Source organism: Pseudonaja textilis, chromosome 4 (assembly GCF_049901715.1).
Source record: "Pseudonaja textilis isolate UNSWEBS1 chromosome 4, rPseTex1.2, whole genome shotgun sequence".
Classification (NCBI taxonomy): domain Eukaryota; kingdom Metazoa; phylum Chordata; class Lepidosauria; order Squamata; family Elapidae; genus Pseudonaja; species Pseudonaja textilis.
The window spans coordinates 85255956-85400134 of record NC_141993.1 but is presented as its reverse complement, the minus strand read 5'-3'; the positions used below and the strand labels follow the sequence as shown (position 1 = coordinate 85400134).

At 43.2% G+C, this 144179-nt stretch overlaps 2 long non-coding RNA genes across 3 annotated transcripts; one reads left to right on the top strand and one right to left on the bottom strand.

Moving 5' to 3' along the window:
* Positions 1-47866: 47866 nt before the first annotated feature.
* Positions 47867-101229, bottom strand: LOC148125914 (uncharacterized). The gene is made up of 3 exons (XR_015743383.1): positions 101158-101229; positions 59418-59576; positions 47867-47932 (listed from the first exon to the last, which is right to left on the bottom strand). It is a non-coding gene; the product is annotated as an uncharacterized LOC148125914 (long non-coding RNA).
* LOC148125913 (uncharacterized) lies at positions 76749-123255 on the top strand. Of its 2 annotated transcripts, XR_015743381.1 has the most exons (5): positions 76749-76915; positions 108746-108905; positions 120803-120835; positions 121380-121481; positions 123029-123255. It is a non-coding gene; the product is annotated as an uncharacterized LOC148125913 (long non-coding RNA). The 2 variants fall into 2 exon arrangements; XR_015743382.1 differs by lacking the exon at positions 121380-121481.
* The last annotated feature ends 20924 nt before the right edge of the window (positions 123256-144179 follow it).

Here is a 144179-nt window from a genome sequence, read left to right as displayed (position 1 = left end):
ACTATGGAAAGAATGCAAAGAAGAGTAACAAAGATGATTAGGAGGCTGGAGGCTAAAACCAGGAGTGGGAGTCTACCGGTTCAGCCCGGTTTGGGCAAACTGGTTTGGGTCTGAGGAACAGCTGTTAGCGAACTGATGATCATCAGTTGGGCCCACCTACCTGCCCCAGATTTAGTCTGTGCTTTATATCCTGGTTTTCAACCTCAGCCGATTTATGCAGCACAACAGATTGCTGTGCATCAGCTGTTTCACACACAGAGATTGCTGGAGAAGGTCAGTAGCAAACCCTCTGTGTGCACGCTCACCAAACCAGTTGTTACACTGGTTGAATCGCACCCCTGGCTAAAACATACAAAGAACGGTTGTAGGAATTGGGTGCGTCTAGTCCCATGAAAAGAAGGACTGGCAGGGGGCAGGACATGATAGCAGTCTTCCAATATTTGACGGTCTGCCACAAAGATGAGAGGGCCAAACATTTTTCCAAAACACCCAAAGACAAGACAAGAAATGGATGGAAATTAACCCAGGAGAGTAGCATCCTAGAACTAAGGAGAAATATTCTGTTAGAGAATAGACTAGAATTCTTTACTGGCCAAGTGTGATTGGACCCACAAGGAATTTGTCTCCAGTGCATAAGCATCAAGTTGTCCCATCCCGACTTGACAAATCTTGTGAATCTTCCATCATAAACAGTTGCTTTAAAGAAGTAGCAAACCAGGCTTGCTTTGCGATGCTGCCCCTACAATGTAGGCCTTGCTCTTCCGATATCTGCCGCAGACCTCTGCTGACATCACCAGGCCTCCAAGAAAAACAACGCCACTGCACCAAAGAGGAAAGCCTTACAAGAGAAGGTGAAGCAAACCCCAGACAGGCATGGGATGGCCAGCTGGCTTCTTTGTTCCCTTGTCCATCCCCGGTGCAGCAAGTGGCGTGCCGGATCTGGATTAACTCTGGCAGCTGGTCTAGAAGTAGAGAAAAGAGAAGCTGAGCACGAGGCCTTGATGGCGATAAATCATTGGCTGTATGTGGGTCCCACAGCTCTGGGCTGGCAGAGAGCGAAGATTAATGGGAAGTTCCTTTAACCCAGCTAGCCCTTAAGTAGCCATGAAGCACAGGCAGTGCCACAGGCAGGAACACACCAAACTGGGTGGGTGGCGCTTGTGAAATTAGCCTGGCTGCTGATCATTCACATTTGTGGATCATGAGAGCCGCCTGCCTGAGGAGCTGATTGTTCCTGAACCAGTAAAAGAGCGGTGAACTAAGCTGCTACTTTTCTTGTGCCAAGGGCATTTGTCATCATGAAAGGCGACGGTGTGTGGTCGTGCTTCACGGTGAATCCCACGCCAGGAGCTTGCTGGGGTGGCACCAGACGGCTGGCTCAGACACATCGTCAGCCTGTTACGGAGACAAATGGAAGCATACAACCATTTGGCAGACAGGTTCCAAGGGATCCTCTGGTGTCCTGGTGTCGATCCTTTTCCCATCCTTTTGCAAAGTGATCAGAGGAACTGGCTCCTCTGGGACACCGTAACCCTCGTCCAAACCCAATCCGGCTCAGGGGGGGCAGGTGTCCCAGGACCTATGCCTAGACCGGTGTTTCTTAGTCATGCCAACTTGACGTTGTATGGACTTCGACTCCCAGGCAGCCTTCCTGCCTCAGGAATTCTGGGAGTTGCAGTTCACATTTTACAACATTTCCTGCCATTGTTGTTAAGTGAATCACTGCAGTTATTAAGTTAGTACCTTTGTTGTTAAGTGAATCTGGCTTCCCCACTGACTTTGCTTTGTCAGAAGGCCTCAAAAGCCCTCGGGACACTGCCATCATCATAAATATGAGCCAATTGCCAAGCATTCAAATTCTGATTTTATGTGAACATGAAGATACTGCAAAGATCGTAAATGTAAAAAACTAACATAAATTGCTTATGGTGATCACATGACCCCAGGATACTGTAACCGTCATAAATATGAGGCAGTTGCCAAGTGTTCAAAATTTTGATCACCTGACTATAGGGATGTTGCAATGATCGTAAGTGTGAGAAATGGTCATAAGTTTTTCAGTGCCATTGTAACTTTGAGCAGTCACTAAATCAATGATTGTAAGTCAACCATTAAAGTATTAAAGGTACCAAGGTTGAGACAAATAAGCCATCCAATAGCCAACTGATAATACCCAGAATATGCCCAACACAAACTACACAATCCCTTTTTTGCTGAGTCAAACACCTAGGGTGAATCTATTTTGAGGCCAGCAACCATACTTGGCACATAGATTTTATTTGTTTCTTTAAAACATTTATATAGCCACCCATTTTATATCAAACTTTATTTTCAAAGGTCCCATCCTGAAAACATAGACACCATCTAAACAAAATCTACTTTTCTTGCAAATAAAAGTAATACAGTAACAGTAACAATAATATTATTTATATATATATATATATAATTTATATATTTATATATATTTATATATATTTATATATATTTATATAAAGTGATATTTCATATATATATATATATATATATATATATATATATATATATGGATATTTGGTTGTTCGGATTTTCTCCCGCGTAAGATTCGATACTAGATACTTGAATCTTACGCGAGAAACCCGAACAACCAAATATCCACATACAAACCACCGAGAACCTCAGAAAACATATATATATATATGTGGATCTTTGGTTGTTCGGGTTTCTCCCGCGTAAGATTCAAGTATCTAGGCAACGTTTGATGAAGTCTCATTCATCATCTTCAGGCTTCTGTCTCCGGCTCTGTGCTTCTCAGAGTAATGTGAGATTGCAGCTGCTTCCTCCTTTTAACTGCCAGTGGGGTGGGACTTGATTGGGTGGGGTTTGGCTGTGTTCTGATTGGTTGGGGGTTAGCCGTGTTCTGATTGGTTGGAGGCGTGTTCTGTTCAGGTGGGGGCTTGGTTGTGCTCAGGTTAGTCTTAGTTGCTGGGGGATTTGAGCTGGTGAGTTGTGATCTTGCTGTTTGGCTTCTAGTTCGTGGTCCTGATGCATCTTCATAGTGGGTGTCAGTTTGCTTCATGTATGGCTCAGAGGGGTTTGAAGTGGGTAGTGATGCAGCTGCAGTGCAGCTTCTGGTCCATGGTCGTGCACTGCAGCTGCATATATATATATATTACAACCAAAGATCCATATATATATATATATATATATATATATATATATATATATATATATATATATATATATATATATATATATATATATATATGAAATATCACTCCACGCATCATCAGGAAATCTCCAGAACTGTAAAGCATACAAACTTGAAATTTGCCACATATGTTTCTCTTGGCTTCCAGGTGCTCACTAAGAAAGGATTTTTCAAAATGACCATTAGCACATTAGTATTTCATTTATTATCATTAACACACTCTGATGCTAATGAGTTCCTACTCCTCCTTTCCCCACCTGAAAAGAAATCTCTTCCAAGTGCAAAACACAAGCAGAGGAGAGGAGTTTCAGTTTCAGTTTCACACATCAAGCAGCTTTAGTACAGAACAGTTGAGCTAAGCCACACCCAGGCTCCTTGCTGTCTCCTTCTTGCTCACACAGCAAATACTGTTTCAGTTTCCAAACAGCCCCCAACTCTCTCACACACTGACAGGACGCTAGCCACATGAATACCAATGGATGCTGGTAGGCAGAGGCAGATTTTTTTTCCCTTATTTTCCTCCCCCAAAAGTTGCCTGATCACTTAGTTTTGTAGTGAAGCAAGAGTGCCCTGCTAGTAACTTAAGTATATTTACTCTTCTTGCTAGGGACCTCTTCATTTTTCATTTTTCTTATTTTTATTTTTCTCTACAATATATATTTATTAAGTGGATTCTTTATCTAAATATCTCGAGGATTCATGGTGTGTTGCAATCATAAAATCTCTTCTTGTATTGCCAGAAGATAATACAAAAATAAGAAGTGTTGAATCTTAGGAAAATACAGCCAAAAATTACCTCATGACATTTGTGTTACACTAACTCAAAGATCCCCAAAATATGTATACTTTCTGGATTTTCCGATCAATTCACCAGATAACACTTTACAAAGAACGTAATCAAAGGCTGCAATTATAGAAAACATGGGAATTTGTCTCAGAGAGAATTTTTTTTCTCTCATTCAAAGACAGAGAGAGAGAGAAATCAATGCTTTGACTGCATCTTTTAATCTCTTCCTTTTCCCCCGTCACTCATATGTGTCTGTGTATTCATTTTTTAAAATGGAGTAATTACATGATGTCATTAACAAATTGTATAATCCTAGGTTGCTTTTCATGCTGCATAAAAACCAGCTCTTTTTGAAAAGAACTGGTACAATTTCCAGAGGAGAAAAAATTGCTTTCAGATCTCTTTTTCTCACTATTTACATCAGAAAGATTTCCGTTCTGTACATGTTGTGACATATTGGAGGATGAATCTGCTGCTACATAACTACTGTAGCCTAATTCTATATTTTCCTCTGGATTTTACCAGCCTAGGACCAGTAAGAGGGTGAAAAACAATTATATTTTTCCTAGAGGTGCTTTTTTCAAAAGGCAACTGGACTTTGTGTGCAAGAAATTACAGAAAACAAGGTCCAGTTGCGTTTTCTAAAAGTACCTCTGGGATAACCATGACTTGGATGACTAGGAATTTCCCTGGATATATATATATATTTCCTAGGAATTTTTTCAATTTAAAATGAAAGGAGAAATTGCTTTAGAAACTGCAGGTAGTTCTCGGCTTAGAACCACAATTGAGCCAAACATTTTTGTGGCCAAGTGAGACAGTTTTTAAGTCAGTTTTGCCCCATTTTATGACCTTTCTTGTCATGGTTGTAAAGAGAATCGCTCAAAGGTGGTATTCAGCAGGTTCTTACCAGTTCTGTAGAACCAATAGCGGAAATTTTGTGTAGTTCGCAGAACCAGCAAATCCCACCTCTGACTGGCCCCGCCAACCCCATCTATTCTCTGCCTCCTGAGTCCCAGCTGATCGGCTGGGTCTTCTTTGGTTGCCCTGCGCAGGAGAACGGAGCTGGAAAGCAGGTTAGTGGGGTGGGGAGGGAATGAGGATTTTGCAGTATCCTTCCCCTGCCACGACCACCAAGCCATGCCCACGGAACCAGTACTTTAAAGAAATTGAATCTCCCCACTGGAATCGCTGCACTTGTTAAATTAGTAACACGATTGTTAAGTGAATCTGGCTTCCCAATTGACTTTGCTTATCAGAAGTTTACAAAAGGTGATCATATGAGGTCGGGACATTGCAACCGTCATAAATATGAGCCACTTGGCAAGCAGCCAAGATACTGATCACATGACCATGGGGATGCTACAGCAATCCTAAGTATGAAAAATGGTTGTAAGTCACTTTTTTTTTTACTGCTATTGTAACTTTGAACAGTCACTAAACAAATAGTGTAAGTGAAGGACTACCTGTACTATTAGGTTTAACTAGACTGTGTTGGAACTAGACTGTGTTGTTTCTCTGTGTCATATAATATATGTGGGTATATGAATAATTTTGTATTTATTTATCTGTTTGTTTGTTTATTTTGTTGTGTTTGTGTAGTGTGTATTGCAGGTGGAGACCCTTTGAGAGCTGTATGCAACAAAATTTCATTTTAATATATGCCAATTAGTGTACATTCACAGTGACAATAAAGTTATTCTAAATCTAAGTTCTCGAAGTCTACTTCAAGGAGAATTTAGCAGATCGTTTTATGGAATGGGATATTCTTGCAGTTACGTATAGTGCTGAGGCAGTGAAGAAATATATGAGAATGCCCTAACTTGTATTGTACCGTCCTTTCTCAAATAATACGCAGTTTTCCTGTTTTTCAATGATTCATCTAATTCCACAAAAAGACCTCAAGTAGCTCGTCCTGTAAGCCTTTCTGAGTAATCCGAAGGAATTTTTCGCCAATATTTCCCTTTCCTTTGGCTAAAGCATCCTGTCACTGGTTTTGCCAGCAATTTTGGTGCACAATGTTCAAAGGCCATCTGTGCAAAACTTTAGAAATTGTCTCACTTGCTAACGGGGCCATTTCGATCCAGGGTGGATTTCAACCAGGGAAATTATGCGGAGAGGAAAAGATAAAACGTCACTTTTTATCTCCACTTGCCATTCTTCCCAGGCTGTCGAATATAGCAATTGAGGGCAGAAGTGGACTGAATCTCATGATGTTGATGAAACAACGAAAGGGTTGTCACAGAAAAGAAGTGATTGTCTTATTTTCCAAAGCACCAGAGGGCAGAACGAGAAGTAATGGATGGATGCTTGTTAAAAAGGGATCCAGTCTAGGAGAATAAATTTTCTGACAGTGAGAATAATTAATTAACCAAAGAGCTTGTCTCCCGAAATTGTGAGTGCTCCATCACTGGAAGATTTCAACAATAGACTGGACAATCATTTGACCTTCATGCTATAAGATCTCTTGCTTTGAGCAGAGGGTTGGACTAGAAGACCTCCAAGGTCCCTTCCAGCCCCATAATTCTATGCTCTATGGAAAGATGTGGATTCAGGTGCTGTTGTTGTTAGTTGTGAAGTTGTGTCCAACCCATCGTGACCCCAAGTCTTCTACCATCCCTCGGAGTCCATTTAAGCTCACGACGACTGCTTCAGTGACTCCATCCAGCCACCTCCTTCTCTGTCGTCCCCTTCTTCTTCTTTTGCCCTCAATCGTTCCCAGCGTTAGGCTCTTCTCCAGGGAGTCCTTCCTTTCTCATTAAGTGGCCAAAGTATTTGAGTTTCATCTTCAGGATCTGGCCTTCTAAAGAGCGGTCAGGGTGCATCTCCTCTAGGGCTGACCGGTTGGATCACCTTGCAGTCCAAGGGACTCCCAGGGAGTCTTCTCCAGCACCAGAGTTCAAAGGCCTCCATTCTTTGGCGCTCAGCCTTCCTTATGGACCAACTTTTGCAGCCATACGTTGCAACTGGGAACTTTCAGATGCTGCATGTGAGGTCAATATAAGACCATAACAAAGAGCTTAGAGAACCCCTTATGATTAGGTCAGATCATGGACCAGCAATGCTGGGTAAAAGGCATGTATTATGTGTTTCTCTACCAGTGAGTGTACTAGCTTACACTGATAATATTGGATCAGCTATGTCAATAAACTGACTCACTGTATAGCAGCTTCCTTAAGACCCAGAAGTCCAAAGACAAGAGTCCCTTTGTTAAAGAGATATCAGGACAAATCCGCAGATACAGGCCACATGGTACTTCCTTCAGATCCTGGCTAATCTTGACAATGCCCAGCTGGATTGTAGGATCCATGAGAAAAAAATTGTCCAGCTGTCTCAAGCACAGTCAGACAGACTCTTCTGGGACACAGAATCAGCTGTTGCAACCATTTTAAAAATCCGTTGACTTGTTTCAGGGAAAAGGCAAAACTCTTAGAGCAGGGAGAAGGGTGGTTTGGGAAATTGAAAATGGTTGCCTCCATTCTTCCTTTGCCACTGACTTGGAGCAGGAATACCCTTATAGGGTGTGGATGGATATTGTCTGGCAGAAACATATCCAAAGTAAACATCTCCTTTATACGGAAGAGGTATTGTGATAAATATTGTCTCAAGCATGGTGGTTGCGTAGTTATTCCAGCCAGTGCTATTAAATGTAAGAAGCTTCTGAAGTAAGCACACACACACACACACACACACACACACACAAGATATAAATATGTATATGTATATGATTAATTAGAAATGTATGAAAATGTATGGATATAGCTAAGATTTTTAGTACTGTCAAAGAAAGATGGAGAATTGTACAAACATATTTTTTAGATTTATTTGTATTTTAATGTGTCAAATTTCAATAAAGGTTTAAATTTAAAAAATAAAATAAAATTTAAGAAGCTTCTGAAGTGAGTGCGCGCACACGCACATGCACAAACACACACACACACACACACACACACACACACACACTGCTGCAGATATGGGCTCCTCTTTATTTTACCCCCAAAAACGTTTTCTTTCTGCTAACATACTTGGTGCTATCAACCTGTGAAAAACTGTACACGATCCTCAAAAGATCCATGGTGATTTCTTTTAAGGTCCTGCAGATGACTTTTTGATGGTCTCTTTTTTAGTCAGTTTGAGTAAGTATATGCTATTGGAGGGAGGGAGGGAAGGGAGGGAGGGACGGAGAGGGAAGGAAGGAGGGAGGGAGGAAAGAAGAAGGGAGGGAGGGTGGGAGGAAGGAAGGAAGGAAAGAAGGAAAGAAGAAGGAAGGGAGGGAGGGAGGAACTACTTTCTTGCCTTGTGAATTGTGTCTCTATTAAGTCAAATTTGGTAGAAGCCTCCATTCTCCTCTTTTTGGGGAAGTTAAATAAATATGTCTGTATTATTGTATAACATGCACAGAAATTCATCAAAAGGTTTCAGAAAGCTAAGTAAGTCAGAATACCAATCAATGAGATGCTTTTAAGATTCTCTAGATGCTAAAGAGTCTTTCAAGAAATACAAATTTGCAAATCACTAAGAATTACCCTTGAACATTTCACTGACTGCCTCTCACACACAGAGATAACTGCATCACCCAGGATTATCACTTGAATCAGAAGGATATGCATGGAAAAAAAAATAGGTGCTTAGTCTTCTAAGATTACTATGTGGAAAAAAGGAGAACAAATATGAATAATTTTTATATTAGGGCTCTGAAGATAACATGCTGTAGATACACATAAGCACACTGGAAGCTTTTTTCCTGTTGTGATTTTTTTAAAAAAAGAATAAAGAGAAATCTTTATTGTTATAGACTGCTGAATATTGTTATTGTTTGAACCTTTGTGGCATGAAAAAAGTCAATTATAGCTGAAATGTAAAAATTCTTGATAAAGTAGAAATGTTAAAAAAAAAAAGAGAGAAACCTTCCGGTACAATGCAAAAAAGAAAGAAAGAAAGAAAGGGGGTTAAAAAAAATCCTTTGATAACAAGAAATAAAATGATAATAATGTTTAAAGAATGAACAGCTGTCTAAAAAATGCTGAAGAAGTTTTCAGTGTTTTTCAGACCTGGAGCTATACGAAGTGTTAAATGGATGTTTAATAAAAACTTCCATCCATTTCTGATTTGCACCAAGTTGTGAACGAAAGGAGGAATTCAGATTTTCTCCTATGGCCTACTTGCTTGTTAAAGGAGACAGCAACAGAGATTATCACTTGCACCCTTTATTTTTCACACTGGAGTATAAATAGCTATGAATTGTGTGTGGCGGGGAGGGGTGTTCATACATAATTGTTCCAACTTTTTGCTTTTTTTTTAATCAAGGAGAAAAACAACCCAGAACTCAGGAGAAATTTCCTGACACAACTATTAATCAGTGGAACAGGTTGCCTCCAGAACTGTGGGTGCTCCAACTCCAGAAATTTTAAAGAAGAGGTTGGATAACCATTTGCCTGAAATGGCATATAGGGTTTCCTGCTTGAGAACAGGGTTGGACTAGAAGACCTCCAAAGGTCCCTTCCAACTCTGTTATTCTGTTTAAAAAGAGCTGCATTTAAGCACTGAATGTAGCCAAATTCATCAGGACAATTTCAGCCCCTTGCTTAACAATATCTATATTTCTGGAGTCCCTAATGTGGCACTGCTGTGTCATAAATTATGTCTCTTGACATCCAGAACACTTTTCTTTTCTTTCTAATTAAGAAAAAAAAGATGATGACTTATTTTTCTTACTTATTTGTAACCCATGACTATTTCTTTTTTTTAAAAGTACAGAGAGGTAGCATAAATTAAAACACGTAGAATCAAAGAAGGATGTTGTTTATTAGTTATGGGCAAATAATAAGATAATGATAAGGAATAAAGGAAGGACATTAGAAAGCTACCATTTTAATCCTCTAAATGTTGTCTTGAGGATCCAGACTGGAGTGAATTTAAAGTTTCAGGTGGCAACTGAATCTACTAGTAGAAATTACAATCTTACAATATCAGACAACACAGTATCAATAATAGAGACCTTCAAATTTCTAGGTTCTATCATATCACAAGACCTAAAATGGACTCCTAACATCAAAAACATCATCAAAAAAGCACTACAAAGAATGTTTTTTTCTGTGCAAACTCAGAAAGCTCAAACTGCCCAAGGAGCTGCTGATCGAGTTCTACAGAGGAATTATTAAGTCTATCATCTGAACCTATACAACTGTCTGGTTTGGTTCTGCAACCCAGCAATACAGACATAGACTCCAGAGAGTAATTAGGACTGCAGAAAAAACAATTACTACCAAACTGCCTTCCATCGAGGACCTGTATGCTGCACGAGTCAAAAAGAGGGCTGTGAAAATATCTACAGACCCCTCACATCCCGGACATAAACTGTTTCAACTCCTACTCTCAAAACGACGCTATAAGGCACTGCACATCAGAACAACACGACACAAGAACACTTTTTTCCCGAAAGCCATCACTCTGCTAAAGAAATAATTCCCTCAACACTGTCCAACTATTTACAAGTCTGCATTACTATTACTATTAATCTTCTCATCACTCCTTATCACCCATCCCCTCCCACTTGTGACTGTATGATGGTAACTTTGTCGCTTACGATTTATATTGACTATTTCCTAGTATGATTTGATTGCTTATTGTACACTGATTAAGTGTTGAACCTTATGATTCTTGACTCTTGATGAATGTGTCTTTTCTTTTACGTACACTGAGTGCATTTGCACCAAGACAAATTCCTTGTGTGTCCAGTCACACTTGGCCAATGAAGAATTCTATTCTAAATGTTTGAGTCCACTTTAAGATGTGTGGACTTCAACTCTCAGAATTTCCCAGCCAGCCTGGGAGTTGAAGTCCACACATCTTAAAGTTGCTGAACTTGAGAAACACTGAGCTAGGAAGAACCGAATAGATTTAGTGGAGCCGTTGAGTATAGTGAGGACTCAGTGCAAAAACGTAAATCACGATCCTCACACAATGGGGACTGATTAATAAAAAGAAAAGAAACCCAAGAGCTGCTACATTGCAAATGAAAGGATGGCCTCCATCCTAGGCAAATAAAAACATTTAGCAACTAAGGCTGAGTGCCTCTGCAACCATTTTTGCCACGTTTATTAAGCCTATCCCAGCAATAGGAGAGTAAATCATACAGTTCTTAAGCCAATCCATCTTTCCCCATTGACTTTGTTTGTTCAAAAACCCACCTGGGAAGGTCGCAAATGGCAATCATGTGACCCTGGGATGTTGCCACTGTCATAAATACTTGCCAGTTGCCAAGTACTCCGATTTTGATGACATGACTGAAAGGACACTGCAACAGTCATAAGGTCTAAGACCAGTTAGTTGTGTGACATTGTTTTCACACTGTCGTAACTTTGAATGGTCCCCAGATGAAATGGTTGTAAATCGAGGAATACCTGTAAGTGGGACAGAAAGAGATGTCTTTATTGTATTGGTTCAAGACGGTTGTAACTCTACCTTGTTATCATCCCTTGGAAATTAATGGAGAATGATATACCTTCAGTTGAGTAGTGAGAGAGTAGACACAACAGTTATCTTTTCTTCTTCTTCTTCTTCTTCTTCTTCTTCTTCTTCTTCTTCTTCTTCTTCTTCTTCTTCTTCTTCTTCTTCTTCCTCCTCCTCCTCCTCCTCCTCCTCCTCCTCCTCCTCCTCCTCCTCCTCCTCCTCCTCCTCCTCCTCCTCCTCCTCCTCTTCTTCTTCTTCTTCTTCTTCTTCTTCTTCTTCTTCTTCTTCTTCTTCTTCTTCTTCTTCTTCTTCTTCTTCTTCTTCTTCTTCTTCTTCTTCTTCTTCTTCTTCTTCTTCCGCTGCTGCTTTGTCTGCTTCTTCTTCTTTTGCTTCTCCTCCTCCTCCTCCTCCACCACCACCACCTCCTCCTCCTCTTCTTTCTTCAGTGTTATTCTTGTGTTATCGCAGGGGCTGCTTGAAAACTCCCTTTTTACAACTCTAATCCCTTAATAGGACACGGTGGCTCAGTGGCTAAGATGCTAAGCTTGTCAACCGAAAGGTTGGCAGTTCAGCGGTTCGACTCCCTAGCGCCGCATATGGAGTGAGCTCCCATTACTTGCCCCAGCTTCTGCCAACCTAGCAGGTCGCAAGTATATATAAAAAGCAAGTAGTTGGTGGGACGGTAGCAGCATTCCGTGAACTTTTGGCAATTTGTCATGCTGGCCACATGACCACGGAGACATCTTCAGGCAGCGCTGACTCTTCGGCTTTGTAACAGAGATGAGCACCACCCCCTAGAGCCGGAAAGGACTAGCACGTATGTGTGAGGGGAACTTTTACCTTTAACTAATCCCTTAATTCGGGATAGAGTCAAAGTGACTGGATGGAGCTGAGTATTTACTGGCTGGCTGCCCTTCCTGATGCCACATGGAGTTCACAGCAAATATTTTTTTTCTTTGCAAGTGTACCCACCCCTCTCCTAGAAAAGCACCCCACCCTCTCCTAGAAAAATGAAATATCCTAGGAAATATTTAAAAGGCAGAATATTCCCCTTACAAAGAGTAGAAACTCAGAAGCAGAAACTCACCTCAGAAGCAGAAACTCAGCCCCACACCTTTGCTAATGGACCATTACTCTGACCTGGGCCAGCCTATTTTACATAACAAAGATCTACTCCATGTAGAGCTAAATAGGAATTGCCCAAAGCCCTTTCATTACATTATCATCCAGCAAGGCTCAACCAAGCCTGGGACTCAGGACAGCCTACAGAGTTGCCCCAGCATGGCCCCATGGGAGCCTGACAACCAATCAGAACACAAGCTCAAAGTCAAATCCCAACAGAGGGTATAAAACCCAGGCACTCTCAGCATCTCAGCCTTTTCTTTTTTGGAGCTCCAAGCCATGGGGTCCTGTCCACCATTAAACCATCCTTCCAAGCAGTCACCATGTTTCCAGTGTCTTTCTTCCCAACTTGGAATTGAACCCCAAAGGTTATTTCTTCCAACACAAGAAATATTCTTTCTTTTCTGGGTGAGAAATATTTGCCATTACCTAGGATTGTATTCTCAACCTTCCAAGCGGGAAGTGAACATCTTCACCACCAGGCCACTAGGCCACTCTTCAAGATGAAGGCGTTACATTATACATATTCCATCTCTCTTTCATCACACACACACCCAGAGACACGCATCCTACAAGACGCGCATTAGACAGGCGTGAACCCTGACATTTAATAAAGTAACCATTGGCGAACGAAAATATTAATGGAGCACAGTAATTGAAAAAAAAAATCATATGATTCCTCAAATTGGCTCTGCTTCTTTAATGTTATTACAGTAATTAGACATGCACATAATACAATCGGTAGTTAACAGGAGTATAAATAGCTTTAAATTAATTGAAGGCTCCCCCTCTTGTGAGTGGCCGCTCTCAAATGCTCAGCGATTACAAGCGTGTCATTTTCTGCCATCAGCTGGCCTTGGAAGGGCACAGATGCTGTCCCCATTGGGAGCACCCTAATATCAGAATGAGTGACAGCAACACCCATAGAAGAGTTTGGAAAGATGAGAATATAGTCACAATTGTGTGCAAAGGTTTATAAACCTGTCTGACACTCTTGTCTGTTCAAAAGGGGTGGGGCTCTGGCTGCACAATCATGAATACCCTCTTTCTTATTTGACACACTCACACACACCCATGGACTCTATGGATCGGCAGGGCCTCCATTTAATTAGATTTGGAGGCATTTTTTAAAAAATTCATGCCTTAAACCAGCATTTGGTTCTTTCTCTTCTCATGACGCTTGGAAATATTAGCCTTTTTTCTAAGCCTGTTAGCATTGTTGGTCTCTTTTTATGATTACTGTTGTGCTATGAACCTGCTGGGATTATTGTATGTAAGATGGGAGACCATATAAGACTTTAAATATATATATATAAACAAACCTGATTTTTGATCCTGTTTGGATGTTTTTAAAGAGAAGCACAGGCTTAAGGTACCCATCTTACATCTAAAAGACCCAGTTTGGTCTAGTGCAAGGGTCTTCAAACTTGACAAATTTAAGACTTGTAGACTTCAACTCCCAGAATTCCTGAGCTAACATGACTGGAAAAGGAATTCTGGGAGTTGAAGTCTATAAGTCTTAAAGCTGTCATGTCTGAAGACCCCTGTCTAGTGGTTAAGGCAGCAGGCTGGAAACCAAGAGACTGTGAATTCTAGTCCCGCCTTAAGCACGAAAGCCAGTTGGATGACTTTGAGCCAATCACCCAGGAGACCATGAGTTCTAGTCCCGCCTTAGGCACGAAAGCCTGCTGGGCAGTGGTGGGATTCAAATAATTTAACAACTGGTTCTCTTTCCTAATGATTTCTTCCAACAACCAGTTCACCAAACTGCTCAGAAAGTTAACAACCGGTTTTCCCAAAGTGGTTGAGAACTGGCTGAATCCCACCACTGCTGCTGGGTGATTTGGGGCCAATCACCAGGAAACCATGTGCTCTAGTCCCGCCTTAGGCATGAAAGCTGACTGGGTGACTTTGGGCCAATCATCAGGACACTGTGAGTTCTAGTCCCGCCTTAGGCATGAAAGCTAGCTGGGTCACTTTGGGCCAACCTACTCATAGGGTTGTTAGAAGGGTGGAAGAAGATTTTGGGTCAGTCTCTCTTTCTCTCTCAACCTAACCCAACTCTCAAAGTTGTTGTTATGAAGGGAAAAGGAGGAAACCCACCCCCCCATCCCTTTTTAAGTGTAACACAAATGTGATGGCTATAATAAAGGATCAGAGCTATGGTTTTGCAATCACAACTTCTAATAATTACTTTTTCAGCCCCTGCCCAGACAAGAATACGCCCAAACATATTTAATGAACGAAAGTTCAACTTGGGTGTTTTTGAACCCAGATAACTCTTCCTAAAACAAAGTGCAAGTGCTGCCAGATTCTGTCAACTCTTTATGTTCAGCAGCTTGCCAGTTTCAGACATTTACCCTGAAAATTCTCTTTCCGTGAAACATGCAGTGTCAGATCTTAGTAATGTTATTAACAACATTGCTTGTAGCTAGGTCAGGGGATTTTTAAATTATTAATTGCATATCGGGCAATCTTCTATTAGAACGGCAGGAAGTGAAGAAGTTCTTTTCTTTTCCAGCCAGAATCTCACTCTTGACTTTTTCTTCTATCATCATTAACAACAACGACAACAAAAACAATGAATCAGTGGAACAGCCACTTGCCAGAAACAGTATAGTGTCTCCTGCTTGAGGAAGGGGTTGGACTAGAAGACCTCCAAGGTCCCTTCTGTTATTTTGTTAATCTGTTGGATTAAATTGTGGTCTCTCTGCCTTTTCAGACTAATGGAAGTCTGACTAATAGCAATCCATCCATCCATCCAGCTATCTGGTTATCCAGCTATCCAACTGTCTGTCTGCCTGCCTGCCTGCTTGTCATCTATCCATCCATCCAGCTACCCAAGTTATCTTATCTCTCAATCTCTCAATCAATTAATCTATCTCTCTATCTTCTATCTATCTATCATCTATCCATCAATCCATCTATCCAAGTTATCAAGCTAACCAGCTATTCATCTATCTATCTATCTATCTATCTATCTATCCATCCATCATCTATCCATCCATTCATCCAGCTATCCAAGTTATCTATCTATCTATCTATCTATCTTCCATCTATCCAACCATCCATCTGATTATCCAGCTATCCAGTTATCCATCCATCCATCCATCCATCCATCCATCCATCCATCCATCCATCCATCCATCCATCTATCCAGCCAGCCAGCCAGCTATCAAAGTTATCGAGCTACCCAGTTATTTATTTATTTTATTTATTTTGATTTGTCAATCGCTTACAAGATAATAGGTATAAGTATATACATAGTTACGAATACATGAAATGGGTACATATAAGAAAAATAAAAGAAACAATAGGACAGGGATGGTAGGCACATTGGTACGCTTATGCACACCCCTACAGACCTCTTAGGAAAGGGTTGAGGTCAACAGTAGACAGTCTAAGGTTAAAAATTTTGGGATTTGGGGAAGAAACCACAGAGTCAGGTAGAATATTCCAGACATTGACCACTCTGTTGCTGAATTCGTATTTCCTGCAGTCAAGTTTGGTGTGGTTAACCTTGAGTTTGTATCTATTGTGTGCTCTTATGTTGTTATGGTTGAAGCTGAAGTATTCATTGACAGGTAAGTCATTGCAATGTATGATTTTATATACCATACTTAGATCAGACTGAAGACAGCATAATTCAAGGTTTTCTAGGTCTAGAATTTCAAGTCTGGTGGCATAAGGTATTCTACAATGAGTAGAGGAGTGGAGCTCTTCTTCTGAAATATTTCTGGACTTTCTCAACTGTGCTAATATCAGATATGTAATGTGGGTTCCAGACTGATGAGCTGTATTCGAGTATTGGTCTAGCAAATGTTTTGTATGCTCTAGTTAGTAGTGTGACATTACCAGAGAAAAAGCTACATAGGATTAAGTTAACAACTCTTAATGCCTTTTTGGCTATGTAGTTACAGTGGGCTCTAGCACTTAGATAATTAGAGATGAATATTCCAAGGTCCTTTACAGAGCTTGGATCATCAACAAGGTCTTGACTATTCAGCTTGTATTTTATTTTCTGATTTTTTTTTTGCTAATATGTAAGACAGAGCATTTATTTGTTGAGATTTGAAGTTACCATTGGTTTGACCATTCTGATACAGTCAAGGTCTTTTTAAAGGGTAGCAGTATTGTCTGTGGTGTTGAATAGCTTTACATCACCAGCGAAGAGAATGCAGTTGCTCTTGATATGATCACAGAGGTCATTTATGTAGAGTATGAAGAGAGTTGGTCCTAGAACGCTACCTTGGGGGACACCACTATTGACAGGTACAGTTACCCAGCTATCTAGCTAATAGCTACCTTTTATGTGTCATCTGTCTATTATTTCCCCTTTCATTCATTTGTCATTCTGGTCTCCAATCCACTAATACAAAATGAAAGGTGACAATGAAAAAAAAAATAGGCAAAGCATGCCAAAACCATGGCTTCTTGAAGTCTTTTAATCAGGAGTGGCTATAGGGAAAAAAAAAATCTATTTTCTTTTGTGTAACAAAGTAACATGGGCCAATGTACACGTGGGAAGGACAGAGTGAGAGATCAACAACATTCTAATGAGCTTTCTATGGGGATGCACTAGAGGAATGTTTTTTCTGGATTTATTTTTTTCTCAACAGCCTCTAGCCTGAAGTGACCCATTTTCGTTCCTGATGTATCTTTTCTCAGCGGAACAGAGCAAAACAGAACAGAATAAGAGAGTGGGAAGAGACCTTGGCAGTCTTCTAGTCCAATCCCTGGCTCAAGCAGGAAACCCTACACCATTTCAGCCAATTCTCTTCTTAAAAACCTCCAGTGATGGAATACTCACACCTTCGGGAGGCAAACCAGTCCATGGATTAATTGTTGAAACCATCAGTAGATTTCTTTATTGGCCAAGTGTGATTGGACACATAAGGAATTTGTCTTGGTGCAAATGCTCTCGGTATACATAAAAGAAAAGATAAATTTGTCAAGAGTCATCAGGTACAACGCTTAATAATAGTCATAGGGTACAATAAGCAATCAAATCATACTAGGAGTCCATATAAATTGTAAGGATATAAGCGACAAAGTTACAGTCAGACAGTCACAAGTGGGAGGGGATGGGTGATAAGGAGTGATGAGAAGGTTAATAGTAATAGTAGTGCAGACTTTGTACAAAGTTGGACAGTGTTGAGGGAATTATTTATTTAGCAGAGTGAAGGCATTTGAGGGGAAAATGTCTTTGTATCTAGTTGTTCTGGTGTGCAGTGCTCTATAGCATCATTTTGAAGGTAAAAGTTGAAACAATTTATTTCCAGAATGTGAGGGGTCTGTACATATTTTCAGAGCCCTCTTTTTGACTTGTGCAGTAAACAAGTCCTCAATGGAAGACAGGTTGATAGTAATCGTTTTTTCTGCAGTCCTAATTACTCTCTGGAGTTTGTTGGTTCTCTCTATTAGTTTCCATTAACTGCTTTTTGTTCTGCCTTCAGGAGCTTTGGAGAATAGCTTGACCTTTTCTTCTTTGTGGAAGCCCCTCAAATATTGGAAGGCTGCTATCATGTCACCCCTAGTCCTTCTTTCCATTAAACTAGACGTATCCAATTCCTGCAAACGTTCTTCATATCTTTTAGTCTCCAGTCACCTAATCATCTTTGAGTCTCAACATTTCTTTTTTTTATATCATGGCAACCAAAACTGGATGCAATATTTCAAGTGTAGTCTTACCAGTGCAGTATCAAGTGGTATTAACACTTCACATGATCTTGATTCTATCCCTCTGTTGAGGCAGCCTAGGATTGCATTGCATTGCTTTTTTTTTTTTTTTTGGCAGTGCATTGCATTGCTGCTTTTTTTTTGGGGGGGGGGGGCAGTAGTAGCTTTTCCCTTCATACTGAATTTGTTTCCATTCCATTCAGTCTTCAGAAAGGTTTTCCAAGAGCCCACTGCCAGCAGTTTGATCCCAATCAGCTCAAGGTTGACTCAGCCTTCCATCCTTCTGAGATTGATAAGATGAGGACCCAGATTGTTGGGGGCAATAGGCTTACTCCGTAAACCACTTAGAGAGGGCTGTAAAGCACTATGAAGCAGTGTATAAGTCTAAGTACTATTGCTTTTCCACTGCTGGAGAGACAGAGGGAGTCTCCATCCTCTTTGAAGACAGTTCTTCACTTGTTCCTGGTTTCCATTAAAAAAAAAGGGATCCAGGGCCTTTCCTCTCTCCTGGTCTCCAGGAACGGCTGGATGGCTAAACGTGCAGCAGACGGTGGATCACCGATTCCATGAGGTCCCTCTTTGAGGGGTCCCTTGAGACAGGGCAGCACACAACGGCACTGGGGGAGGAAATAAACTCCAGAGTGAGATCTGACCATAAAGTTGTCAAGGATCCAAGCATCCGTCGTGATCTGTTCCCACCTCTGCCAGAACATAAGGATCCTATGCTATTTGGATGACATCCTGATAGCATCCTCTTCCGCTCATCACCCTTATGTATTTTCTTTCAAACCTTCTGTTGGGTTGGGGAGAATGAAGAAGGTGGCTGCCATTTTGAACCTTTTAGCCTCTAGTATTAAGTTGGGCCTTTTTTCCCCCTTTGAGTCATGGACTAAGAAAACAACTGAATGAAAAACTGCTCATGACATTCCATCGCTACACCATAGAAAGTATCTTAACTTACTGCACCTCTGTATGGTTTGCCAATTGCACAGTGGCAGATAGGACAGCACTCCAGAGGGTTAACATCATTGCCCAGAAGATCATTGGCTGCCCTCTCCCCTCTTTGGAAGAGCTTTATAGCTCCTGCTATGTTAAGAAAGTTCAAAACATTCTCAAAGATTCCTCTCGTTCTGGGAACCCCTTTTTTGAACTATTACCATCTGGCAGATGGCACAGAATAATAAAAACAAGGACAAATAGGCTGAAAAACAGCTGCTATCCCAGGGCAGTAACTCTATTGAATTCTACTGTATAGTGCAATATTAATGCAATATCAGGGGTTTTCAATTCAATGTATAGAATGTGAAGGATGTGTGTCTGTGCTTATTTTCATAGTCATGATGTGCAGCGAAGATGGTATTTAATTTCATTGTATGAGGTGCAATGACAATAAACTAAACTAAACTAACATTGCGAATTTTGTGTCATTGTTTCAGTGCAAACTTTCCAACGTCAGCAAAAAGAAAGAGAAAGCAGGAAGGGAGAAGTATCTAATTTGAGCTGACTCTATACCAGTTGCAATGCAACCATTTTTTTTTAATGAACTCCCTTCACTAATACTCCGTGTCTGCTGGCAATCCCCTGCCGGCTAAGGCCTTCCCTGAGTCTCTCTTTCCTTTCTTAAGCCCGTAGCTCAACTCTGCTTTCAAATAATAAAAGGTATAATTAAGACAGCAAAACCCTGTTGCTCACCCAGTCACAACATTTCAAACTGTTTTCTGTTTCCCCGGCACTTCCTTTGGAGGTGCCCAAGCCAAAAACTGATTGAGGGAAACATTATGAGATCAAATTCTGCAACCATTATAAAAATGTGCCTCTAGTTGCTTAGATCCACCATCCAAGCCCGCAAACACAAAATAATTTGGAATGTTGCATTCGGAAAGTTGGCATGTTGTTTGGTTTAGGGGGTGGGGGGGAAGGCCACAAATGCATTTTGAATAGACTGTTATATTTAAAACAACACACAAAAATAAAATAATTAGGCCGTTTGCAGCTCTGCCAGCCTGAAGAAATTGATTCCAAAAAAGGAGAGATTGCATTGCACGTCATCTGGCAAAGATTTTGGCGATGGGCGGCTCAGAATGAGTGAGCGTAGGGAATTTAAACCCGGCATTCTTTTCACTTATGCCAACTTGAAATTTGAAGGAAGGTAAGTTATGCACAAAATAATAAACTACCTTTGGGTATATCTTCTTTTGTAAGTCATTTGGGGCAAAGAAGTGATGTCGACTTGGCCACGCCCATCCAGTCACATGACCACCCAGCTATGCCCACCCAGTCACATGACCACCCAGTTACACCCACCATGCCCACGGAACCGGGTTAGTAAAATTTTTTGAATCCCACCACTAAAGATAACGTTTCATTGTTGTGACTTCAACATCCCAATCTCCTTTCATTGACCAGTGGCTGCATCCGGTCCTCCTGCAATCTTGGCTCTAATCAGTACAAATTCAATGGTTGAAAAGGGAATGACAGGCTGTTCTTTGACTTATGCCCACCATCGAGAACAGAATTCCCATTGTGAAACAAGACAGCTGTTAAGGGAGGGGCATGATTTTGCAACCATTTTTGCACGGTTGTTAAACGAATCACTGCAGTTGTTAAGGGAGCCATGTGGTCATTAAGCAAATCTGGATTTCCCCCACTGACTTTGATGCCTTGAGGGTCACAAAGGACAATCACAGGACCCCAGATGCTGCAGCTGTCACAAACATATGAATTTGCCAACTTGCCAAGGCCTTGAATTTTGATCACATGACTGGGAGGATGTTGTGATGGACGTAAGCATATTTATTTGTTTGTTTGTTTGTTTGTTTGTTTAGCCAAGATTTTGCTTTCTGCATGGAGATCACTCATCCTATGAAGCAATTTCATAGGCGCTGCTATCTACAGGGCATAGAGGGCAATGTTTTTGTTAAGTTCGGAGGAATGAGAGACTTAGCCAGGGCATTGCAAGCAACAAATACTTTATTATTAGAAATAAAGGGCTGATTGAGCTCGCCAGCCTGGAACGGGCTCGCAACAACCAGCGGCTAACCGAACCCTGCAGCCTGCTTATATAGCCGGCTTCTGGGGTGGTCAGCCAATGGGGAGGCAGTAACACCCCCCACAACTTGAGCGGACCTGAGTGGGGACTGTGGAGAGTCCCAGGGACATAACACCCCTTCCCCCCAGATGTGAACATGAGTAATCGTTCAAATAAGCCGGAGGTCTGTGCTGGCGCTCTGAGCGTCGTAGCTCGGGTGCGTTGACCACTGGCCCGGAGCCCGAGGGAGGTGGTTGAACTGATGAGGAAACGCGGGCATGCTCAGCGGACTGCGTTGGTACGGGGGTAGAACAGCCGACTGGCAACGGTGTGTCCTCGTACGTTGGTTCGGGCGACATACCCTCTGCGTGGTCTCTGTCTGGCTCCTCGCTCAGTGACTCACGTGGAGGTGGTGGAGTATCTCCGGGCTGAAGTTGAAGGGAGTCTGGCTTGGTGCCTGTGTGTTGGGTTGTGCCCATGGTTCTGCGCAGGGCGAGTGACTAGTCGCCACGGCTGGTCCAGGTGTCTCCTCCAGATGCAACCGTCATCTAATTGGACTTTGTATGACCTGGGACCGGTGATGGCAATGACCACTCCAGGGATCCACAGTGGGTCTCCCGCATAGTTCCTCGCGAAGATGCTCTCCTGCAAAACAAAACCTCTGCTCCCCGCTGAAGAAGCGAGGGTGAGTCAGGGCAGTAATTAGGGTGAAGTCTATCTAACACGGTTCTTAGGCGTCTGCCCATCAATAGTTCGGCCGGGATTTATTAGTGACTGTGCACGGGTTGCGTGTTGACCCAGCAAGAAACGGGATAGTCTATGGTGCCAGTCTTCATTGCCGAATCTGGCCAATGCTTCCTTCGTGGTTCTAACGGCTCTCTCTGCCAACCCGTTGCTGGCGGGTGAAAGGGAGCCGTGAAGATGTGACGGATGCCCAGATTTGCGGCAAAACGGCTGAACTCTGTTGAGGCAAACTGGGGGCCGTTGTCAGAAACTATGGAGTCTGGAAGCCCGTGGGTCACGAACAGGCGGGTCAATACCTTGGTGACGGCTTGAGTGGTGGTGGTGGATAGTTGGGCCACATCAATCCACTTAGAGTATGAGTCCACCACCACCAAGAACATTCTGCCATGAACTGGACCCGCTAAGTCAATGTGCAGTCTGGACCAGGGTGCGTTGGCGCTTTCCCACTTTGTGGGGGTGGTGATTGGAGGGGATGGTCTAGACTCCTGGCAGGGTTGACACGAGCTTACCCATTTGCTGATGTCGTCGTCGAGGCCAGGCCACCACACGTAGCTGCGTGCCAATGCCTTCATCCTGACAATGCCAGGGTGGCCTCGTGTAGTGCTTCCAAGACTCGGTGCGCAGTTGGGCCGGGATGACCACTCTGGTGCCCCACAGCAAACAGCCCTGCAGACTAGATAATTCTTGTTGGCGTATTTTAAAGGGTGTGAATTGTTAGAAATACTCGTGCCCGCCACCCCCTCCTCACCCAGTCCAGTACCTGGGCAACCGTTTTGTCCTTTTTGGATTTGGTGGCGATATCGAGGGCAGTGACAGGAAGGTCGAGCTGGGTGACCTCAAAGATAGCGTGGACCGGGGCCGGGTCTTCAGCTGGAGCAGGCAGGGGGCAGCGGCTGAGAGCGTCTGTGTGGCTTAAGGTTTTTCCTGGGCGGTGTATGAGTTTATACGAATAGGCTGCCAAGAATAGGGTCCACCTCGTCATTCTTGGGGACAACACTTGTGGGGTTTGTTTGTCGCCGCCAGGAGACCCAGGAGAGGCTTATGATCCGTGACTAGTTCGAAAGAGTGGCCGAACAGGAATTCGTGAAATTTCTTAACTGCTGCTACGGCAGCTAAAGCCTCCTTGTCTATCTGGCTATAGTTTCGCTCTGTTGACGAGAGGGTTCTAGAAAAGAAGGCGATTGGTGCCTCGGAGCCATTTGGTAGTCTGTGGCTTAAAACAGCTCCAATCCTGAAAGGGGATGCGTCAGCTGCCAACACTAGTGGAAGATGGGGGTCAAACTGAATAAGTACTGCGTTAGAAGTGAGTAACGATTTGACTGCGTGAAAAGCAGTGTCTTCCTTGTGACCCCAGTGCCAAGGAGAGTTTTTATCTAAGAGCCTGTGGAGAGGCTCAGCTACTGAAGCATTATGGGGCAGGAATGATGCGTAAAAGTTCAATAACCCCAAGAAGGCTTGTAACTCTGCTTTGGTTGTTGGTGTGGGTGCTTCATGGATTGCCTTAACCTTGGACCAGGGGTGAATACCTGAGGCGTCAATTTTATAGCCCAGAAAGTCCACCTGTCTAGTGGCAATGGCACATTTCTCCCTTTTAATTTGAGCCCATGCTGTCTGAACCTGTCTAACACTGCTCTGACTCTCTGGAAGAGTTGGGGTCTGTCCCTGGCCGAGACCAATATATCATCGAAGTAGGGTACTACGCCAGGGAGACCCTGGAGTATGCGCTCCATGAGGGATTGAAAATGCCCGGGGCAACGCTTACGCCTAAATTGGAGACGCTTGCAGCGGAAGGCACCCTGTGGGTGACGATGGTTTGCAGTTCGGCTGTTTGATTGTCAACAGGGAACTGCTGATACGCTTGAGACATGTCCAACTTGGTGAAAATGTTGCCGGGTTCAAAAGTGTGCAATAGATGTTGTATGACAGGGACTGGGTAAGCGCTAACTTGTAAAAATTTGTTGATTGTGGTTTTATAGTCCGAGCAAATTTCAGACTGCCATCCTTCTTAAGGGGGTGACGATTGGCGTCTCCCACTTGGCGAAGTCTGTTGGTTCAATGACCCCTTGCTTCAATAACTTGTCTAGCTCCGCATCCAGTTTAGGCCGGATGGCGAATGGGACTCTGCGGGGTTTTAGTCTAATTGGAACTGCCTGGGGGTCTACTGTGAATGAGATGGGGGTACCGTTATAGCATCCCAGCTCATTGCTGAATACGTCTGAGTAGTCAGCTAATAAGGAGTCAGTGTCAGAGGTGGAGACAGCATGGACTCCTGTTAACCCTAGGCCGAGATGGGGAAACCAATCAAGCCCCAATAGAGAGGGGAGGTTGCCGCTAACTACCACTAGAGGCAGGTAACCTTTGAAAGCTTTAAAATTAACATGGAACTTGCCTTTGCCAAGTACCGGAATGTCCTTCCCCTGGTAGTCCCTCAAGGAGAGCTGGCACTTCTGGAGTTGGTTCCTGGATAGCTTGGGCTGCAGCTTCTTGAGGGTGTTCCACGAAATAATTGAGAGCGCTGACCCCGTGTCAACCTCCATAAGGCATGGTTTACCTTCTAATAGGACAGAGAGCGAGATTTTACTAATGGCATTACAGGTATGTTTAGCAAAATGGCGAGTGCGACAGTTTAGTACTTGCCTTTGTGGACCCGATCGTGAAAAGGAGGAGGGGCCCCCGTGCGTGGGACAGCGAGCAGCTTGGCAGACTCTGGCTATGTGCCCCTTTCTGAGGCAATTGTTGCAGGTGGCTCCCTTGAACTTGCAGGTGGCCCTCGGATGAGATCCGCCACAGGACAGGCACAGGGTGATGTGCTTAGGCGGATGGCTGCTTTCTTGCCTGGCTCCTACCTGTGGTTGTCTGGTCTGAGCAAGGCGGTGGATGTCAGCCTGGTCGCTGGACTCCTCTGTGTTGACCACCTCTTCTGAATGGATGGTGGCAGCGGGTTGTTTGTGCACGGGGCCTTGGATTTCCGTGGCTGATTGGGTAGCCAACTCTGATGCCAAGGCTTCCTTGACGGCTTGGGCGAGGTTGAGGTCCTTCTTGGCCAATAGACGCCTTTTGGAGATGGAGGTCTTTGACCCCGCATACGAGCTGGTCGAGGAGCATGTCATCAAGGTAGCTCCCGAACCCGCAATGGAGTGCTGCAGTCCTCAAGGCAGCCATGTATTGGTTGATAGACTCTTTTTCAGTCTGCTTCCTCATGCGGAAGGTGAACCTCCTGGCAATCTGTGAGGGTCTAGGAGAATAATGGTTAGTGAGGATTTCTAATAGTTCGGTCCAGGGGACGTTTCTTAACTCACGTGGAGCTACCAGGGCTGTGGCGGTGTCGAAGACGATGGCCCCGCAATAGCTCAGAAAAAATGATTTCTTCCGGTGCTCCCCTGCATCAGCCAGCCCTATGGCATCGATGTAATGATTAAAACGATTCTTATATGACTCCCACTTTTCCTCATCCGGTTTGAACGATGGGAAGGCTGGGTGGGAGTTCATGATGAAATCCTCGTTAGATGACCTGTTGAGAAAATCTCTCTGGGTAGCAGCAGGAAAGGTTTTTGTGCCAGCAAAAGGCTAGTGACTTCAGCTCTGGAGAGGTGTTTTTACAACTCTCAATTCTCTCTCTGGGACTGCTGGTGTTTTGGCTGCAACGGCCGTTGGCAGCGTTTTTTGAATTTCGCGCCTGACTTCAGCTTACAGCACGCTGTTACTAGACGGGAAATTCAACTGACAGCCATTTGAATTTCGCGCCTTTTAGAATGAGCGGCTGCGGCTCGCAGCGCTACACTTCCTTCTGTAGCAGGCTAGCAAAACGGCTACAGGCGTTTCTCTCACTTTCATTAGTTCGCTGACCGCTTTCTCTGGCTGCGGCTCAGCGCTCGCTGCAGGCTAGTAAAACGGCTACAGCGTTTTTCTCACTTTCCCTAGTTCGCTGCTGCCGGCTGATCGCTTTCTCTCTCTAGCTGGTATCAGCGGCTAGTGACTCAGCGGTTGAGTTATGCCTCTGGAAAGAATCCCATCCTCGTCGCCAGTGTTAAGTTCGGAGGAATGAGAGACTTAGCCAGGGCATTGCAAGCAACAAATACTTTATTATTAGAAATAAAGGGCTGATTGAGCTCGCCAGCCTGGAACGGGCTCGCAACAACCAGCGGCTAACCGAACCCCGCAGCCTGCTTATATAGCCGGCTGCTGGGGTGGTCAGCCAATGGGGAGGCAGTAACGCCCCCCACAACTTGAGCGGACCTGAGTGGGGACTGTGGAGAGTCCCAGGGACATAACAGTTTTTTTTTCAAATTTGGCAACTGGCTATGGAATTCTGGGAGTTGAAGTCCACAAGTTGCCAAACGTGGCCACCCCTGCTTTGATTATTTATTGCCTTTTTGTACTCTGGAGCACGAGTCAAAAGTCACAATGGTTGTTTTTTTTTTTAAATCTCTCTCTGCACATTTTTTCACTTTTAAAATTTTGTTTGGCATTTGTATTTTTTTAAAAATCATATATTTTTTTTAAGAAAGAACTACATTTGGCCTCCTATGATTCTGCCAGCATCCTCGCTAGGGCTGTTCTCTTCCCTGTGTCCAGAAATGCCATTTCATCTCCGGCTAATCAGCCCCCAAACATACAACCACCATCTCCTCTTTGTCTCAGGCACCAATACTGCTCTGATACTGTCCCGGAGAAAGGAGAGAGAGAGAGAGAGAGCACACCTGTTTCCTGTTGCCTACATTGTTATCTCAGGCAGACATTGTGTCTGTGATTGCACCCCTGTTGCACAATCCTTCTTTTTCAGCAGCCTTCCTTTATCTACTCTGTTCATCACAATCAATATGGCCATTCTGCTTGTGCAACAAAACCAGGAAGAAGAAGGAGAACAACAACAACAACAACAACAAATCTTGTATAAAGACCCCCACAAATTGTGCAAAAGATGGTTATGGCTGAAACGGCTCCTCTATTCTTTAATCTCCTTTGTCCAGTTGCCATTAAGCTTTTTCTAAAGCCTTCACAAAAGGATGAGTCAATCCTGCTAGGCCATCAAGGAGCGGGAGAAAAAAAAAATAAGTAGGCAGAGCATAAACTTGGCTGAGGACAGAAGGGCTGATTTAGATAAACCATTAAATTCAAGTTAACTGAACACAATTGCTAGGTTTGCATCCATGCAAAAGCCCAACCAACCAATGTCTTAAGATGTAAGACCACACCTAGAGTACTGCATCCAGGTTTGGTCACCACACTAGAAAAAGATGTTGAGACCCTAGTAAAAGTGCAGAGAAGAGCAACCAGGATGATTAGGGGACTGGAGACTAAAACATACAAAGAATGGTTGCAGGAACTGGGCCTGGCTAGTCTAGGGAAGAGAAGGACCAGGGGAGACAGGATAGCTGTCTTCCAATATTTGAGGGGCTGCCACAGAGAGGAGAAAGGGGTCAAGCTATTTTCCAAGGTACTCGAAGGCCAGACAAAGAATAATGGATGGAAACTGATGAAGGAGAGATTCAACCTATTGAAATTTTCTGGCAGAGAAATTTTCTGGCAGTGAGAACAATCAACCCATGGAACAGAAGTTGCTTTTGGAAGTTGTGGGAGTTTCATCACTGGCAGCTTTCAAGAAGAGACTGGACAGCCATCTGTCAGAAATGGTGTAGGGTCTCTTGATTGGGTGGGGGTTGGACTAGATGACCTACAAGATCCTTTCCAACTCTGCTAATCTGTAATTTGTAAAATGGAGGCCGGCAGGATGTCCAGGCTTGGCCAAGAGAATCAAGTTGATGCCTGCAATGGTGTATTCAAACCTCCTCCTGTTTTTTTTGTGCGTGCTGTGTAATACCCTGAATCACAAACTTCCTCCCCTCATTTTAGCATAGTTAGGTTTGGTTCTTGGGAAGGAAGGTGAGTTTTGGCCTGGCCCTACAAAATATTGGCATCAAAAGATGCAGGCTCATTCCGTTGCATGTTACCACAATGTCTCTTTTTAAAAAGGGGGTGAAATCATACATAAATGCTGGATGCTGTTTCTATTTATGTTTCTTGGGTTGAAGCTGTGTGAGCTTGCTTAAATTTCCAAGTGTGTAAATTGGCCAAGTGTGATTAGATACACAAGGAATTTGCCTTGGTGCATATGCTTTCAGTGTACATAAAAGAAAAGATACATTCATCAAGAATCATAAGTAATCAAATCATACTAGGAAACAGTCAATATAAACCATAAGGATACAAGTGACATAGTTACAGTCATGCAGTCACAAATGGGAGGGGATGGGTGATAAGAAGTGATGAGAAGATTAATAGTAATAGTAGTGCAGACTTTGTAAATAGTTGGACAGCGTTGAGGGAATTATTTGTTTAGCAGAGTGATGGCATTCGGGGGAAAAACTGTCCTTGTGCCTAGTTGTTATGATGTGCAGTGCTCTATAGTGCCATTTTGAGGGAAGGAGTTGAAACAGTTTACGTCCAGGATGTGAGGGGTCTGTAAATATTTTCACAGCCCTCTTTTTGACTTGTGCAGTATACAGGTCCTCGACTGAAGGCAGGTGGGTAGCAATTGTTTTTTCTGCAGTCCTAATTACTCTCTGAAGCCTGTGTCTGTCTTGTTGGGTTGCAGAACCAAACCAAATCTCCTTCTCCATCCTGAATCGTTGCCTGTGTCCACACAACATGTTTAACCAGGGCAGTTTGGAAAGCTAGTGGCTTTTATCAGGTTGTGGTGCCTGCCCACCACGTGATAAACCTGGCTTTCTATTTTCGCGCCTTCACGTGTTCTAAAAACCCAGCCCACAAATATTGGATTCATTCGTAGTCCGATGATGACAGGGCAAAACCAAAAGATGATTTTGTCCAGAAAATCAGGACATGTTTCAGTTGCATGAAGGAGCCCATAGAAGAACTGAAAAGGCTACTAACAAGGTGGCTGTACTTGCAAAAGCACATTTGCGGGATGAGATATTTATTGTGCTTGCTTTTCATGGGAAAGTCTTCCAATATCTAAGGGGCTGCCCCAAAGAAGAAAGAGTCAACTTATTTTCCAAAGCACTTGAAGCAGTGGTGGGATTCAAAATATTTTACTACCGGTTCTGTGGGCATGGCTTGGTGGGCGTGATGTGGCTGGTGTGTGTGTGTGGCAGGGGAAAAATACTGCAAAATCTCCATTCCCTCCCCACCCCACTAACCTGCTTTCCAACTCTGTTCTCTTGTGCAGGGCAACCAAAGAAGACCCAGCTGATCAGCTGGGACTCAGGAGGTGGAGAATAGATGGGGGCGGAGCCAGTCAGAGGTGGCATTTGCCAGTTCTCCAAACTGCTCAAAATGTCCTCTACCGGGTCTCCAGAACCTGTCAGAACTGGATGAATACCACCTCTGACTTGAAGAAGCAATAGATGGAAACTAATCAAGGAGAGATCCAAGCTAGAATTAAGGAGAAATTCCCTTGACAGTGAGAAGTGGCGTCTTGTCTGAAATGGTATAAGGTCTCTTGCTTGAGCAGGGGGGTTGGACTAGAAGACCTCCAAGGTCCCTTCCGTTATTCTGTTAATCTGTAAGATTAAATTGTGGTCTCTCTGCCATCTCAATGCTCTGCATTTTGCTACACACAGTCGCTAGATCTAAATGTTATCTGCAAAGCGGCAGCTACTGTATTATCTTTTTTTCAAGGGGAGGCACAATGCAGTGTGAACACCCACGCACATGCACAGTTGTTCAGGCAGGATTTTCCATATTGTGGCTTTACAACTTTATCTTGGCTTCCCTGTGAATGAAAAGGCAAACCCAAATTAAAAACCTGCCAGCTGTGTGTCTCGGCAGGCTGTCTGGGGCCACGCAAATGATGGCAGGGTCTCACCAGACTCTGTTTCTCCATCAAAGTCTTTTGGAAACACGCTATGGTTTGTTTGTTTCCCCGCTACTCCCAAATGGCAAATAAAGCCATTCAGTATAAGACCACCTGTTCCAATGTCTGGATAAGACTCCATGCTTTCAGGCCCATGCAAGGCTTGGAACCAACAGAGAAAAACTCCCATTGTCCAAGATCAGTAGCTGACAATCCGTTTCTTCCTTCTGTGAAAAACCTGAATGTTGGGTCACCTTCAGTCAGAGAGAGGGAGAAAGAGAGAGAGCTTGCTGGAAATTGAGGCTCCTGCAACAGTAGAGAAAAAAGCCCTGTGCTTTTATGCTAACTAAACCTTATCAAGCTGCCGTAGATTGGGGGAAATTGAAAAGAAAGAATTCAAGTTGAACTTGAATTAAGTTAGTCAAAGGACCATTTCTGTGCCAGGCTTGGTCGGGTTTTCAGATCGCAGCCCAGCTTGGAGAAATTTCTGAAAGTTATATATATATTTTTTCCCTGCAAAAGCTGAGTCAAAGGTTGCCCTTCTTTCGGTCTTAAAATGGAGACATTTTATGGAATTTTGTTTTTATACCTGATAACGGCTGCGAGATTTTTGTACGCTCAAGGATGGTAGGACTAAAAATACCCAGAATGGAAGAATGGATGGTAGAGCTGGTGGAATTGGCAGAAAAACTGACAGACATGATGGTGGGGGAAAAGGACTTTGATAAATTTTATTTCTATTTGGAAAGCATTTTTGGATTTTGGGGAGAGAAAGGGAAAGAATCGAAAAATTGATTTGGGGATTTTATGATTAGAATTATACACAATTATGGAAATAATGTAGTCAAGTATTAATCTTAGAGGAAGAGTTCGATGTAAGTTTTTTTTTACTTGTATCTGTACTCAAAGTAACTCGGGAGATATTCTTTTTCTATTTTTCTTTCTGTTTTTCCTTTTTTTTAAAAAAAATCTTGCATTTCACTTTTTCCCCTTCCATTTCATTTCAATCTTTCTCCTACCATAGCAAATTGCAAGCGCTCTAACAAGCTATTATGAGGAAGGGGGGGAGGGAGAAGGGGGAGGGGAGGGACGGAGGAGGGAGGGAGGAAAGAAGGAGGGAGGGAGGAAAAAGGGAGAAATGAAGGAAAGAGGGAGGGAGGAAAGAAGGAGGGAGGGAGGAAAAAGGGAGGAATGAAGGAAAGAGGGAGGGAAGGAGGGAGGAAAGGGGGAAGGAGAGGGAGGGAGGAAAGGAAGGAAGGAAGGAAGGAAGGAAGGAAGGAAGGAAGGAAGGAAGGAAGGAAGGAAGGAAGGAAGGAAGTCACCTTTGGATGAGATTGCCAACATTGTCCTGCCTGCTCTCCACTGCCTGGAATATCTCCTTCTTTCTCAAATTGTGTGGATGCTAAAATAATTTTGAATCCAAGCTGTGAAGTTTTTCAAGGATGCAAGCAGCATCCTGGTTTATGTTATGTCTCACCTGTATCCACAGGTGAGCAATCAAAAGCAAACCCCAACAAAGATAACTGCTGAGGTTTTTCCAGTCCTCAGCAGTAGTTCTGAAATCTGTTTGGCAATCCTGAAGTGCCTATAAATCACAATGCCTCAGATAATCTTCACAGTACTTTCGCTCTAACAAGACACTTTGCTTCTGGCAAATTTCTCAAGCCAATCCGTTTCCTTTTATCCCCTAAAGGGGGAGTGTTGGTCTCATTAATCAGTCACTGGCTTGACGCTTCTTTCTCAATTGAGATTGATGTCTCAATCTCCATCTATTTCTCATGTCAAGCCAAGATCCCTCGAAGTCACTTGAAACCTCTCGCACGTTTTCCTGATTATCTGTTCCTGGCTGCTGTGTAATCAGAGAGGGAGATTCGGGGAGGAGTCTGACACCTTCAATAAATTAGGTTCATCTCTCATAGCTAAGTCCACTTCCTCATCCTGGCTACCTTCAAAATCACTCAACAATGCAGGCTCAAATCTCAGTGCCAGATCCTCTTCACTCGAGCTCACATCTGCTGACGGACCAGATTCAAATCTCGGAGTCACAACAAGTTTATATCCCAGTGATTCAGTCTAGGTAGGTGGGCCTCAAAAGGTGAAGTTGAAAGTGGGGATCTTTTGTGCCCCCAAAGCAAAAATGCTTCTGTTGAGCTGCTAAAGAACAGGATTCTGTGCCTCAACTTCCACAACGATTCCAAGACGTTCACAGATTGGACACCTGTCTGGTTCACACTATTGACTTCACTAAGGAAATTCCCGGGAATGTGAGCTGGGGAAGAGAAGTTCAAATATTTGGAAAAAGAAGAAAACACAAGTTCATCCCAGCAGGGAGAAATATATGCACCATCATTCCCAGCCTTTTCTATTCTGCTTGCAGAAAATGCAAAGATATCCAGCATATCCCAAGGGCCCTTCAGAAACCATAAGATTAACCGGAATCGTTCAGTTTCTGATTCTTCATGACCTAGCATATATCATTTTGTCAGGATTATTTGTCAACAAAAGCTTCTCTGAGTTTATTTTATTTTATTGTAAACTTTTTTGCCCCATCGGTGCTAGTAGCTAGATCCATGTCTTATTTTTAAACCTTCTTCAGAACAGGGCCACCATGATTTTGGGCTGCAAAAAAAATCCAGATAACCCCAAGATGGCCCAGAAAATTAGTTTCTGGTATCGCTTTGAAATCTATCTAGCAATTGTCTAAGTTGGTGTTTCTCAAACTTGACAAATGATTGGCCCAAAAGAGGCTAACTAAAATGTGAACCAGCCGCTAGAAGAACTGGAGAAGTCGCCTTTGTCCCCATTTTAAAATAAACTAGATTACTATTATCATCCGTTACCATTCAAACTTCACACTGTTCGACATTTTGTGTTGCAGTTTTTCCTCTCCCAAATACACCTAGAATACTTTCATTTAGTGGCCATTTGAAGTTACAACGGCACTGAAAAAAAGAGACCGATGACCATTTTTCACACTTATGACCACTGCATGATCTCCGTGGCCACGTGATCAAAATTTGAACGCTTGGCAATTACCTCATATTTATGACAGTTGCGATAGTCACGTGACCACCTTTTGCGACCTTCTGACAAGCAAAGTCAATGGGGAAATCAAATTTACTTAACGACCGTGTTACTAACTGAGCAACCACGGTGATTCACTTAACAACTATGGCAAGAAAGGTCGTAAAATGGGGAGGGGGGCAGACACATAACACCTGTCTCACTTAGCAGCCTCAATTGTGGTTGTAAGTCAAGGATGACCTGTATATTTGAGGAAGGGAAAATTTAAGTGCAGATTTGAGGCAAATTTGTTTAAAAAGAAAATGTTGTGATGCAGCAACTCCAACACATACAAATCAGTGAGAGTTGTGTTGGCCACTGGAGGCCTTTTCTAAAAGTAGTGATGAATCAAATGTTGGAATCCATTCCTTAGAAAACAGAACATTAGCATTCACAGGCAATTAAACTATAAATCAGCTGACACAAATAATATGTGGCAAAAGAACCTAATTACTTGGCTGATCCTGAGGGGAAATTGATTTCCCACATTTAAAAAGGGAATATCAAGCTAACTAATCGAAGAGAATATTTGTAGCTCAGGTTGAACTGTGAGATCCTTGGTGCTCTCTGAGCTTGGCTGCTTTCTTGCAGACTTTTCATTACCCAACTAGGTAACATCATCAGTGCTGGTAGGAGAGGGGTTTGCTCTCTGTTTATATACCAGTGGCTTCCCCTGTCAATATCAGTGTTGGCAGGAGTGTTCTTGGCATTTCCTTGATGAGAGTGTTGTTTGCCATTTGATTGTTTGTCTGAGTTGATAGTTCCTTGATTGGGATATTGTTTACTTGCTTGAACTGATCCCTGTAGTTTTGCAATTGGACACATAATGTGTAAACTCACCTCATTTTCTGCACTGTTGACACCAAACACATACCCTGTCAAAACCAAAAGAGCAAAGGACAATTATTCACATATGAGACGAGGTAACTCAGCAGGCTTAAATTAAACAAGAATGCCCTGGAAACTATAATTGCAATGGTGAACTGGCAATGGTGACTGAATGCTCCCACACTGGAAGTTTTTAAGAAGAGATTGAACAACTATTTGTCTGAAACGATATAGAGTGTCCTGCATGAGCAGGAGGTTGGACTAGATGACCTCCCAGGTCCCTTTCAACTCCAGACTCCATCGTATCGATAACTCGCCTGCTGCTACCATGCTGCCGTCTCTCTTCCTTCCTTCTCCTGTCAGCTCGTCGTGCCTCCAAGTCTGCCCTAGGGCCGGCTTCTTTCACTTCGAACTTCGGGCTCTCTTCCTCGTCCAGCTGGGAGCTGCAACTTTCCAAGCTGTCTCTGAGAGTTTCTCCTCACTCTGCTGGTCCCTCTGGGACCAAGCACTGCCTCGATCGACTGCCCAGAGTGAAAATCTCGGTACAGGGAACAGAGCAAAGTTCCCCTGCACCGCCATGACTTGACGTCACCAGAAGGTCTATTCTATTCTATTCTATTCTATTCTATTCTATTCTATTCTAGTCTAGTCTAGTCTATTCTAGTCTATTCTTATTCTTATTCCTATTCCTATTCCTATTCCTATTCCTATTCCTATTCCTTTCTGTTTTGTTCTGTTCTGTTCTATCCTATCCTATCCTATCCTACCCTATTCTTAATTCTAATTCTAATTCTGAAACTGCAATTCTTTGTTAAATTAGTGGGCAGGACAACCGAGTTTCTGAATTTCTCCCACACTTTCTCAATAACTCTCCTTTTACTTGTCCCTAAGGTGCTTTTTCAAGAGGCAACTGGACTTCCTTTGTTTTTCTCTGAAGATGTTTTGCTTCACATCCCAGAAGCTTCTTCAAAGAAAGTCCAGTTATGGCCTCTTGAAAAAGCACCTTTGGGACAACCATGACTTGGATGACTGAGAATCTCCATAGAAATTCTCATTTTATTGTGGCAGGAGTAATGCTTCCCATGAATGGAGGCCTTTGACCTCTGGTGCTGGAGAAGACTCCCTGGGAGTGCCTTGGACTGCAAGGTGATCAAACCGGTCAGTCCTAGAGGAGATCCACCCTGACCACTCTTTAGAAGGCCAGATCCTGAAGATGAAATTCAAATACTTTGGCCACTTAATGAGAAAGGAAGGACTCACTGGAGAAGAGCCTAATGCTGGGAACGATTGAGGGCAAAAGAAGAAGAAGGGGACGACAGAGAATGAGGTGGCTGGATGGAGTCACTGAAGCAGTCGGTGTGAGTTTAAATGGACTCCAGAAGATAGTAGAGGACAGGAAGGCCTGGGGGAATGTTGTCCATGGGGTCTCAATGGGTTGCACATGACTAACAACAAAATGCTACCCAAAAGCATTGGAAAAGATTCGATTTAGGATCTCGGATCTTGCTTTGGGATTGAATGGGAGCATGGAAAACCCCAGAAGCTGCAGAGTGCTGGAAAGAGAATTGTATGACAGAAACAGTCAGTTAGAACTGAAGAAGCTTCTTGGATGAGAAGTGAAACACTTTCAAAGGAAAAAAAAACCATGACCTGGATGATTGAGAATCTCCATAGACGTACGAACATTTTAAAAAAAAAACCCAGATATTCTAAAAATATTCTTCTTTTTCTTTTTTAAAGGATGTTTGGAAAATTTGCATGGCTTGGGGAACTCTGGCAAAATATACTCCTGCTAAAATTAAAAAACTGCAAAGAAAAACATGTTAAAGTAGGAAAGCCAAGTCCTGCCCCATTTCTCTCTATCTCTCCATCTCTCCATCTCTCCATCTCAAGCAAACATGATTTACATTGATTTACATATCCTGAGGGAAGCTATAATTCATAGTTCTTAGAACAAGTTTGGCTGGATTGAGTCAAGGTCTCCTTTTCTCCAAGCGCAGGGCTTCAAACAGCCTCCCAACCAAAAAATTAAGGTCACATCTGCTGCCAGGTCTCAGCTTATCACATTCACTGGGGGTCCTTCTGCTGGAGAGCAAACTGATGCCCTCCTTTTAAGATGCCAAAAAATAAAAATAAAAAGACAAGTTGCTAATTATTTTCTGAACCGATGGCTGATTAATTAGCGCTTCATTTTCTTTCTATGATAGCGAATTAATGCAGGAAGCAGAGAGTAGATCTTCTAAACCAGAACCATAAAGAAGGCAGAAAGCGGAGACCTCCTCAAGGCCAAAGCTGATGACTGAACAATGGTGCACGGATGTCCTTCACCAGCAGAATGTGAAGAATTAGTTTTAGATGACACTGGATGTTAATTACATCCAATTCTCCCATCCACATCCAGAGGACTTTCAAGTCTTGATTCCCTCCTGTTCAATCTTGTTTGTAGTGCCAAATGAAGGTGGACGTTTCTTTGTTCCCTGGCAGTCTCAATTCTTGACCAGAAAAAGCTCAGAGTAATCTTCTGTATTCTGGGCGGTGCCATAAATTCAAGGTTTGGCCCGAGATGTAAATAGTCCACAGAGAAGGTCAGGAGAGCTTCTAAAACAGCTAAGCCGAATCCCTGTGCTTTGAAGGTAGCGAATAGCAATTGTTGAGAGAAATATCCATCTGGTTCCGTTCCAAGCCAAGAGAAAGACACTGGAGACAAAATGGAGAGTGGAGGCTGATTGGAAAGAGGGTTTAATGATGAAATAGAAGCACATGGGTGGTTCTGGGCAGCTGACCAGATGGAATTAAGAGTGGGGGTTTTTTTATACCTTCTCTTGGGCTTTGCACCTGAGGTTCCTGTTCCTGTGCAAGAACATGTGTTCTATTGGCTGTTGTAGGGGTTATGTAGGGGCCATAGCTGGCTCTCTAGGTTGTCTGAGTTAAATTTGGTTGAAGCCTGGAGGTGATGCAATATCCCTAAGAGATTGTGCCATGTGGTGAGCTCTGCTGCTAGATGGATTAACCCTATTATGTCCTGAGGGGTCATCTCTTAATCCCATCACCCTGGAGCTGGAGGACTTTTGTCTTGTAGATAGGATGGCTTAGTCTTTCTTAATGGGCAGAAAATATCTCCTGGGGGTGCTATTAAGAAAAACTTAGGGTATGCTTTCTGTCTCTGTTTTTCTGTTTGGAAAACAAAACTCCTTTGGGACTGAAAACCAGAAATACAGGTAGTCCTCAACTTACAGTCGCAACTGAGCCCAACATTTATGTGAGAAATTTGTTAAGTGAGTTTTGCCCCAATTTTATGACTTTTCTCACCGCATTCGTTAAGTGAATTGTTGCAGGTTTTTTTATTAGTAAGCCAGTGGTTAAGTGAATCTGGCTTCCCCATTGACTTTGGCTGTCAGAGGGTCGCCAAAGGGAGACCGTCGTAAATGTGAGTCAGTTGCCAAGCATCTGAATGCACATCCTGTGACCATGGGGAGGCTGCAATGATGGTAAGTGTGAAAATCACTTTTCTCAGTGCCGTTGCAGCTTTGAACGGTCACTAAATGGAGTGTTGCAAGTTGAGGACTACCTGAAAATGCCACTTTTCTGCAAAAACGTTGCAGTCATGTGACCATAGGTTGGTGCAAACAGATGTAAGTGCTGGCCTTTTGCCAAGGCCCCTAACTGTAATCATATGACTGCAGGGGGGGAACAGTTATCCAGAACTTCAGGATCAGTTGATAAGTAAGAACCTCTGGGGAGATCTGTCATAACTTTGAGCAGTCACTAAGTAACCTGTTGTAAGTCAAGAACTACCTGCATAAGGCTTCTGTCTAGGAGTCCACCTACCTGTTTTTCTTAAGGAAATATTAAAGGTAAAAGTTCCCTTCGCACATATGTGCTAGCTAGTCATTCCCGACTGTAGGGGGCGGTGCTCATCTCCATTACAAAGCCAAAGAGCCAGCGCTGTCCAAAGACACCTCCGTGGTCATGTGGCGGGCATGACTAAACGCCGAAGGCGCACAGAACGCTGTTACCTTCCCACCAAAGAGGTCCCTATTTTTCTAATTGCATTTTTACAGGCTTTCGAACTGCTAGGCTGGCAGAAGCTGGGACAAGTAACGGGAGCTCACTCGGTTACGTGGTGCTAGGGATTCGAACCGCTGAACTGCCAACCTTTCTGATGGACAAACTCAGCGTCTTAGTCACTCAGCCACTGGGTCCCTAAGGAAATACTATGGAAGGGTGGGGTTTTGAGTATTCTCAAGAGAAATCCTTCTTTATTAGGAGGGCTACAGCTCCTGTCGCCTTTTCCATTCGAAGATTTTTGTTCCCCGCCCACTTTGCTAGCGAAATTGAAATGTGGGAGCACAACTGCCCTGCCTCAGCATCTTTCATTTCCCCCCTTCTTGTCAGATTAGTGTCTAATCACTATGTTTTTGGTGGTGGTGGGAGGCTCCAGTCAAGCTGGGGACAGGAGAGGTGAAAGGTTAGCCTCTGATTCACAAGCCACCCAGTTACCAGAACAAAATCCCCCTTCTAACAAGGCATGGAGAAAACAAATTATCTTTGTTGTTAAGAAATCTGTAAGCACTTATCATTATAATTACCATCTGTGGTTTCTGCAGCTCAGGTAAAGTAGCTGCCCAGCTCCAATAGAAGTTAGGTGAACACACACACACACCCCAAGGGCTGATAATCAAAACCAAATTTCCTTGCCTTCAGGTTGATTTCAATGGAAGATGATGTCAAACTTGATTGAGCCTCCAGCCTTTGATGGCCGTACCTGAAACCACCCATCATCTGTCTCTAACTCTTGGTAGCTCTGAAAAGTGATCCGAGTGGAACTGGAGAAGCATGGGCGTCGTCTCTGTTCCACCAGAAAAAGCAAGGCCGGAGCCCATAATATATCTGCCAGCTTCAGGAATCGGTCAAATGGGGCCTTCTTTCCAAAGGAACCAAAAAAACAAAAAAATGTAAACAAAAGAGAGCGAGACCCAAAGAGATGGTCAGGAGATCTAGGCACGGCTTAGTTCAGATTTCTGTAATCGGTTTAAATTAATGGCCAGGTTCCCCAGAGGTAAACTGCTTCCAGAGATTGACAGCTTTTCAAAGCAAAGCGAGGTGTGGTAGGATAGAGTGGGAGGTACGGAATAGCCATCTTTGGTAGGTTTGACGCAGTGGTGGGATTCATTTTTTTTTACTACTGGTTCTGTGAGCGTGGCTTGGTGGGTGTGGCATGGTTTGGTGGGCGTGGCTTGGTAGGCATGGCAGGGGAAGGATATTGCAAAATCCCCGTTCCCTCCCCATCCCACTAACCTGCTTTCCAGTTCCATTCTCCTGTGCAGGGCAACCAAAGAAGATCCAGCCAATCAGCTGGGACTCAATGGGAGGCAGAGAAGAGATGGGGGCAGGGCCAGTCAGAGGTGATAATTTGCCGGTTCTATGAACTACTCAAAATTTCTGCTACTGGTTCTCCAGAATCTGCCGAATACACCTCTGGTTTGATCGAAAGTAAAACCCAGTTTAAAAGTGGTGGAATCCTTTCCCATTCCATTTTTTCCCTTCTCTCCTTTTTTCAGGATTTGGAGGTTTCTGAGTATCATTTCATTTATTTATTTTTATCTTTGTTTATTTTTATCTTTATTATATATTTATTTAGCATAGAGCATGCCATACATGGATTAGCAATACATATTATTTCACCTAGATTAGTAAACACAATAAAATATAAACGTTAGGAAAATCTGTGTTCAAATATCAATGTTAGGCCATGTAACCATTGAAGTGCAGCATTGTTTATATATTTTTTTAAAAAAATCAGATACTAGGCCAGAATATGCCCTCAGTTTACAGCCAGTCATGATGGGATCTACAGTTTGACGTGGGTGAGTTTATCTCACCTTTATTACTTCAGAAGAAACTCAAGTCAGTGAAGATATCTAATACTTTTCCTCCTCCCGTCCAACAACCCTATGAGGTAGGTTGACCTAAAGTCAGCCAGATAGTTTCCATAGCTAAGGTAGGATTAGAACTCAAAGTCACCCAACTGGCTTTCATGCCTAAAGTGGGACTAGAACTCACAGTCTCTTGGTTTCCAGCCTGCTGCCTTAACCACTACACTAAACTGGCTGAACAACGAAATCTCATTGGTTATATCTTTTTTCTATTTTACTCCCTTGATTGCTTCTGTGATTCCCAAGACTACTCTTAGTGTAGAGATGCAACATGGACACACGTATGGTTTGACTATCTCTGGTTAGCATTAATGGGCTTCGTGTTGTTATATAGGAGTCCCATGCTGTAATTTTCGTCTGTGTTGTTTTTTTTTTTCACAATCATTCTTCTCAATTTCATGGAAAAGAAATTATTTCAGGTTTGTTTGTTCAATTTTTCAGAGAAGAAATGCCTGGGATATTTCCATGGATAGAAGTGAAAGATTCTAGCACTTCATTAGTGACAAGATACCCAGGAGTGTATAAACGCATCCTGTCTCCTCATTGTACAATCATTTCTCTAGCAACCTACAGCTTCCTTAGCTCTTATGCTTCAATTAAATTCCAAATTAATGAATAGAATTCCTCCCACAGGACTCTTCCAGGTCAGGAAAGTTGTGCAGCCAGGGAGGTGGGAGAAAAATGGAGCAAGGGAAAGGAAGAAAAATCAACATCAGCATCTTTCAGCAAAATTCTGGATGTTTGTTAAGGAAATTCCAAAACTCGGAGAAGAAGACAGATGCAGAATGTCGCATCAGTCTATCACCAGGCAGATGGGAAGCAGATTACATCAATTCCTGGCCATGCCCCAGCCCAGCCCGTTCGCATGACACCAACACCAAATTAGATGGAACCCTTTGGGGTTAAAAGACCCAACTCTTTCTACTGGTTATTCCAGAGAATCAGATTTTAACAGAGTAACAGAGTTAGGAGGGACCTTGGAGGTCTTCTAACCCAACCCTCTTCTGAAGCATTTCACACAAACGGTTGTCCCATCTCTTCTTAAAAAATCTCCAGTGATGGAGCACTCTCAACTTCTAGAGGCAAATCATTCCATTCTCAATGTCAAGAAATTTCTCCTTAGTTCTAGGTTGGTTTTCTCAATTAGTTTCCATCTGTTGCTTCTGGTCCTGCCTTCTGGTGCTTTAGAGAATAGATTGACGCCTTCTTCTTTGTGGCAACCCCCTGAGATATTGAACATTGTTATCATGTCACCCCTAGTCCTTCTTTTCATTAAACTAGACATATCCAATTTCTGCAATGCTTCTTCATATTTTGTTTGCTGGCCCCTAATCATCTTGGTTGCTCTTCTCTGCACTCTTTCTGGAGTCTCAATATGTTTTTAATATTGTGGTTATCAAAACTAGATGTGATATTTCAAGTGTGGTCTTACCAAGGCATTATAAAGTGATACTGACACTTTATGTGATCTTGAGTCTATCTCTGTGTTAATGCAGCCCAGGGGTGGGATTCTACCAGTTCGCACCTATTCGCTAGAACCGGTTGTTAACATTCTAAGCAGTTTGGAGAATTGGTTGTTAGAAGAAATTACTGGCCTAATCCTGTAAGGAAGGCAGGAAGGAAACATTCTGGTGTTGCTTACAGAAACTGCCTCTCCGTTAATCCTTATTACGTTCTTGGCAGGACTAGACTTCCTGTCTCAGGAACCTCTCTGGAGTTTTTTCCCCCTCCTTTGAAGGTACTTTGCTTGTGTGGAGTGACCATTCAAAGTTACAATGGCACTGAAAAAGGTGACTTATGACCCTGTTTCACACTTACGACTGTTGCAGCATCCCCACAGTCATGAGAGGCCAGGAGAGGAGATGCATGCCTCGATGTGAATGATGTTTAGTTGGCCACACCTAGCCAGTCACATGACTGCCAAGCCATGCCCACCAACTAAGCCATGTCCACAAAACCGGTTGTTAAAAAATCTGAATCCCACCCCTGATGCAGCCTAGATGGTGTTGGATTTTTTTTCTTTTTCTTTTTCCTTTCCTTTCCTTTCCCCATTTCAGATTCTCACTCCTTCCTTTTCCTTTCCTTCTTTCCCTTCCCTTCCTTGTTTCCTTTCCTTCATTCCCCCTTTCCTTTCCCCATTTCAGACTCTCTCTCTTTCCTTTCCTTTCCTTTCCTTTGTTTCCCCATTTCAAACTCTCTCTCCTTCCCTTCCCCTTCTTTTCCTTTCCTTTCCTTTCCTTTCCTTTCCTTTCCTTTCCTTCCTTTGCTTTCCTTCCCTTTCCTCTCCTCTCCTCTCCTCTCTTTCCTCTTCCTTCCTTTCCTTTCCTTTCCTTTCCTTTCCTTTCCTTTTCTTCCTTTCCTTTCCTTTCCTTCCCTCCCTTCCCTTCCCTTCCCTTCCCCTTCTTTTCCTTTCCTTTCCTTCCTTTGCTTCCCTTCCCTTCCCTTCCCCTTCTTTTCCTTTCCTTTTATTCCTTTCCTTCACTTGACTTGACTTGACTTCTCACTGTCCCATCTCTATTTTGCAAAAAAGCTTTGTTGCTGCTGGTTTAAAGACCCCTGTCTATGATTCTGGGAGAACAAGAGAGTTTCTGGACATAGTGATCCCAGAAACAATATCAAAATGTTGTGCAGTTACTCTGGAGCAAAGTTTCCCAGGATGTTGCCTTCTGGATCTCAGTTCCCGGCTTTCAAGAGAACGTAACTGGGCTCGAAGGATCACATGGAAGACTTTCACCAGATGTTTTACTGCTTCTACTCCAATAACAGGAGGTTGATAATGAAACAATTATGGGGGGGAAGTGTTGAACTCTCCTTCACAGGATGGGTCCAACTGGAGACTGAAGAGCCTCTCTGTCTGGGATGTTTAAATTCAGGCCGCAGCATCAAACAGGAGATTGGATTTGACAGCCCCCGATGCATTTTTTCAATGCTAGAATTCTTCATCATTCAGGTGAAAAGGTTGGATCTCCGAGGACACAACAACACCCTACCAAATATACAGCCACTTTCATTGAATGAGGAAAGAAAGAAACGATTCTTGCAAAAGGCAGCGTTCAATATTTTCCACGCTCAAGCCAGTTGATCTTTCTGTCAGTTTGCCCACCCTAGGTTAAGAAGGTAGGTGTCCATTTTCATGTCTTCACGACTGCAATTTGCAATCAAATAAAAAAATACATTTTAAAGAACCGTCCACCAAAGTGAAAGCCCGTAAAAATAGCACAAGCGTTAGAAGGAGCTGCCAGTAAGCTGAGCAGAAGGGTGCCTGAACGAACTGATAAGCTTTAATTAGAAATGAAAGGACTTCATTGTGAAGGCTTCCCTAATCCCTAAAGTGGAAGCTGTGAATTGTGCTCAGGGAGATGCAGTGTTTTGAGCAATCTTACGCATATTCCTTCTGAGGGGGGTAAAAAAAAAATAGAGCTTGGGTTCAGATGGGCACATGTCCACAAAAGGATTAACTGATTTATTAATTAATGTTTTAATACTCCTAGGAGCCTGATTGCTGAGAATACAGTGGGCGGCCCCCGAAAAACCAAACTGATAGCTCATCAAACAATTCAGTCCAGAATTCTAATGAAAAGAAGACGTAGGGATGACACAGTAGCAGGGATCCAATATTTGAGGGGCTGCCACAAAGAAGAGGGGTGTGTGCGTCAATCTATTCTCCGAAACACTTGAAGGCAGGACAAGAAGCAACAGGTGGAAACTTATCAAGGAGAGAAGCAACCTAGGACTAAGGAGAAATTTCCTGACTTTGAAAACAATTAATCGGTGGAACGACTTGTCTCCAAGAAATTGCGGGTGCTTCAACGCTGGAGGTTTTTAAGAAGATATTTGTCTGAAAAAGTATAGGGTCTCCTACTTGAGCAGAGGGTTGGAATAGAAGACCTCCAAAGTCCCTTCCCACTCTATTATGTTGTTATTCTCTCTCAAGCCCAAATGACCACATAATCTTACTTTGGGAACATCATACAAACACCCAGCTTTCTGGAGAAGCCTCTGATATTGGGAAAGATGGAAGAACCCAGCACTTTTTGCTCCCTGAATAAAGCTAAGATATAAATAAGGTAAAATCTCCTCCTTTTTTTACAACCCTTTAGATCCTATTCAGGGTAGAATCGGGGCGACTGGATGGAGCAGAGCCTTTACCAGCCAGATGCCCTTCCTGAAGCCTACACAGAGTTCATAGCAGACATTTTTTTTCTTTGTGTCCTAGGAGGGAACCATCTGTTGCCACCCAGGATTGAACTCTCAACCTTCTGAGTGGGAGGCGAGGGTCTTCACCACAAGGCCACCACACCGCTCCTGAGATATAAATACAATAAATTAAGTGGGAATCCAAATGTGATAAGAACTATTATGTTATAGGTACTGTGAGGCTAAGCCTCAGACATAAGATACTGTACCTAAAAGTGGTAAAGGCACAAAAGCCAGGAAAAGCTCCCTCGGGGAAAGGAACCAAGTCCCTAAGGAAACGAAAGGACAAAAGTTGAGTCAAGTACTTTTGGGGATAAAAGAGGTCCTGAGCAGTGGTGGGATTCAATTTTTTTTTATTACCAGTTCTGTGGGCGTGGCTTGGTGGGCGTGGCTTGGTGGGCGTGGCAGGGGAAGGATACTGTCAAATCTCCAGTCAGAGGTGATATTTTCCGGTGCTCTGAACTACTCAAAATTTTCACTACTAGTTCTCCAGAACTGGTCAGAACCTGTTGAAAACCACCTCTGGTCCTGAAGTCTGCCCACTCTTTGAGTCATTTTTGGATCCCAGACTTGACAACTTCCGTCCCTCTGGCTAGTGCCTGGCAGCCTAGCAGTAGATGCTAGGTAAGTGTGGATGACAGAAAGAGGGAGGGAGGGAGGGAGGGAGGGAGGGAGAGAGAGAGAGAGAGAGAGAGAGAGAGAGAGAGAGAGAGAGAGAGAAGGGTGTTCAAACTTGGCAAGCTTAAGACTGGTGGACTTCAACTCCCAGAATTCCTGAACCAACATGACTGGAGCAGGAATTCTGGGAGTTGAAGTCCAGAAGTCTTAAAGCTGTCAAGTTTGAAGACCCCTGATGTGTAAGAACAAATATATCAGTAAAAAATTGCTGTTATTTTAAATTCACTGGATCTCTCCGTTTTTTAAAGAAGCATTTCGTGCGTCGGTGTTCAATTGATTTGGGATTGAGTGTGGCAGTTTTCCAGAGATGTGAGTGAGTGGCCATAAGCTGAACCTGAGAGCACACTTGTGTAATGCTACCTACCCAGGGGTGTGATTCAAATTTCTTAACAACCAGTTCTGTGGGCATGGCCTAATTTGTGGGTGTGGCTTGGTGACCATGTGACTGGGTGGGTGTGGCTTGCTGATGGGGGGGTGACTTGGTGGTCATGTGACTGGCTGGGCATGGCTTGTATATAAATATTGTAAATATGTATGTATGTATGTATGTATTTTCTGAGGTTCTCGCGCGTATTTGTATGTGGATCTTTGGTTATTTGGGTTTTCTCCCATGTAAAATTGGAAGTATCTAGGCAACGTTTCGATGAAGTCTCATTCATCATCTTCAGGCTTGTGTCTTCGGCTTTGGGCTTCTCGGAGTAATGTGAGCTTGCAGCTGCTTCTTCCTTTTAACTGCTAGTGGGGGTATGACTTGATTGGGTGGGGGCTTGGCTCTGTTCTGATTGGGTGGGGGTGTGTTCTCATTGGTTGGGGGTTTGGCTGTGTTCTGATTGGTTGGGGAGTTGGCTGTGTTCTGATTGCCTGGGGGTGTGTTCTGTTCAGATGGGGGCTTGGTTGTGCTCAGGTTAGTCTTAGTTGCTGGGGGATTTGAGCTGGTGAGCTATGATCCTGCTGTTTGGCTTTGCATTCATGGTCATGCCACATCTTCATGGTGAACATCAGTTCACTTGATGTATGGGTCGGAGGGGTTTGGCAGGGTGTCATCTCGTTTATTCATGCTGTGTGGGCGTTTTTCTATCTCTATGGCTTCTCTGATTATTCTGTTGTTGAAGTGTTCGGTTTTGGCAATAGTTGTGGTATTTTTAAAGTCAATCTCATGTCCTGTGGCTTTGAGTTGTTGGACCAGGGAAGAGGTCGGTTCTTCTTTTTTGATTGAGTTCTTGTGTTCTTCAATGCGTGCACTTATTCTTCTGTTAGTTTGTCCGATGTATGTGGTGGGGCAGGAGGTGCAAGGGATTTTGTATACTCCTTGGTTTTCTAACTCAATTTTGTCTTTAGGGTTTCTTAAGATGGTGGATATTTTTCTGTTTGTGCAGAATGCTGTTTTAATGTTGTGTTTTTGGAGGATCTTGCTGATTTTGTCTGTAGTTCCTTTTATATATGGGAGGAGGGCTTTGCCGTTCTCTTGTTCTCTGTCTTGGATTTTGGTTGGGGTTTCTTTTTGGATTAGGTGGGTAATCTTCTTTCTTTGGAATCCATTGGCTGTTAGTACATTAGTGAGAGTGTCTAGTTCGGTTTTTAGGTGTTGTTCGTCAGCTAAGCATTTTGTTCTGGAGTTGAGTGTCTTGGCTACGGAATTGATCTGTGCTGGGTGGTGGTGTGAGAGTGCTTGTAGATAGCGGTTTGTGTGTGTTTTCTTCTGGTAGATGGTGTGTCCTAGGGAGCCATTGGGTTTTTTGTATACTAAGACATCTAGGAAGGGAAGCTGATTGTTGGCTTCAGTCCTAAGGAAGGTTCTCAGGCCACTTTTCTCACCCCACCCCACAACCCCCTGAATACCACCCCTGACTGGACCTCAGGGAAGCCTCCTGGGTGAAGGCAAATCAGTACAACAGTTATTTAGATTAGCTAGAAAGCAGAAATCCGACAGGAGGGGCAGGGCCAGCCAGTGGCGCGATTTGCCGGTTCTCCGAACTGCACAGAATCGTAACAACCAGTTCTATAGAACTGGTCTGAACTGGTAGAATCCCACCCCTGTACCTACCTCACTTATTTTGGAAGAACATCTAGACAAGGAGGTATTTCTCCGAAGAAACACCCAACATCCTCTTGCTAAAGAGCGCCTAAAACTGCCTCTCCATATCCCAACACACAAGGGAAGCCAAATGTGAAATGCCAATTATATTTGTGAGTTTTCCCATAAGAAGCCTTTAATGTGAGATTAAAAAGTTCCTCGCGCTCACCTTTGATTCCCAGATTGGATAATTGGATGCTTCTGGGAAGTCCATGAGCACACCAGGAAGATGGGGGCTTCCCCCACCCCCAGCCCCATTTGCATGCAGAGGCATTCTGCTTCTGACCCAGCGGTCTTCCATCACTTCAGTACAGCATGAAATAGGCAGCCTGCTCAATGTTTTTAAAGCAACTGATGGGGCTTATATTACATTTCAGCGAGTGATATATGAAGTCTTGACATCGATGGTTACAAAAAAAAAAACCCTTGGCTTGCAACCCAAAAGAGCTCTTACCAGCAGAAGCAGATATCTCAATAATTCATAATCAAGGTGTGAATAATATATATTCATTTAAGTTGTTTTATAGCAGCCTTCAGTGGCAGTCTATAATTGCTGTTATTTTTATACGGGTGCTTTCCTGTTTGATTAGTTGCTACAAGGTTTTGCTGTTTCCAGTGCTGTCGGAAAGGTGCTTTGTTCAAGTCCATTGTTAGCCACGAAAGCTCTCTGGACAACTTTGGACAAGTCTCTCTCTCCCTCTCTCTCTCCCCCCCCATATCTCCTCTCCCTCTCTCTCTCTCCTCTCTCCCACTTTCCATCTCTCCCTCCCTCTCCCTCCCTCTCTTCCCCTCTTCCTCTCCCTCTCTCTTCCTGTCTCTCTCTCACTCCCTCTCTCCCTCTCTCTCCTATCTCCCTCTCTCCTCTCTCCCAGTTGCAATCTCTCCCTTTCCCTCCCTCTCCCTCCCTCTCTTCCTCTTCCTCTCTCTTCCTGTTTCTCTCTCCCTCTCCTCTCTCTCTCTCTCCCTCTCTCCCTCTCTCTTCTCTCCGTCTCCCTCTCCCTCTCCCTCTCCCTCTCTCTCCTCTCTCCTCTCTCCATCTCTCCTCCTCTCCCCATCTGTCCTCCTCTCTCCCTCTCTCTCTCTCCTCTCTCCTCTTTCTCTCTCTCCCTCCCTCTCTTTCACTATCTCTCTCGTCTCTCCATTGCTCCCTCCCTCCCTCTCTCCCTCTCTGTCTCTCTCTGGAACGACTTACCTCCAGAAATTGTGGATGTTCCATCACTGGAGTTTTCAAAGAAGAAATTGGACAGCCACTTGCCAGAAATGGTATAGCGTCTCCTGCTTGAGAAAGGGGTTGGACTAGAAGAACTCCAAGGACCCTTCCAACTCTGTTCTTCTGTTAATCTGGAAGATTATATTGTGGTCTCTGTCTCTGCCATCTCAATGGAGTCACCAGAGTTTTTAAGAAAAGATTGGACAACCATTTGCCTGAAATGCTTTCCTGCCTGAGCAAGGGGTTGGACAAGGAGACCTCCAAGGCAGAGCTGGTATTCAGCAGGTTCTGACCACTTCTGGAGAACCAGTAGCAGAAATTTTGAGCAGTTCAGAGAAGCGGCAAATATCACCTCTGACTGGAGATATTACAGTATCCTTCCACTACCATGCCCACAAAGCCATGCCTGCAGAACTGGTAGTAAAATTTTTTGAATGCCACCACTGATCCAAGGTCCCTTCTAACTCTGTTATATTATTTAAAAAAAACCAAACAGCATAAGACTCCACTGCCCAACCCCAAATCCCACAGACAAATGCAATACATACCATGGTCAATGGTACTGAAGGCTGCTCTGAGCTCAAGGAAAGCAAGGAGGGATGTACTAACCCAATGATGGCTAACTTTTTGGTGTCGAGGGCCAGGGGTGGGGATTCTACCAGTTCTCACCTATTCGCTAGAACTGGTTGTTAACATTCTAAGCAGTTCAGAGAACCGGTTGTTAGAAGAAATTACTGGCCTAATCCTGTAAGGAAGGCAGGAAGGAAACATTCTGGTGTTGCTTACAGAAACTGCCTCTCCGTTAACCCTTATTACATTCTTGGTAGGACTAGACTTTCTGTCTCAGGAAGTTCTCTGGAGTTTCCCCCTCCTTTTCTGGTACTTTGCTTGTGTGGAGTGACCATTCAAAGTTACAATGGCACTGAAAAAAGTGACTTATGACCATTTTTCACATTTACGACTGTTGCAGCATCCCCACAGTCATGAGAGGCCAGGGGAGGAGATGCGTGCCTCGATGTGAGCGACGTTGAGTTGGCCACACCTAACCAATAACATGACCACCAAGCCATGTCCACTCAGTCACATGACCACCAAGCCATGCCCACCAACTAAGCCATGCCCCCAGAACTGTTGTTAAAATTTTTGAATCTCACCCCTGCCCAAAGTACGCATGTGCAGCCGTGCAACCCCAAAATGCAATGCGAGTTCCTCCCGTGCAAGTGCTCTTCCCCCTGTGCCCCATTTTGGCTTCCAGATTGGTACAGGAGGCTTTCCAGGCCCAAAATGGGGCATGGGGGTGTGTACAGGTGTGCAGACCCCCAAAATGCTATAGGAAGCACCCACCTCTCTCCTAGAAAAATGAAATATCCTAGGAAATATTAAAAAGGTGGAATATTTCCCCTAAAAGGAAAAGTAGAAACTCAGAGAGGCAGAAACTCACTCCTCCCCCTGACGGTGATGACCCGGGGCATGACACAAGAATAAGCAAGTCACAAATGCCTCCAACTTGGCCCCAATGTCCAATTATCCTTGACAGGATATCAAACTCTTAAAGAAAACAGTATACGGGGGGAGTAAATGCAGTCCGCACCAGTGGTGGGATTCAATTTCTTTTACTACTGGCTCTGTGGGTGTGGCTTGGTAGGCGTGGCAGGGGAAGGATACTGTAAAATCTCCTGTCAGAGGTTGTATTTGCCGGTTCTTGAATTACTCAAAATTTCCACTATCGGTTCTCCAGAACTGGTCAGAACCTGCTGAATACCCACCTCTGGTCCACACACAAAGTAAAGTTAATTCAAAAAAAACAACAACCCAACACACCACACTGAAGGAATTACTACAGAAGCAAGGATGATTAATTGCAGACTTCTACTAGATAACGCAGCAACCATAGGTGGGAGGAAGCCAAAACACAGATAAGCTCTGACAAGAATGCACGCTTTGCTTCCAGCAATTTTGCCATGCCCAGTTTGTCCTTTTAACCAGTCCTCACAGCTGCAGCCCATGAAGGGGATCAGGACCCCTTCCTCCCCCCTAGACCACACCACTTATGTTTCTCCCTTATCTGCTCCTCCCTGTGTGCCATAGGATGAAGAGGGGATGGGCCTGGGTCTTCCTCTGAATGCCCATCCAACCTGTGCCCTTCTCCAGTTTCCTTCACAACCACTGGAGCCACACTCCCATCCCTGTCAGCTGTTCCATCTCTCCCTCAGAGTCAGACTCCAACAGGGGCATGACACTCACCTTTGCTAATGAACCATTATTCTGGCCTAGGCTAGTCTATTTTACACAACAAAGATCTCCAGGTAGAGCGATAATAGGAATTGCCTAAAGCCCTTTTCATTACATCATCATCCAGCAAGGCTCAACCAAGCCTGAGACTCAGGACAGCCTACAGAGTTGCCCCTGCATGGCCTCATGGGAGTCTAACAACCAATCAGAACACAAGCTCAAATTCAAATCCCAACAGAAGGTATAAAACAATTGCACTCCCAGCATCTTGCCCCTTTTCCTTCTTTCTTCACCCAAGGCATGTCATCCTGTCCACCATTAAACCGTCTTTCCAAACAGTCACCAGTGTCTTTTTTCCCCACTTGGAACTGAACCCAGAAGGATATTTCTTCCAACCATGCAATGCGAGCACTTTCACATGCGCACATGTGTCCCACACATGCACCCCGCCCTCTGCACATGCCCGGCAGAGACCTGAAAACCAGCTGGCCGGTGGGAGGCGTGTACGCATGTGTGTTGGAGCCAGGCTGGGGTGACAGCTGGCGTGCCCACAGAGAGGGCTATGCACGCCACCTGTGGCACACATGCCAGAGGTTTGCCATCATGGCGCTAACCCATCCTGCTTCTGCCAGAGATCATCAACAAGTGCAACCGATAATTTTGGAAATTATTTGGCTGAGGGCTTGCTAGAGTTGACACTTTCCATCGCTCATCTTTGTGTTAGTCAGAAACTAGTGAAGAGAATTTGGGGGTTTTCATGGTAGGTTCCCCCACTCCCACCCCAAGGACTCAATGGAGGCAAGAACAGGCCAGGAAGGGAAGATTTCACACACGCACGCACGCACGCACACACCGCAGGTCATTCTCATTTCTCATTCATAAATGTCACAAATAAATAATGCAAGAATCGTGTGTACCACCCTTCAGAAGGCTTTCAAAATCCCTTTTCTCTTTTGAAAGAAATTACCATAAATAGCCCGTTCTGTTTTTTTTCCGTACTGAATGATGAGAGAAAGAAGAAAGGGAAGGTTTTGTTTTTCTACGTGGCACAAATAATTTATCGCAATTTTGGTTGCTAAAAGATAACAGGAAGCCTTCCCCGCTCCCCCAACAACTTTCGGATCTTTCCAGCTCATTGATGCTGTTACAGAAGCGTCATCAATGGTGACCAACATCTAAGACGCTTTGGCTGATTCTCATGTGGCCTGAGGATATATTTTATTCCTTCATCACCAAGAATAAAAATCCTATTTATTTTCTAGCATATTTAGCGTGTTGTTTTTTTTTTTTAAAAAAAGAAGGCCAGTCTCGGAAAAGATATTGCAACCCCCTTTGCTGCACTAAATTGATAACATATATTTCATCCGTTTTGTGTTTCCTTCTATTGGACCAACACAGTCCTTTGATTCCTATTTATCAGATGATTTGGAGAGGAGAAAGAAAGATCCCAGATAATCCAGAAACAAATTTCCGAAAACGAACCGTAAAGACAACAATGTGTGCGGGGTTTACCATTCAAGAGTCTGTCTCTACTGATCCTAGATGTCGTTTTCCCACTTTTATGAAGAATCCGAGGTCTAGTCAACTTTGCTTCATCTTTTAAAAAAGGTAATAGGAGCTGGGAAACTACGGGGAGAGCTAAAAGGGGACATAATTTCTTTAGTCTGACTATGAAAGCTCATGGGATGTGTATGGGAGGAGGAGAAGGAGGAGGAAGAGGAGGAGGAGGAGGAGGAGGAGAGGGGGGAGGAGAGGACAAGGAGAAGAAGGAGGAAGAGGAGGAGGAGGAGGAGGAGGAAGGAGAAGGAGAGGGGGAGGAGGAGCCATACTCTATTCCATACTTGCAATTGATCAGGGAACAGTTAAGATACCATTTCTTTCTTTCTTTCTTTCTTCTTCTACACCCTTTACTCTTTTCTTTCTTTCTTTCTTCTTCTACACCCTTTACTCTCTTCTTTCTTTCTTTCTTTCTTTCTTTCTTTCTTTCTTTCTTTCTTTCTTTCTTCTTCTACACCCTTTACTCTTTTCTTTCTTTCTTTCTTCTTCTACACCCTTTATCTCTCTTCTTTCTTTCTTTCTTTCTTCTTCTTCTAACTTTACTCTCTTCTTTCCTTCTTTCTTCTTCTACACCTTTCTCTTCTTTCTTTCTTTCTTCTTCTACACCCTTTACCTTTCTTTCTTTCTTTCTTTCTTTCTTTCTTTCTTTCTTTCTTCTTCTACACCCTTACTTTTCTTCTTTTCTTTCTTCTTTACACCCTTTACTCTTTTCTTTCTTTCTTTCTTCTTCTCTTTACTTCTTTTCTTTTCTTTCTTTCTTTCTTCTTCTACTTTACTTTTTCTTTCTTCTTTCTTCTTTACTTTCTCTTTCTTTCTTTCTTTCTTTCTTCTTCTACACACCCTTTACTCTTTTCTTTCTTTCTTTCTTTCTTTCTTTCTCTTTTCTTTCTTCTTCTTCTTCTTTCTTTCTTTCTTTTCTTTCTTTCTTTCTTTCTTTCTTTCTTTCTCTTCTACACCCTTTACTCTTTTTCTTTCTTTCTTTCTTTCTTCTTCTACACCCTTTACTCTCTTCTTCTTTCTTTCTTTCTTCTTTCTTCTTTCTTTTCTTTCTTTCTTTACCTTCTCTTTCTTTCTTTCTTTCTTTCTTCTTCTACACCCTTTACCTTTCTTTCTTTCTTTCTCTTTCTTCTTTCTTTTCTTTCTTCTTCTACACCCTTTATTCTTTCCTTCTTTCTTCTTCTTCTTTCTCTTTCTTTCTTTCTTCTTTCTTTCTACACCCTTTACTCTCTTCTTTCTTTCTTTCTTTCTTCTTCTACACCCTTTACTCTTTTCTTTCTTTCTTCTTCTTCTTTCTCTTCTTTCTTTCTTTCTTTCTTCTTCTACACCCTTTACTCCTTCTTCTTTCTTTCTTCTTCTTTCCTTCTTTCTTTCTTTTTTTCTTCTTTCTTTCTCTTTTCTTTCTTTCTTTCTTTCTTCTTCTACACCCTTTACTCTCTTCTTTCTTTCTTTCTCTTTCTTTTCTTCTTTCTTTCTTTCTTTCTTCTACTACTCTCTTCTTTCTTTCTTTCTTTCTTTCTTTCTTTCTTTCTTTCTTTCTTCTTTCTTTCTTCTTTCTTTCTCTTTCTTTCTTTCTTTTTCTTTCTTTCTTCTACACCCTTTACTTCTTCTTTTCTTTCTTTCTTTCTTTCTTTACTCTCTCTTCTTTCTTTCTTTCTTTTTCTTTCTTTCTTTCTTTCTTTCTTTCTTCTTCTACACCCTTTACTCTTTCTTTCTTTCTTTCTCTTTCTTCTTCTACACCCTTTACTCTCTTCTTTCTTTCTTTCTTCTTCTACACCCTTTACTCTCTTCTTTCTTTCTTTCTTCTTCTACACCCTTTATCTTTCTTCTTTCTTTCTTCTTTCTTTCTTTCTTTCTTCTTCTACACCCCTTACTCTCTCTTTCTTTCTTTCTTCTTCTCTTTACTCTTTTTCTTTCTTTCTTTCTTTCTTCTTCTACACCTTCTTCTCTCTTTCTTTCTTTCTTTCTTTCTTCTTCTACACCCTTTACTCTCTTCTTTCTTTCTTTCTTCTTCTACACCCTTTACTCTCTTCTTTCTTTCTTTCTTTCTTCTTCTACACCCTTTACTCTTTTCTTTCTTTCTTTCTTCTTCTACACCCTTTACTCTCTTCTTTCTTTCTTTCTTTCTTCTTACACCTTTCTTTACTCTTCTTTCTTTCTTTCTTTCTTTTCTTTACTCTCTTCTTTCTTTCTTTCTTTCCTTTCTTTCTTCTCTTTCTTTTCTTTTCTTTCTTTCTTCTTCTACACCCTTTACTCTTTTCTTTCTTTCTTTCTTCTTCCTCTTCTTCTACTTCTTCCTTCTCTCTCTTTCTTTCTTTCTTTCTTCTTCTACACCCTTACTCTCTTCTTTCTTTCTTTCTTCTTCTACACCCTTTACTCTCTTCTTTCTCCGGTTTGCTAGCCCGGATGTCCTTTTTTTGTGTGTGTGTGTATGTATTGTTGATATGTTTTTAATTGTAAATTCAATAAATTTTTTTTTTTTTTAAAAAGATACAATTAGTGGTGGGATTCAAAAAAAATTACTACCAGTTTTGTGGGCGTGGCTTGGTGGGCGTGGCAGGGGAAGGATACTGCAAAATCCCCATTCCCTCCCCCCCACCCCCACTAACCTGCTTTCCAGCTCCGTTCTCCTGTGCAGGGCAACCAAAGAAGACCCAGCCAATCAGCTGATACTCAATGGGAGGCGGAGAAGAGATGGGGGCGGGGCCAGTCAGAGGTGGTATTTGCCGATTCTCTGAACTACTCAAAATTTCCACACCCGGTTCTCCAGAACTGGTCAGAACCTGACGAATACCACCTCTGGATACAATATTATATACCCAAAGAACTATAGACTTGTGTGTATCTGATACACTTTCAGGCTTTCAAGATTGATATCGGTCTCATAAAGTAGACCAGGCAGATCATCAGAAGACCATTTCTACTTTATTACAAGGATAACTTCAACAGAATCTTGCAAGACTGACAGCGCATTTCTCCCCCCCACCTCCTCTTCCTGAATTTTTAAAGAAAGTTTGCAAAGGAATTGTCAGATATAACGGCAAAGGCAGGTAATATTTTATTAAGTGCTATTCAGAACCACAGAGTTTTAAACAACATCTCTCGAAAGTTTTTACATAATTAAAAATTAAACAAGAACCAATGTATAAAAGAACAACAGAAACAGATAAAAGAAAAAGTGCTAGGAAAAGAGGAGAAAAATAAAATAAAATAAAGCAGCTTCCAATCTTTATAGCAGTTATTAAAAAAAAAGGTTATCATTTTTCCCCTTTAGAACTGTGTTATATAGTTCCCCTCTTCCCATATTCAACCCACAGAACTGCACTTTTCATGCCATATTACAGTAACTGTGGAAAAGTAATGCTTCACTAATGCTAATTCTAACCTGATGAGTACCTTAGAATCTCTTCAGGCATGCCACTTCCAAAGCAAATTTCCAATTATTAGCTGTAGAAATTTGAGAGTTCTTTCCTGAATATGAAAACTGAGTATTTAGGTAAGCTGTGTAGTATAGCTAATAACCCCTTTTGTTGGATGACACACAAGTGTTGCAGAGAGGGAGGGAGGGAGGGAGAGGGGAGGGGGAGAGAAAGAGAGGGAGCGAGGGAGGAAGAGATAGAGAGGGAGAGGGAGGAGGGAGAGAGGAAGAGAGAGGGGGAGGGAGGGAGGGAGGGAGGAAGAGAGGGCGGGAGAGAGATTAGGGGAAGGAGGAAGAGAGGGAGAGAGAGTGAAAGAGAGAGGGAGAGAGGGAGAGGGAGGGAGCGAGTGAGAGAGAGAGAGAGAGAGAGAGAGAAAGAGAGAGAGAAAGGAGAGAGAGAGACAGAGAGAGAGAGTGAAAGAGAGAGAAAGAGGGGGGAGGGAGGTTGAGAGAGAGAGAGAAAGAGAGAGAATATATATCCTGGAAAATAAACCGTAATAAAATGATTGATTGGCTGATTATTTTATTTATTTATTTATTTTTGTGCATCCTTTATTAATATTTGCTATTATCAAAAGTCTCGGACGGCGTAAAATGTAATCAAGAAAATAAATAACTCAAGGTGACGTATCCAACACACCTGTCTCCCCTTATTTTCCCCTCAACAGCCACCTGGTGAGAGTAGTTTGGGCTGAGGAAGAGTGACTGGCCCAAAGTCACCCAGCTGGCTTTCATGGCTAAGATGGGACTAGAACTCATGATCTCCTGCTTTCCCCCCTCAATGCCTTGACCCCTGAACCAAACTGGCTCTTTATTATGTCCCATTAAGTTGGGGATGACTCTGAGCAACCACATAGCCATGAGTTTGTTTTTTTTCATGATGATTGGTTGCCAACCTGGCTTTTCAGGTCTTCCAGCAGCGCACTCATTGTCATGGTACTAATAAAAAAATCCAATCTGCCACTGGTTGTCTTCTTCTTCTCTTTCCTTCCAGTCTTCCCACCATCCAAGTCCTCTCCAGAGAGTTGGATCTTCTCATAATGAAATGTAATAATTTGATCTTGGTCATCTGTGTCTCAAATAAAAGCACGGGTCTGATTTGTATCCATCTTATGTTCTTATTTTGTTAGAAAAGCAGGTTTATTCTTTATTTATTTATTCATTCATGTATTTGTGTTGTTATTATTCAGTTCCTAAGTCGTGGCTGATTCTTCGTGACCCCGTGGACCATAACACACCAGGGCCCCCCACTGTCCTCCATTGTCTCCTGGAATTTGGCCAAAATCACGTTCATTGGGTCGATGACCCTAGCTAACCATCTCAACCTCTGCCATCCTCCTTCTCCTTTTGCCTTCCTTCTTTCCCAACATCAGGATCTTCCCCAAGGAGTCCTCTCTTCTCATTAGATGGCGAAAGGATTTGAGCCTCAGCTGCAGGAACCGTCCTTCCAAAGAAGAGCCCGGGAGGAATTTCTTTAGGATTGACTGATTGGATCTCCTTGTAACCCAAGGACTCTCAAGAGTCTTCTCCAACAACACAATTCAAAAACACCAATTCTTCAGCTCTCAGCCTTCCTTATGGTACAAAACTGGAAAATGTGATGTCAGCATTAGTAAGCTACAGCACCATCCACTGATTTGTTAATACAACAGGAACACCTGCCAGAGCATGCTGACTGGGGAATTCTGGGAGCTGAAGTCCACGCATCTTAAAAGGATGAGAAACCTTGTGCTAGAGCATAATCGGACCGATGACAATTCGCTGCGGCCAATTCACTATGGCCAAGTTGCCATGGCCAGTTTACTGTGGGATAATTGGCTGCAGGACAAAGGTTACACTAATGTCAAAGAAATGGTGGGATAATATCATTGTTAAAAAAAGGATGCAAAAGGGGGAACAGAATGAAATGTGAATGGCAAAAATTAAAATATTTTTATTTATTTTAAATAATTGAATTGATTTGTTAAATTTTCCCACGGCGAGTTGTCCTGTGGTGAGCTGGCCATGGTGAATTGGCTGTGGCGAGTTGCCCTATTCTGAGCATAATCTAGTGCTAAGAGATTAATGAGAATTAATCTACTGTGTTTTTCCCAAAAATACGACCTACTCTGAAAGTAAGTCCTAGCTTGATTTTTACACATGCACCTAATATAATCCCTACCCCCAAAATAAACCCTAATTAAGACCCCATCCACTCCAGGGTGCACAGGTAAAAATTAAGCTAGGATGGGGATGTGGGGGTGGAGCTGCCCTACTCCTTACCTTTGGACAGTTGCAGTCAGGCCTCGCACACCCCAACTCCTGCCTTGCCGGCCCATTTCTTCGGCAGCTGGAGCTCTGTTATCAGCTGCAGGGGCCTTCAGGAAAGCCTTGCTGGCCATGGAGGCTGCAGAAGAGGTTCCTGAAGGCCTCTGACAGCAAAAAAGGAAGCCAGGGGCGATGCATGCAAGTGAGGTGAGTCAGTAGATGGCATCCCCCCTGAAAATAAGACCTAGTGCCTTTTTTGGTGGCAAAAATATAATAAGACAGGGTAGCAACCTCTCCTCTCCTCACTGGATATGCTCAGAGGGAGTCTGGAGGTCCATCTTACAGAGTATCCAGTGTCAAGATGCAGCCACAGCTACACCTTAAAAGCCCTCCCAACCTTTGGTTACATAAGACAGGTACTTAAGCTAGCTCAGTTTCGCATCAGTCCTGGAACTAAACTGCTGACCAGCCTGTTCACTTGACCCAGAATTGTCAAGAAACTGCACTTTGCAGCTTTATGTGCTGAAATGTGAAATTATGAAAATGTTGACAGAGTGAGATGTTAACTCCTACCTCTACGCAGAGCCCTGACATCTAAATATAAAAGCTTAGCTCGGAGACTGCCAAGCAATCTCTTTCCCAAAGTGACTGACATTTTCTCCACGGATGCCATTCGTGCATTTAAATTGGTCGCTAATGGTTCATTGTTCCGATTGACATTGTTTGTCTGTAGTATAACACTAATTTTGCACACTGTTCTTCTATACTGTAGCAAATACAATGAGTAAAGGTGACAGGAAACACCCTCATTTGGCTAACCAAACAATAATATTACTTCTAAAATAGAGGTAGAGTTTTCAGATCCAGCCCAAGCTGTAAAAGGACAAGAAGATATTAGCAAATATTTAGTATCTTGTGGCTTCAATAGCAGAAAATCCACTGATAGAATGGCTTATTGGTTAGTACATATTTTGTCACCTATTTAATAACTGATCCCTGTTCTGTGCAGCATTTTTGCAATTCCAAAAATAGTATGAGTTTTTAAAAAGATATACACATTTATATCCATATAAAGTATTTTAAATGTTTTTAATTATTCATTTACTTACATTCATCCTGCTTTTATTTTCATAAATAAGTTAAAGCAATGAACATACCTAATATTCCTTCCTCCTCCTATTTTCTCACAACAACAACCCTGTGAAGTGGGTTCTCTGAGAGAGAGTAACTGGCCCAGAAGTCACCCAACTGGCTTTCACAGCTATGGCAAGACTAGAACTCACAGTCTCCTGGTGATTGGCTCAAAGACACCCAGCTGGCTTCCATACCTAAAACAGGGCTACAATTCACTGAGTCCTGGTAAAACAGCTGGTTGTCATGCCTAAGGTGGGACTAGAACTCACTGTTTCCTGGTGATTGGCCCAAAAGTCACCCAGCTGGTTGTCATGCCTAAGGCGGGACTAGAACTCTCTGTTTCCTGGTGATTGGCCCAAAGTCACCCAGCTGGCTTTCATGCGTGAGGTGGGACTACAACTCACACTCCCCTGAAAAAGCACCTTTGGCACAACCAAGACCTGGATGATGGAGAATCTCTACAGACTTTTAGCTATACAATTTGGGATGGACACCCTTTGAATGGTGTGGGAGTAGGATGGAGTTCCAGAGGGGAAAAAAATGCAGACTATAGGAACCAGGAACACGACTCAGGTGTCCCCACGCGGCCCGTTTTGGATGCAGGTAAGTGCAGGGCACATGTGGAGGGTAAATACGGGCCTCCCAGAATTCGGGAAGAATGGAAATGGCCCCGTTTTTGGCTTCCAGAGAGCCTCCGGAGCCCGGGGGAGGCCATTTTTGCTTTCCCGGAGGCTCAAAGAAAGCCTCTGGAGCCTGGGGAGGGCAAAAAAGCTCCCCCCCCATCCTGCTGTGGTGCAGGAGGCCAACTAGGCCACGCCCCTCATGGTCACGGCCACCCAGCAACTGAGCAGAGAACCCTTTGCTAAAATGTTTGAAGTCCACCCCTCCATATATTTATTCTTCGCAGAGCATATTAAATGCCACAGAACAATGTCTTTGCACGTAGAAAGCTTCTCATTGTGTAACATTTCAGTTTGTTTGTTTGTTCTGACAAGTGACTAAACAGATATAAAAAAAAAACAGCTACTGACCTTATGGGAGATGGATGGCAATTTATTTGTTTGCCTTGCGTAGAAGTTCAGAGAACCACACATTGATTGGACAATGCTTGTTGCGTTCTTCTATTGATCAACTGGAGATGTACGTTGACTGGGTCATGGTATTCTCTGTGTATTCTCCAATGAGCTCTGCTAAAGACATAGAGAGGGATGTTATTATAGGCCTTATATTATCTTCTAGTTCCTCTATCCATCACACAAAAATGGTTTGGTAGCTATTGGAAATGAGACAGGTCCTCATATCATCACCTCTGTTCCCAACTTTAGGACCGACAGTAGAGTCCATTTTAGTTGGACTAGTGTGAGATGGCATTTTCCAACTTGTTCCACACAGATCTTCTTATATGGATTGTCATCGGTCTAGAATGTATTAATTGAACACCTGCATTGAGTGACTTGACATTGGCGTCTTCCAATTCCAAGTATTGAGCATACTCCAAGTACATTCCATACTATTGAGTAAATGAGTGAGCGCCATCAAGTTGCTGTTAGTGACTATACTAAATGGAACTAGCTCTCCACATGATGATGTCAGGTTTCCGATTGTTGCCCTAATTATGCAAAATATGATAATTGGACTCTGTTCCTCCCTATCTTGAATGAAAATTCTGGATTGGTTTTTTCTATACTCTGTTCTATCATCTATAATTGTTGTGGGGCAGCAGCGTTGGCTATGAAAAGTCTTCCCCAGCATCAAGGATCGGAATTATTTATATATCAAACTTTTTACGTTTCCCTCACAAACGGCTCTGGGCAGTTGAAATTTGTTGATATTCTTTCTAACCTGCTGATTCCAAGTTTGTTTTCGCAATCACGGAATGTTATGGGGAAGGCTATTGCCTGAACAATTTTAAACTCTATTGATATAGCTTGCGTTTTTCAACCTTAGCAACTTTAAGACCTGTGGACTTCAACTCCCAGAATTCCCCAGCCAGCCATGCTGGGAGTTGAAGTCCACGCATCTTAAAAGTTGCCGAGGTCGAAAAACAGTGATACAAGCGCATCATGTTGTCTTCTTAACCTTTTAAAGTCTCCATTCTACACTATATCATATGCCTTATTAAAATACCGGCAACTCATTTGTTCTGTCTTTTGCCCTCAACCTGGCTTCCTTCCTCTATTTGCCCCTTGTCATGCCACTCTCAGGCCAAGAAACATCCAGAACATTTGGCAGTTTGCAAAAAGCTGGGATCAGCATTCTCCATGTCCTTGGTGGAGGCAGCCACGTGGGCTCAGGAACAAATTCCTGTGGCTGACACCACACTTCTGGGAGGCTATTTTGTGTCCACAACGACATTCCTTTGCAAAACCACAATTTGACATGTTGTCATTTCCAGAATGTCTCTAAACTGAGGAACCAGGAGCTCCTTACGAGGATGGGGTTCAATTTGCTATGTGTCTCTTCCAGGGGTGGGTTTCAAATTTTTTAACAACCAGTTCTATGGGTGTGGCTTAGTTGGTGGGCGTGGCTTGGCGGTCATGTTATTGGATGGGTGTGGCCAACTCAATATCACTCACATCGAGGCACGCATCTCCTCACCTGGCCTCTCATGACTGTGGGGATGCTGCAACAGCCGTAAGTGTGAAAAATGGTCATAAGTCACTTTTTTCAGTGCCATTGTAACTTTGAATGGTCACTCCACACAAGCAAAGTATCTTCAAAGGAGGGGGCAAAACCTCCAGAGACATTCCTGAGACAGGAAGTCTAGTCCTGCCAAGAATGTAATAAGGGTTAACAGAGAGGCAGTTTCTGTAAGCAACACCAGAATGTTTCCTTCCTGCCTTCCGTACAGGATTAGGCCAGTAATTTCTTCTAACAACCAGTTCTCCAAACTACTTAGAATGTTAACAACTGGTTCCAGCGAATAGGTGCAAACTGGTAGAATCCCACCCCTCGTCTCTTCCCTCCAATACCCTCCTTGTATGAACAATGCTGTGGCCAGTCTTTTTCCATTGCTTAAGGCTGTCTAAAGAAGATTTAGGGAGGTTGCTGTCTAAAGAAGACAAGGGAGGTTGCAGCAGCCAAAAGTGTGAAAAACATAAGTCTTAAGACTTTTTTTCAGTGCTGTTGTAACTTTGGGTGGTCCTAAATGAATGGTTGTAAGTTGAGATCTACTTATCTATATATATAAAAGTGAAATACCACTCACGCGTCATCACAAAATTTCCAGAACCGTAAAGCCTACAAACTTGAAATTTGTCACATATGTTCCTCTTGGCTTCTAAGTGCTCGCTAAGAAAGGATTTTTCAAAATGACCATCAGAGCACTAGTGTTTCCTATATTATTATTAACACCCTCTGATGCTAAGGAGCTCTACTCCCCCTCGCCACCTGAAAAGAAATCTGTTCCAAATGCAAAACACAAGCAGAGGAGAAGACTTTTGGTGTTAGTTTCACAGCACCAAGCAGCTTTAGTACAGAACAGTTGAGCTAAGCCACTCCCAGGCTCCTTGCTGTCTCCTTCTTGCTCACACAGCAACTAATGTTTCAGTTTCCAAACAGCCCTCCACTCTCTCACACACTGACAGGATGCTTGCCAGATGAATACTGATGGATGCTGGTAGGCAGAGGCGGAATTCCCCCCGCCCCCTTATTTTCCTCTTCAAAAACTAAGCCTGATCACACAGTTTCATAGCAAAGCACGGGTATCAAACTAGTATTTAGTATAAGAACAGCATGACACAGTGCTGGAAATTGAAATAAAGCAGTAGGTTTGCCCTCCAAACTTGTTTCAATTTAATTTCTGAAAGTGTCATTACCACACTAGGTCACATGATCAGCAGGATTTTCTTGTCCTCTTCTACTTGCAAGATAGTTTTGGTCACCACACTATAAAAAAGATGTTGAGACTCTATAAAGAGTTCAGAGAAAAGTAACCAAGATGATGAGGGGACTGGAGGCTAAAACAAACGATGAACAGTTGCAGGAACTGGGCATGGCTAGTCTAGGGAAGAGAAGGACCAGGGGAGACATGATAACTGTCTTCCAATATTTGAGGGGCTGTCACAGAGTGGAGGGGTCAAGCTATTTTCCAAAGCACCTGAAGGCCAGACAAGGAATAATGAATGGAAACTGAACAAGGAGAGAGTTAACCTGGAAATAAGGAGAAACTTTCTGACAGTGAGAACAACCAATGGGACAGAAGTTGCCTTCAGAAGTTGTGGGAGCTTCATCCCTGGAGGCTTTCAAGAAGAGATAGGACTGCCATCTGTCAGAAATGGTGTAGGGTCTCCTGCTTGGGTGAGGGTTGGACTAAATGACCTACAAGTTCCTTTCCAACTCTCTTAATCTGTATTTAAAATCTAAAACCCAAGCTACGAGTATTTTCTATTATTTCAGTGAAATAAAGCTCTCCACCATCTTCATCTCAACAACCCCCTTCCAAACACTGGTTTGCCCTGTCTCATTTATTTATTTTTATTTATTTATTTATTTTGATGTGTCAATCACTTACAAGATAATATATATAAGTATATACATAGTTATGAATACATGAAATGGGTACATATAAGAAAAAATAAAAGAAACAATAGGACAGGGACAGTAGGCACGTTGGTGAGCTTAGGCACACCCCATACAGACCTCTTAGGAAAGGGGTGAGGTCACTGCACATTCTCCCTCGAGATGTCTCCTTGTTGGCCACGATTACTGCTCGTCCTCCTCTGTCCAGGTCCTTCCTCAAAAAAGGATCTTCCAGACACTTAACTTCTGGAAGAGGCCTCAAATCTGACATCTCCAAGTGGTAGTTGCAGTTCTGAAGCAGAGTCAAAGCATCACTCATTCTTTACAACGAGTCGTTGTAAAGTAGAGGAACAGTCGGAAATGATTAAGAGTGCTCTGTCCTTCTCACAGCCACAGAGTTTCCTATTAACAAGGGACCCCAGCTGCCTTCAAGCTGCCTTCAAGTGGTTCCCAGATGGTGGTGACACTTCTGTTTTTGCTTTTGGTCTGTACCCATTTCTATTGCAACGTCAGCAAGGACTAAGATGCTACTCAGGTATGACTGAGATGGATTATCCAAGGGGAATGACCTACGTAAAGCATGACAGTCGAGCTAAATCAGAAGCATTGGCAGATATAGCTTAACGGACTATAGAAGAAGCACACATTGGATGCGTGCTGTAGCTGACTCGAATTAAGGGGGATAATATCGTGGGTACGCAGTGTTTTACCACTAAGACGGCCACTCTTTGGAAAAAAACATTTCTGCTATTTTTCACAACAAGATGGGTGGGCTTCCCCATGGTAGGCATTCCTGAGGATGTAGCCACAAGAAAAGACTTTGCTTGTAATGGAACGGAATCCGGATTTGGATGGAGCAGGAATCTCATGTACGTTCTCCCTGAAGGATCACAAGCTCTAAAGCAGGAATGAAAAGGAGCAGGATGGATAGCTGGTCATTAAAAGCTGTGGATTAATTAGATCTTGATTATGAATGGCTTCCTGCACGGTCTTGCAAATACTTCTACATAATCTATATTTCTTTTACTAAGATCTTATCTTCCCTTCAAGTAGCATTGTGCAGCATACATGGACCTCCTGATTTTATTATCTGTCTGTCTGTCTATCTATCTATCTATCTATCTATCTATCTATCTATCTATCATCTATCATCTATATCTATCTATCTATCTATCTATCTATCTATCTATCTATCTATCTATCTATCTATCTATCTATCTATCTATCTATCTATCTATCTATCTATTTATCATCTATATCTATCTATCTATCTATCTATCTATCTATCTATCTATCTATCTATCTATCTATCTATCTATCATCTATGTTATGTCCTGAGGACTCTAGGAGTTCTCACTCAGGTCCCACTCACTTTGTGTGGGCGTTCTTCCCCCTTTCCTCATTGGTTGGTTCTCTCCAGCAGCCAGCTATAAAAGCAGGCTGCGGGGTCCAAGCCAGTTGCTGATTGCTGCGAGCCAGTTCCAGGCGTGGCAAGCACGGTCAGCCCTTTATTGTTATAATAAAAGTATTGTTGCACTCATGCTCTGGTTCAGCCTCTCATTGCTCTAACTTAACACTGGCGTGAGGCTGGGATGGCTACCAGAAGCACCATGCAACCGCTGAGTCACTAGCCACCGATCCGCAGCCCAGAGGCGATCGGCCGGCGATGAAGAAAGCAGCTGATCTGCAGCCAGAGAGAGCGGTCAGCCAACAAAACGGCGAACAAAAAGAGCAAGCTGATCTGCCGACAGAAAGCGGTCAGCAGGCGAAGAAAGCGACGCTGATCCGCAGCCAGAAAGCGGTCTGGTTCGAAAGTTAGAAAGCGTCTGTAGCCGCTTGTTAGCCCAGCTACAGGGAAAGTGAAGCGCTGCGAGCGCAGCCGCTCAGTGTTAAGGCGCGAAATTCAAGCGGGTGTCATTTGAATTTCAAACCAAAGAGACACAGCACAGCGCTGTAGTAAGTCACTAACGCCCACACTGGCGCGAATCTAGACACCTCCAACGGCTAACAGCCAACGTGGTTAACCCAGAGAGAAAGAGGATAGCAAAAAAACCTCTCCAGAGCTGATATCACTTGCAACCCGGCGCCCCGTTGTCCCAGAGAGATTTTTCCATGGTAGCCCAGCAGTTTCCAGCACCATGAGTTCCAACCCAGTATTCCGGCGTTCAAACCAGACGAGAGAAGTGGGAATCGTATAAGAACCGCTTCAATCATTACATCGATGCGGTCGGCCTGGCGGATGCGGGAGAGCATTGGAAAAATCCTATTTCCTAATCTACTGCGGAGCCACCGTTTACGATACTGCCCAGCACTCGTAGCTCCAAGAGAGTTGAAAACGTTCCGTGGTCCGAGTTGCTTGAGATCCTCACTAACCACTACGCTCCCAGGCCTTCAAAGATCGCCAGGAGGTTCACTTTCCGTATGAGGAAGCAATCGAGTAAGGAGACCATCAATCAATATATGGCCGCCCTCAGAACAGCAGCTCTGCACTGCGGGTTTGGAACATACCTGGAGGACATGCTCCTCGATCAATTAGTTTGTGGGGTCAAGGACCTCAACCTACAGAGCGCCTTCTAGCAAAAAGACCTCAACCTCGCACAAGCGGTCGAGGAGGCCCTGGCAGCCGAGCTGGCACGAACTCAGCCACCGAAATACAGGGCCCAAGTGCCAAGCTGGCATCGTTCCCAGTCCACTCCGAGGAGGTGGTAGCAGAGGAAACCCTCAATGATGAAACGACGTCCACCGCCTCGCCAACGACAGACGGCCGCAGGTAGGGGCCAAACAAGAAAACACCGGTCCACCCAAGCACATCACATTGTGCCTAGCCTGTGGGGGATCGCATCAAAGGGCCACCTGCAAGTTTAAAGGAGCCACCTGCAACAACTGCCATAAAGGGGCACATCGCGAGAAGTCTGCCAAACCCCAAAGCGCTGCACACAGACTCCCTCCCTCGCACTCGGGACCACAGAGGCAAGTATTAAACTGTCGCACGCACCGCCTTGCCAAGCGTACTTGCCACACTGTTAGTAAAATTTCTCTCTCCGTTTCCCTAGAAGGTAAACCGTGCCACATGGAGGTTGACACAGGGTCAGCGCTCTCAATAATTTCGTGGAACACCCTCAAGAGACTCCACCCCAGCCTATCTACTACCCGGCTTCAAAGATGCCAGTTCGGCCTGAAGGACTACCAGGGGAAGACCATTCCTGTGATCGGCAGAGGCAAGTTCTTTGTCAGTTTTAGAACTTTTAAAGGTCACCTACCTCTAGTGGTAGTTAACGGCAATCTACCCACCTTATTGGGGCTCGATTGGTTTCCCCACCTCGGCCTAGGGCTAACAGGAGTCCATGCTGTCACAACCTTAGACACTGACTCCTTATTCACTGATTACGCAGATGTGTTCAGTGAGGAGCTGGGGTGTTATAATGGAACCCCCATCTCATTCGCAGTTGACCCCAGGCAGTCCCAATCAGACTAAAACCGCGTAGAGTCCCATTTGCTATTCGGCCAAAACTAGCGCTGAATTGGATAAACTATTAAAACAAGGGTCATTGAGCCAACAGATTTCGCCAAGTGGGAGAGCGCCCATTGTCACACCCCTCAAAAAAAGATGGTAGCCTGAGAATTTGCTTGGACTACAAGACAACAATCAATAAATATTTACAAGTTAGCGCCTACCCTGTGCCCGTCATTCAGCACTTATTACACACATTCGAGCCGGGCAGTATTTTTGCTAAATTGGACATGTCTCAAGCATATCAGCAGTTCCCTGTTGATAACCAAACAGCGGAACTTCAGACCATCGTCACTCACAGGGGTGCCTTCCGATGCAAGCGTCTCCAATTTGGCGTAAGTGTTGCCCCAGGTATTTTTCAATCCCTCATGGGCGGTTTTACAGGGCCTCCCTGGTGTAGTACCCTACTCGGACGACATCTTGGTCTCGGCCAGGGACAGACCCCAACTCTTCCAGAGAGTGCGAGCAGTGTTAGAGAGGTTCAGACAGCATGGCCTCAAGTTAAAAAAAGAAAAATGTGCCATTGCCACTAGACAGGTGGACTTTCTGGGTTATAAAATTGACGCCTCTGGCATTCACCCCTGGAGTCCAAGGTTAGGGCAATCCACAAGGCTCCCACTCCAACCTCCAAAACGGAGCTACAAGCTTTCTTGGGGCTGCTGAACTTTTACGCATCCTTCTTGCCCCATAAAGCCTCAGGAGCCGAACCCTACACAGATTACTGGACAAAAAGTCACCGTGGCACTGGGGGCACAAAGAAGACCAGGCGTTTAACGCCGTCAAATCACTACTCACGTCAGAGGCGGTGCTTATCCAATTCGACCCTAACCTTCCTTTAGTACTGGCAGCAGACGCATCCCCTTTTGGAATTGGGGCGGTCCTTAGTCACAGACTTCCCAATGGCGCCGAGGCTCCCATCGCCTTTTTCTCAAGGACGCTCTCGGCCACGGGGCGCAATTACAGCCAGATCGACAAGGAAGCCCTAGCAGCTGTTGCGGCCGTGAAAAAGTTTCACGAATTCCTTTTTGGCCATTTTTTCGAACTGGTTACGGACCATAAGCCCCTCCTGGGCCTACTGGCCGGGACAAACAGACCCCTCAGGTCCTTTCCCCTAGGATGACAAGGTGGACACTCTTCCTAGCGGCCTACTCCTACAAACTTATTCACCGCCCGGGCAAAACACTGTCCCACGCCGACGCTCTCAGTCGCTGCCCCTTACCCGCTCCGGCTGAAGACCCCGCTCCTGTCAACGCCATTTTCGAGATCACCCAGTTGGACCTGCCCATCACCGTCCTTGACATCGCCGCTAAAACCAAGGCAGACCTAACGCTCGCCCAGGTGCTCGACTGGGTGAGGAGGGGGTGGCCGGGTGGCAACGTTGATAACAAATTCACACCCTTTAAGACTCGCATGCAGGAGCTGTCAGTTTGCAGGGTTGTCTACTATGGGGCACTCGAGTGGTCATTCCGACCTCGCTGAGTACCCGAGTCCTGGAGGCGTTGCACGAGGGACACCCTGGCATCGTGAGAATGAAGGCATTAGCACGCAGCTACGTGTGGTGGCCGGGTCTAGACGAGGACATTGTCAATTGGGTAAGTTCCTGCAACATCTGTCAGGAATCCCGTCCTGCTCCCCCATTGCCACCCCTACCAGATGGGAGCGCCAGCGCCCTTGGTCTAGAATCCATATCGATCTGGCCGGCCCCTTGCATGGGAAGATGTTCCTAGTGGTCGTGGACGCTTATTCCAAATGGATTGATGTAGCACAGCTATCCACGACCACCACACTAGCAATCACCAACGTGTTAACGCGCCTGTTAGTTACGCACGGACTACCCGACTCCATTGTCTCCGATAATGGCCCACAGTTCGCATCAATAGAGTTCAGCCGTTTTGCTGCCAACCTGGGCATCCGCCACATTTTCACAGCCCCATTTCACCCTGCCAGTAATGGGTTGGCTGAAAGAGCCGTCAGGACCACTAAAGAAGCCCTCGCCAGGTTCAGCAGGGATGACTGGCACCACAAACTCTCGCGGTTCCTGATGAACCAGCACTCAACCCCTGTTCAGTCACCAATAAGTCCCCAGCGGAGCTCCTGATGGGCAGGCGCCTGAGGACTGTATTGGACAGACTTCACCCACAATACTGCCCTGACTCTCCCCTCGCTTCCACTTGGGGTTAGACATTTTATGTTACAGGAGCCAGTATTCGCGAGGAATTTCGCTGGGGACCCACTATGGATTCCAGGCGAGGTCATCGCCATCACCGGGCCGAGATCGTATAGGGTCAGGCTGGAGGATGGTCGCATCTGGAGGAGACACATAGACCAACTGCGGAGCGCCTCAGCACCCTTGCCAGCAGGAATCCAGAGTCACCAGACGAAGGGAACCGCCTCATCTGCCTCTCAGCCACATCGCACCCAACGACCAGTCCGCACCAACAGTCGTTCCGGTCAGCCCGAACTCGGACAACAGCGCCCAGAGAGTTGACCAGCCTGATCCAGCCCACGGGAGCTCAACCCCAGTAACCAACCCTGTGAGTTCCGAGGGTGCCCAATCCGGAGAGCGCGTTGGCGACACTCTGCCGGCACAACCGTCACAGACTGATTCTGAATGGACAGACAATGTTCCCGAGCTGCGCCGTTCCGGGCGCCAACACAAACCCCCGTCTACCTCAAGGACTATGCATGTTCGCATCTGGGGGAAGGGGTGTTATGTCCTGAGGACTCTAGGAGTTCTCACTCAGGTCCACTCACTTTGTGTGGGCGTTCTTCCCCCTTTCCTCATTGGTTGGTTCTCTCCAGCAGCCAGCTATAAAAGCAGGCTGCGGGGTCCAACCAGTTGCTGATTGCTGCGAGCCAGTTCCAGGCGTGGCAAGCACGGTCAGCCCTTTATTGTTATAATAAAGTATTGTTGCACTCATGCTCTGGTTCAGCCTCTCATTGCTCTAACTTAACAATCTATATCATCTATATCTATCTATCTATCTATCTATCTATCTATCTATCTATCTATCTATCTATCTATCTATCATCTATCTATCTATATGTGGACTAGCAATATAAAAGGTACTTTTTTGGGACAAGCATGATCTGGATGACTGAGAATCTCCATAGACAACTGGCAATATATATTAACATTTCACTTGTAAAGCACAATAAAATATAAATGTTAAAAACATCTATGTTCAAATACTTACATCTAGGCCAGGGGCATCAAATTCGATTTCATTGAGGGCCACATCGGGGTGGGGTGGGGAGCTGGGGGGGCGCGTGGCCAGGGAGCATGGCCAGCATGATATCACTTGTGTCTGGGAGCACTGAAGTGGCCCTAGCACTCTGTCAGCAAAAACAGGCTCCCCAACTCCATTTTCGACTGCAACGGCCTCCTGAAACCCTCCTCCAGAGAAAATGGAGCTCCGGAGCTCTGTTTTCATTGGCAGAAGCACTGCAGGTCGGTCCTTCGCTGATTCCAGGATGATCCCATGGGCCAGATCTAAGCACCCACAAGCCAGATCCGGCCCTTGAGCCTTGAGTTTGACACCCCTGATCTAGGCCATATAATCACTGAACCACGGCATCGTTTAGATTTTTTAAAAAATAAGATGATTAGACCAGTATATGCGCTCGGTTTAACATCCATCATGATGTGATCTACAGGTTGATGTGGGATTCTGCAGTCACACTGAGGAGAGGATTCCAAAGGTTGGATGCCGTAGCAGAGAATGTTCCTGCAAGGTAGATTAGGATAAGAAATGAGGAACAATCAACCTAGGACAGTGGTGGCTAACCTTTTGGGGGCTCCTGTGCCAAAAATTGTGCTTGCGCGCTCATGTGCCAGAACCCACAAGGCAATGTGCGTGTCCCCCCCCGCCCCCTGCACATGCATGCGCAATTCCCCCCAACCCCCCTACCTGCACTGCACCTCCCAGCTGATTTTTGGCCCATTTGAGGCCTTTTTCGGCCTCCCAGAGGCTTGAGAAAAAAATCTGCAATCTTTGCAAGCTGAAAAATGGGCCATTTCGTCACTTCCGGTATTTCAGGAAATACAGGAAGTGATGAAACGGGCATATTTTTCAGCCAGCAAAGCCTTTCCTCAAGCCTCTAGAGGGCCGAAAAAGGCCTCAAACAGGCCAAAAATCAGCTGTGAGGCGGATGCATGTGCAGTGAGGTAAGTTTGCCTGTGGCTTGTGTGCCAGCACAAATGGCTATGCGTGCCACCTGTGGCACGCGTGCCATAGGTTCGCCATCACGGACCTAGGAGCTTCATGGCTGCTTAGCAGGAGAGTTGGGGTCAGGGTAAAGAAGTCAAAAAATAACGTTGTTCATAATTGCGCGATCAAAACCCAACCCCTTTTTCAATGTTCATTTTTATTTATGTATTTATTGGATTTTTGTCCTGCCCTGATCATTTCATACCTAAGGCAGTACTAGAACTCACAATCTCCTGGTGATTGGCCCAAAATCAGGCAGCCAGCTTTCTTGCCTAAAGTGGGACTAGAAATCATAGTCTCCTGTGATTGACGCAAAGTCACCCAGCTGGCTTTCATGCCTAAGGCAGTACTAGAACTCACAATCTTCTGGCTGCTAGGCCAGTGCCTTAACCAATGCACCAAATTTTCACCATCTTGACTCTTTTTTGACACACACACACACACACAAACACACACACACACACACACACACCTCTTTTCCAACCCTGCTGCTTGAGATCCTGAAACTAGCTTTTCCCAGTCTCAGCCCACCTTTCTAAGATGTTTTTTTAAAAAGCAAGAAGCGGTAAGAGCCAGATACATTACATTTGTGGGACAAAGAGGCGAATAAAGATGGAACGGAAGAAGAATGATTACCTAACCAAAGAGAATGACATAGAGTTGAATGGCAGGTTGGAAATTTTAAAGTTGGAGTTGTTCAGTCCAAATTTCCACATCTCCAGTCGCTGGGGGTGAAGAACCTCCTTCCACAAGGTTTCCCATGTCGGTTCACACATTGCATTATTTTATCCAATGCTCAGCCTTACAGCAGAGATAGGAGAAGCGCCACCTGTGCATTATCAGGGCAGAACTGAGGAAGCCTGCTCCATTCATCTTCCCTTCTAGGCCTTCTCAATCTTTTTTTCTGCTGCCCCAGGAGGTCCAAAAGCTGAGGTGACACGCCAGCCCTTCCCATTTTTAATCAGAAACCCGTACGTCTCCCCATCTGGACGTGGTATTGAGGGCCAACCTCCCATCTTGGTCTGCTTCTTTTCAACGACAATGAAACCAGGTGGTCTCCATGTGGACTCAAACTCATCTTCTTGCCTCCTACACACAGATCGTATTTTATCTCACGCCACCTGCCTTTATCGTTATTATTCATCTTTGTTGCGACTTCTCTGGTGCTCTGGGCCCTTTGCAGACAAGGTGTAAATTATGAGGAGAAGATTCCACTTTCCCTCATGAGCAAAAAGCAATGGGCTGTTTTTGCTTCTTCTTCTTTTTTTTTTTTGCAACGTTTCCATCCATCACATATTTTTCTCTTCTCCTTCTCCAATTTTTTCCACACACTCTACATGAATCAAAGAAATAGTTTCCCATCAGCTTTGTTTATCCCCCTTCTCTGGCCCTTTTCATCCCGTTCCATAACACATGGATGTATCCAGTTCCTACATTAATCTCATACTTTTGGGTAGAATCCCTGTGGCCTCTTTATGGTTAGTGCAACCCAATAAAAATCCATGTGCTGGTAATTGCTCGAAGCATCTCCTAAATATATGTTGGATAAAGACATTAAAAGCCTCAAGCAGCCTCCTCTGCTAGTAACTACAAGAACCCAATGTGCTTAACCCCTTCAGTTTGACTTCCAAGTGCATCCACACAACATGCTGATCCTAGCTAAGATTAAACTGCATTGTATCTAGGGAGGACTGTCCTAATATGTTTTGTGAATTCAGCAGTGGTGGTATTCTACTGGTTCGGCCTGGTTCGGGTGAACTGGTAGTAAAAAATGTTACCATTCGGCCGAACTGGTAGTAAAAAAAACAGCTACCGATTCAACTGAACCGGTATTTCTTTTTTCCTCCCAATGATCAGCTGTTCCAACGATCAGCTGTGCCCGCATCCCCCTTGCTGTCTCATTGCTTCACCCAGGAGACTTCCCTGAGGCCCAGGGGGCAAAAAGGGGCACTGGAGGGGGGGGGTTCTGCCAAAAAAAGAGAAGAAGCCACACCCACCCCAGTCACATGACCACATCCACCCAGCCACTCTCACCTAGCCATGCCCACAGAACCAGAGGTAAAAATATTTGCATCCCACCCCTGGAATATATTCAGCCAGGTGAGTTAATGTGTGTAAATTGTTAATGTTAGATTATGTAGCAGAAGAAAGAAGAAGAATTCTTTATTGGCCAAGTGTGATTGGACACAAAAGGAATTTGTCTTGGTGTAAATACTGTCAGTATACATAAAAAAAGATATATTCGTTAAGAATCAAGAAGCATAACGTACAACACTTAATGATAGTCATAGGGTACAATAGGGGACACATGATAGAGGTCTTCCAATATTTGAGGGGCTGCCACAGGGAGGAAGCGGTTGAGCTTTTTTCTAAAGCACCTGAAGGCCAGACAAGGAATAATGGATGGAAACTGAACAAGGAGAGATTCAACCTAGAAATAAAGAGAAACTTTCTGACAGTGAGAACAACCAACCAATGGAACAGAAGTTACCCTCAGAAGTTGTGAGAGTGCCATCACTTGAGACTTTCAAGAAGAGATTGGACTGCCATTTGCCAGAAATGTTGTTGCGTCTCCTGCTTGGGCGGGGGGTTGGACTAGATGACCTACAACGTCCCTTCCAACTCTGATTATCTGTTATCTGTTATCAACAATCAAATCATACTAGGAAACAGTCAAGTGTGAGGGGATGGGTGAGAAGGATTGGTGAGAAGATTAACAGTAATAATAGTGTACACTTTGTAAATAGTTGGACAGTGTTGAGGGAATTATTTGTTTAGCAGGGTGATGGCTTTTGGGAAAAAACTGCTCTTGTGTCTAGTTGTTCTCATGTGCAGTGCTCTATAGTGTCGTTTTGAGGGAAGGAGTTAAAACAGTTTATGTCCGGGATGTGAGGGGTCTGTAAATATTTTGATTTAAAACAACTGAGCCTAACATTTATGTTGCTAAATGGATTATTGTTAAATGAACTTTGCCCCACTTTATGACCTTTCTTGCCATTGTAGTTGTTCAGTTAGTAACATGGTTATTAAGTGAATCTGATTTCCCCATTGACTTTATCTGTCAGAAGATTTAAAAACTCAATCATGCAACTCTGGGACACCACAACCATCATTAAATATGAAACAATTGCCAAGCATCCACATTTTGATCACATGACGACAAGGATGCTACAATAGTTGTAAGTATGAAAAACAGTCGTAAGTCACTTTTTTCAGTGTTGTTGCAACTTTGAACAGTCACCAAATGAATACTAGGTTGAGAACTACCTGTATGGACCAGTTCAATCCTGCTGAGCTTTCTTCAAGATCTTCCAAACCTAGTTATTAATATCTGATCTCTAACCAACTTCTAATCAATTTCTCTAACCAATTTCACAGCTCCCTCAAGTATAAAGCCATCGCTTCCCCGATCACTTTCAGCCTTGGTTCAGAAAGTCAGCATCCACCCGCCCTCCTAGGGAATGAAATATTTTGGGTTGGGGAATGTTAAAAAGGCAGGATAGAAATTTCCCCTAAAGGAGAAATGAAAAAAAAACCCCTCTTAAGGGAGGCAGAAACCAGCCCCATTCACCCTAACCCAAGCAGAAACTGAGGAGGTCAGCTTTTAGAAATTCAGATTTGGTAATTCCTTCAGAAAGATTGGGTCAGATAGAAACTCCAGATAAGCACACAATTAGCACAGCCAAAGTTTGACAAGATTAGCTTAGACAAACACCAAGGATTTGCATTTCCCCTTTTGCCAATAGAGCCAGCCATGACCCTTACACAACCCCATAGGAATCAAGAAGGTATAAAAAAACCCACCCAGTCTCAACTCCATTTTGTCAACTGTCCCAGAACTGCAGGCTGTGTGTGTATGTGTGTGTATGTTGGTTCTGTTCATCAATAAATGGACTTTTCTTTCCTAAGCAGCCTCAATTTTATTCCCTGCTTGGAACTGGAACTGGATTTTTCTTCCAACATTGGCAACTTTTTGAAAACCGAGCCTAAGATATGCGGACTCCAACTGACAAGGCTGTCTAGGGAATTCTGGGAATTGAAGTCCACATATCTTAAAATTGCCAAGGCAGAGCAGCACTGCTTCCGATGTTCCATTTCTACAAGCTTAATCCCTCAACATTAGCTACAATTGATGGAATTGATGCATTTGATGGAATGAGCACCCCAGCACCACAATCCCCCTCAACCACCACCATTTCAAACCATTAAATGCCCCAGGGCAAAGGCCTATGAAAGAAAGACAGAGGCCTGGACCAATGGTGGGATTCAATTTTTTTTAACTACCGGTTCTGTGGGCGTGGCTTGGTGGGTGTGGCTTGGTGGGCATGGCAGGGGATGGATACATACGTGGTTGGAAAAGATGATCAAGCAACATATAGATCTGAAACCAGAAATATTTTTGTTGGGTATAATATGGGAGAGCTATGATAAAAGGCTGTACAGGTGAAACTCGAAAAATTAGAATATCGTGCAAAAGTTCATTTATTTCAGTAATGCAACTTAAAAGGTGAACCTAATATATGAGATAGACTAATTACATACAAAGCAAGATAGTTCAAGCCATGATTTGTCATAATCGAGATGATTGTGGCTTATAGCTCATGAAAACCCCAAATGCACAATATTCTAATTTTTCGAGTTTCACCTGTATATCTAGTTTTGCAGGTATTGACAGCAGCAAGGATTGTATTTGCTCAATATTGGAAAAATGAGAACACTTCATCACATGAGGATGTAATTCAGAAAATATTAGACTGCAGGGATGGATAGACTGACACTAAAAATAAAGAACAAAGAAGACAGAATATTACTTAACATAGAACAGATTTTACAAGCTGTTAGAGATAAGAGGTAGAAATTAGATGAAGAAAGGATGAATTAAATATAAAGATGGTTTATAATTATAGATATGCCAATATAATCAACAGAATTACAAATAAGCTAATATAAAGAGAAATATAGTTATAGTTAAAACTATTCTGTTACACTATTGTTATTGTTATTAGCATATATGTTAACATTCCTTTTTGTTGTTTCCTTGCTTTTCTGAAAATGATATACCTTGACAATACACTGTATTCAAAATGTTTATGAATATGTATGTATGTATAGTATAGTATAGTATCCTTAACTTCCACATATTTTTGTCTTCTGCAAATTCTGCAAAGAGTTTTGTCTTCTGCAAATTCTTCCTCACAATCTTTGGGAATATTTCTTTTCTGCACCGCTAAGCTACATGCAACGATGGAATATAAGAACCCAGCATGCCTCTGGCTGAGCCTTTCCATACCAGCATTCAGAAGACAGGGTGTAAAATAATCCTGCTACTTATTATGGAAATCTGGAAGGCGGCCAAGGTCTACTAAGCCTCCTTCCTCAAAGGACACTGGACTTGCAAAACAACTGTTCCCCAAAGTCCAGACCAGGGGTGGGCTTCGAAAACTTCAGCAAAGGGTTCTTTGCCCGGTTGCTGGCTGAGCATGGCCATGGTGGGTGTGGCCTAGTTGTCCTCCTGCACCATGGCGCGGGGACGTTTTTGCCCTCCCCAGGCTCTGGGGGCTTTCCGCGAGCCTCCGGGAGGGCAAAAATGGCCTCTGTGGGCTCCAGAGGTTCTCTGGAAGCCAGAAACGAGCCCATTTCCAGCCTTTCCAAAGTTCCAGGGGGCACATTTTTCGCTCTCCCTGAGCCTCCACGTGCGCCCTGCACTTACCTGCATCCAAAACGGGCCACGTGGGGACTCCTGGGAGGTGAAGGGCAGGGTGGGCAGAGCCAGCCAGGAGTGGGATTTGAGGGTTCTCTGAACTGCACAGAATCTTAGCTAGGAGCTCTCCCGAACCCCTGCAAACCCCGCAGCATAAGCCTATCCCTGGTCCAGACCCCACTGAGGCCTTCTTTGCATCGTCTGGTTCACCAGCTGAAGTTTGACCCAGGAAAGCAGATTCCCAAACCCAACAGCTCTTGCATTCAGAAGAACAAAGAAAGAGACGTGCGCGCAGGCACCTTGAGTAATTTCTGCTTTCCATCCTAGCCTTTTCTTCCTTGGGTTTGCTCCAGCCTCCCAGCCCTCCCCTCTTCTCTGCAAAGAATGTTGTCCGTGGAAAAGTTTGGGTTTCTCCCCTTTTTTTTCCCTTTCTTTAATCACTCGTAGCCTTCTGGGTTAAATAGCTCCCATATGCAACTTTTCAAACGCCATAGCCCCACATCTGTGCAGAGCGATCAGCTATATCCCCCAGACACTGACCATTAGCAGAGATGGATGGAGAGGGGACAAGACAGGGCTGGCAAGGTAAGAAACTTTTGCGTTTTATGTTGCTAGTTTGGCTGCTGTCTCCTTGGGCAAGTGTCTGAAACACTTAATCAGTTTGGTTTCCTTTAATTCACACACACACACACACACACACACAGAGAGAGAGAGAGAGAGAGAGAGAGAGAGAGATGCTTTTAAGAAACGATAGGATAGGAGTCAGTTTCCTTGGTTGGGATTTTGATTTACATGCTGACATTTAATGTCTTGTAATAGGACATGCTAGAATCAGCAGCTACCACAGAGTGATGTGGTTTCTGGCACCTCCTCTCCTGGTTTCCAGCTGTTAGCACACATACTTCCAGGCCCTGATGGTTATTTCCCCCTGCCCCTCCCGGTGGGATAATTGTTTTCTTGTTTGCTTGAAAGCCACAAAGAAATCAAGCTGAGAAACACAACCAGCTTTTTGATCCAAATCCCTTCTGTCTTGTGAACTCAGTTGGAGGTCTTAAGCAAAAAGTTCTCAGCCTCCCGTTCCTTAGTCTACATCTGCCTTGGGGAATCAGGATACTGACCCGCTCAGGGGGAATAAGTGGGGATTATAGGACAAATAATGTTTGTGAAATAGGAAAGGCTGATACAATTTACAATCCCACTTGTGTGGCAAAATGGTCGAGTTCGAGAAACTTCGCAATTGTTGAGCCTGGATGCAAAAGCTGGCTAAATATATCAGCAGCAATATTGGCACTTTTCTTAGAAACTTGTAGCTCGATGGTGTGTATGTGTGTGTGTGTGTGTGTGTGTGTGTGAGAGAGAGAGAGAGAGAGAGAGAGAGAGATTACAAACTATTCTAAAAATACAAGTTCCAGGTCTACTTGTAAAAGAAGAAACAGACATCCTGCCATCTCCGGAACTTAAAATTACATTTAATGTACTTACTAAGCTTTCATCAGCCTCTGCTGACATTGTCAGAGTATTAAGCTACCATTGCAGAGATCTTTGTCTTTATATATCATTAATCAATTTAGCCCTTGCATGCATGGTAGGCCCTCTCAACTGCCTCCCATCCGTAATTAGTTCTGTTTTTTTTACTTCCGTCATGTTGGTCAAAGGAGGCTTATCTCTTGTTGTTGCTTTCTCCCTTGCCTGGATATCGATGTAGATGTAGATGTAGATGTAGATGATGGAGATGGAGATGGAGATGGAGATGGATGATGATAGAGAGAGAGAGAGAGAGAGATAAATGATAGAGGTATAGGTATAGATACAGATACAGATACAGACATGGACACAGATAATGTACCAATGGTTTTTATATACTTTGCATCCAGGCTCAAAATTTGCTGTGTGTGTGTGTGTGTGTGTGTGTGTGTGTGATGACCTTCTGAGTTCTATTGTCATCACACAGCCCATCACCCAGGTCATTACAACCCAGGAGATTACAGCACAAGACCCAGGATGTCTCAACAATAGAACTCAGAAGGTCATCACACAGCCCATTACCCAGGTCGCTATAACACAGGAGGCCGATAGACACACAGCCAATACCTCAGCCACACATGTTCTTATGAGAAAGCCAGTCAATCTGCAAACATCAACTCCATCAACTAATCAAGAAATGACAACACAGCCAACCTCCCCACCAGTATATATATAAGGAGACGGCAGCTCCGATCACGCTTTCCTCGCACAAGCACGAAGCTGAAAGCACCAGCCTGAAGATGGCGAGTGGGACCTCACTGAAATGTTGCCAAGATGCTCTCAATCTTACATGGGAAAACACCCAAACACGGCAAGACCTTCATATATATATAAATGTTCTGTCTCACCTGTGGCCACAAGGTGAGAGTCCAAATGTCCAAAGGAAAAAACATGAACAGACAATATCAGGAACAACAGAGTTAACTTTCCATATACATATATGTATATATATATGTATATATGTTTGTGTGTGTGTGTGTGTGTGTGTGTGTGTGTGTTTGCTTAAGTTTTCGCGGGTACTTACATGTATGGCATTCGGCTTTGTTCGGGTATTTTCCCACGTCATTGTAGTTGTGCTTTTAAAGTTGTAGCCATATATATTCTTAAGTTTTTGCGGGTACTTACATGTATGGCATTCAGCTTTGTTTGGGTATTTTCCCACGTCATTGTAGTTGTGCTTTTAACGTTGTAGCAACGTTTCGGCAGAATCTCATCCTCACACCTATAATGACTGAGAAAACACCCGAACAAAGCTGAATACCATACATTTAAGTATCTGTGATATTTGCTTAATGACTGCTACAAAAAAGAAGTCATAAAATCAGGTCGATCACTTGGGTGCCAATGGTGATCACATTATTCCGGAATGCTGCAATGATCATAAATACAAGCCAGTGCCAAGCATCCAAAGTTTGATCATGCAACCGTAGTGATATGATGGTTGTATATGTGTGAAGACTGATCGCAAGTTACTTTTTTCAGTTCTGTTGTAACTTTGAATGGTCACTACACAAATATTTGTAAGTCCAGGACTATTTGTCTTCATTCATTCCTATTCATTTTCATAAATAGGAAGCGTTGAAGGACTATTTTCTTCCTCTTTTAGCTCTCCAGGTGTCGAGGGCTATGTATGGCCAAATTTTAACCTTTTCCCCTCATTGTAACTTTTCTCCTCATTCTAGAATTCGCTCATAACCATGGAATGGGACAACTGGTGACGGCCAACTCACTGCAGAACAATTCAACCAATAACGAAAGTTAATTTTAATTTCAACAGAACCGTGACCAATAATAATAATAAAATAAAGACAGTCAACCCAGAAATACAAGAGTTACAATCATTTTGACGAAAACGTGGTCCCGAATAATAGATGGAACTGAAATAATTAATACAGCATTGAATTGTGCCCTGTTGAGTTGGCTGTAGCGAGTTGTCCTAGATCCCTCAAGGAGGTGAAAGGGACAGAGAAAGTTGTGGTTTCATGGGAGAAAGACCGCCTGCATGATGCATCCTTAGATCTGTGAGTTGGCAGTTTGCAAAGGACTCTAGCTTTCCGCTACATTGGAGAGGCTGTGTCCGGCTCTTAAACATCCCTTCCAGCAGCATATAATCTCCAGATGCCTTAAAAAGCCATTTTCCTTTGCTGCCATGTGCGAAGCAAAAGTTTTCGTTCCCGTGATTCTGCTTTTCCTAGTAAAGATGTTGCTGGAGTCTAAATTAGAAACACAGCTTGCCAGAATGTTTGACAACACCAAGCACGGTTGGCAGCTTGCCAGATTCCCGTCTATTTGTTTTTTTCCCTAACAGGGGGGAAAAAATGTTCTATCCAAACTGACATCAGGATCAAGTTGCATGCCACGGTTATCCCGCAGGGGGGAAAAATTGGCGAAGAGCAGCACCTATGGGAAGACCAGAAAAAAAATGGCCCAAGAGGGGAAGATGCTAGGTAACATTTTTTTTAAAAAAAAGTTTTGATTTTGATTTCTGCATTTAGAGCCGTATGCAGGGCGAATTCTGCCCACTGCCAGGAGTTCAATCCTGACCGGCTCAAGGTTGAATCAGCCTTCCATCCTTCCAAGGTCGATAAAATGAGGACCGAAATTGTTGGGGCAGTGGTGGGATTCAAATGTTTTTGAATCTATGGGCGTGGCTTGGTGGGCGTGGCTTGGTGGGCATGGCAGGAGAAGGATACTGTAAAATCTCCATTCCCTTCCTGCTCCTGGGGGAAGGTTACTGAAAAATCCCTCCCCACCCCACTAACCTGCTTTCCAGCTCCGTTCTCCGGTGCAAGGCAACCAAAGAAGACCCAGCAGATCAGCTGGGACTCAATGGGAGGCAGAGAATAGATGGGGGCGGGGCCAGTCAGAGGTAGCATTTGCCAGTTCTCCGAACTACTCAAAATTTCCGCTACTGGTTCTCCAGAACTGGTCAGAACCTTCTGAATACAACCTCTGTGTTGGCGGCAATATGCTGACTCTGTAAACTGCTTAGAGGGGGCTATAAAGCACTGTGAAATAGTATATAAGTTTAAATTCTATTGCTATTTTCTAAGCACCACAACTAAAGGTCAAAGGTATCTATGTAGAAAATTGGGAGTCAGGCTAGAGGGAGACAAATTGAAGACCAGGGGATGTGAAAAGGTTAGGATAGTGGCTGTGCATACACCACCAGTACCTTTTCCCTTTATTTTCTTTATCTAGATTCTAGATTTTATTTTTATTTTTATAATATTCCTTGTAATACTCCTTCCTCCCTCGTCCTATTTTCCCTACAAAAACAATCCTGTGAGATGACTCAAAGTTCCCTTGCCAATTTTCACGTGGGACTAGAACTCACGGTCTCCTAGTAACTGGTTCAAAAATCATCACCCAGCTGGCTTTTGTGCCTAAGGCAGGACTAGAACTTACAGTCTCCTGGTGATTGACCCAAAGTCACCCAGTTGGCTTTTATGCCTAGAACTCAAAATCTCCTTCTGATTGGCTGAAAGTCAGCCAGCTGGCTTTTGTGTTTAAGGTGGGACTAGAACTCACAGCCTCCTGGTTTCTACCCTAGTGCCTTAATTACTAGATCCATGCATGCAACGGTGGTAAAAGAGGGAGGCGCTTTAAAAATATAGATATGGATGCAATTCATATGTTTTCATCGTCTACGAAAGGACTGTGATGAAAGGAAGTACAATACACTGTATCTCCAGTTCACTTCAGATCCTTTCCGTGATTCGGTGTCCTCCATTACCAGCTTCTGGAGAAAATTGCATATTTATTACATTTTTATTTATACTGTATTACATTTTTCACTGCATTATATATTTTATAATTTTATTACATTTTTATATAGTGTTACATTTTCACTGCATTATGTATCCTATAATTTTATTACATTTTTATTTATCTTGTATTACATTTTTATTTGTACTGCATTACATTTTTATTCCATTAAATGGAATTTTAAAAATCCATTTTTATTACAGAATTACTTAAATGTTGCAAGAAGAGCAGGGATGGAAGATCACACTAAGGTTAACTTTCTCACAAGGCTTTAAAAAAAAAAGAAGAGCACGGTGCCAGCATTTTATCCATTTCTCCTCTAAAAGAGGTTATAAATTCACAGGTGATACAATTTCCCTTAAAACCAGAGGCAAATAGTCAACCAAATGCTACAGCAGAGGTGATATTCATCAGGTTCTGACTGGTTCTGGAGAAACCGGTATGGAAATTTTGAGTAGTTCGGAGAACCGCCAAATCCCACCTCTGACTGGCCCCGCCCCCATCTATTCTCCGCCTCGCATTGAGTCCCACCTGATCGGCTGGGTCTTCTTTGGTTGCCCTGCACAGGAGAACGGAGCTGGAAAGCAGGTTAGTGGGGTGGGGAGGGAATGGGGATTTTACAGTATCCTTCCCCTGCCACGCCCACCAAGCCACGCCCACAGAACCGGTAGTAATCAATTTTGAATCCCACCACTGTACTGCAGATAATGGAATCCTATTTACCTATTTACCATTCATTTAATGATCGTTTGAAGTTAGAACACAACCAAAATAGTGACTTGTGACCTATTTTCACACTTACGGCCACTACCATCGCATGATCAGAGTTTGGATTCTTGGCAACTGGCATGTATTTATGACAGTTGCAGTGTCCTAGGATCATGGAATCAGCATTTGCAACCTTCTAACTAGTAAAGTCTTCAGAAATCGTGGGTGCTCCATCATTGCTGGTTTTTAAAAAGAGACGAGACAGCCACTTATCTGAAATAGAATAGATTCTCCTGCTTGGGCAGGGGGTTGGACTGGAAGACCTCCAAGGTCCCTTCCAGCTCCTATTCTATTCTATTCTATTCTATTCTATTCTATTCTATTCTATTCTATTCTATTCTATTCTATTCTACTCTACTCTACTCTACTCTACTCTACTCTACTCTACTCTACTCTACTCTACTCTATCTAGTCTAGTCTCAACTCATAAAACGTTTCTATGCCCATTTTATAGTTGCCAACAGAAAACGGGAGGGGGAAGGAGGAGTTTGGAAGAGCAGTGCGGCAGTTTGGAATCAAAAGTGCATTCCATGCATAACTTGCAGAGATTGTAACTAAGCCACTGAAGTTTCTGCTGCGCAAATCTCTCATTGGAGAACATGATTGATGACTCTCAGCTATGGACATGTTTCGTTGGAGAATATGAATCATGATGCACCCAAAGGGGTGAGGGGAAACCGGGGTCAAGGGTGATAGTGGATTACGTGTCTCAGAATCAGCTTTAACCAGGTTCTGTCAACATGTTTGCTCCTAATAAATTCATTATAGGTTCTGAAATTTGGCTTGAGGTTCATGATTTAATTAGAGCAACTGCCAGAATCCTGACATCTAGTTTAGTCTATTCTCTAGTCTATTTTCTGTTCTGTTCTACTCTATTCTCTAGTCTATTTTCTCTTCTCTAGTCTAGTCTATATTGTACTTCAGCAGTCACCAACCAGTGGGCCATGAGAAAATTTTGGTGGACTGCAGAAAAATCTCACCCCCAGAGCACCCACACAAAGCAATTAATCCAGGCTGCACAGAAACACGAGGCTGTGCTGCCCACATGGCCCGCAAGGGCCTTCCCTGCCCACTCACTCCTTACCTGGTAAACTTGCCTGCTAAATTGCTCCAAGCAGGAGAATCTATTCTATTCTATCTGTTTTTCCTTTTTCTGACCATCATCTGTTCTGCTGTGCTGGGAGCTTTATATTAGCTAGGAAGCAGGAAATGGTTGGATTTCTTGCTTTCTAGCTAAGCACAGCCGAACCTCCCTTGGGACTGAAGGTTTGCTTGCAAGCAAATTCAGTGCAGACACACGGCAAGCAAATTTGAGAGACTGAGCAAGCCGATGACAGATAGATAGATCACTGAATGATTCTGTGAGCAACTCAATCTGCCGACTTTGCCTGATTTTGGGTAAAAGTTGCTCTTTTTCAATAAAAAAAATCAATATTTACATATATGGTGTGTTGTGAGTTAATTTTATGTGTTTACTTGCAAGCAAATTTTATGTGACAGACTGAGCTAGCCAATGGCAGAAAGATACATTTCTGAATGAATCTGTGATTCTGTGAGCAACTCAATCTGCCTGCCTGCTTTGCCTAATTTTGGGTAAAAGTTGCTCTTTTTTATAAAAAATTCAATATTTATATAAATATTTATAATATTTACATACAAGCCATGTCCAGCCAGTCATATGACCACCAAGCCACACCCACAAATTAGGCCACACCCACAGAACCAGTTAGTGGTCTCTGGGATCTAAAATTATGAGTTTGGTGGTCCCTGAGGTCCAAAAGGTTGGCGACCCCTGTTCTAGTCCATTTTTTCATTAAACTGGACATAAGTCAATGGGTAAGCTACTTAATAGCTGTGATACTAACTTAACAACATCAGTCATTCACTTAACAATTGTGGCAAGAAAGGTCATAAAATGGAGCAAAATTCACTTAACAACTGTCTTGCTTAGTAACACAAATTTTGGTCTTACCTGTGGTTATAACTCAAGAGCTACCTATTCCTGTGGAATAGAGTAGTCCATGCACAAACTTCCACTGCAAAATATCCTGCTTTATTCTTATGGTTTGTTACTTAGATTTTTCAAGGTTTATGTCCTTTTCATAACATGTTTTGTTTTTCTGTGAATTTGATTTTCAGACGTTTACCATTGTCACAAACTGATATATATCTTTTGGAGATACACTGTGATGGCCTTGATGAGGATTGGTCTAGGGAAAATAGTTGTATGTTTTTAACACTTAATTCCATCCATTTTTACAGACTAAAAAAAAAATCTAAATTTTGTACAATCAATTAGTTGTTAGCAGTTGACATTAAATATAAAATTTTGCATTCTATTTCCCCAATTGCAAAGTGGGGGAGCTATCCTAAAAATACTTTTAAAGATGCAACTATAGCAACAGGGTAGACCTGCACAATAAAAGGTTGAAGGCCTCAAACTCCCTTCCCAGAATTGATCTGGTCTATCAATGTTTTTCATCCTTGACAACTTTAAAATGCATGGACTCCAAGTCCCAGAATTCCCCAGCCAGGGGAATTCTGGGATTTGAAGTTCACCGATCTTAACATTCCCAAGGTTGAGAAACACTACTAGTTCCATCCAGGGGTGGGATTCAAATTTTTAACAACCGGTTCTGTGGGTGTGGCTTAGGTGGTGGGCGTGGCTTGGTGGTCATGTTATTGGCTGGGTGTGGCCAACTCAATATCACTCACATCGAGGCACGCATCTCCTCGCCTGGCACCTCATGACTGCAGGAATGCTGCAACAGTCATAAATGTGAAAAATGGTCATTAAGTCACTTTTTTTCAGTGCCATTGTAACTTTGTATGGTCATTCGACACAAGCAAAGTAACAGCAAAGGAGGGGAAAAAACTCCAGAAAGACAGGAAGTCTAGTCTTGCCAAGAATGTAATAAGGGTTAACGGAGAGGCAGTTTCTGTAAGCAACATCAGAATGTTTCCTTCCTGCCTTCCTTACAGGATTAGGCCAGTAATTTTTTCTAACAACCGGTTCTCCAAACTGCTTAGAATGTTAATAACTGGTTCTAGAGAATAGGTGCAAACTGGTAGAGTCCCACCTCTGGTTTCATCTACTACTTGAAGTAGAAGCTTGATATTCACTGTGTCCACCACATTTACCTTAGGTGACTGTATTTCCATCTTCTCTCTGACCCTAAGAGGCCTAAGAGACACAAAACCAAAAAGCTTTACTTGCATGTAAAAAGGAAAAAGGAGATAAAAATGGAAGGAATTCTATAATCCCACCATCCTGTTCTCTAGCTTTAGATACCTGCATAAGGAAATCTACCTCCCATCCTTTGGGAGATAGTTCAATTTCCCAGGACATAAATAGAATCAAAGTGTACTATGAAAAGAAGGAAAATCTAAAAAAAAAAAAAAAAATACAGTGCAAAGGAGGTAAAAATGTAGAACTGGTAAAACTACAGATCACAGCTTAAAAGGAAAAAAAAGGTATAAAAGATAATTTCAGTCAGAGACAAGAAAATGCTGGTTTGCCCTGAATTCTAAGGAACTCAGTTGTAGGGGCTCCAAATTGCATGACCATTCTTAATTTATGAAAGATATCCAAGATCTAAGATTAGACTTTTAAACACCTGAAATCAGAAATTGAACGCCTAATTCCTAGCTAGATATGCTACTTCTTAAGATGAGCCAATGACTAAAGCTAAAGTCCACTTCTGGCTTTCTGGGACACCTCCAACTGTCTGTAAATTTTTACGAGGAGTCTTATAGCACCTTTCCCAGCCAACACATTTTATTAAAAGGCCTAAACTTTCATCAGCTGTAGCGCACAAAGGTTTATGTGGCTTTTAATAAAAATTTGGTAGTTAGAAAAGGTGCTAGCAGATTCTTTCTGCCTTTTTGCTACTCATTAGGTCTCCTACAAAATAGACATTTTGTTTATCAGAAAATGGTTATTTTTTTCCTCCTTTTTCTGAGCTCTGACAGACACCCTTTCCAACTTTTTTTCTCTCTCTACAAGAAATAAAGAGATCTGGGTCTGATCTCCCTGCCTGAATTAGACAGTGCCTTATTTATCTACCTATCTACCTATCTACCTATCTATCTATCTATCTATCTATCTATCTATCTATCTATCTATCTATCTATCTATCTATCTATCTATCGATCTATCTTTCCTTCCTTCCTCCTTCCTTCCTTCCTTCTTCCTTCCTTCCTTCCTTCCTTCCTTCCTTCCCTTTGTTACCTCTTTCCCTTCCCCTCTTCTTCCTTTCTTCCCTCTGTCCATGCCTTCCCTTTTCCTTCTCCTTCTCATATTCCTTCCTTCCTTCTCCCCGTCCCTTCCTTTCCTTTCCTTTCCTTCCCTTCCCTCCTCCCTCCCTCCCTCCTCCCTCCCTTCCTTCCTTCCTTCCTTCCTTCCTTCCTTCCTTCCTTCCTTCCTTCCTTCCTTCCTTCCTCTGTCCACTCCTTCCCTTTCCCTTCTACTTCTCCTTCCCATAATACTTCCTTCCTTCTCCCCATTCCCCCTTCCTTCTTTCCTTCCTTCCTTCTCCCCATCCTTCCCTCCCTCCCTTCCCAGATAGGCTGGGAGTATGAATATTGGGATCAGACCTTACTCACTCATCCACTATAGCCACTTCACTTAACTTATACAATTTTTGTGCAAAACTTCCCCAAATATACATGATTGTAATGCATTTTTGCCACATATATAAATATTTGGGCACCTGTTTGAATGATGCAGGAGAGAATCCTTCTTTTTGTGCTGCTCTGGTTGTTAAATTCCTTTTACGCTCACTGCATTCTAGGGCAGATTTCTTATAGTTCACTTACTTTCAACTAAAATATCTGGAGAAATGCCACTCAGAACTGTGGCAACCATACCTCACCCAGGAACGTTACACGTGTTCAAAAGGGTGAGAGAATAAAAACTGAAAAATGCATGCTTTTCAAGATTAAAAACCCCCTCAAAAGTCTATAGGAGGAGGATTAGGCCCCATATGCCAGCTCACAACATGGCCAAACATGTGTTTACACTTAATTTACTTCAAAGTGTAGCACTGCTAAAATTAAGGTGCATTTCTTGCTTCAAAATTCATGAGAAAAAATTCTCCGAAGATGTGCAAGGATGTGTTATCATGATGCCACATTGTGAAGCATTTGTTTTAAAAAGATGGAGAAGGGCCCAGTCTTGTAAGGTTTCCTTTTTTGGCCTCATTTTGGTTTTGATTTAGTCTCTTTCGAACTTCCTCCATCCGCCAATAAAAAGTTTTGCCTGTAAATGAGCACAAGATGTCGTATAAACTGGGGTTTTTTTTTTCCTCATCGTGAAGCTACATTCCCGACAACATGAGATTTCAGTAGATCTGGGTCATTTCCTTAATGATTGTTTTATTTTTTTTAAATCAAACCTGGAATGTTGTATGAAATTGCAGTCGGGTAGAGAAGTAACTGATCCCCGTTATGGAGGTCAGTAGGAATCACTAGGGCTGTGAACTGTGTTGAGATGCAAATTCAGAGATATTGCGACTTGGAAAAGGAGCACCATGTTCCTTAATCATCCATTCTTATCCAAAGGCAAGACGTAACATTGTATATCTTCTACATGATCTTCACAGGCAACCTGCTTTTTGGATAACTGTTCTCTATCAAGTTGCGAGTCCACCAAAGCATAAACCAACCTCACCAAAGGCTGGTCTGTCTCCAGCCTCAGCTAGTATCTTAGATAAGGGGAATCGAACCCTTTGCTCTGTTTCTGACCCAGAACCTGTTTTCAGCCTTTCTCATTTCACAGTCTGCACCACATCCTTTGCTGGAGGAAGTACAACCATCCATTTGATCAGAGAATCCATCTGTTATAGAGCTGTAACCTTTTGCTGAAAATGTTATGCTGGAGAGCTCTGTAAGCTGGTATTTACTGATGATCCTAAATATTTCTTTTTCAGACTTTCTGCTCAATATTTCAGACTTTCTGCTCGATATTTCAGACTTCCTGCTCAGTATTTCAGATCAGGAGCATCTGTGAATCAATAGCTAGGTAGCAATTGTGTCTTTTTTGGATGGCCATTCTGGAAGAGATTAAATGGATTTTTCACCATTGCTCTTGAGCACTGTTTCTCTCTTTAAACCCCAGATTAGTCTGATGCACACCTGGCTCCCAGGACAGTCAAGGGTGGTGTTGAATGGCAGCATGCTAAGCTAAGCTGGGATTAAATACCAATAAAAGAGAATATTTATAGCTCAGGGTCAAACTATAGAGTCCTTGGTGCTCTCTGAGCTTGGCTGTTCTCTTGCAGACATTTCATTACCCAACTAGGTAACATCATCAGTGCTGGTAGGAGTGGGGTTTGCACTTTGTTTAGATACAAGTAGCTTGCCCTGTCAGCAGGGGTGGGATTCTATCAGTTCACACCTATTCGCTAGAACCGGTTGTTAACATTCTAAGCAGTTCGGAGAACCTGTTGTTAAAAGAAATTACTGGGCTAATCCTGTAAGGAAGGCAGGAAGGAAACATTCTGGTGTTGCTTACAGAAACTGCCTCTCCGTTAACTCTTATTACATTCTTGGCAGGACTAGACTTCCTGTCTCTGGGACTTTTCTGGAGTTTTTTCCCCTCCTTTGCTGATACTTTGCTTGTGTGGAGTGACCATTCAAAGTTACAATGGCACTGAAAAAAATGACTTAGGACCATTTTTAACATTTACAACTGTTGCAGCATCCCGACAGTCATAAGAGGCCAGGTGAGGAGATGCGTGCCTCGATGTGAGTGATATTGAGTTGGCCACGCCCAGCCAATAACATGACCACCAAGCCACACCCACCAACTTAGTCACGCCCACAGAACTGGTTGTTAAAAAATTTGAATCCCACCCTGCCTGTCAATGTTGGTGGAAGTGGAATTACCAAGCACATTTCCTCCCAACAGTAGCAGGACTAGGCACTTGCATATAGACCAGAGGTGGTATTCAGCAGGTTCTGACCAGTTCTGGAGAACCGGTAGTGGAAATTTTGAGTAGTTCGCAGAACTGGCAAATACCACCTCTGACTGGCCCTGCCCCCACCTATTTTCTGCCTCCCATTGGGTCCCAGCTGATTGGCTGGGTCTTCTTTGGTTGCCCTGCACAGGAGAATGGAGCTGGAAAGTAGGTTAGTGGGGTGGGGACAAAATGGGATTTTGCAGTAACCTCCCCCCAGGAGTGGGATGGGAATGGAGATTTTGCAGTATCCTTCTCCTGCCATGCCTACCAAGCCAAGCCATGCCACGTCCACCAAGCCATGCCCACAGAACCGGTACTAAAAAAAATTGAATCCCACCATTGATATAGACAGAAAGTATATCCACTCCCTTTTAGCACTGATGATGTTACTCACATGGGTAATCAAATATCTGTAAGAAAACAGCCAAGATCAGCGAGCGTCAAGGACCCACAGTGAGTTTAAATAATTTGCAGTTTCGGGTCTTGTGGGAACCCAGACATGTGTTTGTACATTTCAAAAGAATGAATCATCTGGACCAATGGCAATCAAACCAATTATTTGTTTACCAGGAATATTAAGAACAAATTTGGAGGAATCCTTATGATGCTAGGCTAGAAATCTGAAAACCAAAGCATTCAACACTATTAGATTTGCACCTCCAACAATGGATTGGTTTTCTTGGGGTTAACATGCTGGGTGAGCTCAACTATTGTGGTGTGTTGTTCCAGGTTTAACCTGTTGCATGAACAAGTTGTTGAGAAAGAAAGAGATGTTTTCAACGGCTTTAGTCTCATGCTGCAAAATCAACAGTCTTGTGGCACCTTTAAAAAAAAAAATGCTTTTATTGTTTTAAGTTTTGTGGGTTACAGATGCTGGATTATACTCCTGAGAAAATATGATCTGTATACACAGCTGGTGAGCAAAGTGAGGAGGGGGTAGAGCAAGGATGGTAAATGGAAAGACAAGGAACATTAAGTATAAATAGCAACTTTTAACAACATGGTATTTAGCTGTGACATGCTTGTATGAATCAGCTGTGCACCATATATCAGCTGCATTGTGCACTCTAAGCCATGGCTTGCTTGGCCATCATTGCTTAAACTCATTTATTTATTTTATTTAGCATATGGGATCTACATCATGCAACCACTGATATACAACATTAATCAAACACATTATACATACAAATACAATAGATGAGATCAAATATTACCTTAGGGTAAACCATGATACATTTGCCATAATATGGCATCATAGAATCACAACGGAATAGATGTTATTGCTCAATATCTAAGGAAGTTAACCATCTAACTCAGGGGTGTCAAACTCGATTTCATTGAGGCCTGTATCAGGGTTGTGTTTGATCTCGGGGGCCAGGTGGTCATGGCCAGGATGGGTGTGGTCAGCTCAATGTCAACCAAGGAGGCTCTGTTTTTGACCACAACAGCTTCCTGCAGCCCTCTGCAGGGTGGAATTCTACCGGTTCAGACTGGTTCTATAGAATCGGTTGTTATGATTCTGTGCAGTTCGGAGAACCAGCATATCATCCCCCTGGCTGGCCCCACCCCTCTCCACCCACTCATCCCCTCCCACTCGGTCCTTATTGCACATGTACGACATCGTGCACATGCTCGACATTGCTGACTGCAATCTCCCCCACCCAGTCAGGGTATTTTTTTTCCCCCTCCCGACAATTAGCAGTTCCAGTGATCAGCTGTGCTGGGGTGGCCCTCGCCATCTTACTGCTTCACCCAGGAGGCTTCCCTGAGGCCCAGGAGGCAAAATAACAGAGGGGGGGATACTGCAAAAAAGAAAAGAAAAAAAAAGAAGCCATGCCCACCCAGTCACATGGCCATGCCCACCTAGACATGCCCGTAGAACCAGTTGTTAAAATTTTTGAATCCCATCCCTGACCCTCTGGCAGTGAAAATACAGCACACTGCCTCCCTAGGCTTCTGTTTTCAGTGGCAAAGGGCTGCAGAAGGCCACTGTGTCCAAAAATGGAGCCTGGGTGGGCCTTGTGCAGCCTCCCTGAGGGAGAGCACTGCAGGCTGGTCCATACCTGCTTCCAGGGCATCCCCATAGGCCAGATCTAAGCACCCCACAGACCAGAATGGCTCCTGGGCCTTGAGTTTGACACCCCTGATTTAATTGTTTCTGGTGTGGCCATGAATAAGATCATCCCAGGTTCCTTGAAATTTCCCTAGGGGGACAATCTTGAACAATGGGTTCATTTTATGACCGTCATCTTCACTTACCACTACAAAAAGGTCATAAAATTAGGTCACGTCACATGCTGAGACTGTTTTACGACATCAAGGTTTACAACTACAAATGCCAGGCTCCATAATGGTGATTAGTTGAGGACTACTTGTCTATGTACAGGTGCAAAATTGAGGAAAACCACCTTACCGTAGACTATTGGAAATCAGAACTGGTATCTTGAATAGTTTGTGTTATTTTTTGTTCCCATGCGTCACAATCACATTGTGAGCTCAAGGACGTTCTCCACTTAAAGAGCTTTCCCTACTTCTGGCATGGTTGTCTTAATTTGTCTATGGAGATTCTCAATCAGTTCATGAACGCATAAAAGCACAAACATAGGAGGACAAACCCATCAGGATAAGATTCATCAGTCTATCTGCCTTTGAAAGACAAATGTCATTCTTTTGAAAACAGCCAAGGCCACAGACAAGACTTCCTGTCCTTCATTTGCAAAAAATCCTTTTCAAGACTAAGGCAGAAGCTTGTCCACCCCAAGGATAAAACACCCAGACACAAACTGAGCAATGTGGTATGTGCAGTACAATGCAGTGAGTCACGTGCAGATCTGTACACTGGGGAAACAAGCCAACCACTTCAAAAGCGCATGGCACAACATAAGAGAACAAGCCCATCAGGACTAGATTCAGCAGTCCACCTGCATTTAAAAGACCAAGGCCACTCTTTTGAAGGCAGCAAAGGACCGCTGGTTGGAAAGGGGTGAAAGAGGCCATCTATGTCAAAACTGAACAGCCCGCTCAACAGAGGGGGAGGGATACGACATCATCTATGTCTAGTCTACAACACAGTCCTTTCAGCAGTTCCAAAAAAGCTCCACACCAATGTGCATCACTCAGGTGAACCTGAGGACATTGATAAACCTCCAAGTGGCCTCAATGACTCTCTAAAAGAATGCAAATGACCAGTGGTCTGCAAGGAATATAAATCCTTCCATTCTCCAACAAGAAGCTGAAGAAGCTTCTTGGATGAGAAGCGAAATGTCTTCAAAGCAAAACCAGAAAGTCCCGTTGCCTCTTGAGAAAGCACTTGGCCTTTCATCCGAGCACCAATGGGGGAGCAGAGAGACAGAAAGCCATGGTAGAACAATACCTAAGGTGTTATGTGAACTATCAGCAGTCCAATTGGGTGGACCTCCTACCTTTCTCTGAGGTTGCGTACAATAATGCTGTTTAAAGTAGCACGGGACTAACTCTTTAAAAGTTTTTGGGTGGCTCACAGCCCAAGGGGGGTGTCAATTGCATATTATCACAACATAACTTGTCTTTTTGTGGAAGACCTACTTCTCACCTGTCAACGGTGTTGTTTGGTAGTATAGAGGGAGCATTGTCATGTTTTTAACTATGTTTGTGCCAATTTTAGGGTTCATATCATAATGTCCATAGATTTCTCACCTCAAAATGGCAGGAAACGGTGGTGCCATTTTTTATCACTATCAGATGATGTTCTGTGAACTAAGAGAAGCATTCATCATTAGGCAGCAAATGATTGTGCAGAAACCAGAATAGTGTTTCCCACATACACTAAGGTAAGATCACATAAATGATGGTTAACATGTGTGAAATCATGTGCTGTTGGATAAGAAGGCATGTTCTCTTTGATCCATGAGAAACTGTATTATATCTAATAAACACGTTAACTCAGTGGTTTCCTTATTAACTTGGCTTCTGTAATTTCTCTTAACAAGATCAGTGATGACAAGAAGTTTAGACATCATGCTAAATCATGGTTTCTTTTAGGCCAGAGTTTCTCAAGTAAGTCCCAACAATTAAATCCACCTATAACAAAGGTCTTAAATCTTGTATTGCAGGACTGTATGGATTTCAAACAGAGATTTAATCAAAACAAAATCAAGCCAACTTTAAAATAGAATGAAAAAGTACAGCTTTCACTGCTTGTGAAATCATTCAACAAATCAGATGCTAAACGTTTTTCTCCCCAGATCAGTTCTGAAGATTGAACAGATCTGACTTTCCAAATCAAATTGGAACAATTGAATCAGAGCAATTCAACAGTCCAAATTAAATCGTTGACACTATTCAGATGATATCCCTGACCCAATCACCCTTACGATTTCACAAAGTATAAAATCTAGATTTATGTAACCTGTTATGAAGCAAACCATGATTTAGCGCAATAAATGAAATGAGCCAAGTGAGCTGCAGAATTTAAATATGTTCCCATTTTTCACATAACTGTGGTTTATGATGTTTTTGCTGAAAACTAACATCTACTTCCTGTTTCTGGAGAGAAAAAACACTCCTCAGTGAACAATGGGTTCACTTTAGGACCATCACATTCACTTAACAACCAGCACAAAAAAGGTCATAAAATCAGCTCCAGTCACATGGTGATCATTTTACAACCATAATGATTTACGACCATAAGTGCCAGGCTCCATTATGGTTGTAAGTTGTGGATTATTTATGTACAATACATACATACATACATACATACATACATACATACATACACACACACAAAAAGCTCAGTTTGATGTAAGACAAGTACAAAATTGGGGGAATTGCCTTAGTATAAATTACTGAAAGTCAGAGTTGGTATCTTGATTAGAAGTAATCTACCTTATTGTTTAATCTTATTATTATTTTCTAAGCTAATCTTATTGGAAAGTTTACTATATCTTTAATTTGTTATTCAACACTTTTTCCCCCTTGAACTAACAGAAGGGTAGCCAAAGATTAACGCTGCCATATAATTTGCTTTACTGTTTTATAGATATTAACCATATTTATAACTCCAATGCATTGTAATGTTTAAGGTGATTGATGCGTGGGACCTCCAACTGAAATCAGACTGTAACTGGTAATTCCAGTATACAACTGTCACCATGGAATTCAAAGAATGGGTTTTCTTATTTATAGATTTCTGTGTTTATGTACCAGTTTTACACCATGTAGGATTTTGTTTTAAAAAATAGACATTTGAAGTTTTTGAAGTGAGTTTGGGAAAGGATTCTATGCTGAGAACTGAACTTTGTCTCAAAATGATTACTCTCAAATTTCTCTTAAATGCCAAAAATTTATGGGATATAACATTTTCTAGTTTTGGGATAAGAAGGAAAATGAGAAGAAGCAATCAGCAGGACTGTACTATATTTGCTCAGAATGGACTTTTGGATAAAGCTGCTTGAACTTCATAGGATTTACATATTAAGACATATAATCTATGATTGTACTGCTAACTCTCAAGTATCAGTTATGGACATGATCCTTATCTTAAAATGCCAATTTAAAATGCAGGGGAGTCCCTGGACATATGATCTCTGGGAAAATCTCTGTTTCTGCTTTGCAAAATTTTATTAAGGTTTATTATGGGATAAAGTACAAATTATAACAAAAGTCAAGAAAGAGAGGGAAGGGAAGAAGGCAAAGGAGAAAAAAAAAATTCTGATTTTTTTTTTTCAGTGTAATAGAGTACAAGAAAAGTTACATCAACTTTTGGCTTTACATTTCTAATTATTTCTGTCTATTTCTATACCAACAAAGTCAATCTAGTTGTCGGTTTTCATGTGGAAACAAGGAGTATGTAAATTCTTCTCTTTAATTAAGGTAATCTCCAGATTTTGCCACTTTCAAAAATGCTTTGAAGGGAAACCTGAGGAGAAAAGTGGTGTTGTTGGTGAGGCCTTCTGCAAACCTGACAGCTAACCTCAAAATGGAGACCTCCTCTTGTCGTGAGGCAGTCACTCGGATGGAGAATATGGGCTTGGATAGCAGCCACCATTTATTTATTTTATTTATTCATTAATGAAATTTCTAGAGCTTCCCGTCTCACCAAAAGTGACTCTGGGCAGCGTATAATAATTAAATTAAAAGAAAAAAACAATATCCCTATGTAAAAAGAATGCCACCCAAGTGAAGTCCTGTGATTCACTCTGCCTCCTCTCCTACATCTCGGCCTTCCTTTCATGCAACCTGAAGCCCGTGGACAGGACTAGGAAAGAGAAACAGATGTTCCTGTGGTGAGACAGGACTCTGGGCTGATGACAAAGCAAGGAAACATAACTCCTATCTTCAGCTCCAGGCAGCCCCCTTGACAGATCCTCAATTTATGGGCTTATATATACAGTATGTGTGAAAGAGAGCGAGAGAGACTGGGAAGACATACGTTCCAATGTTATGCTGGCTCTTGCTCATGTTGCATTAATCATGGGCTCTTAGGGATCTCTTGGGAATCACCGATGGGCCCAAATTCTAGAAGTTTACACCAGATCAAGACAGTTCAAGAGGATAGGCAAGCCATCTTGAGAAATCTGCTTCCTCTCATCCATCCATCCATCCAATCTAATTAATCTAATCTATTTATATCCAATTTTAGGTGATGGGCTTAAAACAGGGGTCCTCAAATTCGGCAAGTTTAAGACTTGTACACTTCAACTCCCAGAATTCCTAAGCTAACATGACTGGAGGAGGAATTCTGGGAGTTGAAGTCCACAAGTCTGTCAAGTTTGAAGAGCCCTGACCTAAAAAATAACCTAGCCTGGGTTACTTAATTACTAAAATTGTTTATATTTGAATGAAAGGGGTAATCACTTCTTTTCATATTTTTCTTTTCTTTTTCTACTGCATGCTTATTTTTCTTTCCTTTCTATTGTTTTTCTGTTTTTTTTCTTTTTGCACGTTCTATTTTTCTTTGTTTTAGTTTACATTAGTTTGTCTTCTTGTACATTGTAATCTTTAATTCGAATGTTATTTTCAAAAAAGAAAGATGCAGAGACAAAGTGGAGCAAAGAACACCTCCTTGTCTGTCCATCACATCAAGTTGCAAAATAAATGAATTCTTTAAACATCAGAGAAAGAAAATCCTATTGGGATCTCTTCCATTTTCTGGAAGTAAATGAATCTGACAATAAAAGATTTTAATAACTAGCGATTTGCTTCTCTGGGACGATATCCTAAGTCTGCTGATGTTCATGGAGCTTCTGAAGAAAAGTTAATGCTAGGATGATGGAGAGGTCTGGAGAAAGAATAAATGGAATGAATGCATTGGAGAAGAATGTAAAAAATGGGCATGGAAAGAAAGAGAAGGCAAAACATAGACTTCAGTTAAGTTTCAGAGCAAGGGAAAACTGTGTGAGTAATAATAACAGAAACACTATTCTTGCTACCTGCCACACAACAAAACCCTCAGACCATTCTCCTCCATCACGAAATTTAAAAGAAAATATCAGATCCCCTGGGAACACAATAAAAAAAATAATCAGAAGCTTCTTCGTGAAATAAATTCCAACCAACTGTCGGGGTTCCAACTAATGCCCTAATTAAAGTCTGCAAACTGACTGAGGAGGGGGGAATCCCTTGCATATTCTGGTTTTGGGACGAAGTCCATGCAGCTCACTACTTTAAACGGAGTTAGTCCCGTGCTACTGTGAACAGTGTCATTGTACGCGACCTCAGCTAAAGGCAGGAGGTCCGCCCAATTGGACTGCTGATAGTTCAAATAACACCTCTACCATGGTGTTCAGTCTCTCTGCTCCCCCATTGGTGCTTGGATGAAAGGCCAAGCTAAGGTCCTGGGATGACCCAATGGACCACAGGAACTCCCTCCAAAGTTAGCTGTGAACTGGATCCCTCTGTCTGGGATAATCATTCGTGGTACCCCATGTAGCCAGTAGATGTCTTCAGGAATTTACAGGCATCTGTAAGAGGGGTTTAAAGACATTTGAAACCCTACATGTAAAAATCAAATCAAACCCCAGATTGAAAGACTAGCCTGATTCAGGGGAAATAAAGCCTTTGTAAAGAAATGAACTTTTGTCATGGATAATATTAAGTGAAACAGAGGTGGAGGGGTGTTAGTACTGGAGAAAAACATGCACACACTAGATATCAGCACCTTCCTGTCCTAGTGGCATTGTAACATGAAGAGATGTAACCCAAGGATATCCCTCAACATCTCTCAGCCAGCACCCATTCAGCAGTATGGATAGCAGGCAAATGAGAGGTACCATGAGAATATCAAAGCCAGGTGATGAGTATCATTTCAGATCATTTTAGTTAGGCCTATTTTTCGAACCTCTGAGTGTACTCGACATTTTGAGAACATACAGATTTTGTTTGTTTTTGTTTGTATGTTATCAGATATTTATCCCACCTTTATTATTTTGTAAGTAACTCAAAGAGACAAACATACCTAACACACGCTTTCCTCCTCCTATTTTCTCCTATGTGGGTTTGACTGACTGATCCAAAGTCTCCTAATGATTTCTCCAAAGTCACCCAGCTGGCTCTCATGTCTAAGGAGGGACTAATAGCAATAGCCTATTGCCCCAAACAATCTGGGTCCTCATTTATTCCATTCAGAAGGATGGAAGGCTGAGTCAACCTTGAGCCTGGTGAGATTCGAACTGCCAAATTGCAGGCAACCGGCAGTCAGCAGAAGTAGCCTGCAGTACTGCATTCTAACCACTGCACCATCGCTGTTCTAAACCTCACTGTCTCTTGGTGATTGACCCAGGTAGCTTTCATGCCTAAAATGGGACTAGAACCCACTGTGTCCTGGTGATTGATCTAAAGTCATTCAGATAGCTTCCATGTCACGGGCAGAACTAGAACTCATGGTCTCCTGGTGATTGTTCCTAAGTCACCCAGACGGCTTTCATGTCTAAGGTTGGACTAGAATTCCCAGTCTCTTGGTTTCTAGGTCAGCATCTTAACCACTACACCAAACTGGGTCTCTCAACATTTAAACATAAATATGCCTCTCTCAAAATGTCTGGCATGAGGATCCTTGCACGTTTACTGAATGGCCACTATGGTACCAGTCATAAACATGCATGTACTCCAAGACCAATTGCTCACCACCTCTTTTCTCCCTTACCCTTTTTTTTTTCCTCTTGCAGGAAAATAGAGTCACTTCCCAATAAAACATTAGGATGCAACAAATTTTTTCTTTTATTTATTAGGAATGCCAATTGGGTGTAGTGTCCAGATAAGTTCTTGAAAACAATGATAATTTTATTGGCCTTGGGGCCTACAAGTTTATTTTATTTTATTTTTAATCAAAGGAATCTAATAAAAAAAGAAATGAAATCAGGGTAGGATAGCAAGAAGACAGAGAGAATTATCTGCAAATACATTGGTGTCTGGTGGCATTAAGTTCTCCATGCAAAGCAAGTTCCATTGTTGTACTGTATATTAATAATATGCTGTTGCTTAGTTCATATTTCTCCCCTCCATTTATTTTCTGTGCACACAAGGGCCCGCTGAAGAGATTGTGTTATAACTATATCAGAATCATGTTTGCTGAGTATGTCTCATCCAATATGTGGGGAAAATAGGTGTCCCTCAACAAAACACAATAAGAAAAATAATAATAAAGCCTTGCGGCAATTACCTCAAGATTATTCAAAGTGTCGGGTAGTATTTTTACTAACAGACAGAAATATGTCTCTGTTTCGCCTAATAAGAAGGAAATTGTTGCTGTCTTAAAAGAATAGTCTGGAAATGGGAGTGGATTAAAACTTGATCCAGAGAAGTCAAAAGTGGCCCTGATGATGAAGAAGAAAGCAGCTTTTGAAACAAGAGTTTATTGCACTTGAGTAGTTGTTGTTCAATAATTAACTCACTTTTGATTCTTCATGACCTGAGGGACATCATTTTGCCCGAAAGGTCTGTCAGAAGCAGTTTCTGGAATTTCTTCTATGCTCATGTTTGTATTATTGGTGATAGAATTTAGCTACCTGATCATTTCTCAGCCTTTGATTCTTTTTGTCAAACATTTGAGTCTCTTCCAATAATGCTTCCCTTCACATTATATGTCAAAAAATATTTAGGACTTATCTTCATTGCGAGTGCTTCCATTTCATCTTCTATTGAGTGAATTGTTCTTGCTGTCCAAGGTGCCCTTTGCACAGTGTTAAGAAGAACCGCGTTATAAAATCAGATTCGCTATTTGGGGGTGTTTCTGTGGATTTTGTTATTTTGAGGAGGATCAAGAGGAATCTGGAATCTGGAATCACAGCATTAGAAAGCTGGATCTGGTGAGCATTCCTTCAAATGAAAGTGGCCCTCTTGAAAGATTTGAGTGACATCCTCTGAAAAGATCCACCACCATTTATAATTCACCATTTTTACAACCACAGAATGGGAAATCATTAAATATCCATCTCAAGGTTAATCAAGTTCAATTAGTTAGTCATCCTTACCCTTAAATGTAAATGAAATTAATCCGAATTGAGTTTTTCTTTAGATCAGTCTTCTCTGATCTAAATTTTTGGAGGCAGCCTCCAGCTGCACAAAGGGTAAATATGAAAAAAACTGTTTATCTTTTTCAGTAAGACAGATAAAACTACTTTTGTTATTTGTTCAAGAATTATTTACTTTTGTAAGGAGTGCAAGAATATATCAGAAGCATTCTAGTAGGTGTGGGGTATAGAAAAGGTTGGGAACCCCTGTTCTGGAACATAGAACATAAAAACCTAGGGCTCGAAGGGACCTCAAAGGTCTTCTAGTCCAGGGGTCACCAACCTTTTGGACCTCAGGGACCACCAAACTCATAATTTTAAATCCCGTGGACCAGAGACTCTGGAAAAATCCCCCCAAAAGTCTGCAGGAAAATTCCCCACCACGTTTTCCTACCGATCGACCGTTCTTTACCTTCTCTAGCTCCATTCTCAGGGGGAGAGGGAGAGACTTTGGGCTTCATGCAAGGAAAGCAGCAGAAGTCTTTCTTTCTCTACCCCAAGCTCCGCCAGAAATGAGTCTTTGCCGGCCCAGTATCTTGGAGCAGGATGCCTTGCAGGGTCCCGCGCAGCCTGGATTAATTGCTTTGGGATGTGCTTTGTGGGGGGGGGTGACATTTCTCTGCAGACCATCAAAATTTTCTTGCGGACCACCAGTGGTCTCCGGCCCACTGGTTGGCGACCCCTGTTCTAGTCCAACTCCTTGCCAAAAGCAGGAGGCCTTATACCATCCTGGACAAATGGATGTCCAATTTTCTTTTGAAGACCTCCAGCGATGCAGCACCCATAACTCCAGCAGGTGGTCTAGAGCCAAGTGTCATTAATCATCCCTCCCGCTGATTTGAGTATTTATTGTGCATCAGGGCATTTAAAATGCAAGGAAACTCTTTGGACTTCATGGATTTCAAACTGAAAGTATTTTACATTTTGTCTTCTTTATAAGTTTATGGAGGCCCTTTGCCAGGGAAGGGAAGGAAATGCAGATGAAAACAATGCAATAAAAAAAAGAGCTAAGCTAAACAACAGTCAACAACCATTCCGTCCCACCCCACAAATAATTTTAAGAAACCTCTAAAGTGCAACTCAGAATTTCCACTTTGCTGAAATACTGCCTCAAGACACACACACAAAACAAAGGCACCAGGGACAAATATTCTCAGAGAACTGAAGGGGTTTCCTTCCCAGATCTGAGCTACAAAACTAGGACATGTAAACAAAACTGAAAGCAAAGGAGCGGAAAAAAGAAAACCCCAGAATGGTTGAAGTTCCCACAAAAGTATAAAAGGCTGGAATGGGGTGATGAAAGGTATAGAATAAATACCTCAATTCTTGGCATCTCATGTTGAGATCCAATGAAAGGAATCCCATCTGAGTTTTGCAGGGCAGCTTTTTCTTCCAGGATATGGAAATCACTTTGCTAAAAAAAGAAGTGGAACGGGGACAACAAACAAAGATAAGTTTTTTTTAAAAAAAAAATTCTCTTGAAGAATTGGACCTGAAGAATTAACCCCAAAGGGATGGAGCGCGTAATCTTTCCCGAGACCAACCAATTATTCTCTTTAAGCCTTCTGTCCTCCCAATTCTCCTTTCTTTAAAACTGGAAGGGCCGGATTCAGAAGGCATACAGGTAGTCCTCGACTTACAACAGTTCATTTAGTGACCTTCAGAGTTAAAACGGCATTGAAAAAAAACGTAACTTAGGACCATTTTTCACACCTATGTCCATTGCAACATCCTTGTGGTCATGTGATCAAAATTTGGATGCTTGGCAACTGGCATGTATTTGCGACGGTTGCAGGGTCCAGGGGGCACGTAATCCCCCTCTGTGACCTTCTGACAAGCAAAATCAATGGGGAAGTCAGATTCACTGAACAGCTGCGTTTTAACTTAACAACTTGCAGGGATTCACTTAACAACTGTGGCAAGAAAGTTTATAAAGTGGAACAAAATTCACTTAACAACTTTGTTGCTCAGCAACAGACATTTTGGGCTCAATTGTGATTGGAAGTCAAGGACTTCCTGTAGAAAGGCAAGTCCACCCTTTGGCTTGACCCACTGCTAATATATGGGATGCGGTGGCTCAGTGGCTAATTTTTTGTGTATCTAATCACACTTGGCCAATAAACTCTTCTCTTCTCTTCTCTTCTCTTCTCTTCTCTTCTCTTCTCTTCTCTTCTCTTCTCTTCTCTTCTCTTCTCTTCTCTTCTCCTCTCCTCTCCTCTCCTCTCCTCTCCATCTCCATCTCCATCTCCATCTCCTCCTCCTCCTCCTCCTCCATCATTAACATGCTCATGGCATTTCAATGAAGTACTGGAGAGGAACGAAGCAAATTAAATAAAAGTTCAGACAAACTCTAAATACTGCAGATTCAGGAAGAACGAAATGCGGAGCAGAGCAAACATGAGGGCCAACCGCTGTGTTTGTTAGCACAAAGCTTCCACACTTTACAGAATCCCTGTTGTGGAAGTATCAAATGCAACGCTTTGATTCCCTCCACACCAGCCTCCACACAAGCACACATTAGTTGCCTGGATTAGTGGTGTTAATGTTCCCTTAATGCTTCCACAAACATTGCAGGAATGAAGCACCTCCTGTTTTTTCTCCCACTGGGACAACATTGGACACAACCCATTGAGATCCGCCTAGAAGATTATTTATTTTCGTCCTGTGAATTATTCATCCTCCCTGCACATACCCAAGGACACGATTCTTTTCAACTTTACAGGGCAAAGACTCGGAACAAGAAAATGCTTTGGGAGTTCAGCTCTCGTTCGCTTGAGCGTTGCGGCCCAGATGCAACTCAGGAAGAAGGATCAGCATTGCAAGGCAGGAGTCTGTACGAGGGTCAGGATTCGCATGGCAACACGTCCCCTCCATCTCTTGGAGGGAACAGAAGTGAAAGGGTGGGCCAGCTGGATTATCAAGAGACTTGATGCACCTGCTTTTCCAGCCATTTTCGGCACTCGCTCCTTGTCATTTATCAACCCCGCCTAGATATCCCCGCACGCCTGCTGGAAAAGTCAACAAGTCAACCAGGCCATCATCTGCGCACGAGACAGTCTTCCAGACATTGGGAGGCTTGTTTCTGACTTCCCAGACGACAGACTCTACAACAGTGCCCCCTACTGGAATAAGAGCTTATCAAATTTCCTTTTTTTTTACATGACCCTGTAGTCCCTTTCCTTCAGGATGGGGTTGGGGCGAATGGGCAGAACTGAGCATTTACTGGCCGGATTCCCTTCCTGACACCACACACAGAGGTCACAGTAGATAGATGTCTATGGAGATTCTCAGCTCATCCAGGTCATGGTTTTCCCAGAGTGCTTTTCCAAGAGGCAACTGGACTTTCTGGTTTTTCTTTGAAGACATTTCGCTTCTCATCCAAGAAGCTTTGAAATATCTTGAAAAAAAAAACCAGAAAGTCCAGTTGCAAAGCACCTTTGGGGTTTGCAGTAGATATGTTCTCTTTGTGCCCTGAGAGAGAAGCATCTACCACTACTTAGGATTAAACTTTCAACCTTCTAAGTGGGAGGTGAGCCATCTTCATTACAAGGCCACTGTGCTGCTCTCATCAAATTTCCAATAAAGGAAAATATTTGTAGCTCAGGATTGAAATGAGGGCTCTTTGGTACTCTCTGAAGTTAGTTCTTTTCCTGCAGATGTTTTACTAACCAAACTAGGTAATAACATCAGTTCTAGTGCTTGCACATATGGTGTTACCTAGTTCGAGTAATAAGACTCCAAAACAATTAAGCTCAGAGACCACCAAGGAGCCTTCATCAAACTTGCCAAATCTTTTCCTCTGATTCTTTTCCATTCATCTGGTGTTTTGCTTTGTGCAGTTTTAAGCAAAATTTACATACTGAGAAAGTCTAATCTACTTGATGAAGAGCAAATTTTTAATAGTAGGGATGGGAAATGAGAAAAGTGATCCATGCATGCACATATACTGTATATACATGTATTTATTTATTCAAAACATTTAGATAGCAGCCCATTTTATAACCAACTGTAGGCAGCTCCCAATCAAAATCTAATGCACACACATTTATATATGTGTATTTCATGGGGAATAGAAACATGTTAATATTTATGTATTATTTCCTCTGGTACCATGGATTCTAGCACTTTATGTATAAACTAGAAATGATTCCTTTCTATGCTGTTTTTCCCCAATTCTCTTCCAATTATTTGGTTAAATCAGTTCTTCTTGGTTTGCTTGCAAGTTTATTTTTCTGATTTACATTTATATCATGAGTTTGTTGGGGAGGTAAAATGGGAAGATGACTATGTTATTTTAAGTTTCCCAGAAGAAGCAAAGAAAACATATGTAATTCACAATAAATAAAACATGAAGAACATCGTATTATCAGCATCAGGTCACAAAAGCTATCAGGGTAAAAAATTAACTGACTTCTCCAAGCTTAAGTTCATTTCACCCAGTCCCCAGGTGGATTTACCATATTTTAATGCCCACACAAAAATTCATACACATTTCTGTTATCGTTCTTTTTCCCTACAATAAGACATTTTTATAAGTATTTTCCTCACATGTTTACATTTAGGCAAACCATTTCCCCCAATATAATTTATGCTATTTCCATTAAAAATGCATTTTTCTGTAGCTCCACACCCACACAGGCAAATGCATATACATGTATAGTTTTTTACACTTTTCATTTTTTAAAAAAATGAGGAACTGCTTGCAACATTCAGAAAACCGTTCCTTTTGGCCTAAACGTTACATTTCAGTTCATCCACTGATCTGGGACTTTCAAATTAGGTAATTTTATATTCATATGCGCTTTTACATCCATATGCAAATCAAAGATTACTCTTCTGCACCCCTTACATCATGGGTTCTGATTGAAAATTACCTTTTGGAATAAAGTAAGGCTGCTTTCAATCAATTTAAATCAACTCTCGAGGAACTTCCATAGATCTCTGGAGCAATTTTGACTTGATACAGGAGCTATGACATTCTTCTGCATGGCTTTCTCAACCACCCAGTTTAGTCAACAACAGGGGTTTCCAATTCAAGATTTTGGGGGCTGGATCCAGCCTGCAGGGTGGTTAGATTTGGCCTGTGGTGCCTCTACCAGTGGAAAAAGAGTCACCTAAGCACCATTTTCCCTGCAGATAGTTGCAGGAGGCCAGTGAGCCAGAAACAAGAGCTCACGGGGGCCTTCCATGCTCCGGTTCCCTGGCAGACAGTTGCTGGAGGTTGTCACAACCAGAAATGGAGCTTGGGAGACAAGGGTGGGCTTCAAAAAATTTAGCAGTGGGCTCTCTGCCTGGTTGCTGGGTGGGCGTGACCATGGTGGGTGTGGCCTAGCCAGCCTCCTGCACCACGGTGGAGAGAGCGGCGTTTTTACCCTCCCTAGGCTCCGGAGGCTTTCCTCGAACCTTCGGGAGGACAAAAACGGCCTTCCCAGGGCTCTGGAGGCTCTCTGGAAGCCAGAAACGGGCCCATTTCTGGCCTTCCTGAACTTCTGGGAGGCCCGTTTTTCACCCTTCCCGAGCGTCCACATGCACCCTGCATCCAAAATAGGCTGTGTGGGGACTCCTGGGAGGAAAGGGGTGGGCAGGGCCAGCCAGGAGTAGGATTTGGGGATTCTCCATATTGTATAGAATTTTAGCCAGGGGCTCTCCTGAAGAATCCCTGCGAACCTCCAGCAACTCATCCCTGTTGGGAGCCCATTTTCACTGGCAGAGCTCTCGGGCCAACAAAGGCATCCCTGACCCAAGTGACATTGAGTGGCCACACTCACCTTGGCCTCCCAAGGTCAAACACAACCCTGATGTGGTCCTCAGTGAAATGGAGTTTGACATCCCTGGTCTATAGGCCTGGAGTGTTCTGATAGTTTCCCACCGAAATATTAACCAGGTCTAAAGTTGTTCGTCTTTCTAAAAGGTAACAGGTTTGTCTTAAAAGCCCATGTAAAAGTTAGTAATTAGGAATTCAAATGCCTGGACAGGCCAAAGAGAAGGCAGAGGCCACTCCCTTTTCATAGAGGTAGTCCCCAACATACGTTCACAATTGAGCCCAACATTTCTGTGGTTGAGAGAAATATTTGTTGAGGGCCTTTTGTCATGCCCCTGTTGGAATCTGATCCTGAGGGGGAAGTGGAGCAGCTGACAGGGAGTTGGAGTGTGGCTCCAGTGGCGGTGTGATAAAAACTGGGTGTGCTGTCCAGACAGTTTATAGTTAGGAATTGGGAGCTGTCCCCATGGTAAATGTAGTTCAGGTATCCTGGGAAATGTAGTCCATGTCATGTGGTCACATCTGTAATCCTAAACTGACCCTTGGTGGGTTGAGGGGAGGTTTCTTCACTCTTGCTTGGACCCCAGCAGCGTGCTGGTATCTCAACCCCTTGATCCTTCATTAAGGGGATGAAAAGAGCACTATCCTTTTACACTATGAATTCAGCTATGCAAAGATTTGGACATTGAGATGAATCTCGACGTAACCGTGAGTTATCATATGAGGATACCTGATGAACCAATAAAGAAACTTTGTATAGATGCTTTGTAGAGTTATCAGTCTATCTTTACACATTCAGTCAGTAATTAAAGGGCAGAACACTGGGGAAGGGCAGTCTGGCTGGGCCTTCAGAGGAAGACCCAGGGCCACCTCCTCTTCATCCTAGGGCACGTAGGAAGGAATGGAAAAGGGAGCAATATGAGTTACAGGGGAGAAAAGGGCCCTGATTCCCTTCATTAGCTGCATTTGGGGAAACAGGATTTTAAAAGGGTGTTTGCACACAGCACCTTGCTGGAAGCAAAGCGTGAATTATCTTTGTCGAGTGTTATCTGGGTTCCTGTGTGTGTTTCGTTATCTTTTGAGTTCTGCAATTCCTTATCCTGCCTTGTCTCATTAATTGCTGCAGCATAGTTTGTGTTGGTTTTTATTTATAATTTATATGTACTTTGGGTTCGGACTGAATTTCTTCCCTTTAAAAACTTTTCTTGGGAGAGGTTTTTTTTTTTCTCCAGCCGATGATAACTGGACATTGGGAACCAAGTTGGAGGAGTTAAAGGGACTTTACCTGCTTTTGTGACTTTGTTGCTTTTGTGCCACGCCCCGGGCCATCACACCTTTCTATCCTCACTTGTTAAGTGAGTCACTGCAGCTGATCAGTTAGTAACCCAGTTGTTAAGTGAATCTGGCTTCCCCATTGATTTTACTTGTCAGAAGGTCACAAAAGGGGATCACACAATTCAAGGACACTGCAACTATCATAAATATGAACCAGTTGCCAAGCGTCTGAATTTTGATCCCATGATCTTGTGGATGCTGCAAAAAAACAGTCATAAGTCACATTTTCCAGTCCTGTTGTAACTTTGAACAGTCACTTAAAGAACTGTTGTAAGTCGAGGATTATCTGTGCGTGTTTAAAAGATAGGAACTGAAACAGTTTCAGCCTTCAGAGCCAAGCTAAACACAGAATGAATTGCCTAACTACAATTACTATGGACATTTTTATTACAGGTGGTCCTTAAGTTATGACTGTAATGGAGTTTTCCCATCACAGTCATAACTCATGACAGTCATAAAGCAGATTGGCCATGGGACCAACCCAATTTTATGACTTCTATTGCAGGTCCTCCTGAATGTGCAGGGGGATATGTGTATGCATGTGTGGCCAAAACATCTGAAAATGGACATTCACTAGTTTTGGGGAGAGTAATAGAATGAAAATGGGATAAGGTGGCTCAGTGGCTAAGGCACTGAGCTTGTCGATCAGAAAGGTCAGCAGTTTGGTGGTTCGAATCCCTAGCACCGCGTAACAGAGTGAGCTCCCATTAACTTGTCCCAGCTTCTCTCAACCTAGCAGGTAAAAAATTCAAGTAGAAAATTAAGGACCACTTTGGTGGGAAGGTAGCGGCGTTCCGTGCGCCTTCGGCATTTAGTCATGCAGACCATGTGACCACGGAGATGTCTTCAGACAGCACTGGCTCTTCGGCTTTGTAACGGAGATGAGCACTGCCCCCTAGAGCCAGAAATGACTAGCACGCATGTACGAGGGGAACTTTTACCTTTAATGTTCTTAAATAGTTGTGTCGTTATTGTAAGATTGTATTAAAGGAATGTTGTAAGGCCAAAAATACTCCTCCCATCCTTTATTTTGTTTATTGTCTGGGGACCCCTGAAGGGCTAAGAGGAGCTACCTACTGTCCACCCACCTGTCAGGTGTGAAAGACCAGGTCCCACACATGAAGGTTCAATTGAACTGATTTATTGCTAAAAGCTTACATGCAGAATCTTCTCAACTAAGGGTCAGCTTAGACTGACATAAAAGTCAACGGCAGTCAAGGGAGGTTGGACTTAGCTCGCTTGTGACTATGTAAGGATTCTAGGCTGATCCACCTTTTCACTCCGCCCCTAGGTTCTGCCAATCCTTCTCCCACATCACTAAACCTGCAGACAAAACCACGTGTTTCTTCCACAAGGGGAAAAAAATAGCACTGAGAGGATTCAATCAACCCACTTCAATTCTCACTCATCAGCTGGCCTCATGGCGATCGATATTGGAGGTTAGACATGGAAGCTGAACAGTTCCCCATTGGAAGTTTGTAGAGATTCTCAGTCCTCCAGGCCATGGTTGTCCCAAAGGTGCTTTGTTCGAAGACGTTTCGCTTCTCATCCAAGATGCTTCTTCTGATCTGACACGATTCCATTCCATTCCCCACTATCCTGTCAGAGCTGAAGAAGCTTCTTGGATGAGAAGCAAAATGTCTTCAAAAGAAAAAAACAGAAAGTCCAATTGCCTCATGAATAAAGCACCTTTGTTCCTCATTGGGAATGAAATTCAATAGAAGGCTATAGCCTAACAATGTCTCTCCCTCTCCCTCTCTCTCCCCTCCCTTCCTTCCCCCTTCTCTCCCTTGCTATGAATTTCATTCAGATGTGACTCCAAAAATGTTTTGTACACCAAGAAGCCTTACAAGCAGATTGATTCCTCTTATCTCAGCAACAGCTGGTGAAGTTCTTGTCTCTGCCGAGGTATAGAACACCCACATCTCTGAAGGAAGGCTGCCAACAGAAGTCCCCAATTGTGTCTTTAGGTAAGGCCATCTCTTTGTGCACTGTATATATGTGGGATTTTGCGTGGCTTGTGAGCTTTCATACGTCCAGTGTCACTGTGTACTGCAGTTATGTGCAAGGTAATTGGCCACCGTTTACCTTGTGCCCTTAATATATTTCCCCAACAGATGGAATAACTTAACAGTCTATTTAATTCCTGGGGGGTGGGGGGGAGGCACCTGTAACTATTAGAAATTGATTTTATGAGCCTGTTACACAAACATTACTCTTCATGGTCCGAAGCCCATTGAAATTCTTCCTGTTCTCTCGTAAACAGATGGTGCTTGGATATTTTTTTTAAAAAAATATATTTTTTACCCCCAAACCAACTCATATTCATAAATAACAGCCTCCAATCTCTCTTGTGAGACAGAAACAATTCTAATTAGGACATTGCATATCGGCCATTTTTCTCCCCACGCATTTTCAATTCAAAGACACGTATATGCCCATGCTTACAGATACACATATATCAATTCTGGATCGGTGTGGGAGTCTCCAGCAAAATGAGGAAGGTTATCTTTCACGAGTCTTTTTCTGTGAGTGTGGGTGAGTGTCTACATCTGGGTGTTTCTGTGGGTGGTAGAGTTATCCTGGAGCAAGTGTTTGTGAAATGTGCAGTATGTTTATCATCGCTAGAAAATTAAGGAAGAAGGAGAATCTCACCATAATTGACTTGGAATCCAAACAGAATTAACATCGCTATAGTTCCCCAGGAGATCCCAAAAGTGCTTTTCCAAAAGCCAATTGAACTTTATTTATTTATTTATTTATTTATTTAATTAATTTGTCGATTGCTTGCAAGATAATAGGTATAAGTAAAAACATGGTTGTGAATACATGGACATATATAAGAAAAATAAATATATATGTATGTAAAAAGAAACAATAGGACAGGGACGGTAGGCACGTTGGTGCGCTTATGCACGCCCCCTACAGACCTCTTAGGAAAGGGGTGAGGTCAATAGTAGACAGTCTAAGGTTAAAGTTTTTGGGGTTTGGGGGAGAAACCACAGAGTCAGGTAGAGTATTCCAGACATTGACCACTCTGTTGCTGAAGTCATATTTCCTGCAATCAAGTTTGGTGCGATTAACCTTGAGTTTGTATCTATTGTTTGCTCTTGTATTGTTATGGTTGAAGTATTCATTGACAGGTAGGACATTGCAATGTATGATTTTATATACTCTACTTAGATCAGACTGAAGGCAGTGTAGGTCTAGGTTTTCTAGATCTAGAATTTCAAGTCTGGTGGCATAAGGTATTCTGCTACGAGTAGAGGAGTGGAGAACTCTTCTTGTGAAATATTTCTGGACTTTCTCAACTGTGTTAATATCAGAGACGTGATGTGGGTTCCATACTGATGAGCTGTATTCGAGTATTGGTCTAGCAAATGTTTTGTATGCTATAGTTAGTAGTGTGATATTACCAGAGAAAAAGCTACATAGGATTAGGTTAACAACTCTTAATGTCTTTTGGGCTATGTAGTTACAGTGGGCTCTAGCACTTAAATCATTAGAGATGAGTATTCCAAGGTCCTTTACAGAACTTGGATCATCAACAAGGTCTTGACTATTCAGCTTATATTTTATTTTCTGATTTTTTTTTGCTAATATGTAAGACAGAGCATTTATTTGTTGAGATTTGAAGTTGCCATTTGTTTGACCATTCTGATACATAGTCAAGGTCTTTTTGAAGGGTAGCAGTATTGTCTGTGGTGTTGAATAGCTTTATATCATCAGCGAAGAGAACGCAGTTGCTCTTGATATGATCACAGAGGTCATTTATGTAGAGTATGAAGAGAGTTGGTTCTAGAACGCTGCCTGGGGGACCCCACTGTTGACAGGTACAGAATTTGATAGGACACTCCCAATTTTGACCATTTATTGTCTGTTTGACAGGAATGCTTCTATCCAGTTATGCAGGTATCCAGAGATACTGTAAGATTTTAGTTTTAGGAGTAGTTTGTCGTGAATCAAAGGCTTTACAGAAGTCTATGTAGATTGCGTCTATTGCTTTGCCCCGATCGAGTTGTGTAGTCCATATGTTTTTGCAGTGTAAGAGTTGCAGATTACAGGATAGTTTTTTCCTAAAACCAAATTGTTTATTAGAGAGTATGTTGTTTGTCTCTAAGTGGAGGATAATGGATTGGTTAATAACTAATTCCATGACTTTACAGGTGACGCAGCATAAGGAGATTGGTCTGTAATTTTCAACTAGGCTGGGGTCTCCCTTTTTGAAGATGGGGATGACTGTGGCTTGTGACCATAGATTTGGCAAGGAGCTGATCCTGAAAGATTTTTCAAAGATTATGCTTAGAGGTTCGGCTATGGCAGTGGATAGCTTTTTTAAGAAGTCAGCACATATTCCATCCGGGTCCAATAGATAGAGATGGTTTTAGATTGCATGGTGCTTTTTCAACACTGTCTTCTGTAAAATCGATAAGTATTAGATCATTGTAGTTGTCTGTGGTTCGATTAGGAAATACTGGGCATGATCCATTGCTGTTTACATATACTGAGCCAAAGAATACGTTAAAGAGGTTGGCTTTAATAGTGTCGTTGTTGCAGTCTTTACCATTAGGTTCTTTCAGGGGTGGGATGGACCTTGAGTCTTTCAGTTTGTTGTTTATAAAATTGTAGAAAGCGCAGGTGGAATTGGTGTGTAGAAGGTTTTCCTCTTGTTTAATGTGATAATTGGTGCATTCAGTTTTTATCTGGTGGCATAAATTTTTGTAATGGCTTTTGAAATTGGCAACGTGACCAGATTTGTTGGTTGCTGTTGTTGTTTTCTTTGAAAATGTATCACCTCTCATTGAAGAAGCATCTTCAGTTCACAGATGGGAAGTAAAATGTTTGTAAGAAAAAAAACAAAACCCCAAAGTCCAGTTGTCTGTTGCAAAAGCATCTTTGGGACAACTGTGATCTGGATGATTGAGAATTTCTGTAAAAATTTCCCCAGGAGATCCATTCAGGAACCATCCCGAATGATTTAACAGGAAACTCACACTTCCAAGTGGCCCCAACGACTCCCTAATGCAAATGACCAGCTGTCTGCAAAGAGCATAAATCTTTCCATTCCCCGCCATCCAGTCAGAGCTTGGATGAGAAGTGAAACATCTTCAAAAGAAAAAACAAGAGAGTCCAGTTGCCTCCTGAAAAAAAACACCTTTGGGATAACCATGACATGGATGACTGAGCATCTCTACAGACTTCCTCTGTGAGTGACAAGAGTCTCTTGGAGGATCTTCTGAGATTTCACCAGTTGCAATCCTTTCCTAAACTGCTTTTGGCAACCAAAGTGAACCACATGGACACAACTCAATAGGAAGAGAAAGAAGGAAAATTGGTTGGTTATATTGAGGGGGGGGGAGGAGAGAAGGAAAGGGGATTGAGTACATCTAGTTTAATGAAAAGGACTAGGGGGTGACATGATAGCAATCTTCAAATATCTAAGGAAAGGCCACAAAGAAGAGGACGTCAAGCTGTTCTGAATAGAATAGAATAGAATAGAATAGAATAGAATAGAATAGAATAGAATAGAATAGAATAGAATAGAATAGAATAGAATAGAATAGAATTCTTTATTGGCCAAGTGTGATTGGACACACAAGGAATTTGTCTTGGTGCATTTACTCTTAAGAATAGAATAGAATAGAATAGAATAGAATAGAATAGAATAGAATAGAATAGAATAGAATAGAATAGAATAGAATAGAATTCTTTATTGGCCAAGTGTGATTGGACACACAAGGAATTTGTCTTGGTGCATAAACTCTCAGTGTACATAAAAGAAAAGATACATTCATCAAGAATCAAGAATCATCAGGTACAACACTTAATAATAATCATAGGGTGCAATAAGCAATCAAATCATACTAGGAAATAGTCAAAAAACCATTAAGATACAAGCAACAAAGTTACGGTCATACAGTCATAAGTGGGAGGAGATGGGTGAAAGGAAGGAGAATTAATAGTAATTGTGACCGTAATGCACCTGAAGGTAGAACAAGAAGCAATGGAGGGAAACTAATCGGAAAACGAACCAACCTAAAAGTAAGGAGAAATTTCCTGAGAATTAAACAATTATCCGTGGAACAGCCTGCCCTCAGAAGTTGTGGGTTCGCCATCATTGGAGATTTTCAATGAACGACTGGACAACCACTTGTCTGAAATGGTACAGGGTCTCCTGCTTGAGCAGGGGATCGGACTAGAACAGAAATTTGGGGCTCAGTTGTATGGTCATAATTGGAAGACTACCTGAATATGGCTGGAATTAACGGATCTTCAATGCATCACAAAAGTAAAGTAGACAAGGTCTTTTACTCCTACATAAGTACAGTATTTTAAATTATTCCATTTATACCCTGCCTTTCTGCTTGGGTAAACACACTAGTCGTTCTCTACATTGCTGAACTCCACATTCCGGTGCCACACTCTCTACGCAAGAGGAAGTCAACTGCAGACATGCAACAGGGGTGGCTGACTTTGGAAAGAGTGCAGAGAAGAGCAACAAAGATGATTAAGGGAGTGGAGGCTAAAGCATATGAAGAAGGGTTGCAGGAATTGGGTATGCCTAGTACCCAAGAAGAAGAGAAGGACTGGGGTGACATCTTCCAATATTTGAAGGGTTGTCCCAAAGAAGAGGAAGTCAACCTATTCTTCAAAGCACCTGAAAGCAGGACAAGAAACAATGGATGGAAATTATTAAGGAGAGATCCATCCTAGGACTAAGGAAGAATTTCCTGACAGTGAGAACAATTAACCAATGAAACAGTTTTGACTTCAGGAATTGTGGATGGTCCATCCATGGAGGTTGTTAAGAAAAGATTGGACAGCCATTTGTCCACAATGGTTATAGGGTTCCTGCTTGAGCAGCGGGTTGGACTATTAGTCTTCCAAGCAGTGGTGTGGTTCAATATTTTTACTAACAGTTCTGTTGGCGTGGCTTGGTGGGCATGGCAGGGGAAGGATATTGTAAAATCTCCAGTCAGAGGTGGGATTTGCTGGTTCTCCAAACTACTCAAAATTTCTACTACTGGTTCTCCAGAACTGGTCAGAACCTGCTGAATACCCACCTCTGCTTCCAAGGCTCTTTACAACCCTGTTATTCTGTTTTTTTGAAACAATGGCACGATTTTGAGGTAGCACAGAGTTAACTCCCGAGGGGCTGCCACAAAGAAGAATGGGTCAACTTATTCTCCAAAGGACCTGAAGGCAGGACAAGAAGCAACAGTTGGAAAATAATCAAGGAAACAATCGAGAAATAAGGAGAAACTTCCTGACTGTTACAACAATTAATCAGTGGAATGGCTTGCCATTGTGGGTTGTGAGTGCTTCATCACTGGAGAATTTTAAGAAGAGACTAGACAGCCACTTTTGTGGCATGGTATAGGGTTTCTTGCTTGAACAGGGGGTTGGACTAGAAGACCTCTAAGGTCCCTTCCAAAGCTGTTATTCTCTTATCAGCCCTCAGCATCAAAAGGATTCTCAAAAAATGCTGCTTTCCTCCACTCATACAATTGCTTGGCCTTAATTTGGGGAGCGGGTGTATTGCCATAATTTAGCCCTCACACCTGTCAAAAAATTGTGGATCTGCTGCTTTAAGTAGGTCTCCACCCCAATACTGGATTTTAACACAAAATGAGGACCACAAAATATTCCTCAGAATACAAAGGGCTTTTTTTTGGCTCCCAACTCTATATTTCTATTCAGTTCTAACATCTCTTTTAATAGTTTTCTTGCTGGTCTCATTTGTCCCTGTCCATTCAACTTTTCTTCTTCTTCTTCTTCTTCTTCTTCTTCTTCTTCTTCTTCTTCTTCTTCTTCTTCTTCTTCTTCTCTCTTCTTCTTCTTCTTCTTCTTCTTCTTCTTCCTTCTTCTTCTTCTTCTTCTTCTTCTTCTTCTTCTTCTTCTTCTTCTTCTTCTTCTTCTTCTTCTTCTTCTTCTTCTTCTTCTCTTCTTCTTCTTCTTCTTAAGCCAGCCTCATTGCGATGTTTATCACCCGAGCAGGCCCAAGAGATGACTTGGGACATCACAACTCAAAACTAGCTATCACTTCACATTATCTCAAATGCAACCCTTTTTGACAGAGGCAATTTACACATTACACTACCAGCCTTCAGCAGACCGAACAGCAGAGATGCCTTCAAAGTATCCTTGGGTAGCAAAATATCTAAAGAATTTTTGCAGGAAACTGGGGGGGTGTCTCCTCAGGAGATGCTCACATGTCTCCGTGATTTATAATAGGGTTGAGTGATTAGCTCTCTTCCCACCACCCAGTCAAAGTGAGCAAACATACATGTATAGAAGAAAACCGTAGCATATCTGGTCTACAAGAGCAGTCAGAGAAATGGACGTTATAAAGTGTTTGCCTTGACTGTTGTTTATCTCAAAGCTCATTAACCCTGTTCTTCTTCTGGTTTGCTTTTTGTTTTCTTTGCCACTATTGCTGAATCACTTGTGCTTTCCAAGATTATAAGTAAGGTCATGTCCAAGAACGAAGGGTATCGGACTACAGCTGTTTTGCTGCCCTAGACAAATAGGGAACAGCTGGTTTCTAGACGAATAGGGAACAGCTGGGTTCAGAAGTAGAGGGCAAACTACTGGGTTGAAAGGACAGGAATGGGAAACTATGTTAAATAATGCCATTTTGCTCCGTAATCTCGAGGAGACCTAGCTGTTCTCGATCAATGCGTGGGTAGAGAGAAGGGAATGGAAACACTGCAGTGCAAATGCATTCAGCTTCAGGATGCTCTCATATCTGGGTTATAAAAATCTGAGTCATGAGATGCCACCACATCCTAATGATCATCTAGATTTTTGCAGCCCGGATATAATAGCTGTCCTTTGATTAAATGATCAGACAGTGAGACACTGGTGAAGCAGACACAACAGCACCTACATTTTCAGTGTCATATGAAAAAAAGCACATCCTACCCTCTCCTGACCACTTTCTAAAGAGGGGCGATTGAAAGCATCCTGTCATATCCACTGTGTGGTTTGGAGGTATTACTATTTCGAACAGGAAGGCTGTGCAGAGAGTGGTGAGGATGGCAGAAAAGATGATTGGAAGTCCACGTCCTTCTATCCAGGACATGGCATAAAAGCGATGTTTGGCCGGTATTGTTTGGGATGCTACAGATCCTTTCCACGGCTGGTTATCTTTGTTACCTTCTGGGAAGAGGCTTCATGGTATCCAAAGCGCAACAACTAGATTCTGTAATGGCTTTATACCATAGTATCAACCTTGTTAACTCTCAATACTGCTTTTTCTGCTATGTATTCAAAGTGGACTGTGATTAATATACATATGTATATATGTGCATGTGTGTATTTATGTATGTATATGTGTGTGTGTGTGTGTGTGTGTGTGTGTGTGCTGTCCAGCCAGTGTATGGCAACTGGATAGTTAGATAGCCATTGTGCGCTGTCCCCTTAAGGGAATGCATCATGGTAAATGTAGTTAAGGTATCCTGGGAAATGTAGTCCATATCATGTGACCACATCTGTATTCCTGATTGGGCACTAAATTGACCCTCAATGGGTTGGGGGAGGTTTCCTCTCTCTTGCCTGAACACAGCTTCATGGTAGCAGCTCTACCCACTACCACTACGATTATGGGATAGAAAGATTAATATCATGCAGCCGCTTCAATCATCATGGGGTTGAGGCTTTATCATCTTTTTACCTACAAGACACATATGCAAAGGATTGGTCATTAAAGAAGAACTTCATCACAAATGTGAGTTATGAGGATACCTGATGAACCAATAAATGTACTTTGTTATGGACGTCTTGTTGAGTTATCTATCTGCATCCGCACAGCTTACAAATGCACTACTGTGCAGAATACAGAACAGTGTGCATATATACAGCACATGTATATGTGCATATTATATCATAACCCTACTAAGATCACACCTGGAATACTGCAACCAATTTTGGTCACCGTACTACAACAAAGATGTTGAGACTTGGGAAAAAGTGCAAATAAGAGCAACTACGATGATCAAAGGCCTGGAGGCTAAAACATACGAAGAACGGCTGCAGGATTTGGGTTTGGCTAATTTAAAGAAAAAAAGAATTAGGGGTGACATGTATTCCAGTATTTGAGGGGCTGCTACAAAGAAGAGGGGGTCAAATTATTCTCCAAAGCACCAGAGGGCAGGAGAAGAAACAACCAAAGAGAGAAGCAACCTAGAATTCAGGAGAAACTTCCTAACAGTGAGGACATTTAGCCAGTGGAACAGCTTTGCCTTCAAAAATGGCGGGTACTCCATCACTGGATGTTTTTAAGAAGAGTCTAGACAGTCCCTTATCCGAAATGATATAGATTCTCCTGCTTGAGTAGGGGGCTGGACTAGAAGACCTTCAAGGTCCCTTCCATCTCATTCTATTCTTTTTTTTTTTTTAAGAGTGGGCATCAGAATTTCATTTTTTAATGTGTGCCCCTGTGTACACAGAAAAAAAAACGACAATAGAGTTTCTTATTTTATGATCCTGAGTCTTCCCAGACAGATTATTTCATGTTGCTTTTTTCATGGTTTTGTTATAAACATTTCGTGTTCGAACTTTTCACATTCTAATCTAGACTGGAATTTTAATTCACATCAATAATATTCAGGCTCTTTGGCATGAATTTTGTAATCCCTTCCCCCATCGCCCTCAATGCACACTTTTTGTCATAACACACCAAGAGGACAGACACAGTTAAAGATGGAGGAGAAAAATAAGGGAGGTAAAGAAATACCCCATTTAGTCTGGAGGAAGGAATTGTTCGCAGAGAACCGTTTGAAATTAGGCAAAAGGAAAATACAGAATGTGAGACTCCACTCCACTGCAACTGATAACAGATAACAGATAATCAGAGTTGGAAGGGATCTTATAGGTCATCTAGTCCAACCCCCCCACCCAAGCAGGAGACCCTACAACTGTAGACATCTCTTCTAGCTGTCCCATGAGGGAATTTCTTTTTGCAAAACTTCATTGCCCTTGTATATTCAATCCTTAATGAATACAGTCCAATAGGGTTATATAAGTAGTCCTCGACTAACAACCACAATTGAGTCCAAATTTATGTTACTAAGTTGTTCTGACCCACGCCCTTTTCCAACATATCAAACACAATCCAAAGGGAACAGAAACCTTGTAATGCTTTTACAAAATAATTAGCTGTGATAAGCACAAGCCTCACCAAACTGTGCGAGACTTGCCAAAAGATAACAGACAAGAAATAATTTGCAATACAATAATCTTCAAATACAAACTCAGGATATTGGAATGTCCACGAGGCTGGAGTTTCAAAACGTCTTTGCCTTCTGCAAAGTACGTTCCTTTCACAGCTGGCTTTTATCTTCTTGAAGGAGGAGCCATTACCTTTCAGCCTTACTCCCGAGTTGCCTGTGCTGTTGTTGCTGCTCTTTCCTGCGAGCAATCCTGCGTGCAAGTGCACTTAGCACAGGCTCCTCAGGAACCTCCTCATCACTGCTGTCAGGCCCCACAATCATCCCTAATGGTCCTGGCCCCTCATCTGAGTCCTCACTCTCCACAGCCATCCGCACCTGCTGCTGGCTAACCACAATATAAGTAAGATGTTAAGTGAGTTTCACTTCTCATCCAAGAAGCCTCTTCAGAGCTGAAGAAAGTCCAGTTGCCTCTTGAAAAAAGCACCTTTGGAATAAAAATGTGGTGATTCTTCCAAGCTGAGTTTCATACTTACAGACAATACCTTGCCAGGCTGAGCACTTGAGACTACAGTTGAGCCCAAAATTTATGTTGCTAAGCGAAACAGTTGTTAAATCAGATTTCTCCCATTTTATGACTTTTCTTGCCACAAGTGAATCACTGCAGTTGTTAATAACACAGTGGCTGGAAGGATGGAAACTAACCAAGGAGAGTGTCAACTCAAAACACTCAAACACGCCAAAGCTTCTGGCGCACAAGATTATTACTGGAAAGCATGATTGATGACTCTTGGCTATGGATGTGTCCCATTGGAGAATATACATCCAGGGGGTGAGGGAAGACCAGGGTGAAGGGTGAGATGAATGATGTGCCTCAGAGTCAGCTGCTCCCAGGTCATGCCGACATGTTCACTCCTAATAAATGATTTTTTTTTTTTACTCTGAGAAATGCAGCTAGAGACTCATGATTACCAATGGAGGTGGGTTGTCAGAGCCCTAACAGAGAGAAGCAACCTAAAATTAAGGAGAAACCTCCTAACGATCAGAATAATTAACCAGGGGAATGGCTTGCCTTCAGAAGTTGTGGGTGCCCCATCACTGGAAGCTTTTAAGAAGAGACTGGACAACCATTTGTCTGGGATGGTATAGTTTCCTGCTTGAGGGGTTGGACTAGAAGACCTCCAAGGTCCCTTCCAACTCTGATGATGTTCTATGTTCAATGTCAGTCCACCACCTAGCCACCGAATGACACTGGCTCTCTGTTTGACCTCAGACTTAAATGCATTAGGCTGAAGAAGTATTCCTTGACAGTATTTCTGTCGGGCTGAGTTAGATTCCTTGTCCTTCAACCAGTTCTTCATAATTTCCTAGTGAACATATGAGGAGAAGGTCTTATGCTGAGAAGATGGACCAGAAGTCACCTTCTGAGCTTATGTAGCTGAAGGGGGACTAGAACCTGAGTTGTCTTGCTCCTTGTCAGACCCCTTAATCACTGGGAGGAGGAGGAGGAGGAGGAGGAAAGGACAAGCCACATCCTTGGCCCAGAAGATAGACAATTCCAAAATTAGAAGGTAAATCTTGTCATGAATTCCCATATGAAACTGCAAAACTGCCAGGAGCTGCTACTGTGTTTTAAGTAAAGTTTTGGCAGGTTATCGGTTTGGTCATGAACTCTGCATAACCTCATCTGACCGTAATAGATCAAGAAGGGAACAGGGTACCGGGTAGGCATTCTGTTTTGTTTCACAGAAGGTATATGCTCTTAAAGGCACCGGGTCCTGAGAGAAGTCAGGGATTCAGGGAAGCTGAGAAGAAGAGAGAAAAGGGAAACCTGTTTAAAGGGAGCATGTGCGAAGTGTCTTCCCCTGCTAAGCAAGCATATGTCTCCTCTACGCTCATAGTCCCACGGCTGTTTTGTTTTTTAAAAAAAATAAAATAAAACACAACCTTATTATACAGTTGTGTGTCAGTGATGGCATTCAAATTGTTTTACTACCAGTTCTGTGGATGTGGCTTGGTGGGTGCGGTGTGGCTTGGTGGGCGTGACAGGGGAAGGATACTGTAAAATCTCCATTCCCTCCCCACTCCACTAACCTGCTTTCCAGCTCCGTTCTCCTGTGCAGGGCAACAAAAGAAGACCCAGCCGATCAGCTGGGACTCGGGAGGAAGAGAATAGATGGGGGCGGGGCCAGTTAGAAGTGGTATTTTCCGGTTCTCCAAACTACTCAAAATTTCCACTACCAGTTCTCCATGGTGTGTATGTGGCGGGTGGGGGGAGGAAAAGAGAGAGAGAGAGAGAGAGAGAGAGAGAGAGAGAGAGAGAGAGAGAGAGAGAGAGAGAGAGAGAGAGATCCTTCAAACAAGTATTAATTCCTAGTAGAAATCTGGATTAATCCCTGCAGTTTTCTTGACAATATTTTCATAAGTGGCTTCCCATTGCCTTCTTCCTAGGGCTGAAAGAGAGGGACTGGCTCAAAACTATCCAGCTGGTTTTGTAGGATTAAAACTCAGACCTCCAATTACTAGCCTGATACCTTAAGCATTATTCCAAACTGGTTCTTATACAGCTGTACCACTGTACGAATGTACTATGTATATCTTAACCTTCAACTCTGATGTAGAGATAGAGATGATAATAGATACAGAGACAGAGAATATTAAGTATTAATAAAGCCTAATTTCTCTCTGTTTTTTAGATACAGAAATGAACCTAAGGAGACATTCCAATGGTATGTGCATCCTGGTGTTGGAAACCAACAGGCAACCCATCCAGTGTCTTAAAGCAGATAATTATTTACAATATGCTTACTAATTGCATTCAGATAACAGATAATCAGAGTTGGAAGGGATCTTATAGGTCATCTAGTCCAACCCCCTGCCCAAGCGGGAGACCCTACACCATTTCTGACAAATGGCAGCCCAATCTCTTCTTGAAAGTCTCAAGTGATGGCACTCCCACAACTTCCGAAGGCAACTTCTATTCCATTGGGTTGATTATTCTCACTGTCAGAAAGTTTCTCCTTATTTCTAGGTTAAATCTCTCCTTGTTCAGTTTCCATCCATTATTCCTTGTCTGGCTTACAGGCGCTTTAGAAAATAGCTTGACCCCCTCCTCCCTGTGGCAGCCCCTCAAATATTGGAAGACCGCTATCATGTCTCCCCTGGTCCTTCTCTTTACTAGACTAGCCAAGCCCAGTTCCTGTAACCGTTCTTATATGTTTTAGTCTCCAGTCCCCTAATCATCCTGGTTGCTCTTCTCTGCACTTTTTCTAGAATCTAACCAATCAGGCCCTTCCAGAGATACTACAACCCACGGATTCACCAAAATGCATCCTTGGGAGACATCGAACAAACCTAAATAGAACACAGACCAAGGTGTATGCAACAATTATTTATTTATCTGTAATTTATATTTATTTATCTTCATACGTTTTCAGGGCTTCTGGAGGCTTGGAAAAGTTTAGTGGATTGTGTGATGCTTTCTAAGCCTACCACAGCTTTTTCTTGTTTAAATTTGATACATTTGCTCCTGGTGTCTATAAAGAGGCAGTCCTGGTACTAAACGACGCATTTTCATGGAAATCCTTAGTAAAATATGAAAAACCTATATACACTCTGAAGAGAAACCAGAATTTTCTTCTCTCTTTTTTTGTATTTATACAACAATAATAAATAACAATACAGCGAAGACCTTAGTATAAGCATTAATATTAAATCAGTGCAGCGTTAATACTTTTAATGCTTTTAGCTTGTTTGGGTAATGAAACGTCTGCAAGAAAACATCCAAGCTCAGAGTACAGCAATTAAGCATTAAGCTTAAGATAGAACGTCTTTTTATATCATAAAATGATTTAATGCACATCTCAATTGTCAGTACCATACTTGCACGTTTCAAGCATCCTTACATTTACTAACATCCTGGAAATGCTATTTAACATCAACATAAACTTTGTCCTTCTTCTCTTTAAAGTAGGAAAACCGCCACAGGGTTAACCATTTCTCATTTATATTGCATAAATTCCACTCTACCCAACTGGTGTCTGTACTTCCTCATGTATTATCTACATCTTCTAATGTAATAAAACAAATATTTTGGAAGGAAGAAAAACCCTGCACCTATCAAAGAATGATGCAAATTTTATTTTTATTTTTGCTCTGTCCCATAGATGGAAGACTCAGAGCAACAGTTTCCCCCCATGGCTTCTTGTAAAGCCTTCAGGTGCTATTCAGCTTGACTCCCGCTTCTTTGTGTCAGCTCCTCAAATATTGGAGCACTGTTGTCATGACACCCTGCCGAATGCCACCTCTGCAATGGGCCCTTGGTCCATCTTTTCATTAAACTAGACATACCCAATTCCTGCAACTGACCAATGGTGGGATTCAAAACATTTTACTACCGGTTTTGTGAATGTGGCTTGCTGGACATGACAGGGGAAGGTTACTGCAAAATCCCCATTTCTTCCCCAACCCACTAACCTGCTTTCCAGCCCCGTTCTCCTGTGCAGGACAACAAAAGACCTAGCTGACCAGCTTGGATCAGACAGAGAATAGGTGGGGCAGGGCCAGTCAGAGGTGGCACTTGCCAGTTCTCCAAACTACTCAAAATTTCCACTACCGCTTCTCCAGAACTGGTCAGAACCTGCTGAAGACCACCTCTACAACGGGCCCTTAGTCCCTCTTTTCATTAAGCTAGCTAGACATACCCAATTCTTGCAACCCTTCTTCGTATTTTGGCTTCCAGCTCCTCAATCATCTTTGTTGCTCTTCTCTGCACTCTTTCCAGGGACTCAACATCTTTTTTATCATACTTTTCCCCTCAGCCTTCTCCTTGAGATTGCTCTAAAAAGGAAACTAACCATAAATCTCCCCACAAAATGGCTCCCTTGCTTTGCTCTGAACCTCTGCTACTCATATTTTTGCAGATAAACCGGATTTTGAGTCACGACCCACCAGAAGTATCCATCCATTTGTATTCGATTATGACCACTGTCAGAGCTGGACAGTATGCTTAGGATCCCTGGGGTGGAAGAGGCTGCCTTGTCTGCTCTGCAGGGTGCTTTTTATCCTTTTAAAGCATACCTAAAAATGGGTGTGAGGTGTCTGATTTTCAGGAACCAGCAGCGGCCGGCCTGAAGCCAGCAAAGGATTAAACTTGTCAGCCAGTTATTTCCTGCGACATTGGGGAAAGGAATGAAAGGAAAAAGAGCCTCATGAAAAGAGCTCCATAAAAAGGAAATTATTTCCTTTCTCCCATCTGTTGTCTTTCTTGATCGTAAAATGGGAGGGAAGTTGGCTGGGCAAGCTGCCTTTATTGGGGTTGGTTTTTACACACTCTATAGGAACGTTGTTGGGTTTTTTTTTTAAAAAAAATCCATATGGCTAAAATGATTCTTCCTGTTATTACTCGATGGAGAAATTGAAGAGTGGTGAACAGGAAGTTTTAATCTGGAGGAAGGGCTTTTTAATCGCAGCAGTTCCGTATTCATGTGAAATTGACCGGATTACTGTTAATTCTGCAGATTTATATAGCTTTCCTTCAAGATCTCAAGGCAGCAATGTCCTCCATTTTTTGCCCACAACAGTAAGCCCGTGAGGTGGGTTTGGCTGACAGAAAGAGAGAGAGAGGTAGAAAGTGGAAGAGGGAAACGAAGAGTAAGAATAAGGGGAGGGAAGGGAAAGGAAAGAGGTAGAGGTAGGGTGGTCGAGGGTATGGCAAGGTAGGGGAGGGGAGGAGAAGAATGGAGAGGGGAGGGAAGGAGAGTGGAGGCAGGAAAGGAGAGGAGAGGACTGGCCCACCATCCTTCAATGACACTTGAACCCACCTGGCCAATAGAATCACCAAGAGTTGGACACAACTGAATGGATAACTTCATCATCATCAACCCAAGACTAGCATTTCTCCAAATCTTCCAACAGGCTAAGTGTTGTTGTTTTTTTCTATGAAATTATGAATTTCTGGGCCACAGGTGAAAAGTCCAAATCCAACATTTATCAGGACACTTCCTTGAAACTATGCCAAACTGTGGAACCCAGATGCCAAACTGTGACACCTCCTTCTCCCCTTTGAACTCTCTTCCCCCCATCCACAATCACCTCAGCCCCTGACACACAGCCACTCCTGACCATACCGGCCTTTAGGAAAATGGTGAAAACCTGACTCTTCCCCCAGAATAGATACAATCATCTCCCGCTATCTTCTTTACAGTCTTAGAGCCTCTTTCTCCACCCATTATGCAGCTGTGGGCTAGGCCTCCCCTTATCTAACCATTCCCTAGACAGCATCTCTTCCTGCGGTGGTGGGATTCAAAAAAAAAATTATTACTGGTTCTGTGGGTGTGGCTTGGTGGGCGTGATGTGGCTTGGTAGGCGTGGTTTGGTGCAGTGGTGGAATTCAAATATTGTTGCCACTGGGCGTGGCTTGGTGGACGTGCTTTGCGCACATGAACACACTTTGCGTGCTTGTGCATGCCAAACGCGCACTTTGAGCAGGCATAGAGGCATTTGCGCAGGCGCAGAGGTGTTCTAACTCGTCTCTTGCAAGCCTGCACGAACCCGGTCACTTCAGCAGCTGCCGCAAGGCACTCTTCTATGCTGTGCAAAGCAGCTGCACTTCAAATTTAGAGGATAAAAGTGAGTATGGGAGCCCGGCGGGCAGGTGGGCCCAACAGCAGAGTGGAGGAGAGAAACGGTTTAGTCTCCGCTGCTCATCGCTCCTACCGGCTCGCCAGAACCTGTTGAATACCACCACTAGCTTGGTGGGCATGGCAGGGGAAGGATACTGTAAAATCCCCATTCCCTCCCCATCCCACCAACCTGCTTTCCAGCTCCGTTCTCCTCTGCAGGGCAACAAAAGAAGACCCAGCCAATCAGCTGGGACTTGGGAGGCAGTGAATAGATGGGAGTGGGGCCAATCAGAGGTGGGATTTGCCGGTTCTCCAAACTGCTCAAAATTTCCACTACCGGTTCTCCAGAACTGGTCAGAACCTGCTGAAGACCACCTCTGCAACTGGCCCTTAGTCCCTCTTTTCATTAAGCTAGCTAGACATACCCAATTCTTGCAACCCTTCTTCGTATTTTGGCTTCCAGCTCCTTAATCATCTTTGTTGCTCTTCTTCGCACTCTTTCCAGGGTCTCAACATCTTTTTTATCATACTTTTCCCCCTCAGCCTTCTCCTTGAGATTGCTCTAAAAAGGAAACTAACCATAAATCTCCCCACAAAATGGCTCCCTTGCTCTGCTCTGAACCTCTGCTACTCATATTTTTGCAGATAAACCAGACTTTGAGAAGAGTCCATCCATTTGTATTCCATTATGATTGCTGTCAGAGCTGGACAGCATGATAGGATCCCTGGGGTGAAAGAGGCTGCCTTGCCTGCTCCGCAGGGTGCTTTTTATCTTTTTAAAGCATACCTAAAGATGGGCGTGAGGTGTCTAATTTTCAGGAACCAGCAGCGGCCGGCCTGAAGCCTGTGCAGAGCGACAAAAGAAGACCCAGCCAATAAGCTGGGACTTGAGAGGCAAAGAATAGATGGGGGCAGGGCCAGTCAGAGGTGGTATTTGCTGGTTCTCCGAACTACTCAAAATTTCCACTACCGGTTCTCCAGAACTGGTCAGAACCTGCTGAAGACCACCTCTGTCTACCTGCCTTCTCCCTACATCATTCCCACATCCAGGGTAGTCCCTTATGACCACAATTGGTCTCAAAATTTCTCTTCCTAAGTGAGATAATTGTCCAGTGAGATTTGCCCTGTTTGACAATCTTTCTTGCTGCAATTGTTAAGTGTAGTCACTGCAGTTGTTAACTTAGTAACATGGTTGTTAAGGGAATCTGGCTTCCCCATTGACTCTGCTGGCAGGAGGTCACAAAAAGAGGATCCCGCGAGACCAAGGACACCGCAACTGTCATTAATTTAAGTCAGTTGTCAATTGTCTGAATTTTGGAACATGTGACCATGGGCATGCTGCAATGGTTGTAAGTGTGAAAAATGTTTGTGTCCCTTTTTCCAGTTCCGTCGTAACTTTGAATGGCCCCTATAGTTGTAAGTTGAGGACTACCTGTACTATAGTACATAGATAGGAATAGATACACTTAAACTGAGCCGGGAGGAAGAATCCCCAGAGATGTTGGGCTATTGCCTCCATGGCTGTGTTGAAGTAGGCACCACCCATCCTTATGTTGGCAGAAAACATCAATAAGAAACCTGCCACTCACTATCAATTCCTATCCATCTCTATTAGCAATAGCACCTAGACTTATATACGGCTTCACGAGGCTTCACAGCCCTCTCTAAGTGGTTTGCAGAGTCAGCATATTTGCCCCCAACAATCTGGGTCCTCATTTTACCCAACTCGGAAGTATGGAAGGATGACTCAACCTTGAGGCAGACAGGATCAAACTCCCCACATTGGGCAGAGTTAGCCTGCAATATTTGAGTTTCCATGGGTGAATAGGCAGCAAAATAAATGAAATGAATGAATGAATGAATGAATGAATGAATGAATGAATGAATAAATGAATGCATACATACATACATACTCCATTCTAAATTTTTTCTGATGACTGAATGGAAGAGCAATAGCAATAGTACTTAGACTTATATATCGCTTCACAGTGCTTACAGCCCTCTCTAAGCGGTTTACAGAGTCAGCCTATTGCCCCCCAACAATCTGGGTTATCCTCATTTTACCGAACTCAGAAGGATGGAAGGCTGCGTCAATCTCGAGCCTGGTGAGCTTCGAACTGCCAAACTGCTGGCAGGCGACAGTACTGCCTCCTAACCACTGCGCCACCACGGCTCTTAGGTGTATAGGTGTGTTAGGGTGTATAGGTAGTCCATGACTTATAACCATTCATTTATTGTCCGTTCACTTCTTCTAAGAGAGAATATTGCCTCTCTTCCGGCCATCCAATCTCCTTGCAAGAGCGTGCAAACTTTCTACCACTTGCATTTGTCTTTAGACAATTAGGGAACGAGGGACAAAACTCTATTTTATTACCAGGGGTGCGATTCAGAGTCAACCAGTGTAACAACCGGTTCGGTTTTATTACTACTGCAGGAAAGAAAGGCTTAAGGTTGTTTCACTAATGAGCTGGTGATTAAGATGAAAGTGATACTGAGAATCGTATCTCCGCTAGTAACTTAAAGCATCTTCTTGAGTCAAGCCAACCGTTGTTGTTGCTGCGACATAACAGTCATGAGAGCAGGCTTTGTATCACTTCAACAGGGGTTGGATAATGATACCAAAGCACAAGAAGTGGACAAATTGCCAAGGGTTGAAATTATTGTTGTTAGGCCCCCAAAACTAAAAATGTGGTCTCTATGGAGATGCTCAGTTATTCCAGGTCATGGTTGTTCCAAATGTGTGTTGTTGTTTTTTCAAGAGGCAACTGGACATTCTGGTTTTGCTTTGAAGACATTTTCCTTCTCATCCAAGAAGCTTCTTCAGCTCTGACTGGATAATAGGAAACGGAAGGATTTATATTCCTTGCAGACAGCTGGTCATTTGCATCCTTTTAGAGAGTCCTTGAGGCCACTTGCACGTTTATCTGCATCCTCAAGATCACCTGAGTAGTGCAAATGGTTCCTGTAGTCTGCATTTCCCACCCGCCTCTGGAAATCCATTCTTGCTTCCACACCATTCAAAGGCTGTTCATCCCAAATTGTATAACTAAACATCTGTAGAGATTCTCAGTCCTCCAGATTGTCGTTGTCCCAAAGGTGTTTTTTTTTTTTTTTTTTTCAATAGGCAACTGGACTTTCTGGTTTTTCTTTGAAGATGTTTTGCTTCTCACCCAAGAAACTTCTTCAGAGTTGAAGAAAGTCCAGTTGCCTCTTGAAAAAAGGCACTTTGGGGGGGATAAGAATGTGGTGATTCTTCCAAGCTAGGTTCTTACCATAAAGAAAATCTTCCCGGGCTGAGCGTTTTACCCTAGATAGGTGCCACCACAATTGAGCCCAAAATTCCTGTTGCTGAGTGAGGCATTTGCCGAATGAGATTTGTTCCATTTTACAGACTTCCTTGCCATAGTGGTTAAGTGAAGCATTACACTTGTTAAGTTAGTTAACACGGTGTCAACTCGTCAAACATCCCCATGCCTGTTTTAGTAGTTGCCATAAAAAGAGGGGGAAGGAGGAAGGAAATCTGGAAGAACAGTGCAGCAGTTTGAATGCAAAAGTACATTCCAACTCTTTATCTTTAAAAGATTGTAACTAAACTACCAGAGCTTTTGCCCGCAAATATATTTAACTGGAGAACGTGAATGATGACACCCAGCCCGTGAACTGGCTCAATTGGAGAATTTGGTTTATGACACACCCAGGGGGGAAGGGGAAAACAGGGTCACAGGGGACTGTAAATTATGTTTGTGTTGTGGTTAGCCGGCAACAGGTGAGAATGGCTGAGGAGAGCGAGGATTCAGATGAGGGGCCAGGACAATTAGGGAGTGGACTGCTGCCTTTAGAGATTGTGGGGGCTGGCAGCAACGATGAGGAGGTTCCTGAGGAGCCTGCGCCAAGTGCGCATACGCGCAGGGTTGCTCGCAGGAAAGAGCAGCTACAACAGCACTGGCAACTCAGGAGTAACGCTGTAAGGTAATGGCCCCTCCTTCAAGAAGATAAAAGCCAACTGTGAATCAGACGTTCTTTGTAGGAAGCAAAGACGTTTTGAAACTCGAGCCTCGTGGACATTGCAGCATCTTAGTTGGTATTTAAAGATTCTTATTTTGCAAATTATTTCTTGTCTGTTATCTTTTGGCAAGTCTCTCACAGTTTTGGTGAGGCTCGTGCTTATCAAAGTCAATTAGTTTGCAGCAGCCTTTTAACTGGGGATTAGTAAGATTTCATTAAAAGGTTTGTAACTTTTGAACGGTCCCTAAGTGGGCAGTTGTAAGTTGAGAACTACCTATTCACTTGTTTGGTGTTTAGGAGTCGAGCGGAAAACTCTCTCACCCTTTGGTTCATGTTTATTTTATTGGACAAGGGTTTGGGTCAGAATAGTATGCCAGAGTTGGCTTCATACAGGGCAGGGCCACTATGTCACCTCTAATAAATCCTTTGAAGTTTCTTGAAGTTTGGCTCAAGAATCATGATTTAATTAGGGTGATTGACAGAATCCTGATGCACGGTTGTTAAGTTCATCTGGCTTCCCCATTGACTTTGCTTGTCAAAAGGGGATCCAATGACCCTGGGACACTGCAATCATTGTAAATTCATATTAGTTGCCATGTGGCCGAATTTTGATCACATGACCATGGGGGACGCTGCAACCATCATGCGTATGAGTCAGTTGTCAAGAGTCTGAATTTTAATCACAGGACCCTGGGGATGCTGCAATGGTCCTAAGTGTGAAAACTGGTCATGTCATTTTTTGCAGTGCCGTTGTAACTTTTGAACGTTCCCTAAGTGGGCGGTTGTAAGTTGAGAGCTACTTATACACTTGCTTGGTGTTTATGTGTTGAACAGAAAACTCTTTCACCGAATCCTATCTAAATTCAGCGAACTTCTGCAATGCAGAGTCTGGATGAGGGAAGGATCTCACAAACACTTCCACATCCATCTTCCTTTGCGCAGCTTGACGGTTCTCAGACATGATCCTGCTGCAAGGAGGCATCTCAGCTTGATGGTGAAATTGGGTCACGGTTTAACAATTGTCCTTTCGGCATACATATGTCTAGCAGACCTTAAGATCCAGAAAAGGTTGTTTTATTCTCCATTAATTAATCTGAGCTGCAAAAAGCACAAGGCCCGTAATGGTCGGGATGCACAAAATGTCGGCTGGAGCATTTTTATGGAGAAAAGACCTAGCCATAATCAACAGCATATGAACAAAATATCCTTCATATGGACTAGCCCTGCCTGACCCCTGACCCCAACCAAGGTTTCTCCCTCCCCTCTTTGTTATTCGGGACAAGATTGTGGAAGATGGGCACTATGCAGTGGTGGGATTCAAACATTTTTAACTACCGGTTCTGTGAGCATGGCTTGGTGGGCGTGACGTGGGTTGGTGGGCGTGGTATGGCTTGGTAGACGTGGCTTGGTGGGCATGGCACGGGAAGGATACTGCAAAATCTCCATTCCCTCCCCACCCCACTAACCTGCTTTCCAGCTCCGTTCTCCTGTGCAGGGCAACAAAAGAAGACCCAGCCGATCAGGTGGGACTTGGGAGGCAGATGGGGGCGGGGCCAGTCAGAGGTGGTATTTGCCAGTTTCTCCGAACTACTCAAAATTTCTGCTAACGGTTCTCTAGAACCGGTCAGAACCCGCTGAAGACCACCTCTGGCCCTACCTAACTAAATCTCCAGGGGGGGATTTGAACGGGCCAGGGGAGAGGGGGCAGTGGGGGGAGGCTCACACAAAGAGGAGAATTCCCAAATAAAGATCCAACTTGCATTTTCTGGTTTGGTGATTTGGCTGGTGGGCAGAGGGAGTTTGACGTCTCATCGGAAGGGACAAATGTGGAAAAATAGCGAAGCTTTTTGGTCTTTCTGATCCATCGGAGCATAGCAAATTCTCGGAGACAGAAGCCTGTAATGAAATACGGCTAAGGCAATGTTGCTCTGCATGAAAGCATTAGGTGGCTTTGGATCCTCAAGGGAGGGCTTAAGGGGGGGGGGGGAGAGGAAAAGGTCCGCCAGACCCAGATCCCAAAACAGCTGCAACAGACAACGGTGTTAGGCTCTATCTCTCATGAGAAGAAAGGATATGCTTCAGTCCCTGGGGATGCCATTAGACAAGGAAGCTTCGTTGCAGGCTCACCTACAGTTTGCAAAACGTGGGAGGAGGTTTCGGTGCTTTTTCTAAGAATGGAGTGAAACGACAGAATAACAGAGTCAGAAGGGACCTTGGAGGTCTTCTAGTCCAACCCCCCACACCTTTCTCAAGCGGGAGGCCTTACATCATTTCAGACAAGTGGCTGTCCAATCTCTTCTAAAAAAAAACTTCCAGCGTTTGGAGCCCTCCCAACTTCTGAAGGCAAGTTGGGAGGGCTCCAACTTGGTTGTCTGAAATGCTATAGGATTTCCTGCCTGGGCAAGGGGTTGGACTAGATGACCTCCAAGGTCCCTTCCAACTCTGCTATTCTGTTACTGTTATTCTGTTATCCAGACCCCCCACAATCTCCAGACTTTAAGCAAACTTAAACCATGATAGTGTTACTCGTTAAATCCAGATTAGATATTAGAGAATACCATCATCATTATACGGTATAGCCTCATTCCAAGGAATAATGTTAGCCAGGGATTTCATGCAGGGATCAAGAGGGACTGGGAAAATGTGTAACCCTAAAGAACCCTGCAAAGCAAGGTTCTAGGGCTCAATACTCAATACGGTCAGTTGTAATGGATGGGAAAATATTGTATAATTTTCCCATCCATTACAACTGATTCTGGGAGGAGGAAGAGAACTGTGGCTCCCACTCCTAACTTTATGAAACGATCCAGAGGATATCATGATGAAGGGAGTTGAAAGACACTGGGATATCAAGGGGAGCCAGGATGGATGCATCGCTCTTATTCCCCTCCAGCCCTCCAGTCACCCATAAGCATGACCGAAGCTATCTCAGGACTATACCTGGGTCCAAGGGATCACAGGTAATCCATTTCCTCCACAGCTCTCTGAAACTGCAACCTGACTACCTTCTGTATAAGCAGAAGGTTAGAATCAGAAGTAGACATATACCATACCGATGGGTGAGCGATGGCTGCTTGAAGAGCGTTCAGAAATATGCCTCCTTAACCATGGGTGAGACCAATGCCTTCTCAAAGAATGAATCCACCACCTGCTGGACCCAACCATATGTTTCTTTTAAGTAGCCCTAGCTAACTTAGAAGGGCTTGGGCTGAAAGACACTGACTGTTCTGAAGCTCTCAGTGAGCTTCTATGATTGTGATTGGACTTAAACCTGATCCACCGTCTCCTACTCCACACATACTATTACCACGCTGGTCCTTGGGAATGTATAATGTCAGGTACAAAGGACCAGGATTACATGTAAATTCCAGTTCGGATTTATTGCTTAAGCTTATACACAAGAATCTGGTCAACTAGCCGGCATTAGTGAGAATAAATGGAGTTCAAGAGGTGCTGGACTTGGAGCATTTGTGGACATGTAATGATTCTAGGTTGAGTCCTCTCTTGACTCCGCCTCCAGCCTCTGCTTGCTCTTCTCCTATAATAAATAGCTAAATCAGTAGCGATGTTCAACCTCTCCCAAAATTCCAGATGTGTCCCAGTTTAAAGAGGATGCCTACTGATAGTCTACAGAAACATTGAAGGCATTCTCACAAAATAACAACCCGGGACAGGCAGTGTGGTTTTGTGATTTCATCCCTCTAGCGTTCCACTGTTTCCAAAGATCTTGTTCATGGCAAGGTGGTAACCAGCCAATACACTTGGATCTCTTTATAAGTAAGAGGACTTAATTTTTTCCCCCCAATTTTTCATAGTGAGTAGGAATAACCTACACCTGCTCATTTGGGGGATAAATGGTGGCCCAAACAAAAGAAATGGGAAGATCTTGGCCATGTAACGTAGCAATTCACAGGGAGCATTAATTGACTTTCAGTCATTCTAAGCAGACACATCAGTAAATAACAGCCATTCATTGAGGTATTATGCATCTGTAATTAAAAATTAGGAGGTAATTTCTTCCAAAAGAAGAATTGTTCAAAAACCTTCTGTGAAAATGACACCATTATTTTCCCTATCAGTGACCCAAAAAATTGCATTTTTCCCTCCCTCCCAATAATCCTCCTCTTCTTGTTCCCCCCTTCCTGCCCCCAATTTCTTTGCTTTGGTCTCTCCTAGCCCTTCCTCATCCCCCATCTAATTTATTTCCATTGTTAATTTTAATGAGTTAGGTTTTATTATAAACATTTGTGTATACGTGTGTTTTAGAAATGGTTTTCATTAGACTGGGTGCACTCCGAAGCGTCTCGAATGCAGAAGGCAGATTCGGAAAATAAAAATGTTATTACTGTTGTTATTATCTTAAATCAACCCCTGCAGCGAAATTCAACCATGCAAATCCATAATCAGAGCCTTGGTGAATTCATCACCACTGCCAGAATAAAACCCACCCACCCTTTCATTTTCTGCAATGGAAAAAAAAAAACCTGGATTCTGCAACAGAATATATTATTGTCCATTATAAAATCTCTGTCTCGGGCTGCCCTAAAAAAACCTCATTGAACACCATAGATATTGACCAAATCACCACTGGTCAATTACCAAAAGCAGCTTTGCTTGGAACAGCTTACATCCTGTGACAATACCTGTAACATCGCCAACCATCCACATCTGCCTATCCCAGGTCCTTGGGAAGGACTTGATAGGTAAAGTGGTATAGGGTTTCCTGCTTAGGCAGGGGGTCGCACTAGAAGACTTCCAAGGTCCCTTTCCAACTCTGTTATTCTATTCTAAATAAAAATGCCAAATCCAAAATCTGGATGACTGGGCGACAAACCATGATAATCACAAAAATGTATCAAGATCTAAAAACTGAAGTTGAAAGATGATGGCAGAATCTGATAATGGTAGTCCCAGTATTATTGGTCATGTCAGAAAACCTTGAATGGCACTTATAAAAACTGTGTATTGACAACATTGCAATCTTGCAATGTCCTACCCATCAATGACTACTTCAGCTTCAACCATAACAATACACGAGCACACAATAGATACAAACTCAAGGTAAACTGCACCAAACTCGATTGCAGGAAATACAACTTCAGCAACAGATTGAGTGGTCAATGCCCGGAATACTCTACCTGACTCCGTGGTTTCTTCCCCAAACCCCCAAAACTTTAACCTTAGACTGTCTACTATTGACTTCACTCCATTCCTAAGAGGTCTGTAGGGGGAGTGCATAAGCGCACCAACGTGCCTACCATCCCTGTCCTAATGTTCCTGTCAGTGTTCCAGCAAACCTCCATTCCAGACAATTAACTCCGAGACAGACATCTCTCAAAAGTTCATTTTATTTTGGATAGTAAACTGGCACGACTGGGGAATCCCAAATCTGAAAGTTCAAGGCTTCCTTACAATAGGTAAAAACTACAGATCCCTCCCCTGCAGCCATCACCACATCACATGTCCCAATCACCATCTGTCCCAAGATAAGACTTCCTCTCACTTACGTGCAACACGACATGACCTTGAATCAGAAAAAGAATGTTATTATGTCTAACGAGATCTACTCCAATGAATTCCCCCCTCCCACTTTCCCAAAATGTTAGCTTCAGATCCAGTGGTGGTATTTCACCAGTTTGGCCCGGTTCTGGCAAGCCGGTAGCATCAATGAGCAGTGGAGACCGAACCCATTCTCTCCGCTGCTCTGCTTTTGGGCCCACCTGCCTGCCCGGGCTCCCATATTCACTTTTATGTGCTGAATTTGAAGCGCAGCTCCTTTGCGCGGCACAGAATAGTGTCACGCAGCAGCTGCTGAAGTGACCGGGATTGTGCAGGCTTGCAGGAGGCGAGTTAGAGTGTCTCTGTGTCTCCGCAAATGCCTCTGTGCCTCCACAAAATGCGCATTTGGCATGCGCATGCACGCAAAGTGTGTGCGCGTATGCAAAGCACCCCCACCAAGCCACGCCCACCCAAACCGGTGGCAAAAAATATTTGAATCCCACCACTGATCAGATCTCAATATGGCTTCCAATGTTGTCAGTTCCTTTTTATTCGTATCCATTTCGTGTATTAGTAATCATGTTTATACTTATATCTGTTGTCTAATGCATGCTTGACAAATAAATAAATAGATAAAAATAAAACTTTTAACAGAATAACAGAACAACAGAGCTGGAAGGGACCAACTTTGGACCAACCTAGAATGAAGGAGAAATTTTCTGACAGTTAGAACAATTAATCAGTGGAATAAGAAGAGATTGGGCAACCTGTTTGTCTGAAATAGCATGGGGCAGTGATGGCTAAGCTTTTTGGCACCAAGTGCCCAAAGTGCATGCATGCATGCACATCCCCCAAATACACGCACATCTCCCAAATGCACGCACATGTCCTAAATGCAATACGCGCGCATCCCCCACGCATGCATCCCACCCCTCCACGCATGTGCTCCAACCCCAAACATGCACGCACATCCTCACACATGTGTCTCACCCCTGCGCCTGCGCAGCAGAGACCCAAAGACCAGCTGACCGGCGGGAGGGGCATGTGAGCACGCGCAGCAGAGCTGAGCTGGGGTGATGGTTCGTGTGCCCACTAAGAGGGATCTGTGTGCCCGCGTGTTATAGGTTCGCCATCACGGGCATAGGGTCTCCTGTTTGAGCAGGGGGTTGGACTAGAAGACCTCTAAGATCCTTTCCAACTCTGTTATTCTGTTAACAATGTCTTCCTATCCCGGGTCCTTGGGAAAGTCGATGGACTAATATGCCAAATCCAGTCTAAGCACCTGACTGATTATGCAACCAATTATCATAATAAGTAAAAACATAAACTGGCTATCAAATATTACTTTTTAAAAATGTAAAAGGCATTCAGAAAAAAAATTAAATTTCTAGGACTAGATAGGACAGGCTTAGCAGCAACATCATTTCCTATAAATAGCACCCTCTTTGTTAGTTACACATAAGGAGCTAGAATAGGTTGTGATAAAACTCTTTGGGGAGACCACAGAGTTGCTGGAATGACAAAGTTAGTGACACTTTGTGCGGTCTGAAAAGCAAGACAGGAGTTCAATGGTCCCTGGTTCCTCCGAGCCTCTTAATGGGTCACACTTCATACACAATGCAGAGCAACTAATTAGGTTTCTACTCTTGACTGACCCTTACTAGTTCAATATTGAAGGCACAAAAAAGGACATTAAGAGCGTGTTTCCCCCTGCCAGCGCTGCTTCAGAACACACCATGCAGCTAACTAATTTCAGTAACGAGCGAGATAGCCAATAAATTGTTGCCAAGTAAAATGCTCCGGTTAGTTTGTCCCATCAGTGATAGGATCCCAATATTCCTACTTGTTTCCACGCCGCAGTGTACATTCCAGTGGTGGTATTCAAATAAAGTTGCTACCGGTTCAGTGGGCATGGCTTAGTGGGCGCGCTGTGCACACATGCACACTTTACGTGCACGTGTTTGCCAAACATGCACTTTGCGCAGGTCCAGAGGCATTCTGACTTGCCTCCTGCAAGCCTGCACGATGCCGGTCGCGGCAGCAGCTGCCACGCGGCGCTATTCTGCGCTGCGCAAAGCGGCTGAACTTAGAATTCTGGCCATAAAAGTGAGTATGGGAGGCCAGGTGGGCCAAACACAGAACAGCAGAGAGAGCCAGTTCCGTCTCCGCTGCTCATTGCCGCTACCGGCTCTCCAGAACCGGGCAGAACCGGTTGAATGCCACCACTGCTACATTCCCTTACCACTTCCATTAAAAAGAAGGGAGGGAGGAAGGAAGGACGGGAGGGAAGGAGGGAGGGAGAGGTGTGAATCAGAAGTGGGGTTCAAATTTTTTTACTACTGGTTCTGTGGGTGTGGCTTGGTGGGCGTGGCAGGGGAAGGATACTGCAAAATCCCCACCCCACTAACCTGCTTTCCAGCTCCATTCTCCTGTGCAGGGCAACAAAAGAAGACCCAGCTGATCAGCTGGGACTCAATGGGAGGCAGAGAATAGATGGGGGTAGGGCCAGTCAGAGGTGGGATTTGCCGGTTCTCCGAACTACACAAAATTTCCACTACTGGTTCTCCAGAACTGGTCAGACCCTTCTGAATACCACCTCTGGTGTGGATGGAAGAAGAGAAGAAGGGAGGGAGGGAGGGGAGGAAGGGAAAAGAAGAGAGGGAGGGAGGGAGGGAGGCGTGTTAGTGAAGGAAGGGAAAGGAAGAGCGGGAGGGAGGAGAGAAAGGAGGGAGGGAGGGGTCTGAGTGGAGAGAGGGAAAGGAAGAGAGCGAGGGAGGGGTGTGAGTGGAGGAAAGGAAAGGGAGGGAGGGAGTGGGGAGGGAGGGAGGGAGTGTTATGTATGGTCGGTGGGTCCCTTTGAGACATGAGGCTCGAGTAGTGAACAACAGCTCTTTATTAAGGAGGCAGATTCTGAGACAACCAGCCTAGCCGCGGCAGCCCTTTTTATAGAGCTGGCCGCGGCCAGGCAGCCTATGACAGTCTTTTAAGCTTGCCGCGCTTGGTTGCCCATACGAACCAATAGAAATGCAGGTCTACGAGCCTGCTTAGTATGGAACAGTCTTTTAAGCTTGCCGCGCTTGCTCGCCCATACGAACCAATCAGGAATGCTTATATCGTCCAATCACGGCCCAGCTATTCCGGACCAATAGAAATGCAGGTCTACGAGCCAGCTTAGTATGGAACAGGGAGGGAAGGAAGGAAGGAATCAGATAAAATCCTAAGAGATGTGTGACATCTTTCAGAAATTCACTAACCATGATCACATTCCCTACTTATTATTCCCGACTGAGGTGATAGACAAGAAGCTATCACAATATTATAGTTTAGCCCGCAAAGTCCATGATATGGTCTGACTCTTAATGTGTCCCTCCACACTTCAAAAACTTTAAGTATGGCCCTTGACCAACAAAAGTGTCCATCCTTATGCTAAACTCTAAATCAAGCTTATTCAATCACAATCACTCTGCCCAAAGAATGAAGTTTGGAGTGAGGGGGAAAAAAATGAAGAAACCACATGATAGTTTAATGTAATGTAAGCATCTGTTTCACCCAAAGGTCATGGCTGCATTCGGACCCCAATCTGAGCCACAAAGCGCCCCAACCAACCCCATTTAGCCTAGCCTATTATATTGTACAAATCCCACTTTAAGAGTAGCCCTGCCAACTTTTAATCAATGCTTACTCATGTCTTCCTTCAGCCCATCCCATCAATGGCACAAGAGGATAACCCTAGCAGGAAATTCCTCCCAAAAGCAGCTCTGGGTGATAAAAGGTCATCTTGTTCATAGGGCTTGGACTCAAGAAGCAAAACCACAGTCTGGATATGAGAAGAAAATTCAGGGCAACGATTGAAGAGCTCCTTCCTTTCACTAGGACAGAAAGTTGCATGGGTTGTTTTAATACCTATAGTTATCTAACCGGGGACGGGTTGCTGGGGGTTCGCAGGAGTTCGCGGGAGAGCCCCTAGCTAAGATTCTGTGCACTTCAGAAAACCCCCAAATCCCACTCCTGGCTGGCCCCGCCCACCCCACCACGCCCCTCCCAGGAGTCCCCACGTGACCCGTTTTGGATGCAGGTAAGGGGCAGGGTGCACACAGAGGCTCGGGGAGAGTGAAAAGTTTGGAAAGGCCAGAAATGGGCCTATTTCCAGCTTCCAGGGAGCCTCTGGACCTTGGGGAGGCTGTTTTCGTCCTCTCGGAGACTCAAAGAAAACCTCCGGAGCCCAGGGAAGGCAAAAATGCCCCCCCACAGCCATGGTACAGGAGGCCAACTAGGCCACACCCACCATGGCCATACCCACCCAGCAACCAGGCAAATAATCCATTGCTAAAATTTTTGAAGCCCACCTCGGTATCTAAGCACTCCAAAGAGCCTTGATCCCATGATTCCAGCTTCCAAAGGTTGGGTTGGACATTGAAGACTCTTCTTGATGTCTGGGCTCTTACTCTCTTTGGTCGTGTGGAGAAGCCCAAAAGGTGTCTCCACAAAGGTGTTTAGTTTCGAAGTTCAGGGCCACCGTGAGAAAAACTAGATTTCTGCAGCACTGCAGGTTTCGTTCCAAAACATTGGCTGAGGCCTTCTTTATTTGAGCATGGCAAATCCAGGGTTTGGGGGAATCTCTGTTCTCTAGTGAGATGGCAATTGGGGAGGAGGAGGAGGAGGAGAAGAGAAGAGAAGAGAAGAGAAGAGAAGAGAAGAGAAGAGAAGAGAAGAGAAGAGAAGAGAAGAGAAGAGATAAAATCTGACAGTGTTCTCTTTCTTTGGCATGAAGCATTTTTCCCCACATGAGCATTAACATTCTTAAAGTCAATTCCATTCACGTTACTAGCAGGATTCAACATGGATAATGCCAAAGCAAACACAGTAACCGCCAAAATAAAAATATGAGAGAGAGAGAGAGAGAGAGAGGGAGGGAGGGAGGGAGGTATATTCCAGAGTTTGGATGGGTGCACAGAAATCTCCAAGGTGGGATCCAGATGTGTCAATCAAGAGAAACCAGGGGACATTTGGCTTATCTTATCCCATTTGGCTTGATACCTGCAGAGATTTCTTTTTAATTAATATCTAATTTGCACTCAGGTATTTCCTCAGCCCCTCCCAGCCCCGTCCTTTGTTATCTCCCAGGACTAGACTCGCAGAGGGAGGTGGTTTTTTTTCTTCTTCCAAGAATCAGGCTTGCAAACAAAAACTACACTGCAGCGTTTTGCAGAGAGAGAGAAATGATGCAAGAGCTGGAGGAAAGCAATCTTCATCTGCCCACCTTATTTTTTTTTCCCTCCGTTTTTCTAATATATAGGAATATATACATATACATACATACATACATACATATATATATATATATATTCAAATATATAGGAATATATATATATATATTTCTTTTTGCAGTTTTGCCTCTTGTACATACATCTTGCATCTTCCTAACAGAATGCCACTAGGGGAATTATATTCATGAATACTGGTTAATGGAATAATTGAGGGGATCTCAGAGGTCTTCTAGTCCAACCCCCTGCTCAAGCAGGAGAACCTAGACCACTTCAGACACTTCAGCCTCCAGTGATGGAGCACCCACAACTTCTGGAGGCCAGTTATTCCACTGATTAATTGTTCTCGCTGTCAGGGAATTTCTCCTTAGTTCTAGGTCGCTTCTCTCCTTGATTAGTTTCCATCCGTTGCTTCTTGTCCTGCCCTCGGGTGTTCTGGAGAACAGCTTGACTCCTTCTTCTTTGGGGCACCCCAGAATCTTGGCTGGGGAATTCTGGGAGTTGAAGTTCACGCATCCTAAAATCGCTGAGATGGAGAAACACTGTTTCTCGACCTGGTAGGAAGCACCCACACTGCAGCAGCCTCCATGCTATTTGGCGAGAAAGATAGGTGGGAAGAGAATAATTTGATTTTATTGGATTTGTCTCTAATTTTTTGCTCCTAATTAAAGATCTGGCCTTCAGATGTTCTTCCCTCCACTTCCTCGGCTTGCTTTCACCTAGCAATGCCTCAGGCAAGTTCCATATGGAATCTTTCATAGCGTTTGGTACCAGACATGCATATTCTCATACAATCTGCAGCCAAGCCAATTTATTTCTAACTTGGCTGTGGTGTATCTAGAACAGCAGAAAAGGCATATTTCCATGCGCAGCCCTGAAGATCTGGGAGCTTTTGTTAGCAGGACTCAGTGGAAACTCATGCATCTGGTTCCTAAATCTAAGATACTAGCTCGACACCCGTGTTTCGCTACAAAACTATGCCATCGAGCTTAGTTTCTGGGGAGGAAAATAAGGGAGAAAAAAATTCTGCCCCTGCCTACCAGCCTCCATCGGTATTCATCTGGCCAGCATCCTGTCAGTCTGTGAGAGAATGGAGGGCTTTTTGGAAACTGAAACAGTATTTGCTGTGTGAGCAAGAAGGAGACAGCAAGGATGCTGGGCGTGGCTTAGCTCAACTGTTCTGTACTAAAGCTGGTTGCTGCTGTGAAAGTAAAACTGAAACTGAAACTCCGCTTGTGTTTTGCATTTGGAAGAGATTTCTTTTCAGGTGCGGAAGGGGAGTAGAACTCCTTTAGCATCAGAGCGTGTTAATAATAATATACGAAATACTAATGCTCTGATGGTCATTTCAAAAAATCCTTTCTTAGTGAGCACCCAGAAGCCAAGAGGAACATACGTGCCAAATTTCAAGTTTTTAGGCTTTATGGTTGTGGAGATTTTGTGATGATGTGTGAGTGGTATTTTGCTTTTATATATTTAGAAGATTCCTTATTTTCTGCCTTCATCATTCTCACCCAGGTATGAGCACCTATGGCAGTTTTAGGACCTGTGGACTTCAACTCCCAGAATCCCTCAGGAACTCCAATCGTATAGCAAATTTGGAGAGTCCTCTTGGTCTACTACTTAAGGCACCATATAGAAAGTAGACCTTGAGTTCATGACCTGCCTTAGCCTGCTTCAAGCACTGATTGACCCATAGCATTCCTTTTTGGTTTTCAGATTTTCAAAACCAACAGAAGCATTTGTAGATCAGTTTTGAAGTGTACTTTGTGGGTCCTGGGGAATGAAAGTTCTCCAGGTCTTTAATCTATATCTGGTCAGTCCTATCTGTGGTCATGACCAGCCTGTTTCTTTTCCTTGGAGGTTCCTGGCTCAAAGGAGGAAAAATATCAAGATGGATGGATCTACAGTGGTGATGGATGCCCTGTTGGAAGACCATAAAAATCTAGGGAGGTTCTCGGTCATCCACGTCATGATTGTCCCAAAGGTACCTCTTGAAAAACCACCTTTGGGAAGACCAGAAAAGAACAGATTAGGGACAATTCATTAAGGAGAAAACCTACGTATGTGGCCAGTAAGAGTCAGCAACAACTTGAATGCCTACCATCAATCAATACTGGCCCACACTTCTATGGGTTGGGTTAGCAAACAAACATCATTTCTGTCTATCTCTGTAGTGATGTAATCTTATCTCTGAAAGGGTGTAGATAGCTCTGCTCCTACATCTATACAGAACTTCACCTCCTTCTTGAAGAGCAGCGCTTGAGATGGAGGCTTGCCCATCAGGGCTGAAGCTGTTTCACCACTAATGACTGATTTGATCCCGAGGTTGTATTCCTCCATGAATCCTGGCGATCTTGCAGCCACCGAGAGGCAACTACAAGAGTTGTTATCTCAACCAGTCTGGTTCAGCATTGTGAGTCAGCATTTATTCCCCATCCTATTGGAGAAGAGCCAGGTTCTAACAAATGATTTCCAATACAAGGCCTTGTGGTCAGGCTGAATGTCAGCAGGATTAATGACAAGGGCTTGGTTAAGGATGGGGGTGGACAGAGGCAGAAAGGATCTGGATCTAATTAAACACAAGATACGGACAAGTTTTGCAGCCCGAGAATGCTTTGGGATTGGACACCATAACGAGGCGTCTCTCCAAGCTAATCCTAAACCCCTGGTTGTGAGAAGCAGTGACTTTCTGGGGGAAAATGCAGGCATGCTCTGCTAGAGAGAAGTTCCCTGAGGATTGGGCTCCAGCGTGAATCCACAATCTCAGAAAACTAAATCTCTCGTCCTAGTGACAGACCAGGTTGGATCTTGCAAAAATGGAAAACTTTGGGAATGGTAAAAAAAAAAAAAAATCTTAAATTGTTGGTAGTGTGGACAACAACAAGGTACCTTCTGTCATTCTTGGTGGACATACCCCAAAGCGAAAAAAATACTGGAAAATGATTCAAACGTGGTTAGAAGAGTTAACTAAAAACAAAACTGATTTTGTCCCAGAATTATTCCTCCTGGGAATAATTTAAAAAAAAAACTATAATAGAAAGATAAAATATCTTATATTACATATATTAACAGCAGCAAGAATTTCATATGCTCAGTCCTGGAAGGAAAACTCTATACCACCTGAAGGCTTAATAATCAAAAAAAAAATTTAGAGTGTGTGGAAATGGATAAATTAACTATGGAATTAAAATGGAAAACAGACACAGAATACAACGCAGTATGGGAAACATGGTTTTAATTTGGATAGATAATAGATATAAAAATAGAAAATGTAAATAATATATACAATAAATAAGAGGGTATAAAAGTATTATGCATTGTAAGTTTTGATAGGACACATAAATGTATATATAATGTCACAGAGCTGTTTAATAACTAATAGTATTATGTATAAATGGAAAAAAATTCAATAAAGCATTATTTTAAAAAAATTCTGGCATTATAATGGACATCTTCTATGGAAGCAGGAGTCATAGATTATAAGCATTGGTAGTTAGGGAAACATATTTCCTTGGTTCATAGAAGATTACTGGAGAGATGTTTTGTCTCTGGAATTGTATATGTCTAGGTTAATGAAAACAAGGAGTAGGGGTGACATGATAGCAGTTTTCCAATATCTAAGGTGTTGCCACGAAGAAGAGGGGGTCAGCCAGAGGTGTTATTCAGCAGGTTCTGACCAGTTCTGGAGAATTGGTAGTGGAAATTTTGAGTAGTCTGGAGAACCAGCAAATACCACCTCTGACTGGGCCTGCCCCCATCTCTTCTCTGCCTCCCGAGTCCCAGCTGATTGGTTGGGTCTTCTTTGGTTGCCCTGCACAGGAGAACGGAGCTGGAAAGCAGGTTAATGGGGTGGGGAGGGAATGGGAGTTTGCAGTATCCTTCCCCTGCCATGCTCACCAAGCCACACCACGCCCACTAAGCGACACCCACAGAACTGGTAGTAAAAAAATTGAATCCCACCACTGGGGTCAACCTATTCTCCAAACCCCTGAAGGCAAAAGCAATGGGTGGAAACTAACCAAGGAGAGAAGCAACTTAGAACTAAGGAAAAATTTCCTGACAGTTAGAACAATTCATCAGTGGAACAACTTGCCTCCAGAAGTTGTGAATTCTCCAACACTGGAAATTTTTAAGAAGAGACTGGACAACCCTTTGTCTGAAATGGTTTAGGCTTTCCTGCCTGAGCAGGGGGTTGGACTAGAGGACCTCCAAGGTCCCTTCCAACTCTGTTATTCTTATGGTGTGGTCACCCATAAAACATGAGTCATCACCTATTCAAGAACTTGCATGATAATCAAAAATTGAATTATGTTAATATGGAATCATGAGCAACAAAGGACTTGAAATGGCAAATGGAATGCACCACAGTTGTGGAGTCACCTTGTTTATTTAACAGATATTCAGATACATTGTGAGATAAAGTGAACCAGACGACATAGGCGTTGAAATAAAAACGCTGGAAGAAACATCGACAACCCTAGATGTGCTGACGCTATCATTTTGATGGCTGATAGCTGGGAAGAACTGAAGGAATTTAGTACTGAAAAAAGTGGAAAAGTTGGCCCGCTGCTCAATCTTCTTTTTGTAAAAAAAAAATAAACCTTTAAGATTATTTCGATCAGCTGTGCCAATCTGATGCAAATAAATAAGAAAAAGCTGAGGCAGTCACAGATTTTATC